The sequence below is a fragment of the Mytilus galloprovincialis genome, chromosome 7 (assembly GCF_965363235.1).
Source record: "Mytilus galloprovincialis chromosome 7, xbMytGall1.hap1.1, whole genome shotgun sequence".
In the NCBI taxonomy this organism is placed as follows: Eukaryota; Metazoa; Mollusca; class Bivalvia; order Mytilida; family Mytilidae; genus Mytilus; species Mytilus galloprovincialis.
In genome coordinates this window covers 61,652,947-61,797,125 of record NC_134844.1, presented here as the reverse complement: position 1 = coordinate 61,797,125, position 144,179 = coordinate 61,652,947, and the positions used below count along the sequence as shown (strand labels likewise).

The following is a 144,179-nucleotide window of genomic DNA, read 5'->3' as shown; positions in this document are numbered from 1 at the left end:
TGACTGTGATATATTGACTCTGACAGTATGTCTATAGGTCACAGTATCATTATTGTTACAGGATAAATCATCTGAATGTGATAGATTGACTCTCACACTATGTATATTGGCCAAAGTACCATTATTGGTACAAGATAAATCATCTGACTGTGATAGATTGACTCTGACACCATGTCTATAGGTCACAGTATCATTATTATTACGGGATAAATCATCTGACTGTGATAGATTGACTCTGACACCAAGTCTATAGACCACAGTACCATTTTTGTTACAGGATAAATCATCTGACTGATATATTGACTCTGACAGTATGTCTATAGGTCACAGTACCATTATTGGTACAAAATAAATCATCTGACTGTGATAGATTTACTCTGACACCATTTCTATTGGTCAAGGTATCATTATTGTTACAGGATAAATCATCGGACTGTGATAGATTGATTTTGACACTATGTCTATAGGTCACAGTATCATTATTGTTACAGGATAAATCGTATGACTGTGATAGATTGTCTCTGACATCATGTCTATAGGTGACAGTATCATTATTGTAACATGATAAATCATATGACTGTGATAGATTGACTCTGATGCCATGTCTATAGGTCACAGTATCATTATTGTTACATGATATATCATCTGACTGTGATAGATTGACTCTGACACTATGTCTATTGGCCACAGTACCACTAGTGGTACAGGATAAATCATCTGACTGTGATATATTTACTATGACGCCTTTTCTTTTGTTCAAGGTATCATTATTGTTACAGGATAAATCATCTGACTGTGATAGATTGACTCTGACACCATGTCTATAGGCCACAGTGTCATTATTGATAAGGGATATATCATCTGACTGTGATAGATTGACTCTTACACCATGTCTATAGGTCACAGTTTCATTATTATTACGGGATAAATCATCTGACTGTGATAAATTGACTCTGACACTATGTCTATAGGCCACAGTACCATTATTGCTACAGGATAAATCACCTGACTGTGATAGATTGACTCTGACACCACGTCTATAGGCCACAGTGCCATTTTTGTTACAGGATAAAGTATTTGATTGTGATGGATTGACTATGACACCATATCTATAGGCCACAGTACCATTTTTGTTACAGGATGAATCATCTGACTGCGATAGATTGACTCTGACACTATGTCTATAGGTCAAAGTATCATTATTGTTACAGGATAAATCAACTGACTGTGATAGATTGACTCTGACATCGTGTCTATAGGTGACAGTATCAATACCGTTACAGGATAAATCATCTGACTGTGATTGATTGACTCTGACACTAAGTCTATTAGCCACAGTACCACTAGTGGTACAGGATAAATCATCTGACTGTGACAGATTTACTCTGACGCCATTTCTATTGGTCAAGGTACCATTACTGTTATAGGATAAATCATCTGACTGTGGTAGATTGACTCTGACACCATGTCTATAGGTCACAGTATCATTATTGTTACAGGATAAATCATCGGACTGTGATAGATTGACTCAGACAACATGTCTATAGGTCACAGTATCATTATTTTTCCGGGATAAATCATCTGACTGTGATAGATTGACTCTTACACCATGTCTATAGGTCACAGTATCATTATTATTACGGGATAAATCATCTGACTGTGATAAATTGACTCTGACACTATGTCTATAGGCCACAGTACCATTATTGCTACAGAATAAATCACCCGACTGTGATAGATTGACTTTGACACCATGTCTATAGGCCACAGTACCATTTTTTATAAAGGATAAATCATCTGACTGTGATAGATAGACTCTGACAATATGTCTACAGGTCAAAGTATCATTATTGTTACAGGATAAATCATCTGACTGTGATATATTGACTCTGACAGTATGTCTATAGGTCACAGTATCATTATTGTTACAGGATAAATCATCTGACTGTGATAGATTGACTCTCACACTATGTATATTGGCCAAAGTACCATTATTGGTACAAGATAAATCATCTGACTGTGATAGATTTACTCTGACACCATTTCTATTGGTCAAGGTATCATTATTGTTACAGGATAAATCATCGGACTGTGATAGATAGACTCTGACAATATGTCTATAGGTCAAAGTATCATTATTGTTACAAGATAAATCATCTGACTGGGAAAGACTGATTCTTACACTATGTCTATAACTCACAGTATCATCATTGTTACAGGATAAATCATCTGACTGTGATAGATTGATTCTGACACTATGTCTATAGGTCACAGTATCATCATTGTTACAGGATAAATCATCTGACTATGATAAATTGACTCTGACACCATGTCTATAGGTCAAAGTATCATTATTGTTACGGGATAAATAATCTGACTGTGATAGATTGACTCTGAATCCATTTCTATTGGTGAAGGTATCATTATTGTTACAGAATAAATCATCTGACTGTGATAGATTGACTCTGACACCATGTCTATAGGTCATAGTATCATTATTGTTACGGGATAAATATTCTGACTGTGATAGATTGACTCTGACACCATGTCTATAGGTCAAAGTATCATTATTATACGGGATAAATCAACTGACAGATATAGATTGACTTTGACACCACGTCTTTAGGCCACAGTAACATTATTGTTACAGGATAAATCATCGGACTGTGATATATTGATTCTGACACTATGTCTACAGGTCACAGTATCATTATTCTTATAGGATAAACCATCTGACTGTGACAGATTGTCTCTGACATCATGTGTATAGGTGACAGTATCATTATTGTTACGGGATAAATCATCTGACTGTGATAGATTGACTCTTACACCATGTCTATAGGTGACAGTATCATTATTATTACGGGATAAATCATTTCACTGTGATAAATTTACTCTGACACTATGTCTATAGGCCACAGTACCATTATTGCTACAGAATAAATCACTTGACTGTGATAGATCGACTCCGACACCACGTCTATAGGCCACAGTGCCATTTTTGTTACAGGATAAATCATCTGACTGTGATAGATTAACTCTGACATCATGTCTATAGGTCACAGTATCATTATTGTTACAGGAGATATCATCTGACTGTAATAGATTGACTCTGACACTATGTCTATTGACAACAGTACCACTAGTGGTACAGGATAAATCATCTGACTGTGATATATTTACTCTGACGCCATTTCTTTTGGTCAAGGTATCATTATTGTTACAGGAAAAATCATCTGACTGTGATAGATTGACTCTGACACCATGTCTATAGGTCACAGTATCATTATTGTTACGGGATAAATCATCTGACTGTGATAGATTGACTCTTACACCATGTCTATAGGTCACAGTATCATTATTATTACGGGATAAATCATCTGACTGTGATAAATTGACTCAGGCATCATGTCTATAATTCACAGTATCATTATTGTTACAGGATAAATCATATGACTGTGATAGATTGACTCTGACATCATGTCTATAGGTCACAGTATATTTATTGTTACAGGATAAATCATCGGACTGTGATAGATTGACTCAGACAACATGTCTATAGGTCACAGTATCATTATTTTTCCGGGATAAATCATCTGACTGTGATAGACTGACTCTTACACCATGTCTATAGGTCACAGTATCATTATTATTACGGGATAAATCATCTGACTGTGATAAATTGACTCTGACACTATGTCTATAGGCCACAGTACCATTATTGCTACAGAATAAATCACCCGACTGTGATAGATTGACTATGACACCATGTCTATAGGCCACAGTACCATATTTTATAAAGGATAAATCATCTGACTGTGATAGATAGACTCTGACAATATGTATATAGGTCAAAGTATCATTATTGTTACAGGATAAATCATCTGACTGTGATAGACTGATTCTTACACTATGTCTATAACTCACAGTATCATCATTGTTACAGGATAAATCATCTGACTGTGATAGATTGATTCTGACACTATGTCTATAGGTCACAGTATCATCATTGTTACAGGATAAATCATCTGACTCTGATAAATTGACTCTGACACCATGTCTATAGGTCATAGTATCATTATTGTTACAGGATAAATCATCTGACTGTGATAGATTGTCTCTGACATCATGTCTATAGGTGACAGTATCATTATTGTTACAGGATAAATCATCTGACTGTGATAGATTAACTCTGACATCATGTCTATAGGTCACAGTATCATTATTGTTACAGAAGATATCATCTGACTGTAATAGATTGACTCTGACACTATGTCTATTGGCCACAGTACCACTGGTGGTACAGGATAAATCATCTGACTGTAATAGGTTTACTCTGACGCCATTTCTTTTCATCAAGGCATCATTATTGTTACAGGATAAATCATCGGACTGTGATAGATTGACTCTTACACCATGTCTATAGGTCACAGTATCATTATTATTACGGGATAAATCATCTGACTGTGATAAATTGACTCAGGCATCATGTCTATAATTCACAGTATCATTATTGTTACAGGATAAATCATATGACTGTGATAGATTGACTCTGACATCATGTCTATAGGTCACAGTATATTTATTGTTACAGGATAAATCATCGGACTGTGATAGATTGACTCAGACAACATGTCTATAGGTCACAGTATCATTATTTTTCCGGGATAAATCATCTGACTGTGATAGACTGACTCTTACACCATGTCTATAGGTCACAGTATCATTATTATTACGGGATAAATCATCTGACTGTGATAAATTGACTCTGACACTATGTCTATAGGCCACAGTACCATTATTGCTACAGAATAAATCACCCGACTGTGATAGATTGACTATGACAGCATGTCTATAGGCCACAGTACCATTTTTTATAAAGGATAAATCATCTGACTGTGATAGATAGACTCTGACAATATGTCTATAGGTCAAACTATCATTATTGTTACAGGATAAATCATCTGACTGTGATAGACTGATTCTTACACTATGTCTATAACTCACAGTATCATTATTGTTACAGGATAAATCATCGGACTGTGATAGATTGATTCTGACACTATGTCTATATGTCACAGTATCATTATTGTTACAGGATAAATCATATGACTGTGATAGATTGTCTCTGACATCATGTCTATAGGTGACAGTATCATTATTGTTACATGATAAATCATATGACTGTGATAAATTGACTCTGACGCCATGTCTATAGGTCACAGTATCATTATTATTACGGGATAAATCATCTGACTGTGATAAATTGACTCTGACACTATGTCTATAGGCCACAGTACCATTATTGCTACAGAATAAATCACCCGACTGTGATAGATTGACTATGACACCATGTCTATAGGCCACAGTACCATTTTTTATAAAGGATAAATCATCTGACTGTGATAGATAGACTCTGACAATATGTCTATAGGTCAAAGTATCATTATTGTTACAGGATAAATCATCTGACTGTGATAGACTGATTCTTACACTATGTCTATAACTCACAGTATCATCATTGTTACAGGATAAATCATCTGACTGTGATAGATTGATTCTGACACTATGTCTATAGGTCACAGTATCATCATTGTTACAGGATAAATCATCTGACTCTGATAAATTGACTCTGACACCATGTCTATAGGTCATAGTATCATTATTGTTACAGGATCAATAATCTGACTGTGATAGATTGACTCTGACACCATTTCTATTGGTCAAGGTATCATTATTGTTACAGGATAAATCATCGGACTGTGATAGATTGATTCTGACACTATGTCTATAGGTCACAGTATCATTATTGTTACAGGATAAATCATCTGACTGTGATAGATTGACTCTGACACCATGTCTATAGGTCACAGTATCATTATTATTACGGGATAAATCATCAGACTGTGATAAATTGACTCTGACACCAAGTCTATAGGCCACAGTACCATTTTTGTTACAGGATAAATCAACTGACTGTGATAAATTTACTCTGACACTATGTCTATAGGTCACAGTATCCTTATTGTTACAGGATAAATCATCTGACTGTGATATATTGACTCTGACAGTATGTCAATAGGTCACAGTATCATTATTGTTACAGGATAAATCATCTGACTGTGATAGATTGACTCTCACACTATGTATATTGGCCAAAGTACCATTATTGGTACAAGATAAATCATCTGACTGTGATAGATTTACTCTGACACCATTTCTTTTGGTCAAGGTATCATTATTGTTACAGGATAAATCATCTGACTGTGATAGACTGATTCTTACACTATGTCTATAACTCACAGTATCATTATTGTTACAGGATAAATCATCGGACTGTGATAGATTGATTCTGACACTATGTCTATATGTCACAGTATCATTATTGTTACAGGATAAATCATATGACTGTGATAGATTGTCTCTGACATCATGTCTATAGGTGACAGTATCATTATTGTTACATGATAAATCATATGACTGTGATAAATTGACTCTGACGCCATGTCTATAGGTCACAGTATCATTATTATTACGGGACAAATCATCTGACTGTGATAAATTGACTCTGACACTATGTCTATAGGCCACAGTACCATTATTGCTACAGAATAAATCACCCGACTGTGATAGATTGACTATGACACCATGTCTATAGGCCACAGTACCATTTTTTATAAAGGATAAATCATCTGACTGTGATAGATAGACTCTGACAATATGTCTATAGGTCAAAGTATCATTATTGTTACAGGATAAATCATCTGACTGTGATAGATTGACTCTGACACCAAGTCTATAGGCCACAGTACCATTTTTGTTACAGGATCAATTATCTGACTGTGATAGATTGATTCTGACATTATGTCTATAGGTCACAGTATCATCATTGTTACAGGATAAATCATCTGACTCTGATAAATTTACTCTGACACCATGTCTATAGGTCATAGTATCATTATTGTTACAGGATAAATCATCTGACTGTGATAGATTGTCTCTGACATCATGTCTATAGGTGACAGTATCATTATTGTTACAGGATAAATCATCTGACTGTGATAGATTAACTCTGACATCATGTCTATAGGTCACAGTATCATTATTGTTACAGAAGATATCATCTGACTGTAATAGATTGACTCTGACACTATGTCTCTTGACCACAGTACCACTGGTGGTACAGGATAAATCATCTGACTGTAATAGGTTTACTCTGACGCCATTTCTTTTGATCAAGGCATCATTATTGTTACAGGATAAATCATCGGACTGTGATAGATTGACTCTGACACCATCCCTTTAGGTCACAGTATCATTATTGTTACAGGATAAATCATCTGACTGTGATAGATTGACTCTGACACCATGTCTATAGGTCACAGTATCATTATTATTACGGGATAAATCATCTGACTGTGATAGATTGACTCTGACACCACGTCTATAGGCCACAGTACCATTTTTGTTACAGGATAAATCATCTGACTGTGATATATTGACTCTGACACTATGTCTATAGGTCACAGTATCCTTATTGTTACAGGATAAATCATCTGACTGTGATATATTGACTCTGACAGTATGTCTATAGGTCACAGTATCATTATTATTACGGGATAAATCATCTGACTGTGATAGATTGACTCTGACACCATTTCTTTTGGTCAAGGTATCACTATTGTTACAGGATAAATCATCTGACTGTGATAGATTGACTCTCACACTATGTATATTGGCCAAAGTACCATTATTGGTACAAGATAAATCATCTGACTGTGATAGATTTACTCTGACACCATTTCTATTGGTCAAGGTATCATTATTGTTACAGGATAAATCATCGGATTGTGATAGATTGATTCTGACACTATGTCTATTAGCCACAGTACCACTGGTGGTACAGGATAAATCATCTGACTGTAATAGGTTTACTCTGACGCCATTTCTTTTGATCAAGGCATCATTATTGTTACAGGATAAATCATCGGACTGTGATAGATTGACTCTGACACCATCCCTTTAGGTCACAGTATCATTATTGTTACGGGATAAATCATCTGACTGTGATAGATTGACTCTGACACCATGTCTATAGGTCACAGTATCATTATTATTACGGGATAAATCATCTGACTGTGATAGATTGACTCTGACACCACGTCTATAGGCCACAGTACCATTTTTGTTACAGGATAAATCATCTGACTGTGATATATTGACTCTGACACTATGTCTATAGGTCACAGTATCATTATTGTTACAGGAAAATCATCTGACTGTGATAGATTGACTCTCACACCATGTCTATAGGTCACAGTATCATTATTATTACGGGATAAATCATCTGACTGTGATAGATTGACTCTGACACCAAGTCTATAGGCCACAGTACCATTTTTGTTACAGGATCAATCATCTGACTGTGATAGATTGACTCTGACACCATTTCTATTGGTCAAGGTATCATTATTGTTACAGGATAAATCATCTGACTGTGATAGACTGATTCTTACACTATGTCTATAACTCACAGTATCATTATTGTTACAGGATAAATCATCGGACTGTGATAGATTGATTCTGACACTATGTCTATATGTCACAGTATCATTATTGTTACAGGATAAATCATATGACTGTGATAAATTGACTCTGACGCCATGTCTATAGGTCACAGTATCATTATTATTACGGGATAAATCATCTGACTGTGATAAATTGACTCTGACACTATGTCTATAGGCCACAGTACCATTATTGCTACAGAATAAATCACCCGACTGTGATAGATTGACTATGACACCATGTCTATAGGCCACAGTACCATTTTTTATAAAGGATAAATCATCTGACTGTGATAGATTGACTATGACACCATGTCTATAGGCCACAGTACCATTTTTTATAAAGGATAAATCATCTGACTGTGATAGATAGACTCTGACAATATGTCTATAGGTCAAAGTATCATTATTGTTACAGGATAAATCATCTGACTGTGATAGACTGATTCTTACACTATGTCTATAACTCACAGTATCATCATTGTTACAGGATAAATCATCTGACTGTGATAGATTGATTCTGACATTATGTCTATAGGTCACAGTATCATCATTGTTACAGGATAAATCATCTGACTCTGATAAATTTACTCTGACACCATGTCTATAGGTCATAGTATCATTATTGTTACAGGATAAATCATCTGACTGTGATAGATTGTCTCTGACATCATGTCTATAGGTGACAGTATCATTATTGTTACAGGATAAATCATCTGACTGTGATAGATTAACTCTGACATCATGTCTATAGGTCACAGTATCATTATTGTTACAGAAGATATCATCTGACTGTAATAGATTGACTCTGACACTATGTCTCTTGACCACAGTACCACTGGTGGTACAGGATAAATCATCTGACTGTAATAGGTTTACTCTGACGCCATTTCTTTTGATCAAGGCATCATTATTGTTACAGGATAAATCATCGGACTGTGATAGATTGACTCTGACACCATCCCTTTAGGTCACAGTATCATTATTGTTACAGGATAAATCATCTGACTGTGATAGATTGACTCTGACACCATGTCTATAGGTCACAGTATCATTATTATTACGGGATAAATCATCTGACTGTGATAGATTGACTCTGACACCACGTCTATAGGCCACAGTACCATTTTTGTTACAGGATAAATCATCTGACTGTGATATATTGACTCTGACACTATGTCTATAGGTCACAGTATCGTTATTGTTACAGGATAAATCATCTGACTGTGATATATTGACTCTGACAGTATGTCTATAGGTCACAGTATCATTATTATTACGGGATAAATCATCTGACTGTGATAGATTGACTCTGACACCATTTCTTTTGGTCAAGGTATCACTATTGTTACAGGATAAATCATCTGACTGTGATAGATTGACTCTCACACTATGTATATTGGCCAAAGTACCATTATTGGTACAAGATAAATCATCTGACTGTGATAGATTTACTCTGACACCATTTCTATTGGTCAAGGTATCATTATTGTTACAGGATAAATCATCGGATTGTGATAGATTGATTCTGACACTATGTCTATTAGCCACAGTACCACTGGTGGTACAGGATAAATCATCTGACTGTAATAGGTTTACTCTGACGCCATTTCTTTTGATCAAGGCATCATTATTGTTACAGGATAAATCATCGGACTGTGATAGATTGACTCTGACACCATCCCTTTAGGTCACAGTATCATTATTGTTACGGGATAAATCATCTGACTGTGATAGATTGACTCTGACACCATGTCTATAGGTCACAGTATCATTATTATTACGGGATAAATCATCTGACTGTGATAGATTGACTCTGACACCACGTCTATAGGCCACAGTACCATTTTTGTTACAGGATAAATCATCTGACTGTGATATATTGACTCTGACACTATGTCTATAGGTCACAGTATCATTATTGTTACAGGAAAATCATCTGACTGTGATAGATTGACTCTCACACCATGTCTATAGGTCACAGTATCATTATTATTACGGGATAAATCATCTGACTGTGATAGATTGACTCTGACACCAAGTCTATAGGCCACAGTACCATTTTTGTTACAGGATCAATCATCTGACTGTGATAGATTGACTCTGACACCATTTCTATTGGTCAAGGTATCATTATTGTTACAGGATAAATCATCGGACTGTGATAGATTGATTCTGCCACTATGTCTATAGGTCATAGTATCATTATTGTTACAGGATAAATCATCTGACTGTGATAGATTGACTCTGACACCATGTCTATAGGTCACAGTATCATTATTATTACGGGATAAATCATCAGACTGTGATAAATTGACTCTGACACCAAGTCTATAGGCCACAGTACCATTTTTGTTACAGGATAAATCATCTGACTGTGATAAATTTACTCTGACACTATGTCTATAGGTCACAGTATCCTTATTGTTACAGGATAAATCATCTGACTGTGGTATATTGACTCTGACAGTATGTCTATAGGTCACAGTATCATTATTGTTACAGGATAAATCATCTGACTGTGATAGATTGACTCTCACACTATGTATATTGGCCAAAGTACCATTATTGGTACAAGATAAATCATCTGACTGTGATAGATTTACTCTGACACCATTTCTATTGGTCAAGGTATCATTATTGCTACAGGATAAATCATCGGACTGTGATAGATTGATTCTGACACTATGTCTATATGTCACAGTATCATTATTGTTACAGGATAAATCATATGACTGTGATAGATTGTCTCTGACATCATGTCTATAGGTGACAGTATCATTATTGTTACATGATAAATCATATGACTGTGATAAATTGACTCTGACGCCATGTCTATAGGTCACAGTATCATTATTGTTACATGATATATCATCTGACTGTGATAGATTGACTCTCACACTATGTATATTGGCCAAAGTACCATTACTGGTACAGGATAAATCATCTGACTGTGATAGATTTACTCTGACACCATTTCTATTGGTCAAGGTATCATTATTGTTACAGGATAAATCATCGGACTGTGATAGATTGATTCTGACACTATGTCTATATGTCACAGTATCATTATTGTTACAGGATAAATCATCTGACTGTGATAGATTGACTCTGACACCATGTCTATAGGTCACAGTATCATTATTATTACGGGATAAATCATCTGACTGTGATAGATTGACTCTGACACCAAGTCTATAGGCCACAGTACCATTTTTGTTACAGGATCAATCATCTGACTGTGATAGATTGACTCTGACACTATGTCTATAGGTCACAGTATCCTTATTGTTACAGGATAAATCATCTGACTGTGATATATTGACTCTGACAGTATGTCTATAGGTCACAGTATCATTATTGTTACAGGATAAATCATCTGACTGTGATAGATTGACTCTCACACTATGTATATTGGCCAAAGTACCATTATTGGTACAAGATAAATCATCTGACTGTGATAGATTTACTCTGACACCATTTCTATTGGTCAAGGTATCATTATTGTTACAGGATAAATCATCGGACTGTGATAGATTGATTCTGACACTATGTCTATAGGTCACAGTATCATTATTGTTACAGGATAAATCATATGACTGTGATAGATTGTCTCTGACATCATGTCTATAGGTGACAGTATCATTAATGTTACATGATAAATCATATGACTGTGATAAATTGACTCTGACACCATGTCTATAGGTCACAGTATCATTATTGTTACATGATATATCATCTGACTGTGATAGATTGACTCTGACACTATGTCTATTGGCCACAGTACCACTAGTGGTACAGGATAAATCATCTGACTGTTATATATTTATTCTGACGCCTTTTCTTTTGTTCAAGGTATCATTATTGTTACAGGATAAATCATCTGCCTGTGATAGATTGACTCTGACACCATGTCTATAGGTCACAGTATCATTATTGATACGGGATAAATCATCTGACTGTCATAGATTGACTCTGACACCATGTCTATAGGTCACAGTATCATTATTATTACAGGATAAATCATCTGACTGTGATATATTGACTCTGACAGTATGTCTATAGGTCACAGTATCATTATTGTTACAGGATAAATCATCTGAATGTGATAGATTGACTCTCACACTATGTATATTGGCCAAAGTACCATTATTGGTACAAGATAAATCATCTGACTGTGATAGATTGACTCTGACACCATGTCTATAGGTCACAGTATCATTATTATTACGGGATAAATCATCTGACTGTGATAGATTGACTCTGACACCAAGTCTATAGGCCACAGTACCATTTTTGTTACAGGATAAATCATCTGACTGTGATAGATTGACTCTGACACTATGTCTATAGGTCACAGTATCCTTATTATTACAGGATAAATCATCTGACTGTGATATATTGACTCTGACAGTATGTCTATAGGTCACAGTACCATTATTGGTACAAGATAAATCAGCTGACTGTGATAGATTTACTCTGACACCATTTCTATTGGTCAAGGTATCATTATTGTTACAGGATAAATCATCGGACTGTGATAGATTGATTTTGACACTATGTCTATAGGTCACAGTATCATTATTGTTACAGGATAAATCGTATGACTGTGATAGATTGTCTCTGACATCATGTCTATAGGTGACAGTATCATTATTGTTACATGATAAATCATATGACTGTGATAAATTGACTCTGACGCCATGTCTATAGGTCACAGTATCATTATTGTTACATGATATATCATCTGACTGTGATAGATTGACTCTGACACTATGTCTATTGGCCACAGTACCACTAGTGGTACAGGATAAATCATCTGACTGTTATATATTTATTCTGACGCCTTTTCTTTTGTTCAAGGTATCATTATTGTTACAGGATAAATCATCTGCCTGTGATAGATTGACTCTGACACCATGTCTATAGGTCACAGTATCATTATTGATACGGGATAAATCATCTGACTGTGATAGATTGACTCTGACACCATGTCTATAGGTCACAGTATCATTATTATTACAGGATAAATCATCTGACTGTGATATATTGACTCTGACAGTATGTCTATAGGTCACAGTATCATTATTGTTACAGGATAAATCATCTGAATGTGATAGATTGACTCTCACACTATGTATATTGGCCAAAGTACCATTATTGGTACAAGATAAATCATCTGACTGTGATAGATTGACTCTGACACCATGTCTATAGGTCACAGTATCATTATTATTACGGGATAAATCATCTGACTGTGATAGATTGACTCTGACACCAAGTCTATAGGCCACAGTACCATTTTTGTTACAGGATAAATCATCTGACTATGATAGATTGACTCTGACACTATGTCTATAGGTCACAGTATCCTTATTGTTACAGGATAAATCATCTGACTGTGATATATTGACTCTGACAGTATGTCTATAGGTCACAGTACCATTATTGGTACAAGATAAATCAGCTGACTGTGATAGATTTACTCTGACACCATTTCTATTGGTCAAGGTATCATTATTGTTACAGGATAAATCATCGGACTGTGATAGATTGATTTTGACACTATGTCTATAGGTCACAGTATCATTATTGTTACAGGATAAATCGTATGACTGTGATAGATTGTCTCTGACATCATGTCTATAGGTGACAGTATCATTATTGTTACATGATAAATCATATGACTGTGATAGATTGACTCTGACGCCATGTCTATAGGTCACAGTATCATTATTGTTACATGATATATCATCTGACTGTGATAGATTGACTCTGACACTATGTCTATTGGCCACAGTACCACTAGTGGTACAGGATAAATCATCTGACTGTGATATATTTACTCTGACGCCTCTTCTTTTGTTCAAGGTATCATTATTGTTACAGGATAAATCATCTGACTGTGATAGATTGACTCTTACACCATGTCTATAGGCCACAGTGCCATTTTTGTTACAGGATAAAGTATTTGATTGTGATGGATTGACTATGACACCATATCTATAGGCCACAGTACCATTTTTGTTACAGGATGAATCATCTGACTGCGATAGATTGACTCTGACACTATGTCTATAGGTCAAAGTATCATTATTGTTACAGGATAAATCATCTGACTGTGATAGATTGACCCTGACATCATGTCTATAGGTGACAGTATCAATACCGTTACAGGATAAATCATCTGACTGTGATTAATTGACTCTGACACTAAGTCTATTGGCCACAGTACCACTAGTGGTACAGGATAATTCATCTGACTGTGACAGATTTACTCTGACGCCATTTCTATTGGTCAAGGTACCATTACTGTTATAGGATAAATAATCTGACTGTGATAGATTGACTCTGACACCATGTCTATAGGTCACAGTATCATTATTGTTACAGGATAAATCATCGGACTGTGATAGATTGACTCAGACAACATGTCTATAGGTCACAGTATCATTATTTTTCCGGGATAAATCATCTGACTGTGATAGATTGACTCTTACACCATGTCTATAGGTCACAGTATCATTATTATTACGGGATAAATCATCTGACTGTGATAAATTGACTCTGACACTATGTCTATAGGCCACAGTACCATTATTGCTACAGAATAAATCACCCGACTGTGATAGATTGACTTTGACACCTATCTATAGGCCACAGTACCATTTTTTATAAAGGATAAATCATCTGACTGTGATAGATAGACTCTGACAATATGTCTACAGGTCAAAGTATCATTATTGTTACAGGATAAATCATCTGACTGTGATAGACTGATTCTTACACTATGTCTATAACTCACAGTATCATCATTGTTACAGGATAAATCATCTGACTGTGATAGATTGATTCTGACACTATGTCTATAGGTCACAGTATCATCATTGTTACAGGATAAATCATCTGACTATGATAAATTGACTCTGACACCATGTCTATAGGTCAAAGTATCATTATTGTTACGGGATAAATAATCTGACTGTGATAGATTGACTCTGAATCCATTTCTATTGGTGAAGGTATCATTATTGTTACAGGATAAATCATCTGACTGTGATAGATTGACTCTGACACCATGTCTATAGGTCATAGTATCATTATTGTTACGGGATAAATATTCTGACTGTGATAGATTGACTCTGACACCATGTCTATAGGTCAAAGTATCATTATTATACGGGATAAATCAACTGACAGATATAGATTGACTTTGACACCACGTCTTGAGGCCACAGTAACATTATTGTTACAGGATAAATCATCGGACTGTGATAGATTGATTCTGACACTATGTCTACAGGTCACAGTATCATTATTCTTATAGGATAAACCATCTGACTGTGATAGATTGTCTCTGACATCATGTGTATAGGTGACAGTATCATTATTGTTACGGGATAAATCATCTGACTGTGATAGATTGACTCTTACACCATGTCTATAGGTGACAGTATCATTATTATTACGGGATAAATCATTTCACTGTGATAAATTTACTCTGACACTATGTCTATAGGCCACAGTACCATTATTGCTACAGAATAAATCACTTGACTGTGATAGATCGACTCCGACACCACGTCTATAGGCCACAGTGTCATTTTTGTTACAGGATAAATCATCTGACTGTGATAGATTAACTCTGACATCATGTCTATAGTCACAGTATCATTATTGTTACAGGAGATATCATCTGACTGTAATAGATTGAGTCTGACACTATGTCTATTGACAACAGTACCACTAGTGGTACAGGATAAATCATCTGACTGTGATATATTTACTCTGACGCCATTTCTTTTGGTCAAGGTATCATTATTGTTACAGGAAAAATCATCTGACTGTGATAGATTGACTCTGACACCATGTCTATAGGTCACAGTATCATTATTGTTACTGGATAAATCATCTGACTGTGATAGATTGACTCTTACACCATGTCTATAGGTCACAGTATCATTATTATTACGGGATAAATCATCTGACTGTGATAAATTGACTCTGACATCATGTCTATAATTCACAGTATCATTATTGTTACAGGATAAATCATATGACTGTGATAGATTGACTCTGACATCATGTCTATAGGTCACAGTATCATTATTGTTACAGGATAAATCATCGGACTGTGATAGATTGACTCAGACAACATGTCTATAGGTCACAGTATCATTATTTTTCCGGGATAAATCATCTGACTGTGATAGATTGACTCTTACACCATGTCTATAGGTCACAGTATCATTATTATTACGGGAAAAATCATCTGACTGTGATAAATTGACTCTGACACTATGTCTATAGGTCACAGTACCATTATTGCTACAGAATAAATCACCCGACTGTGATAGATTGACTATGACACCATGTCTATAGGCCACAGTACCATTTTTCATAAAGGATAAATCATCTGACTGTGATAGATAGACTCTGACAATATGTCTATAGGTCAAAGTATCATTATTGTTACAGGATAAATCATCTGACTGTGATAGACTAATTCTTACACTATGTCTATAACTCACAGTATCATCATTGTTACAGGATAAATCATCTGACTGTGATAGATTGATTCTGACACTATGTCTATAGGTCACAGTATCATCATTGTTACAGGATAAATCATCTGACTCTGATAAATTGACTCTGACACCATGTCTATAGGTCACAGTATCATTATTGTTACGGGATAAATAATCTGACTGTGATAGATTGACTCTGAATCCATTTCTATTGGTGAAGGTATCATTATTGTTACAGGATAAATCATCTGACTGTGATAGATTGACTCTGACACCATGTCTATAGGTCATAGTATCATTATTGTTACGGGATAAATATTCTGACTGTGATAGATTGACTCTGACACCATGTCTATAGGTCATAGTATTGTAACGCCGTAGGGCTATGCTTAGTTCTTGTGTACCTTAAACCGTGTGATAAACGATTCGTATAATAGTGGGACTTTGACTGTTTATAGTTTTACCGGTCAAAGTTACACCAATATACAAGAAAGGACTGTACTATCCAGACAAGACTACTAAATACAAGAAGAACCTTTAATATAGCCACAACATTATGTTATCTATACGGGATCGTTGAGTCTCTGGCTTTTGGTGAATATGAATGAGAAAGTTGGATATACAATATATAATTTATTAATTAGTATATGAAATATTTATAATATATTATGAATAAAAATGTTTTATTATTGTCAATATATTTCTGGGTAGCTGCCTGATCCTCTTGCACAATGTATTTTTCTGCGGAAAAATACTCGGAACCTTTATATTGATATGGAAATAACGGACAGTCTTCTTTCTTTAACTGACGGTTGCTATGACGTAGTAATATTCTATATTATAACTCTATACAATTTATAAAGTATCTACTCGATACGTTATTTATTTGTACGATAATAATTTATACTGTTGCTTTAATTCGGACAAGTAACTAAATTCCTTTATATTCAGGAATTTTCTATAGGAAATAAATATACATATATTTTTCCTTAAATACTACTTTATTTGCTTTTAGCTGAATTTATATTTAAATTCAACTTTTGTACTTCTGAACCTTAATTGTTATGTACGAACACCGTTCACAATTTATTACTTGACTAAGTGTAAGTAAAAGACACCCTCTTTGTATATTAAATTAATTTCTCTTTCAGAAATATTCCGTCTATAGAAACCTTTCCTTGTTTCTCTTTTAGACAAATAATTAAAACTGCTCTTGCCTTCCGCCTAGCAGTTCTTTTTATTTTTTAGCTTCCGCCTTGAGTCTTGAAGCCAGACTGCCTAACACAGTCTGTGCATGATGTTTTATAATAATATTTACGTGCAATATCCTCGTGCTTCTCACGAGGTCCCCTATGGTTACCTCAACAACCAATCAGCCAATCAGAAACTGATTTCTACGGGAAACGTCATACTTCCGTTTCCTACCTGAACAAACTTTTGTAAATATCTCTTTATTCCGTATTAACATATTCGGGAAATTTGTATAATTATATTCTAGACATGGAGAGGAATTTAAGCATGTCTCGTTTATTATGATACGAGTTTTCTAAGTGATCAGCCGCATGAAACAGCCATGAATATTATGCCGTCTAGATTTCGATCGGAACAACGTCAGTTTGTTATCAACTCTAGACCGTCTATTTGTATATTCAGCTGTCACCTTCTATTAAAATTGTTATGAAGTTATTCCTAGGATTATGTGTGTTCTATGGACTATTCATTTAAGCTGGTAAGACTTATGTACGCCGAGAACGACGATTATTGCATCCAGATTATCTACCTTGTTCTAGACAGTGTTTGTTTACGTCACATTCCAAAGAATGACAATGTCATAGATGTGTATAAAATTACAATACACATCTCTAAACGTTCTAACGTTTGTAACAAAACCGATGTTACTATGAATTTCTATAACTACAACAATATTTATGTATAAGAATACATATTCTTTATCAACTATGATCATTACGACTCTTTGTGTAAGGAAAATAAATATAAAAACTGTAAACAGCCTGGCTGTTTGTTTTTCTTTAAGACCTCTACAGGCTCTTGTGCGTACTATAATTTTTCATAGATATTCGGCGTATGGTACATGGTTCATGGCCGTGACAGTATCATTATTGTTACGGGATAAATATTCTGACTGTGATAGATTGACTCTGACACCATGTCTATAGGTCAAAGTATCATTATTATTACGGGATAAATCATCTGACTGTGATAGATTGACTCTTACACCATGTCTATAGGTGACAGTATCATTATTATTACGGGATAAATCATTTCACTGTGATAAATTTACTCTGACACTATGTCTATAGGCCACAGTACCATTATTGCTACAGAATAAATCACTTGACTGTGATAGATCGACTCTGACACCACGTCTATAGGCCACATTGCCATTTTTGTTACAGGATAAATCATCTGACTGTGATAGATTAACTCTGACATCATGTCTATAGGTCACAGTATCATTATTGTTACAGGAGATATCATCTGACTGTAATAGATTGACTCTGACACTATGTCTATTGACAACAGTACCACTAGTGGTACAGGATAAATCATCTGACTGTGATATATTTACTCTGACGCCATTTCTTTTGGTCAAGGTATCATTATTGTTACAGGAAAAATCATCTGACTGTGATAGATTTACTCTGACACCATGTCTATAGGTCACAGTATCATTATTGTTACTGGATAAATCATCTGACTGTGATAGATTGACTCTTACACCATGTCTATAGGTCACAGTATCATTATTATTACGGGATAAATCATCTGACTGTGATAAATTGACTCTGACACCATGTCTATAGGCCACAGTACCATTATTGCTACAGAATAAATCACCTGACTGTGATAGATTGACTCTGACACCACGTCTATAGGCCACAGTGCCATTTTTGTAACAGGATAAATCATCTGACTGTGATAGATTGACTATGACACCATGTCTATAGGCCACAGTACCATTTTTTATAAAGGATAAATCATCTGACTGTGATAGATTGACTCTGACAATATGTCTATAGGTCAAAGTATCATTATTGTTACAGGATAAATCATCTGACTGTGATAGATTGATTCTTACACTATGTCTATATGTCACAGTATCATCATTGTTACAGGATAAATCATCTGACTGTGATAGATTGATTCTGACAATTTGTCTATAGGTCACAGTATCATCATTGTTACAGGAGAAATCATCTGACTGTGATAAATTGACTCTGACACCATGTCTATAGGTCAGTGTATCATTATTGTTACGGGATAAATAATCTGACTGTGATAGATTGACTCTGACACCATGTCTTTAGGTCACAGTATCATTATTATTACGGGATAAATCATCTGACTGTGATAGATTGACTGTGACACCATTTCTATCGGTCAAGGTATCATTTTTGTTACAGGATAAATCATCTGACTGTGATAGATTGACTCTGACACCATGTCTATAGGTCACAGTATCATTATTGTTACGGGATAAATAATCTGACTGTGATAGATTGACTCTGACATCATGTCTATAGGTGACAGTATCATTATTGTTACAGGATAAATCATCTGACTGTGATGGATTGACTCTGACACTATGTCTATTGGCCACAGTACCACTAGTGGTACAGGATAAATCATCTGACTGTGATAGATTTACTCTGACGCCATTTCTATTGGTCAAGGTATCATTATTGTTACAGGAAAAATCATCTGACTGTGATAGATTGACTCTGACACCATGTCTATAGGTCACAGTATCATTATTGTTACGGGATAAATCAACTGACTGTGATAGATTGACTCTGACATCATGTCTATAGGTGACAGTATCATTATTGTTACAGGATAAATCATCTGACTGTGATGGATTGACTGTGACACTATGTCTATTGACCACAGTACCACTAGTGGTACAGGATAAATCATCTGACTGTGATAGATTTACTCTGACGCCATTTCTATTGGTCATGGTATCATTATTGTTACAGGATAAATCATCTGACTGTGATAGATTGACTCTGACACCATGTCTATAGGTCACAGTATCATTATTGTTACGGATAAATAATCTGACTGTGATAGATTGACTCTGACACCATGTCTATAGGTCACAGTATCATTATTATTACGGGATAAATCAACTGACAGATATAGATTGACTTTGACACCACGTCTTTAGGCCACAGTGACACTATGTCTACAGGTCACAGTATCATTAATGCTATAGGATTAACCATCTGACTGTGATAGATTGTCTCTGACATCATGTCTATAGGTGACAGTATCATTATTGTTACAAGATAAATCATCTGACTGTGATAGATTAATTCTGACACCATGTTTATAAGTCACAGTATCATTATTATTACAGGATATATCATCTGACTGTGATAGATTGACTCTGACACCATGTCTATAGTTCACAGTATCATTATTGGTACGAGATAAATCATCTGACTGTGATAGATTGACTCTGACATCATGTCTATAATTCACAGTATCATTATTGTTACAGGATAAATCATATGACTGTGATATATTGACTCTGACATCATGTCTATAGGTGACAGTATCATTATTGTTACAGGATAAATCATCTGACTGTGATGGATTGACTCTGATACTATGTCTATTGGCCACAGTACAACTAGTGGTACAGGATAAATCATTTGACTGTGATAGATTTACTCTGACGCCATTTCTATTGGTCAAGGTATCATTATTGTTACAGGATAAATCATCTGACTGTGATAGATTGACTCTGACACCATGTCTATAGGTCACAGTATCATTATTGTTACGCCATAAATAATCTGACTGTGATAGATTCACTCTGACACCATGTCTATAGGTCACAGTATCATTATTGTTACGGGATAAATCACCTGACAGTGATAGATTGACTCTGACACCACGTCTATAGGCCACAGTACCATTTTTGTTACAGGATAAATCATCTGACTGTGATAGATGGACTCTGATACTATGTCTATACGTCAAAGTATCTTATTGTTACAGGATAAATCATCTTGCTGTGATAGATTGATTCTGACACTATGTCTATAGCTCACAGTATCATTATTGTTATAGGATAAACCATCTGACTGTGATAGATTGTCTCTGACATCATGTCTATAGGTGACAGTATCATTATTGTTACAAGATAAATCATCTGACTGTGATAGATTAACTCTGACACCATGTTTATAAGTCACAGTATCATTATTATTACAGGATATATCATCTGACTGTGATAGATTGACTCTGACACTATGTCTATTGGCCACAGTACCACTAGTGGTACAGGATAAATCATCTGACTGTGATAGATTTACTCTGACGCCATTTCTTTTGGTCAAGGTATCATAATGGTTACAGGAAAAATCATCTGACTGTGATAGATTGACTCTGACACCATGTCTATAGGTCACAGTATCATTATTGTTACGGGATAAATCATCTGACTGTGATAGATTGACTCTGACATCATGTCTATAGGTGACAGTATCATTATTGTTACAGGATAAATCATCTGACTGTGATAGATTGACTCTGACACTATGTCTATTGGCCACAGTACAACTAGTGGTACAGGATAAATCATCTGACTGTGATAGATTTACTCTGACGCCATTTCTATTGGTCAAGGTATCATTATTGTTACAGGATAAATCATCTAACTGTGATAGATTGACTCTAACACCATGTCTATTGGTCACAGTATCATTATTGTTACGCGATAAATAATCTGACTGTGATAGATTCACTCTGAAACCATGTCTATAGGTCACAGTATCATTATTATTACGGGATAAATCAACTGACAGTGATAGATTGACTCAGACACCACGTCTATAGGCCACAGTACCATTTTTGTTACAGGATAAATCATCTGACTGTGATAGATGGACTCTGATACTATGTCTATACGTCAAAGTATCTTATTGTTACAGGATAAATCATCTGGCTGTGATAGATTGATTCTGACACTATGTCTATAGCTCACAGTATTGTGATATGTTTCCTCTGACGCCATTTCTTTTGGTCAAGATATCATTATTGTTAAAGGATAATTCATCGGACTGTGATAGATTGTCTCTGACACCATGTCTACAGGTCACAGTATCATTATTGTTACGGGATAAATCATCTGACTGTGATAGATTGACTCTTACACGATGTCTATAGGTCACAGTATCATTATTATTACGGGATAAATCATCTGACTGTGATAAATTGATTCTGACACTATGTCTATAGGCCACAGTACCAGTATTGCTAGAGAATAAATCACCTGACTGTGATAGATTGACTCTGACACCACGTCTATATGCCACAGTGCCATTTTTGTAACAGGATAAATCATCTGACTGTGATAGATTGACTATGACACCATGTCTATAGGCCACAGTACCGTTTTTGTTACAGGATAAATCATCTGACTGTGATAGATTGACTCTAACACTATGTCTATAGGTCAAAGTATCATTATTGTTACAGGATAAATCATCTGACTGTGATAGATTGATTCTGACACTATGTCTATAGGTCACAGTATCATTATTGTTACAGGATAAATCATCTGACTTGTGATAGATTGACTCTGACACCATGTCTATAGGTCATAGTATCATTATTGTTACGGGATAAATAATCTGACTGTGATAGATTGACTGTGACACCATGTCTATAGGTCACAGTATCGTTATTATTACGGGATAAATCATCTGACTGTGATAGATTGACTCTGACACCATTTCTATTGGTCACAGTATCATTATTGTTATAGGATAAATCATCTGACTGTGATAGATTAACTCTGACATCATGTCCATAGGTGACAGTATCATTATTGTTACAAGATAAATCATCTGACTGTGATAGATTGACTCTGACACCATGTTTATAGGTCACAGTATCATTATTGTTACAGGATATATCATTTGACTGTGATAGATTGACTCTGACACTATGTCTATAGGCCACAGTATCATTATTGTTACAGGATAAATCATCTGACTGTGATAGATTGTCTCTGACATTATGTCTATAGGTGCAGTATCATTATTGTTACAGGATAAATCATATGACTGTGATATATTGACTCTGACACTATGTCTATTGGCCACAGTACCACTAGTGGTACAGGATAAATCATCTGACTGAGATAGATTTACTCTGACGCCATTTCTATTGGTCAAGGTATCATTATTGTTACAGGATAAATCATCTGACTGTGACAGATTGACTCTGACACCACGTCCATAGGTCAGAGTATCATTATTGTTACGGGATAAATAAACTGACTGTGATAGATTGACTCTGACACCATGTCTATAGGTCAGAGTATCATTATTATTACGGGATAAATCATCTGACAGTGATAGATTGACTCTGACACCATGTTTATAGGTCACAGTATCATTATTGTTACGGGATAAATCATCTGACTGTCATAGATTGACTCTTACACCATGTCTATAGGCCACAGTATCATTATTTTTACGGGATAAATCATCTGACTGTGATAAATTGACACTGACACTATGTCTATAGGCCACAGTAGCATTATTGCTACAGGATAAATCACCTGATTGTGATAGATTGACTCTGACACCACGTCTGTAGGCAACAGTGCCAATTTTGTTACAGGATAAATCATCTGACTGTGATAGATTGACTATGACACCATGTTTAAAGGCCACAGTATCCTGATTGTTACAGGATAAATCATCTGACTGTGATAGATTGACTCTGACACTATGTCTATTGGCCACAGTACCACTAGTGGTACAGGATAAATCATCTGACTGTGATAGATTTACTCTGACGCCATTTCTTTTGGTCAAGGTATCATTATTGTTACAGGAAAAATCATCTGACTGTGATAGATTGACTCTGACACCATGTCTATAGTTCACAGTATCATTATTGTTACGGGATAAATCATCTGACTGTGATTGATTGACTCTGACATCATGTTTATAGGTGACGGTATCATTATTGTTACATGATAAATCATCTGACTGTCATGGGATGACTCTGACACTATGTCTATTGGCCACAGTACCACTAGTGGTACAGGATAAATCATCTGACTGTGATAGATTTACTCTGACGCCATTTTCTATTGGTCAAGGTATCATTATTGTTACAGGATAAATCATCTGACTGTGATAGATTGACTCTGACACCATGTCTATAGGTCACAGTATCATTATTGTTACGCGATAAATAATCTGACTGTGATAGATTCACTCTGACACAATGTCTATAGGTCACAGTATCATTATTATTACGGGATAAATCACCTGACAGTGATAGATTGACTCTGACACCACGTCTATAGACCACAGTGCCATTTTTGTTACAGGATAAATCATCTGACTGTGATAGATTGACTATGGCACGATGTCTATAGGCCACAGTACCATTTTTGTTACAGGATAAATCATCTGACTGTGATAGATGGACTCTGACACTATGTCTATACGTCAAAGTATCTTATTGTTACAGGATAAATCATCTGACTGTTATAGATTGACTCTGACACTGTGTCTATAGGTCACATTATCCTTATTGTTACAGGATAAATCATCTGGCTGTGATAGATTGATTCTGACACTATGTCTATAGCTCACAGTATTGTGATATGTTTACTCTGACGCCATTTCTTTTGGTCAAGGTATCATTATTGTTACAGGATAATTCATCGGACTGTGATAGATTGACTCTGACACCATGTCTATAGGTCACAGTATCATTATTGTTACGGGATAAATCATCTGACTGTGATAGATTGACTCTTACACCATGTCTATAGGTCACAGTATCATTATTATTACGGGATTAATCATCTGTCTGTGATAAATTGACTCTGACACTATATCTATAGGCCACAGTACCATTATTGCTACAGAATAAATCACCTGACTGTGATAGATTGACTCTGACACCACGTGTATAGGCCACAGTGCCATTTTTGTTACAGGATAAATTTTCTGATGGTGATAGATTGACTATGACACCATGTCTATAGGCCACAGTACCATTTTTGTTACAGGATAAATCCTCTGACTGTCATAGATTGACTCTGACACTATGTCTATAGGTCAAAGTATCATTATTGTTACAGGATAAATCATCTGACTGTGATAGATTGTTTCTGACACTATGTCTATAGGTCACAGTATCATTATTGTTACAGGATAAATCATCTGACTGTGATAGATTGACTCTGACACCATGTCTATAGGTCACAGTATCATTATTGTTACGGGATAAATAATCTGACTGTGATATATTGACTCTGACACCATGTCTTTAGGTCACAGTATCGTTATTATTACGGGATAAATCATCTGACTGTGATAGATTGACTCTGACACCATTTCTATTGGTCACAGTATCATTATTGTTATAGGATAAATCATCTGACTGTGATAGATTGTTTCTGACATCATGTCTATAGGTGACAGTATCATTATTGTTACAAGATAAATCATATGACTGTGATAGATTGACTCTGACACTATATCTATAGGCCACAGTACCATTATTGCTACAGAATAAATCACCTGACTGTGATAGATTGACTCTGACACCACGTGTATAGGCCACAGTGCCATTTTTGTTACAGGATAAATTTTCTGATGATGATAGATTGACTATGACACCATGTCTATAGGCCACAGTACCATTTTTGTTACAGGATAAATCCTCTGACTGTGATAGATTGACTCTGACACTATGTCTATAGGTCAAAGTATCATTATTGTTACAGGATAAATCATCTGACTGTGATAGATTGATTCTGACACTATGTCTATAGGTCACAGTATCATTATTGTTACAGGATAAATCATCTGACTGTGATAGATTGACTCTGACACCATGTCTATAGGTCACAGTATCATTATTGTTACGGGATAAATAATCTGACTGTGATATATTGACTCTGACACCATGTCTTTAGGTCACAGTATCGTTATTATTACGGGATAAATCATCTGACTGTGATAGATTGACTCTGACACCATTTCTATTGGTCACAGTATCATTATTGTTATAGGATAAATCATCTGACTGTGATAGATTGTTTCTGACATCATGTCTATAGGTGACAGTATCATTATTGTGACAAGATAAATCATATGACTGTGATAGATTGACTCTGACACTGTGTCTATTGCCCACAGTACAACTAGTGGTACAGGATAAATCATCTTACTGTGATAGATTTACTCTGACGCCATTTTTATTGGTCAAGGTATCATTATTATTACAGGATAAATCATCTGACTGTGATAGATTGACTCTGACACCATGTCTATAGGTCACAGTATCATTATTGTTACGGGATAAATAATCTGACTGTGATATATTGACTCTGACACCATGTCTTTAGGTCACAGTATCGTTATTATTACGGGATAAATCATCTGACTGTGATAGATTGACTCTGACACCATTTCTATTGGTCACAGTATCATTATTGTTATAGGATAAATCATCTGACTGTGATAGATTGTTTCTGACATCATGTCTATAGGTGACAGTATCATTATTGTGACAAGATAAATCATATGACTGTGATAGATTGACTCTGACACTGTGTCTATTGGCCACAGTACAACTAGTGGTACAGGATAAATCATCTTACTGTGATAGATTTACTCTGACGCCATTTTTATTGGTCAAGGTATCATTATTATTACAGGATAAATCATCTGACTGTGATAGACTGACTCTGACACCATGTCCATAGGTCAGAGTATCATTATTGTTACGGGATAAATAATCTGACTGTGATAGATTGACTCTGACACAATGTCTATAGGTCACAGTATGATTATTATTACGGGATAAATCATATGACAGTGATAGATTGACTCTGACACCATGTTTATAGGTCACAGTATCATTATTGTTACGGGATAAATCATCTGACTGTGATAGATTGACTCTGACACTATGTCTATTGGCCAAAGTACCACTAGTGGTACAGGATAAATCATCTGACTGTGACATATTTACTCTGACGCCATTTCTATTGGTCAAGGTATCATTATTGTTATAGGATAAATCATCTGACTGTGATAGATTGACTCTGACACCATGTCTATAGGTCACAGTATCATTATTGTTACGGGATAAATAATCTGACTGATAGATCGACTCTGACACCATGTCTATAGTTCACAGTGTCATTATTATTACGGGATAAATCATCTGACTGTGATAGATTGACTCTGACACCATTTCTTTTGGTCAAGGTATCACTATTGTTACAGGATAAATCATCGGACTGTGATAGATTGATTCTGACAATATGTCTACAGGTCACAGTATCATTATTGTTATAGGATAAATCATCTGACTGTGATAGATTGATTCTGACACTATGTCTATAGGTCACATTATCATTATTGTTACAGGATAAATCATCTGACTGTGATAGATTGACTCTGACACTATGTCTATTGGCCAAAGTACCACTAGTGGTACAGGATAAATCATCTGACTGTGACATATTTACTCTGACGCCATTTCTATTGGTCAAGGTCTCATTATTGTTATAGGATAAATCATCTGACTGTGATAGATTGACTCTGACACCATGTCTATAGGTCACAGTATCATTATTGTTACGGGATAAATAATCTGACTGATAGATCGACTCTGACACCATGTCTATAGGTCACAGTGTCATTATTATTACGGGATAAATCATCTGACTGTGATAGATTGACTCTGACACCATTTCTTTTGGTCAAGGTATCACTATTGTTACAGGATAAATCATCGGACTGTGATAGATTGATTCTGACAATATGTCTACAGGTCACAGTATCATTATTGTTATAGGATAAATCATCTGACTGTGATAGATTGATTCTGACACTATGTCTATAGGTCACATTATCATTATTGTTACAGGATAAATCATCTGACTGTGAAAGATTGACTCTGACACCATGTCTATAGGTCACAGTATCATTATTGTTACGGGATAAATAATCTGACTGTGATAGATTGACTCTGACACCATGTCTATAGGTCACAGTATCGTTATTATTACGGGATAAATCATCTGACTGTGATAGATTGACTCTGACACCATTTCTATTGGTCACAGTATCATTATTGTTATAGGATAAATCATCTGGCTGTGATAGATTGTTTCTGACATCATGTCTATAGGTGACAGTATCATTATTGTTACAAGATAAATCATATGACTGTGATAGATTGACTCTGACACTGTGTCTATTGGCCACAGTACAACTAGTGGTACAGGATAAATCATCTGACTGTGATAGATTTACTCTGACGCCATTTCTATTGGTCAAGGTATCATTATTGTTACAGGATAAATCATCTGACTGTGATAGATTGACTCTGACACCATGTCCATAGGTCAGAGTATCATTATTGTTACGGGATAAATAATCTGACTGTGATAGATTGACTCTGACACAATGTCTATAGGTCACAGTATGATTATTATTACGGGATAAATTATCTGACAGTGATAGATTGACTCTGACACTATGTCTATTGGCCACAGTACAACTAGTGGTACAGGATAAATCATCTGACTGTGATAGATTTACTCTGACGCCATTTCTATTGGTCAAGGTATCATTATTGTTACAGGATAAATCATCTAACTGTGATAGATTGACTCTAACACCATGTCTATTGGTCACAGTATCATTATTGTTACGCGATAAATAATCTGACTGTGATAGATTCACTCTGAAACCATGTCTATAGGTCACAGTATCATTATTATTACGGGATAAATCAACTGACAGTGATAGATTGACTCAGACACCACGTCTATAGGCCACAGTACCATTTTTGTTACAGGATAAATCATCTGACTGTGATAGATGGACTCTGATACTATGTCTATACGTCACAGTATCATTATTGTTATAGGATAAATCATCTGACTGTGATAGATTGTTTCTGACATCATGTCTATAGGTGACAGTATCATTATTGTTACAAGATAAATCATATGACTGTGATAGATTGACTCTGACACTGTGTCTATTGGCCACAGTACAACTAGTGGTAAAGGATAAATCATCTTACTGTGATAGATTTACTCTGACGCCATTTCTATTGGTCATAGTATCATTATTGTTACAGGATAAATCATCTGACTGTGATAGACTGACTCTGACACCATGTCCATAGGTCAGAGTATCATTATTGTTACGGGATAAATAATCTGACTGTGATAGATTGACTCTGACACAATGTCTATAGGTCACAGTATGATTATTATTACGGGATAAATCATATGACAGTGATAGATTGACTCTGACACCATGTTTATAGGTCACAGTATCATTATTGTTACGGGATAAATCATCTGACTGTGATAGATTGACTCTGACACTATGTCTATTGGCCAAAGTACCACTAGTGGTACAGGATAAATCATCTGACTGTGACATATTTACTCTGACGCCATTTCTATTGGTCAAGGTATCATTATTGTTATAGGATAAATCATCTGACTGTGATAGATTGACTCTGACACCATGTCTATAGGTCACAGTATCATTATTGTTACGGGATAAATAATCTGACTGATAGATCGACTCTGACACCATGTCTATAGGTCACAGTGTCATTATTATTACGGGATAAATCATCTGCCTGTGATAGATTGACTCTGACACCATTTCTTTTGGTCAAGGTATCACTATTGTTACAGGATAAATCATCGGACTGTGATAGATTGATTCTGACAATATGTCTACAGGTTACAGTATCATTATTGTTACAGGATAAATCATCTGACTGTGATAGATTGATTCTGACACTATGTCTACAGGTCACATTATCATTATTGTGACAGGATAAATCATCTGACTGTGATAGATTGACTCTGACACCATGTCTATAGGTCACAGTATCATTATTGTTACGGGATAAATAATCTGACTGTGATAGATTGACTCTGACACCATGTCTATAGGTCACAGTATCGTTATTATTACGGGATAAATCATCTGACTGTGATAGATTGACTCTGACACCATTTCTATTGGTCACAGTATCATTATTGTTATAGGATAAATCATCTGGCTGTGATAGATTGTTTCTGACATCATGTCTATAGGTGACAGTATCATTATTGTTACAAGATAAATCATATGACTGTGATAGATTGACTCTGACACTGTGTCTATTGGCCACAGTACAACTAGTGGTACAGGATAAATCATCTGACTGTGATAGATTTACTCTGACGCCATTTCTATTGGTCAAGGTATCATTATTGTTACAGGATAAATCATCTGACTGTGATAGATTGACTCTGACACCATGTCCATAGGTCAGAGTATCATTATTGTTACGGGATAAATAATCTGACTGTGATAGATTGACTCTGACACAATGTCTATAGGTCACAGTATGATTATTATTACGGGATAAATCATCTGACAGTGATAGATTGACTCTGACACCATGTTTATAGGTCACAGTATCATTATTGTTACGGGATAAATCATCTGACTGTGATAGATTGACTCTGACACTATGTCTATTGGCCACAGTACAACTAGTGGTACAGGATAAATCATCTGACTGTGATAGATTTACTCTGACGCCATTTCTATTGGTCAAGGTATCATTATTGTTACAGGATAAATCATCTAACTGTGATAGATTGACTCTAACACCATGTCTATTGGTCACAGTATCATTATTGTTACGCGATAAATAATCTGACTGTGATAGATTCACTCTGAAACCATGTCTATAGGTCACAGTATCATTATTATTACGGGATAAATCAACTGACAGTGATAGATTGACTCAGACACCACGTCTATAGGCCACAGTACCATTTTTGTTACAGGATAAATCATCTGACTGTGATAGATGGACTCTGATACTATGTCTATACGTCAAAGTATCTTATTGTTACAGGATAAATCATCTGGCTGTGATAGAGTGATTCTGACACTATGTCTATAGCTCACAGTATTGTGATATGTTTACTCTGACGCCATTTCTTTTGGTCAAGATATCATTATTGTTACAGGATAATTCATCAGACTGTGATAGATTGTCTCTGACACCATGTCTATAGGTCACAGTATCATTATTGTTACGGGATAAATCATCTGACTGTGATAGATTGACTCTTACACGATGTCTATAGGTCACAGTATCATTATTATTACGGGATAAATCATCTGACTGTGATAAATTGATTCTGACACTATGTCTATAGGCCACAGTACCAGTATTGCTAGAGAATAAATCACCTGACTGTGATAGATTGACTCTGACACCACGTCTATATGCCACAGTGCCATTTTTGTAACAGGATAAATCATCTGACTGTGATAGATTGACTATGACGCCATTTCTATTGGTCAAGGTATCATTATTGTTACAGGATAAATCATCTAACTGTGATAGATTGACTCTAACACCATGTCTATTGGTCACAGTATCATTATTGTTACGCGATAAATAATCTGACTGTGATAGATTCACTCTGAAACCATGTCTATAGGTCACAGTATCATTATTATTACGGGATAAATCAACTGACAGTGATAGATTGACTCAGACACCACGTCTATAGGCCACAGTACCATTTTTGTTACAGGATAAATCATCTGACTGTGATAGATGGACTCTGATACTATGTCTATACGTCACAGTATCATTATTGTTATAGGATAAATCATCTGACTGTGATAGATTGTTTCTGACATCATGTCTATAGGTGACAGTATCATTATTGTTACAAGATAAATCATATGACTGTGATAGATTGACTCTGACACTGTGTCTATTGGCCACAGTACAACTAGTGGTACAGGATAAATCATCTTACTGTGATAGATTTACTCTGACGCCATTTCTATTGGTCAAGGTATCATTATTGTTACAGGATAAATCATCTGACTGTGATAGACTGACTCTGACACCATGTCCATAGGTCAGAGTATCATTATTGTTACGGGATAAATAATCTGACTGTGATAGATTGACTCTGACACAATGTCTATAGGTCACAGTATGATTATTATTACGGGATAAATCATATGACAGTGATAGATTGACTCTGACACCATGTTTATAGGTCACAGTATCATTATTGTTACGGGATAAATCATCTGACTGTGATAGATTGACTCTGACACTATGTCTATTGGCCAAAGTACCACTAGTGGTACAGGATAAATCATCTGACTGTGACATATTTACTCTGACGCCATTTCTATTGGTCAAGGTATCATTATTGTTATAGGATAAATCATCTGACTGTGATAGATTGACTCTGACACCATGTCTATAGGTCACAGTATCATTATTGTTACGGGATAAATAATCTGACTGATAGATCGACTCTGACACCATGTCTTTAGGTCACAGTGTCATTATTATTAAGGGATAAATCATCTGACTGTGATAGATTGACTCTGACACCATTTCTTTTGGTCAAGGTATCACTATTGTTACAGGATAAATCATCGGACTGTGATAGATTGATTCTGACAATATGTCTACAGGTCACAGTATCATTATTGTTATAGGATAAATCATCTGACTGTGATAGATTGATTCTGACACTATGTCTATAGGTCACATTATCATTATTGTTACAGGATAAATCATCTGACTGTGATAGATTGACTCTGACACCATGTCTATAGGTCACAGTATCATTATTGTTACGGGATAAATAATCTGACTGTGATAGATTGACTCTGACACCATGTCTATAGGTCACAGTATCGTTATTATTACGGGATAAATCATCTGACTGTGATAGATTGACTCTGACACCATTTCTATTGGTCACAGTATCATTATTGTTATAGGATAAATCATCTGGCTGTGATAGATTGTTTCTGACATCATGTCTATAGGTGACAGTATCATTATTGTTACAAGATAAATCATATGACTGTGATAGATTGACTCTGACACTGTGTCTATTGGCCACAGTACAACTAGAGGTACAGGATAAATCATCTGACTGAGATAGATTTACTCTGACGCCATTTCTATTGGTCAAGGTATCATTATTGTTACAGGATAAATCATCTGACTGTGACAGATTGACTCTGACACCACGTCCATAGGTCAGAGTATCATTATTGTTACGGGATAAATAAACTGACTGTGATAGATTGACTCTGACACCATGTCTATAGGTCAGAGTATCATTATTATTACGGGATAAATCATCTGACAGTGATAGATTGACTCTGACACCATGTTTATAGGTCACAGTATCATTATTGTTACGGGATAAATCATCTGACTGTCATAGATTGACTCTTACACCATGTCTATAGGCCACAGTATCATTATTATTACGGGATAAATCATCTGACTGTGATAAATTGACACTGACACTATGTCTATAGGCCACAGTAGCATTATTGCTACAGGATAAATCACCTGATTGTGATAGATTGACTCTGACACCACGTCTGTAGGCAACAGTGCCATTTTTGTTACAGGATAAATCATCTGACTGTGATAGATTGACTATGACACCATGTTTATAGGCCACAGTATCCTGATTGTTACAGGATAAATCATCTGACTGTGATAGATTGACTCTGACACTATGTCTATTGGCCACATTACCACTAGTGGTACAGGATAAATCATCTGACTGTGATAGATTTACTCTGACGCCATTTCTTTTGGTCAAGGTATAACTATTGTTACAGGAAAAATCATCTGACTGTGATAGATTGACTCTGACACCATGTCTATAGTTCACAGTATCATTATTGTTACGGGATAAATCATCTGACTGTGATAGATTGACTCTGACATCATGTTTATAGGTGACGGTATCATTATTGTTACAGGATAAATCATCTGACTGTCATGGGATGACTCTGACACTATGTCTATTGGCCACAGTACCACTAGTGGTACAGGATAAATCATCTGACTGTGATAGATTTACTCTGACGCCATTTTCTATTGGTCAAGGTATCATTATTGTTACAGGATAAATCATCTGACTGTGATAGATTGACTCTGACACCATGTCTATAGGTCACAGTATCATTATTGTTACGCGATAAATAATCTGACTGTGATAGATTCACTCTGACACAATGTCTATAGGTCACAGTATCATTATTATTACGGGATAAATCACCTGACAGTGATAGATTGACTCTGACACCACGTCTATAGGCCACAGTGCCATTTTTGTTACAGGATAAATCATCTGACTGTGATAGATTGACTATGGCACGATGTCTATAGGCCACAGTACCATTTTTGTTACAGGATAAATCATCTGACTGTGATAGATGGACTCTGACACTATGTCTATACGTCAAAGTATCTTATTGTTACAGGATAAATCATCTGACTGTTATAGATTGACTCTGACACTGTGTCTATAGGTCACATTATCATTATTGTTACAGGATAAATCATCTGGCTGTGATAGATTGATTCTGACACTATGTCTATAGCTCACAGTATTGTGATATGTTTACTCTGACGCCATTTCTTTTGGTCAAGGTATCATTATTGTTACAGGATAATTCATCGGACTGTGATAGATTGACTCTGACACCATGTCTATAGGTCACAGTATCATTATTATTACGGGATAAATCATCTGACTGTGATAGATTGACTCTGACTCTATATCTATAGGTCACAGTACCATTATTGCTACAGAATAAATCACCTGACTGATAGATTGACTCTGACACCACGTGTATAGGCCACAGTGCCATTTTTGTTACAGGATATACCATTATTGCTACAGAATAAATCACCTGACTGATAGATTGACTCTGACACCACGTGTATAGGCCACAGTACCATTTTTTTCTGACTGTGATAGATTGACTCTGACACTATGTCTATAGGTCACAGTATCATTATTATTACGGGATTAATCATCTGTCTGTGATAAATTGACTCTGACGCTATATCTATAGGCCACAGTACCATTATTGCTACAGAATAAATCACCTGACTGATAGATTGACTCTGACACCACGTGTATAGGCCACAGTGCCATTTTTGTTACAGGATAAATTTTCTAATGGTGATAGATTGACTATGACACCATGTCTATAGGCCACAGTACCATTTTTTTCTGACTGTGATAGATTGACTCTGACACTATGTCTATAGGTCAAAGTATCATTATTGTTACAGGATAAATCATCTGACTGTGATAGATTGACTCTGACACCATGTCTATAGGTCACAGTATCATTATTGTTACGGGATAAATCATCTGACTGTGATATATTGACTCTGACACCATGTCTATAGGTCACAGTATCGTTATTATTACGGGATAAATCATCTGACTGTGATAGATTGACTCTGACACCATTTCTATTGGTCACAGTATCATTATTGTTATAGGATAAATCATCTGACTGTGATAGATTGTTTTTGACATCATGTCTATAGGTGACAGTATCATTATTGTTACAAGATAAATCATATGACTGTGATAGATTGACTCTGACACTGTGTCTATTGGCCACAGTACAACTAGTGGTACAGGATAAATCATCTTACTGTGATAGATTTACTCTGACGCCATTTCTATTGGTCAAGGTATCATTATTGTTACAGGATAAATCATCTGACTGTGATAGACTGACTCTGACACCATGTCCATAGGTCAGAGTATCATTATTGTTACGGGATAAATAATCTGACTGTGATAGATTGACTCTGACACAATGTCTATAGGTCACAGTATGATTATTATTACGGGATAAATCATATGACAGTGATAGATTGACTCTGACACCATGTTTATAGGTCACAGTATCATTATTGTCACGGGATAAATCATCTGACTGTGATATATTGACTCTGACACTATGTCTATTGGCCAAAGTACCACTAGTGGTACAGGATAAATCATCTGACTGTGACATATTTACTCTGACGCCATTTCTATTGGTCAAGGTATCATTATTGTTATAGGATAAATCATCTGACTGTGATAGATTGACTCTGACACCATGTCTATAGGTCACAGTATCATTATTGTTACGGGATAAATAATCTGACTGATAGATCGACTCTGAAACCATGTCTATAGGTCACAGTGTCATTATTATTACGGGATAAATCATCTGACTGTGATAGATTGACTCTGACACCATTTCTTTTGGTCAAGGTATCACTATTGTTACAGGATAAATCATCGGACTGTGATAGATTGATTCTGACACTATGTCTACAGGTCACAGTATCATTATTGTTATAGGATAAATCATCTGACTGTGATAGATTGATTCTGACACTATGTCTATAGGTCACATTATCATTATTGTTACAGGATAAATCATCTGACTGTGATAGATTGACTCTGACACCATGTCTATAGGTCACAGTATCATTATTGTTACGGGATAAATAATCTGACTGTGATAGATTGACTCTGACACCATGTCTATAGGTCACAGTATCGTTATTATTACGGAATAAATCATCTGACTGTGATAGATTGACTCTGACACCATTTCTATTGGTCACAGTATCATTATTGTTATAGGATAAATCATCTGGCTGTGATAGATTGTGTCTGACATCATGTCTATAGGTGACAGTATCATTATTGTTACAAGATAAATCATATGACTGTGATAGATTGACTCTGACACTGTGTCTATTGGCCACAGTACAACTAGTGGTACAGGATAAATCATCTGACTGTGATAGATTTACTCTGACGCCATTTCTATTGGTCAAGGTATCATTATTGTTACAGGATAAATCATCTGACTGTGATAGATTGACTCTGACACCATGTCCATAGGTCAGAGTATCATTATTGTTACGGGATAAATAATCTGACTGTGATAGATTGACTCTGACACAATGTCTATAGGTCACAGTATGATTATTATTACGGGATAAATCATCTGACAGTGATAGATTGACTCTGACACCATGTTTATAGGTCACAGTGTCATTATTGTTACGGGATAAATCATCTGACTGTGATAGATTGACTCTGACACTATGTCTATTGGCCAAAGTACCACTAGTGGTACAGGATAAATCATCTGACTGTGACATATTTACTCTGACGCCATTTCTATTGGTCAAGGTATCATTATTGTTATAGGATAAATCATCTGACTGTGATAGATTGACTCTGACACCATGTCTATAGGTCACAGTATCATTATTGTTACGGGATAAATAATCTGACTGATAGATCGACTCTGACACCATGTCTATAGGTCACAGTGTCATTATTATTACGGGATAAATCATCTGACTGTGATAGATTGACTCTGACACCATTTCTTTTGGTCAAGGTATCACTATTGTTACAGGATAAATCATCGGACTGTGATAGATTGATTCTGACACTATGTCTACAGGTCACAGTATCATTATTGTTATAGGATAAATCATCTGACTGTGATAGATTGATTCTGACACTATGTCTATAGGTCACATTATCATTATTGTTACAGGATAAATCATCTGACTGTGATAGATTGACTCTGACACCATGTCTATAGGTCACAGTATCATTATTGTTACGGGATAAATAATCTGACTGTGATAGATTGACTCTGACACTATGTCTATTGGCCAAAGTACCACTAGTGGTACAGGATAAATCATCTGACTGTGACATATTTACTCTGACGCCATTTCTATTGGTCAAGGTATCATTATTGTTATAGGATAAATCATCTGACTGTGATAGATTGACTCTGACACCATGTCTATAGGTCACAGTATCATTATTGTTACGGGATAAATAATCTGACTGATAGATCGACTCTGACACCATGTCTATAGGTCACAGTGTCATTATTATTACGGGATAAATCATCTGACTGTGATAGATTGACTCTGACACCATTTCTTTTGGTCAAGGTATCACTATTGTTACAGGATAAATCATCGGACTGTGATAGATTGATTCTGACACTATGTCTACAGGTCACAGTATCATTATTGTTATAGGATAAATCATCTGACTGTGATAGATTGATTCTGACACTATGTCTTTTGGCCACAGTATCACTAGTGGTACAGGATAAATCATCTGACTGTGATAGATTGACTCTGACGCCATTTCTATTGGTCAAGGTATCATTATTGTTACAGGATAAATCATCTGACTGTGATAGATTGACTCTGACACCATGTCTATAGGTCACAGTATTATTATTGTTACGGGATAAATAATGCATTTACGTTGGATAACTGTATATTGATTTGGGGTATGATCTACATATCATATAAGAATAAGAATAAGAATAAGAATAATTTTATTGCATCATACACCCAAAAGAGGGTCAACGCAAAACAAACAAGTTCACAACATAAAGAACATAGACAATTATAGTCCAATGATAATCACAAGATAACAAAACAAATACAAATACATAATACTATCTAAAACATGAAATACATAGAAAAAATAAACGAAAAACAACAATCAAGTTTACAGGGTCAGAGTTTGATATATAAATATGCTATTGAGAATGTTACATTATTAATGGTCAATTATTATATTAAATTTAATCAATTCATTTGAAAGTTCACCTTTCAAATAAGTTCCCAAATGAACCCCGGAAATTTGTCTCCTGGTTTGATCTGCAATAACGTTTTGACGTCATATTTTAAATATTGTATATAAGTATAGGTCATTCTTTCTTAAATATTTATATAACTATAGGTACTGAATTTCAGTGAATGTTATATTAAAATGGGTACGTTTTTTGAGGCAAAAATGGCACACCCCTACCAAAAAAATATCGAAGTTAATACAACACATCTCAAACAATCTTTCATTTCTAAAGTAAATCATTTTTTTTAAAATTTCAGTTCTATAAGGGACTTACTTACTTTGAAAGCAAAGAAAGGGGACTGGGCACTGTGTGTTTGTTTTTTGTTGTATTTTGCTTAGATTTTGTTTTTTCGTTTTGTTTTTATTTATTTTATTTATTTGCTTATTTGCTGTTGTTATATTTTCATTTATCTTTTTTTAAGATTAAAAGTGCCGGAAAGAAGGAGGAGGGGGGGGGGGGGGGTGTCATTCAGATTCTTGAAAAAAAAACTAATTTGTCCAGACAACGGCGACGACAAAGTATTTTTAAGTATCCTATATGACTGTCCATTTTCAATGGATAGTAACATGTAAAATTTAAAAGAAAATATATTTTTGAGATCTGAAAAATAAACCAGTTAAGACTTTTGTCGTGTTCTAAAAAAATGGTATTGCTAAAAATTACTAGGAAAATGAGAAGGCTTTCTTCATATGTAATCCCCGTTTCAGAATCCTTGGAATTGACCCAAAAGGGGTAAGAGAAACAAAATTCAAAATCATGCAGTTCAAAAGAAGGCTCGCAATATATTTGTTTAAATCTAATGAAGTGTACATTACATTTATGGATTTTTAGGGTCATCGGACGCAAAAATGAAAATTGAAATGTCAAAAATTCATACGCATTTAAACAACAAGCGTGTTACATATAATGACTCCTAAAGGACACCGTAATTAACACCCCTGAAGAAATCAGTAGAGGACTTTGCTATGCACTTCACGTTACCCGTAGCAAAATACTGAACATCCATTTTAAGTGAACTAAGATGATCATATTCTGTGAACTATAGACATTTTGGTATTAAATGAGACTCTAGTAGGGATCATCCTGCTTGCCCTACATTCTCAGTTTTAGATTTTAATAGATAGTTGCCAAATTTTATGCAGTGTTTCTCCAGCCAGTGGAGGAATTTACAGAACAACAACACCCCCAGAAAGGATACGTTACAGGTCAGACATTTTAAAAGTTTTTGTTGTCTTATTTTAGTTTTCATTTTTTTTTTTATTAAATTTGACTATATACTGCACAATTATTGTAAAAAAAACACAGCAAAAGCGTACTTGGTATGTCCTACGTGGAGATTGTAAGTTCTCGTTGATGTTACAAGAAACAGTAAAATCATAAAAAAAAACTTCAGATCATAGATTTATTATCTATGTTCAGATTTACTGATTACTCGAATTCATGTCAATTTTTTCATGCAAGTGGCTCTCCGTACGAACAATTCGTACGGCGAGTCCCAGGGCTCCTAGTACGAACTGCCATATAGATGAAACGTATACGAATTTCCAAATTTCGGTCTTGGAATAAATCCCGTGAATGGTGCATTGACTTTGACCCAAAAAAATCATTATGTCGAAATATAAAATCATTCAATTGATAGACTAGCCTGATGTTTAGTGACTATATGGACATGTATCCTACAAAATTTTAGATGAAAATGCCAAACACACTAAGAATACGCAAACATCTTAACTGACGATGGCTGGTTATTGTTAAAAGAATTGATGATTCAGAATAAGGAGCATCATGAATGGGATTGTTTTGCTTGTAAACAAAAACTTGGTGTTAAGGAAACTCTGGCATGTGATTGCTGTCTAGAGTGGCACCATCTGCAAATGTGTCCATCTGAAATGTGTGCCCAAACAAACGTATTGGATCTGTAAATCTTGTAAGTAGTTTCATGCGTTTAAGGCAAAATACAGATTTGAACTTAATATATTTAAATGTAAATTATATGTCTATTGTAACATTGAAATTAAATTTCCTACTTCCATGAACCCCATAGTACGTAAGTTCAATGATGGCTGATAATTATTTTAAGTAATTTATATTTCTTATTTGATATGAGCATGTTTATATTGATTCTATATTCATTATGTTTCCTTCTATTTCTCTCATTGCATGAATTTGTTTTCATTTTAAGTCATGTTTAAAATTTATTGACTGTTTTACATTTTATTTAAAATTGTTAAAGACATTTTAATCTGTGGCTCTATGTGGATTCTGCATATTTTAAGTATTTGATTTTAACTGGGATCAATATAAAACGATTGGGATTTGAATCTCTCAGTATTTCTATGATACAACAGTAAATTTTCTACGTCGTGTCTCAAACTTTCACCTATAACTTTTGATTTACTCATCATAAAATTATTCTAAAAATTATGCAGGGAAGCTGATTTATTACTGATTTGCAAGATTAAATTTTCTTTCGCATAACAATAAAATCCTAATTTTAGAAAAATAATAAAGGCATGAGGGGTAGTTTTCTTGTGAAAAGAGGTCGTAAAAATGTCAAGAAACCTTCCAATAAACAATTGAAGTTATCGATGATTAACGAGCGGCGGAATACTAGAAATCAAGAAAATTGCGTAACTTTAACTGGTTAGTTTACCTGTTAAATTCCACACTACTATTATGAAATTTAACCTGGATAAAGCTCTTAATATTGGCTTTGTAACCATATAAAATTTATGCAGGTGAGAATATTTACAGTGTGATTTTAGTTTTACTGACGTGACCCCACTAACGGAAATTTACATCAAATTTTTGGGGTTCAAAAACTGAACTTTTCATTATATATTTTTGAACTAAATATTCAACTAAATTTAAAGAAAAATATATCATAGGATGCCTCGAAGTTTCCTCTTTTCAGTCATATAATTTTAAAGTATGAAATATTTTTGGGAAAAATAGAGTGTTCCCAAATTCACGCCTACCAATCTCTCTCATTCACCACCAAATGTGATGCAAAGAAATTAATGAGAGAGACACCCGGTGCTGAATGAGAGAGATAAATTTTAGATCAATTAGAGGTAAGTACGTAAATTAAGACCCCTTATTCAATTTGTTTTAAAAATCAGAGAATGCTATTCTGTGGCAAATTCATTTCTCTATACGTTGGTATTCATTGCTTGCATGTAAACACAAAACTGACAACGTAAGACGTTTTCTCCTACAAACATGTCAATGGAAATACAAGAAAAAAAGTCAAACAATTGTCCAGAAATCAATGTTAATCTAATCTTATCTTACCAATTTCACTGTTGTAGAAAGTTTACCAGCAAGGTATCACTACCATGTCATATCAAGTGTCAGACTCTATCCGTTTTCTCTCAATCATTCTTTGAAGTTAGTGGTGATGCATGAGAACTAGTGGTGATGCAGGAGAAAAGTGGTGGTGCATGAGAGGACAACAAATTTCTTTATGCTTATATCAAAGTGTTCGACAATTATCATGTGAAATGACTGTTTCAAGTTTCAGTTATTCATCAAAACCTGAAATTGTCTTTCTGGGGACCTTAATTATCATGTTTACCTGGTTCAGTCGACATTGCGAAAGCAATGCGATGTCTGCCTTTTTGATTTTCTCTATTTTCTGATAATAAAGTTACCATTTTCATGTAATTTATCAAAATAGAGGAAGATTACCAAGAGCAATTTTTGTCCGTCCCGCCTGCAACAAAAGTCATGAAGGCGAGACGTAGCGCTCCTTAATTTCGTCGTCGTCGTCGGCGTTGTGATGATCAACATCTGGTACACCCTGTGTTTAAATTCCTTTAAACATTAATAACTTAATCAAATCATTATGAAATCATTTGAAATTTAGACAGTGACTTTATGTTGAGGAGGCACTATCTATAACAATATTTTGAGAGAAAAAAAAGTTTTATTATTTTTTCTGAATTTTATTGGCAAATGGACAGTATATTGCACATCATATTTTGTACACGCTATGGTTAAAAAAAAATTCAAACATCAATGACTTCATCAAATCTTAATCAAATCATTTGAAACTTGGATAGCAGCTTCTTCATGATCAAGAGATATAGCATGTTTCAAAACTAAATTTTGAGAAAAAAAAAAAGATTTTCTTTCTGAATTTCACTGGTAATTGGAATAAGTTTTTTGCACTTTACATTTAGGTTCAGTCTGTAGTTAAAGTTCTTTAAACATCGTTTACTTTATCGGCATGTCTCTTTGGAATTCCTTCTAAATTGGATCGAGGCACCTTTATGATCAAGAAATTGTACCTAAAAATATTTATCTATTTTTCCACAATGTACTGATAAATGGACTTAGGTTTGTTTTTTTTTTAATTTTTTTTTTTTGCATTTCACATTAAAGGGTAGTGTATTGTTAAAGTTTTTAATTATCAATATTTATATCAAACCTTCATGAAACTAACTGAAACTAGTACCAAAGCTTTTAGTGATAAAAGTACAGTGTTTTTATCAAAATTTAACAACAATATAGATTTTTCCAAAATTGATTGATAATAAGACTTATTTTTTGTCAATTTACATTCTGGTACAGTCTGTTGTAAATCTTTCCGTCATCAGAGACTCTTATTAAGTATTATGAGGTGGGGAACATTTTTCTTCAGGACAGTTTTTGAAGATCAACAAATTAAGAGTTACATGTTATCACTGATTCCATGGAACCTTAACGAATTTTTATAGTATGGATTTATTTTTCCAAAGGCCACATCTGTCTAACCCCTCGCATGCATATGCACCAGTTCAAAGGCAGGAAAATATTGGCCATGGGTACATTTAGTCGTTCTATTTTGTATGTTTGTTGATGTTGTGACAAACTAATGTGTTATACTGTTCGATATATATTTTTTTTAAATCTTGTCGGGGTCATTCAGAGCTTGATACCCTGTTGAAAAACTTGAGGTGACCACAGTGAATTTGTGTCTTGTATTATGACCGTTTTTTATTCATGCCTATGCCGTTCTAAGCCAAGTCACCATTCATGCAAAAGTTACCTTTATCAATGAGCAAATTTGAAAATACTGATCATATACACCATTGGAAAAATAAAACCATATTATAAAAAACACTCCAGGTATTCTTCCTCTATTTTTACAAATTGAGATGCAAATGGTAAAGTTATACCGAAAATAGAGAAAAATCAAAAAGGCAGACACCGCATTGCTTTTGCATTGTCGACTGATTCAGGTAAACATGATAATTAAGGTCTCCAGAAAGACGATTTCAGGTTTTGATGTATAACTGAAACTTGAAACAGTCATTTCACGTGATAGTATAGAGAAATGAATTTGCCACAGAATAGCATTCTCTGATTTTTAAAACAATTTGAGTAAGAGGTTTTAATTTACACACTTACCTCTAATTGATCTAAAATGTATCTCTCTCATTCAGCTCCGGATGTCTCTCTCATTAATTTCTTTGCATCACATTTGGTGGTGAATGAGAGAGATTGGTAGGCGTGAAATTGCGTCATGAAGTGAAAAATTCTGCGGTAGATTTCTATAAAAACAAAAATTACCCAACTTTTAGAGCAAAATTTCTGTACTTTGGAATAAAACTCTCTGTCAAAAAACTATATCATCCCATGCAGGAATCTTTTCTCTTTAAAATTTTCGGATTAATCAGATGAAGCATTTTTGAGTTACTGTACGACATTCAAGAAATATGGCATTTTTTTAAAAATCAAAGTCCCATAACTCTGGACACATCGCAAAATTGGAAAAAAAAAGGTAACCAGACATTACCAATTCCAGCCTAATTTTAAAATTTCAGTTCAATTGGATGAAGCATTTTTGAATTCATGAACGACATACAAGAATAAAGAGCTTGGCCGAGTGCACCATGATATGACCGCAATGATCGACAAGTGTTGACACACTTCTAAAGTGGACACAATAATATGTTTGACACAGTAATTTGCTGGACACAGAAATTTCATTAGTACTAAAAAGCACCACTTTGGCCCTTAATAGGTTGGAAAAACTGCAAGTCCTAGCTAAAATTCTCTGTTGGAAATTTCATAAGGACTCTAAAGAAAAAAAAAACCTTTGAAATTGGACGAGAAATAAAAAAGTTTGTTTTTTGGGATTGAGCACCACTTTCGCCCCAAATAGCTCGGAAACGGTACAAGCTACGTTAAATCCTTCGAGACTCTATCAGTGCAGAAGTTCATAAGGAAAACAATGAAAAAATCAAAATGAAAATAAGATGAAAAATAAAAATTTCATGAAAAAAAAAGAGAAGTCCGTTTTAGCCCCTTTTAGCTCTGAACCCTTAAGTCCTAGCTCAGATCTGTAAAAATTCACTTATTTTCTATGATACTCTTTGATCTCACCAATCTTAGTATTTACAATTACGTGTATTTCATTTCTCAAACAAAATCTTCATATTAAGTAGTGTTGTCAAATTGAACAATTATGCCTAACCGGTTAACCGAATAATCGTTCGACCGATTAACCGGTTAACCGGTAGTTAGGTTGATGTTCAAAGTCTTATACAAAGTACTTCACGAATGACTGGTTTTATGATACAATAAATTGACATTTATCCCAGGGTATTATAACACAATAATGCAAACACTAACACAATTAGGATTTCAATATGTAATAAATTACAAAAAAAACAAATTTATAAGTATGTACATTTAGAAAGAACGAAAGAAGAGTTATTCACATTTTTCCTCGGGTACATAGTTTTTATTCAGGAATATTATCTGGTCGATCACAGAGGAAGATAGTCGATTTCTCAGTTTAGTAACAATGAGACCCGCGCATGAAAAGATTCGTTCTGACGGAACAGAGGTAGCAGGAATACTTAAATATTGTCTAGCTAACACAAAGAGTCTGGGGAATTTACAATTATTTTCTTTCCACCACTCGAGTGGGTTTGAATCTTGCACAGCACGCTCCTTGATGTATAAGGACATTTCCGATTCATCTTGAAAGGACGTATCTTCGTCGGTGTCAAACAAAAGAAAGTCCAAAGATCGTTGGACTCTTTGTTTCTTGGCTGGTTGCTTGTCAACTTCAGTTCCAAGGTTTTTTTATGACGTTTTAACTGCGGGCTTTAATGGCACATCGTCTAACTTGGACTCTAACATTTCAATGGCGACTTTTTTTTGTTCTGGGGAGAAAAAGTTAAGTGTTCTATGCCTCGGATCAAGTAAGGACGCTAAAGCATGCTGTGTAGATGCAGTTTCAATGTCATACGGTTTAAAGCGGGTGATGAGTTCTTCTGAAATACTTGCTTTCATTTTATGCGCAAGAGCACTATCCTCTTCAGAGTTTTTTAGGTGTTTTTTTAAGAGTCCGTTGACAATAGGAAGCATTACAGAGGCTGATACGTCCTTTTCCAGACACATGTATGTTGTAACATGAGACATTTGCTTCAATACTGCGGAAATTTCAACCAGATAATCCCACTCATGATCTTTGAGAAGCATATGTGTGTCACATTTCTTAGTAACAGTTGTATCTAGCATTACATCCGTAATAACTCTGCGTTGTTCACATAGGCGTTCAATCATTAGCTGAGTCGAATTCCATCTCGTAACTACGTCTTGTATAAGTTCGTTCTGTCTTAGTCCGAACAACTTTTGTCTTTTCCTCATTTCTGCAGTTATTGTAGTTGAATGCTTGAAATGTCCCACTAACTTACGAGCATGTGAAGTAAGTTTGGCAATAGCGGGTATTTCCAAGCATGGTTTAATGCAAAGCTGAATGGTATGACCAAAGCATCTCATATCGTCAAAGTCACATTTCTCTGATGCACAATTCATGTTCCTAGCATTGTCATGTACAGAACTCACAATTTTACCGTCCAATTCAAACTCTGAAATTGTAGATTTCAGTCGTTCAGCAAGATTTTCGCCTGTATGGCGTTCAGGCATTTCACGAGTAACAAGCACATTTGACTGTAAATTCCAGTCTTTGTCAACGTGATGTTCTGGACTGTTAAAAAGCTTTTTGTAGCATTCGATGTCCATGTATCAGAAGTAAGGGATACGCTGTCAATGAGATTTAACTCTTTAATCAAACTCTCTTTTTTGTCACTATATGACTTTTCTATTCTGGATTTTATAGTATTTCTAGACGGAATTTTAAATTCTGGAGCTATTATCGACATAAGTTTTGAAAATCCTTTTCCCTCAACAATGCAAATGGGTAGGTAATCCAATATAATCATATCCACTATTGAATTTGTTATTAGTTCAGATTGAGTAGACGAAAATCTTCTAGATTTGGGTGTCTGAACAAAGTCTAAAACCGATGACTGCTTAACTTTCTCAGGCGTTTCAGAAAAGTCATTGGGATGCTTTAACTTCAGATGATTCAGCATATTACTTGTACCACCAGTATAGACTAATTCCATTTCACATAGTTTGCATTTCACTATTTTGGAGTCGGCATTACGTTTAAAAAAAGACCAAGCCTTAGATGACGGAGGTGGCATATTTACATGTACGCACACACAATATAAAGTCAAAGTGAAGAAATAAACTAAATCGTAAAATTTATTCAGCATGTTCAGCTTACAACTGTTCAAAATAAACTTAATATGCTAATTATGTTTACATTATACTTGCCCGGAGCTGACAGACAAGTTGTCTATGTGCTAATTAAGTAATAAAATTTAAATGTTTTCAAGGTTAACAAGATTAATCAATAAACTGAACAATTGATCTGTCTAATCAAGTACCAATCAATTCGTACAATCATTTCACATTATTTACTAATGATTTCAGTACACATTTACATCAATTTTATTAAAATTTTAAAAAGGTCCGGTTAACCGGTAAGCGTTTTTGGTATTCGGTATTCGGTCGTTCGACTGGTTAACCGTTGACAACACTAATATTAAGTGATCAATGACTTGTTTGTAGAGCTTTTATTGCTGATCATTTTTGCAATTTTTAATTTTTTTTTTATCTATTAAAACTTATTAGATAATAGCCAAAAACATTAAAATTGGCCAAAAATAGTCTTTTATATGCAATAACCCCTATGCGGGGGCCATCCGACAATTTTAACTCAAAAGTAACTAAGGTAGATCTTGTCAATCTGAACATTTGTCACCCTGTCAGATTTTCTCAATCTGTTACAGTTTCCAAGATGGCAGTTAATATTTGCATTTTACCCCTATGTTCTATTTTTAGCCTTGGCAGCCATGTTGGTTGTCCGGCAGAAATGTCGTTCACAACATTTAAACTAGTTACCCTAAGGATGATTGTGGCCAAGTTTGGTTCCATTTTGGCTTGGCAGTTTCAGAGAAGAAGATCTTTGAAAAAGTTAAAGGACTGACGATGACAGACGACGACGGACGCCAAGTGATAGAAATAGCTCACTTGGCCCTTTAGGTCAGGTGAGCTTAAAACTAGAAATTTATATACCTATAAATTTGCTTCCATTTGGTCTCATCAGTCAGGGTAGGAATCAAATTCATGGTTTCAAGAAATATCTATATCATCTGACTTTCCCTGAGACCTTCCTGGTTCTAAAAGTTAGTACATAATTGTTAATGTACATAACTATTCCAAACTTGAGCTTTTAATTTTTTAAAAATCATCAATTTTTATTTTCATTTCAAAAATTGTATTCAGAGGATATTTAATATTTGACAACAAATAAAAATAAATAATTCTAAGTTTAATTTAAACTGAACCAGGAAAGTTTCGACCTGCCAGTTAAGCATTAGGACATGCAAGTATTTACATATATATATGAACATAAATACAATAAAAATTTGATGCCTGAAAACTGTAGAAGCAAGACAAAATACTCTACCAACTGAGGATTACCCCATACAATTTAGCTAATCTATTGGGAGTCCTCAAAACAAAATTATATACATAAAATAATATACAAAAAGGTGAGTTGACCAAAGAAATAAAAAACAATACCTTATACACAACAAACAAGCAAGTAAAATGTCATATGAAACAAGTATTAACTATTATATTAATTTTACACAGTATTTTCAGAAAATTTCCAAATCTTCAACTGTCCATGTTTTATGGGTGAACAGAACTTCAGCTGATAATGTGATTAAACTTTTGTCGTATACATCCTTTGTATAGTGTAATTCATTAGTTTGAAGTGCAGATTTTGAATATTCTATAGGAAAAGTATGATTTAAGGCGTATAATACAAGCATATCAATAACAATATAGACTAGCTACATCCCTTTTTGATATTTATCCCATGGCTTTTTTTCAAGATGCACTTTATATTTTCTTATCAAGTTAGTTATAAGAATAGAGGATGTGGTATGATTGTCAATGAGACAGTCATCTGGAAAGGTTCCAAGTACAAATAAAAATTTATCTACAGGTTACCGTACGGCTTTCAACAATGGACAAGAATCCACAACATAAAGTAAGCTGTAAAAAGCCCCTAAACAAGAAAATGTGACACAATTCAAGATAACAACAAACCTTTATAAATTTAGATTTACCTTTATAAATCAAGGCATCATGCATCCCCTGTAGGTCGATATTAACAGAGATTTTCATATACAATGCTATAAACCTCTTTATATAAGCAAAAGTAATACATGCATATAACTGCCAATAAGTGCACTCTAAATCTAAGACTACTTTTTAACTCATGTAATTTATATCAAAAGAGCAAAACCTAAGAAGATATAATTGTAACAGGATGCTGTTATAGATGTCCAAAGAAACACAAATTGAATTCTCCTTCAAATCAAAAACTATCTCCAGGGCCTGTATAATTCTAGAAATGCCCCTCAGGGCACTAACCTTGTATGATCAGTGAATGTGCCTTGCTAAAACATAGGGTAATCCATGATTACAAAGTTCGCCTCATCTGCAACATTCTTTGTACCTAAGACAAACCTATAAAACACAATAATTCATAAAAGTAAGAGCTTTACCTAAGGAGGGTCAACTATGCATGAAATGTAGGTCAAATTACATGATCCTAGACCATATAGTGACTGAGAAATGAACTCGACATAAACTTTAACCAAAGTCAATCAAGCATGAAATGTAGGTCAAATTGACCTATTTTGGTATGCATGCTGACAGGCTCCCAAAGTTACATCCCCACATCAAGTGACACGATCCTAGGTCATAAAGTATCCGAGAAATGAACTCGGATGTAAACTTTAACCAAAGTCAATAAAAGCATGAAATGTAGGTCAAATTGACCAATTTTGGTATGGATGTTGCAGGCTCCCAAAGTTACACTCCCACATCAAGTTATATGATCCTAGGCCACATAGTATCTAAGAAATGAACTTCGACGTAAACTTTAACCAAAGTCAATCAAGCATGAAATGTAGGTCAAATTGACCTATTTTGGTATGGATGCTGACAGGCTCGCAAAGTTACATCCCCACATCAAGTTACATGATCCTAGGCCACATAGTATCTGAGAAATGAACTCGGACGTAAACTTTAACCAAAGTCAATCAAGCATGAAATGGAGGTCAAATTGACCTATTTTGGTATTGATGCTGACAGGCTTGCAAAGTTACATCCCCACATCAAATTACATGATCCTAGGCCACATAGTATCTGAGAAATGAACTCGGACGTAAACTTTTAACCAAAGTTAATCAATGTGTACTTACATTTTTGATACTTACCAATCACTTGGTGTGAAAGTTGAAGGAGCCTTCCTTTTTCTCTTGCCAGTTTTGAGTGATACAACTTCTATTAATTCATTATTATTACAGGTTCAAGATAGGAATTAAATATTAAACAAGATGAACTGTGAGCTATTACTCACAAAAGTCTACCCCCGCTAACCATATCATTATAGGATCTGCAAGTTCGTAAACAGGAAGTAGAAGAGCAGCAGACCTGAAAACCACTTAAACAATACAGCACCCCAACCTGATACTTGATAACAAATATCTAATAGCTGTAATACATAGTAGTTGAGAAAAGTGTTACGAAAATTTTTCATTAATATCCCTGTCTAATTTATGTACTAAGTCCGTAAACAGGAAGTTGAAGAGCGACAGACCTGAAAACCGCTTACACAGTACAGCACCCCAACCTGATGCTTGATATCAAATATCAAATAGCTGTGATTCATAGTAGCAGAGAAAAGTCTTACGAAAATTTTTCATTAATACCCCTATGTCTAATATATGTACTAAGTCTGTAAACAGGAAGTAGAAGAGCGACAGACCTGAAAACCGTTTACATGGTACAGCACCCCAACCTGATGCTTGATACCAAATATCTAATAGCTGTGATACATAGTAGTTGAGAAAAGTGTAATGAAAATTTTTCATTAATACCCCTATGTCTAATATATGTACTAAGTCTGTAAACAGGAAGTAGATGAGCACCAGACCTGAAAACCACTTACACGGTACAGCACCCCAACCTGATGCTTGATACCAAATATCTAATAGCTGTAATACATAGTAGCTGAGAAAAGTGTTACAAAAAAGTGTTACGGATGGACTGACAGAGGACGGTGTTACGGCCAGAAATCGCCTTTAAATTGTAGCCAACAAAAGACACAAATCAATAGTAAAATTTAACAACATTTAATATACAAAAGTTTACAAAAGGTATTAAACAAATATTACTGTTAACTTAACTGTCAAAATATGAGTCCAATCTGTTATCTTTATCTGTATCCGGAAATCTTTCGGAATCCAATTTGAATATTACGTTCACTACTAATGTCACAATCCAGTATGATGTTGTCTTTAGAATAAAAGTGTCAATCCAAATGCTATGAATACTAATGTCTATCAATGTCTATGTCCAAGTTTAATTATGAGAGTTTAACTTTAGTGTCTGTATATATAGTGTTGTCATGGAAAATTCTAGAACACTCTATAATGGAACATTGTGGAAAATCCTGGAAAGTTTAAGGATCATTCTAGAAAGTTCCAATCATTCTGTGATTGTTCCAGTGATTCCTAAACTGCACAGTTATAAGATTATTTGGTAAACAACTATCAGGCCATACAACACAAATTAGGCCAACATAAATAAACATAATAATTACAATATCATAACACCTCCCCCCTTAAAAGAAGTTTTAGTGTAACAAAAACTTATCATGAATAATATGAACAAAAATACATAATATATACAAAGTGATTTAATAAGCTCTAGATAAAGCATCAGCTATTACATTATCTTTACCCTTAATATGTTTTACAATTACATCATATTCCTGTAACAATAAACTCCACCTAGTCAACCTCTGATTCTTGTTTCTCATTTTATGCATGAAGGTGAGAGGATTATGATCAGTATAAACAAGAATAGGATATACAGTGGGATTCAAATATACATCAAAATGTTGAAGTGCTGACAACATTGCAAAACACTCTTTTTCAATAGTTGAATAATTTTTCTGATGTTTATTTAATTTCTTAGAAAAATATGATATAGGTTTTTCAACATTATCATCTGTCTCTTGATATAAAACAGCTCCTATTCCTACATCGCTTGCATCAACGGCAAGTTTAAATTGTTTTTCAAAGTCTGGAGTAATCAGAACTGGACTATCAATTAAAAGTGATTTGCTATTTTCAAAAGCTTTTTGACAATTTCCGCTCCATAAAATTTAGAATATTTCCGTAAAAGATGAGTCAATGGTTGAACAACAGTAGCAAAATTTGAACAAAATTTTCTGTAAAATCCAATCATGCCTAAATATCTCATAAGTTGTTTTCTATTTGTAGGAGGTGGAAATTTGGAAATAGCTTCCACTTTAGCCATAATAGGTTTTACTTGACCTTGGCCAACTGTATGCCCTAAATAATCAACAGTGGCCTGACAAAATTCACTTTTACCAAGATTAACAGTCAAATTTGATTTTGACAATCTATCAAAGGTATCATATAAATGTGTTAAATGCTGTTCCCAGCTATCACTACATACAATAAGATCATCAATATAAGCATAACAACGGTCTAAATCTTTTATAACATTATTGATCATTCTTTGAAATGTAGCTGGAGCACTTTTCATGCCAAATGGCATTACAGTATATTGAAATAAGCCATTTGGTGTAACAAAAGCTGATATTTCACGAGCTCTCTGTGTCAATGGAACTTGCCAATAACCTTTCAATAAATCAAATTTGCTCACAAATTTTGCTTGACCAATATTGTCAATACAATCGTCTATCCTTGGAATCGGATAGGAATCAGATTTTGAGACTGAATTTACTTTTCTGAAATCAGTCACGAAACGAAAAGTTTTATCTGGTTTTGGCACAAGGAGACAAGGAGAGCTCCATTCACTGTTACTCGGCTCAATAATATCATTGTCAAGCATATATTTAATTTCTTTTCTCATAACTTCAAGTTTGAGTGGATTGAGCCTGTAAGGATGTTGCTTAATTGGACAAGCATCTCCGACATCAACATCATGACAAACAGCAGTGGTTTTGTTTGGCACATCTGGAAAAAGATTTTTAAAAGAAAATACCAAAGTTTTTATTTCTTCTCTACGATCAAAAGACAGATGTGCAAGTTTTGAATCTAAATTTGACAAAATTTCTGAATTTTTCAATCTAACTGTCTCTTCCATAGTTTTACAACTAAAAATTGGTTCAATTACATCTGGTTTGTCATGATTGTTCTCAAATTTAACCATGCCTAAAGTGGCAACTGGTTTACTATCACATAGAACATTAGTACGCTCAAAATATGGTTTTAACATATTAATATGACACACTCTATTTTGTTTGCGCCGACCTGGAGTTTTTACAATATAATTCAAATCATTAATTTTACTCTCTATTGTATAAGGACCACAATATTTAGCCTGTAAAGGATGTCCAGGGACTGGCAAAAATACAAGTACCCTATCACCAGGCTCAAAAACTCTGTCCCTGGCATCTTTATCATACCATATTTTCATCTTGTTCTGTACATTTTTTAAGTTTTTCTGAGCAATTTGACAAGCAGTATACAATTTTTCTTTAAATCTAGATACATAGTCTAAAAGATTCAAGTCAGTATGTTCAGTAAGCCACTTTTCCTTAATCAATTTTAACGGTCCCCTTACAGTATGGCCAAATACCAACTCAAAGGGACTAAAACCAATGGATTCTTGAACAGCCTCTCGGACTGCAAAAAGTAGAAAGTGAACTCCATCATCCCAGTCTCTGTCAAATTGAAGACAAAAAGTTCTAATCATGTTCTTCAATGTCTGATGAAAACGTTCTAAGGCACCTTGAGATTCTGGATGGTACGCACTTGATCTATACTGAGCAATCCCTAACTGGTACACTACTTGCTGAAATAGACCTGACATGAAATTTGATCCCTGGTCGGACTGTATAGACTTAGGAAGTCCTACTAATGTGAAAAATTTGATAAGTGCTTTGACAATAGTAGGTGTCTTGATATTTCTTAGCGGAATAGCCTCAGGAAAGCGGGTAGATGTACACATGATTGTCAATAAATATGCAATTCCAGTCTTGGTCTTTGGTAAAGGTCCAACACAGTCAATTAGAACTCTGCTGAAAGGTTCGTCAAAGGCTGGAATAGGCAGAAGAGGTGCTGGTGGTATTTTCTGGTTAGGTTTACCAACAACCTGGCATATATGACATGATTTGCAGTATTCTGCAACATCATTTCTAAGTTTAGGCCAGTAAAAATGCTGCAAGATCTTAAGGCAAGTCTTCCTTATACCTAAGTGTCCAGCCAAGGGGGTGTCATGGGCAAGACCAATAATTTCTTGTCTATAAACTTTAGGCACCACCACTTGGTATATCACTCTCCATTCCTCCTCTGGGGTAGCATCAGGAGGCCTCCACTTCCTCATTAAAATACTGTCCTGATGGTAATAGCATTCGGCCACTTTGTCTGCTTCCTCCTGTGGTTGAGCCCTCTGGCTGAGCTGAAGAACCTCAGGGTCTTTATGTTGTTCTTCGAGTAAATTATTTCGGTCTAATGAATGGCTGTTCACATCTGGCCATGGCATAATAACATTTTTGTTAACACTAGGTGGTTTTATAATAGCCTTTTCTGAGTTACCAGGATCTTCAATATCAGCTATAAAAGTGTCAGAAAGGTCCATGTAATCAAACTGGTCTTCTGGCAAATTCTCATTTTGTTGTTTTCTAGCCATCGCCCTAGTAACAACACAAGCTGGATACAATTCAGCATCATCTTCAGGTGATTTAACATCCACCACCGGTTCACTGGTAACAATTGGTTCTGCAACCACTTTGTTCCTAGCTAGATCATTTCCTAGCAATAATGTAACACCCTCAACAGGGAGATTAGGACGAACACCCACAATAACTGGTCCAGTTATCAAATCTGACTTCAGATAAATACGATGGAGAGGAACATCTATACAACCCAACTCTACACCTTGTAACAAAACGGAGGCACCAACAGAAGTCTTCTCGGACAAAGGCAACACACCTTCTAACAATAAAGACTGAGAAGCTCCAGTGTCTCGTAAAATCTTAATAGGCTGAAGAGTGGTATCATCAACAATAGAAATAAACCCATCAGACATAAAGGGTTTATATTCCTCCATGTAATCACAAAAACTGGACTTAAAAGCCTGACGCGCAGGGCATTCCAATGTACTGGTAATATAAGGTGTCGTACAAGCACTGGTCTTCGGCTTATTATCTCGTTCATTCTTCTTCTGAAGTCTAAAACAATCAGCCATCAGGTGACCAATCTTCTTACAATAAGCACAAGTCAGTGACTTCTTCTCAAAAGTATCAAATTTTGGACTAGACATATTATAACTGGACTGACTCTTATTCTGTGCAACAGGCTTACTATCAGTACGCTCAGTGCTTTGATTTTTGTAATTTCCACTTGAAGTATTAACATTTTGACCCTTGAAACTTCTTTTATGTGAAAGAGTATAATTATCTGAAATAACAGCTGCATCATGTATTGTCTCAACAGTTTTGTCGTCTAAATGTGTTTTTAAGTCTAAATGAACACATTGTTTGAACTCTTCTAATAACATCAATTGTCTTAGGTTATCAAAATTGTTATCTGTTTTCTTTGACGTAAGCCATTTATCAAATAGATCTTCTTTTTCCCGAGCAAATTCCACATAGGTTTGTGAATCAAACTTTTTATAAGATCTAAATTTCTGTCTATATGCTTCTGGTACTAGCTCATAAGCTTTCAAAACTTCCTGTTTCACCGTGTCATAATCGGAACTTTTTTCTGATGGAAGTGCGGAGTATATTTCAGCGGCCTTACCCTCAAAAACACTCTGTAGCATTGTAGTCCAATATGGCTTTGGCCAATTCAAACTACAAATGAACTATGAGCAATTTTCTCAAACTGTGGAAAATATTTATCGACTGTTTTTTTCACAAAATATTGCTGCATCAAAATATTCTGATTTCGACTGGACTTTAGTGTTGCTTTCTTCTTTGACCATTTCAATTTTCATTTTCTCCATCTCTAGCCTTTCCCTCATTTCAAGTTCTTTTAATTTAAATTCATCTTCTTTTTCCTTTTTATCCATTTCCAATCTTTCCTTCATTTTCAGTTCTGCCTGTTTTAATTTAAATTCATCTTCTTTTCTTTTCTCCATCTCCTTCAAATTCATTTCCAGTTCTTTTAGTTTGCGTTCATGTTCTAATTCAAGCTGTTTTAATTTAAAGGCGTCAATATTTTCGACCTTAAGTTCAAGAGCCTCTTTACCTAAAATTTCTGCGTCAACTAATTTGTCTATAACCAAATTTTTTATAATTTGTTTTCTCATAGATACTTTAAAAACTAATTTCAGTTCTTTAGCAAGCAACACTAATTCCTCTTTCTTTAAATTATCAAAACTCTCCAGGTCTGGCGTTTTCAAAAAATTACCGGCATCAAATGCCATTTTGTAGAATTTTGTTGGCTAGTTATAATAAAAATATTGAATAAATTTTGAATAAGATATTTTCGTTCTCCCGGACGAGCCCCCAATTTCTGTTACGGCCAGAAATCGCCTTTAAATTGTAGCCAACAAAAGACACAAATCAATAGTAAAATTTAATAACATTTAATATACAAAAGTTTACAAAAGGTATTAAACAAATATTACTGTTAACTTAACTGTCAAAATATGAGTCCAATCTGTTATCTTTATCTGTATCCGGAAATCTTTCGGAATCCAATTTGAATATTACGTTCACTACTAATGTCACAATCCAGTATGATGTTGTCTTTAGAATAAAAGTGTCAATCCAAATGCTATGAATACTAATGTCTATCAATGTCTATGTCCAAGTTTAATTATGAGAGTTTAACTTTAGTGTCTGTATATATAGTGTTGTCATGGAAAATTCTAGAACACTCTATAATGGAACATTGTGGAAAATCCTGGAAAGTTACAACGGAAGTTTCTGGAATAACGTAGAAGTTTAAATTACGCATCTTTTATAAGGATCATTCTAGAAAGTTCCAATCATTCTGTGATTGTTCCAGTGATTCCTAAACTGCACAGTTATAAGATTATTTGGTAAACAACTATCAGGCCATACAACACAAATTAGGCCAACATAAATAAACATAATAATTACAATATCATAACAACGGACTGACTGACGGACGGACGGACAGAGGTAAAACACTATACCCCCCCTCTCCTTCGGAGCGGGGGTATAATTATTACTGTTAATTTACTTAGCTGGCACTGATAACGGTAATTAAAGAGAAATTTAAAATATGACAGGTGTGTTTTTTCTTTTATATTGTCTTAATTACATGTACTTAGCCAAGTGGCATTTATAACCATGCTAATTTTTATTCCGATTAAGTTGATGCCCTGACCTCTTTTGATCTCTAGTTAACACTTGCCAATAATATAAACATACAGACCATGAAAAGAAAACTTGTTAAGTATGAAAATGGGAAAGAACAAGAGCAAAGTTGGCTCTGGACCTGCAGCGCTGGCACTTCATGGAAACATAGGTGCTTACCAATCGCAGCATAATAGTATGTAGCATTGGATAATAAAGGGAATTGTGAAAACAAAAGGAAATTGAGTACAGGTTTTTTTATATATAAAATGCAAGAAATATGACAATTTTAGCATGATATACATCTATTAAATTTTGGCCTTGGCAGCCATGTTGGTGCCCGTCAAGGACTACGGATATAATTTTAAAAATAGATACCATAAGGATGATTGTGGCCAAGATTGGTTCCATTTGACCTGGTAGTTTCAGAGGAGAAAATTATTATTTGCGAAATTTTTACCCTCACTAACACTCGGGATTAAAATTTTACACAAACAATGCAACCCATGTTAAAATCTCTGATAAACCATGGCTGCCATGAATTATTTCTTAAATAGTCAAAAACGTTAAAATTGGCCAAAAATCATCATTTATGGGCAATAACCCCTTTGCGAGGGCATCCGACAATTTTGGCATAAATGGAACTTAGGTAGATTTTGACATTCTGAACATTTTTGCCTATGTCAGATTTTCTCTATCTGCAATGGTTTTCAAGAAATTAGTCAATATTTGCATTTTACCCCTATGTTCTATTTTTAGCCCTGGCGGCCATCTTGGTTGACTGACATGGACATCATACCCTAAGGATGATTGTGGCTAGGTTTCGTTCCATTTGGCCTGGCAGTTGCAGAGGAGAAGATTTTTGTTAAAAGTTAACGGACGACGACGACGGACGCCAAGTGATGGGAATAGCTCAGTTGATCTTTCAGGTCAGGTGAGCTAATAAAAAGTGAAAGGGAACCAGGCATTACAAATTCCAGCCTAATTTTAAAATTTTAATTCAATCGGATGAAGCATTTTTGAATTAGTGTACAACATACAAGAAAAACGCATTTTTTTAACACCAAAGTCCCACAACTCTAGAACAACATATAGAAAAATCAGAAAAAAAACGAAAGAGAACCAGGCATTACCTATTCTAGCCTAATTATAAAATTTCTGATTAATTGGATGAAGCATTTTTGAGTTACTGTACGACATTCAAGAAAAATGGCATTTTTTATAAAAATCAAAGTCCCATACTCTGGACACATCGCAAAATTGGAAAAAAACAAAAGGTAACCAGACATTACCAATTCCAGCCTAATTTTAAAATTTCAGTTCAATTGGATGAAGCATTTTTGAATTCATGAACGACATACAAGAATAAAGAGCTTGGCCGAGTGCACCATGATACGACCGCAATGGTCGACAAGTGTTCATTTGGGCAAGTGTTGACACACTTCTAAAGTGGACACAATAATATGCTTGACACAGTAATTTGCTGGACACAGAAATTACATTAGTACTAAAAAGCACCACTTTGGCCCCTAATAGGTTGGAAGAACTGCAAGTCCTAGCTCAAATCTGCTAAAATTCTCTATGTTGGAAATTTCATAAGGACTCTAAAGAAGAAAAAAAACCTTTGAAATCGGACGAGAAATAAAAAAGTTTGTTTTTTGGGATTGAGCACCACTTTGGCCCCTAATAGCTCGGAAACGGTACAAGCTACGTTAAATCCGTCGAGACTCTACCAGTGCAAAAGTTCATAAGGAAAACAATGAAAAATGAAAAAATCAAAATGAAAATATGAAAATTAAAAATTTCATGAACAAAAAAGAGAAGTCCGTTTTAGCCCCTTTTAGCTCTGAAACCTTAAGACCTAGCTCAAATCTGTAAAAATTCACTTTGTTGGAAAAAATATGACTACTTTTGACATAACTGAAAATCGAAATTGTCAATTTTATTTAATATAAAAAGAAATTCAGGTTTAAAGATATTTTTTAGCCTACAACTTTTGAAAATTTACTGGATTTTTTTTCCTTAAATTGACGATTGTTGTTGGAAGGGACTTGGACAATATTCATGACATGGTCAAATTACAACTAGATGGAAAATTAGACGCCTTTTTCGTGCCACCGTGACAATAAGTGAAGGGCATATTGTTTATACTGATCCATCTGTCCGTTTGATGTTTTAGAACAAAATAAAACATAAATTATGGATGGATGGACAACAGACAGACGATAAATAATGGATGAAAATGCTTAGTGATGGCAAAAACTTGCAAGCCTTTCAGGCTAAGTGACCAAAACAGAAACCAATAATACAAATCAGCAATTCTTACTTTTCTTGTTTTCTTGCTTTTCAGCTACTTTACTGCTGCTTGGAGTATATATTTTTCTAGGAATTCTTTTCCTTTTTGGATAGGAAATTGGAGTTTCCATTGTTGGTAGATCTGCAAAAGATGAATATCATATTTGACAGATGTTTCATTACCAGGACCAAAATAAAAAAAATAATGTATGATCTGACAAAAAAAAAAAAACAAGCTGTGTCAAGTCTTGTATTGCTGTTTTATATTTCAGAATATTTATGTGTCCGTGTCGTTACCAATTCCACTCTGAATGTAAATCATAATAATTTTGCGCTTGACACGAACCAGCTAGTAACTATTGCAAGAAAGGTAACTAGAGGCTCCAAGGAGCCTGTGTCGCTCACCTGTTTTCAAATTTGTCTAAATCTTCCTTTGAGGATGATTTCAGACCCACTGGCTGTATTTTTTAGATCTTGTCCTACTTAACATTTTTGCTGTTCAAACTTTCAATATATCTATAACAGTTTAAAAGATACTTTTTAAAGTACTAAAATCGGTGAAAATATAAAAATAGAGGATATGGTAATAAACAAGTAATAAACATTTAAGGGCAATAAATCCAATAACAAGTGGTCATTTGAACTGTGTGTAGAGCTTTTATTGCTGAACATATTTGCAATCTAAAATATTTTTTTTTCTATCTATAATCACTGTGCTTAAACATGTTAAACAGCTGTGGGTAACTTAAGTTACCCACAGCCCAAGATGGCGCAAGACATCTTCTGTTTATATAGATTTTAGTTATTTTAAAGCAAAACAAAGTTGTTTAACGAAGATAAAGCTTTCAAGAAGATGTATATCAGTTTCGCCCGCACTAATAAAAGTAGAAATAACTTAAGTATAAAACAATAAGTCGAAAAACAACTGATTTTAAAAGTCCAAAAGAGGTACGTAACTTTTACAAGAGATATCCGTAACTTTTTTTACGTAATTTACAGAGATGTCCGTAACTTCATGATGTGTCTTTAACTTTTCTCAGAATTTATATTGTTATACACAAAAATATAAAGGTAAGCTATGAAATATCGTAAGTTGGTATACAACTACATTTAGTTACAGTAAAGAGTAAAGGTTAACGCCTTACTTATTCCCAAAAACGGCAAGGGGAATTCATAGTCAGAAGTTCCAATTTTCGAAACGATCCCTTAAAGCAAAACACTAAACCCCTTCAACATTTTTTATTCTAGATTATATGTGATATCACTCTGTCTGTTTTACTCATAAAATTACAGCAACACAGTACTGCAACATACATTTTTACAATAACAAACCACGGCTGTCCTTCATCAACTAGTTTAAGATGAATATTAAGAAGCCGAAAAATCTGAACATGTAGCTTAAATGTTTTTCTTCTATGCGGTGCCAATATTCAAATTTTCAGATGAAATTACAAAAGGGAATAAACCGTACATTAATACTGAAACAATGAAAATATCTTAGCCTTATTTTTTAAGAAACCAGGACTAGTTGGGTTAATAAACTTTCTTCATTATTTACTTGTGTTACTCATCGAAACATAGTGCAATTACATATATGTAATTTCAAATAGATTTGCCAGGATCACATTGTTGTTTTTCTTCAAACAGTTGAAAATAAAATTTCTACTGGGATAATGATTTATTGAGTTCTTTGAAACCCTGTCTCTCCTTCGGTAGCTGTTAATAGTGGAAAATCACTGGTATAAAGCCGATGCCCGTAAATGCAGTTACGGTTAGCCGTAGATGGCATACGAAAATATGGGCATTATATTTTCTAGCTTTTAAGCCTATAAAATTGTTACAATTGTTGAATTTTGCAATTTAGGAAAAGGTCAGTGTCTCAAGATTTAATATAGACCAGAATCATGTTTATTATATGTCTAGCTATTTCATTTTTAAAGCTCTTAGTGAGCTGTAAGATGCGTGTACCTGCTGCTTTTTCTACAGTTTAGATGCCCTTAACTTGTAAAGCAGATGCGTGTAACTTGCAGATCTAATGATTGTAAATTGCAGTAGCTGAAATGCTGAAGTTTATTGCATGTTTAATGTACAAATTATCCTGTATTGGTACGCAATTTTATGTTATATTTTCATGAACGTAGAGAGCGTGGCACTCTTCCTATACGAGGCATCGGATTTAATGTCCCTAATCTGACCGGACCTGACTGTGTATTTGTACATCCAGCACAGCTAAACGGACCAAAGTTAAGCGCTTAAGTTGGTATTATCCCCATGTTTGTGAGTGTCATTTTCTTCGGTGTCCGTGGAAAAGGAAAACAAATGTCAGATCATTATGTATAAAGAATCCTTATATACGCAAAAATTATGCATCCAAAGGCTACAACAGAAAAATTACCCACAGCCAGAGTTTTCGGTTAAGAAAAGTTACGGACATCTTTTGCCATTTTTAAAATTGTTCTTACGCTAAGCTAAGACAAAATGCATTACATTTTTTGTTTTCAGTTGATTATTTTGCCTTAGATACAATACATTGACAACTTGTAAAGAATTATTAATGCGTAAATCTAAAGATATTTGATAAAATTAAAATCGCATTATTTTACGCCGCCATATTGGGCTGTGGGTAACTTAAGTTACCCACAGCCGTTTAAGCACAGTGATAATAGTTTATGAGATAATAGCCAAAAGCATTCAAATTTGCCAAAAACTGTCATTTATGGCCAATAACCCCTATGCAGGAGTATCCAACAATTTTGACATAAATATAAATTAAATAGATCTTGTCATTCTGAACATTTTTGTCCTTGTCACATTTTCTCTGTTTGCAATGAATGGTTTTTGAGATATTAGTCAATACAGTCGAACATGTTTTTCATTAACAGCCATATGTTTAATATATGTACTAAGTCCGTAAACAGGATGGCTTAGTATGACGGACGAAGGGACAGACAAAGTCCATGATTTGCTATTGGAAACCGCAGAAATTGGTAGGATCAAAATCTAAATTAGGAGGTGCACAATGGGAACATGTAACAAAGATTCTCTGACAGTTTCATGGAATTCCCTTCAGTAGTTTAGGGACGGAAGGATGAACGGACGGACACAACGAATACTATATACCCCGTTTTTTTAAGCGGGGGTAAAACTAAATAATGTATCAAATTATTACAATAAAATATCAATGAAAGACTCATTTTTTTTTTTTACAAAATTTTAAAAATAAAGATTGATAGTCATGTTACTGTAAAGGACAGTTGAAAGTATAATTAAAGAAATTGTTCATTGAAACTTTAGGCCAAATTGTAATATATGGACTGGCAGGCCACTCCAAAAGGCCCTCAGTGTCTTGAACTATTTCTTAAATATTGACCTTAATCACATGAAATATTTGTACAAGGTAAATAAATCCTTGTATCCACCTCATCAAAAGTCATAAATTGTATAATATACAATTATGACCTTCATGGAAAGTTAATACAGTCAAACCTGTGAAAACCGGACCCTGAGTAATCCGGTTTCCTGTCAATTCCGGCCGAAAATTAAAGTCCCACTTCCTTCCCTTAATATTCTTTGCAAAAATGTCCCTTGTAAACCGGACCCTGTCTATTCGGAATTCCGATCTAATTATCTAGTCCCAATACAGTAAATTACTTTAATTATTACCTGTCAAAACCGGTTTGGCCTTTTATCATAACGGTATTGATTGATGTCAATCAACTGATCAAGTCGACAGAGATCCGACCACTTTTGAAACGAAATAACTGCTATGGAAAATTAATCTTCAATGCCTACGGAGGAAACTTATGATGGACAGAAAAACAACTCGTGTTTATCAATTCAAACAATGTGGAGATTCCGACGCAAACAAAATCTGCGAAAGTGAAAATGAAGCGGACGAGCCAGAAACTTTAACTTCATATGAGTATTTCTTCACAAACATTAAATGTATGAATCATTTTTCAAATTCCAAAGATGATGGATTTCTTAACTTTCTCATACCAATGAGAGCAATGATTGAAGATGTTTCGTTCGTAGAAAAATGGTAAAAAGCAGGGACATGTCCAAATATATATTGTGTTCAAATCATCGGCACTCTAGGTTAAATAAAATTAGTTTCAGAATTTTCTATTATTCAATACACTAATTTATAATATGTCAGTAATCTACTGTACTATACAAGCTTATTATTTGTTAATTGCATGAAATATGCAGTTCTGTAAAATATCTGACGTCATGAACCACTGACTTCCTGTCAATCTGAAAACCTGAATAAACCGACCCACTGCCTAAATCGGCCCTTTTTGACGGTCCCAGAGGTGGCCGGTTTACACAGGTTTTACTGTATCCAAAATTGATAAATCGAGGAAGAGGTTATTTCCTGCGGGCATAGCCAAAGGGAAATTCCCCCTTTCGAGATTTAACAATTTTGGATATTAACTTTTCATGAAGGACATAATTGTTTTATTATACCACACTAAACATTGGACTTGTTTTAACCCATTTTACAAGCATCAGCGTAAAAGTTTCATTTCAAAAACTAACTAGTCTTTGAGACTTTCAGGAAATTTACCAAAGTTGGAATTGCAACTTTTGGAATCAGAGCATTTCAAAACATTTCATTAGTTTTTATGATATATATATATGGTAAGTCTTGTAGAATGATTCCAAAAATCAAGCAGTCTTTTTAAGACTTTCAGAAAATTTACAAAACTTGGAATTGCAATTTTTTGAAATCTTAGTGTTCCATGTAATTCCAATAAATAAAATGTAGCAAAAGAGATTAATTGCAAGTTAAATTTTGAAAAAATAATGAGTCTTTGAGACTTTCAGGAAATTTACCAAAAATGGAAATCTGAACATTCAAAAATATTTTGTTTGTTTTTGCAATGTAAGAATAGTAAGTTTTGAAGAACATTTTCAAAGATTTGCCAGTCTTTGAGACTTTCAGGAATTTTCTTAAAACTGGAATTGGCATTTTTTAAAAATCCAAGTGTGCATATCTTTTTATATGTTATTGTAAAACACAATTAGTTTCAAGGAACATTTCCAAAATTTAAACAGTCTTTGAGACTTTCAGGAAATTTACCAAAGTTGGAATTGCCATATTTGGAATCCAAACATACAGTATTGTTCCAACTGTTATACTAATACATAATAAAAAGCTTCGCCGAGCACAGCATGATACGACCGCAGTTGTCGACAAGTGTTCATTTGGGCAAGTATTGACACACTACTAAAGTGGACACAATAATGTGCTGGACACAGTAATTTGCTGGACACAGTAATTTGCTGGATACAGTAATTAGCTGGACACAGTAATATACTGGACACAGAAATTAAGACCCTTGTAGCAGGGAAACCGTAAGTCCCAGCTTAAATTTGGAGAGAATCAAACGGGTTGGAAATTTGTTAAGGAATCCAAACAAAAAAAATGTTGTAATTTGACGAGAAATAAAAAAGTTCTATTTTTGGAGTTAGCACCACTTTGGCCCCTAATAGCTCGGAAACGGTAAAAGCTATGTTAAATCCGTTGACATACTATCGGTGCGGAAGTTCATAAGGAACATAATGAAAAAAACAAAACCAAAATAAGATGAAAAATAAAAATTTGACAAACAAAAAAGAGAAGTTCGTTTTAGCCCTTTTAGCCCCTTGTAGCTCAGAAACCGTAAGTCCTAGCTCAAATCGGTAAAAATTTTCTGAGTTGGAAATTTCATAAGGAATCCAAAGAAAAAAAACCCGTTGAAATCGGACGAGAAATAAAAAAGTTTTTTTTTTTTATTTAGCACCACTTTGGTCCCTAATAGCTCGGAAACGGTAAAAGCTACGTTAAGTCCGTTGACATACTATCGGTGCGGAATTTCATAAGGAACATAATGAAAAAAACAAAATGAAAATAAGATGAAAAATAAAAATTTGACGAACAAAAAAGAGAAGGCAGTTTTAGCCCCTTTTGGCCCCTTGTAGCTCCGAAACCGTAGGTCCTAGCTCAAATCGCTTAAAATTTCATGAGGAATCAAAAAAAAAAAACCCATTGAAATCGGACAAGAAATAAAAAAGTTCGTTTTTTGGGATTTAGCACCACTTTGGCCGCTTATAGCTCGGAAACGGTAAAGGCTATGTTAAATCCGTTGCAATATTACAGTTGCGGGATTTCATAAGGAACATTATGAAAAAAATTTGATTAAAATTGAACAAACAAGAATGTGTCCTCAGTACACGAATGCCCCACTCGCACTATCATTTTCTATGTTCAGTGGACCGTGAAATTGGGGTAAAATCTCTAATTTGGCATTAAAATTAGAAAGATCATATCATAGGGAACATGTGTACCAAGTTTGAAGTCGATTGGACTTCAACTTCATCAAAAACTACCTCGACCAAAAACTTTAACCTGAAGCGGGACAGACGGACGAACGAACGAACGGACGGACGGACGGACGGACGCACAGACCAGAAAACATAATGCCCCTCTACTATCGTAGGTGGGGCATAAAAATAAATCCTCTACATCATATTTAATATAAACACTTATTTTGCCCTTTTTGGCCCCTATTTCAGGAACCGGCGGGGGCATAACCCCCAAAAACAATCCCAAGCTGTATTTTGTGGTTATATTCCTTGTGTTAAAATTTCGTAGCATTTGCTCTATCAGAACTTAAGTTATTGTCCGGAAACCATTAATCTGGACGACGACGACGACGCCGACACCGACGACGCCAACGGACAGGGGCGATACCATTATACGAACGCAAAATTTTTGCGGTGGTATAAAAAGTTAGTTGCTTGGATCATAATCATACCAAAAGATGTCGCATATTAATCATTTGGTGGGAAATCATTTTGCCCTAAGGGCAAAGTTCAAAATTCCGAAACCTTCGACACAGACAACTTTCATAGTACTACTTATACACTTATAATTTTCTTGTTTCTACCATGAAAGGTGTAAGAGGAGTTCGTGCAGAATCGATTTTGTCATTATTTTTAACCCTTAGGAAAATGCCCTCAGGGCTTGCAGGCAAAATACCATGCCACTGCTAGACTTGGTACCCATAATGGGAGGTCATACTGTTGGAACCAACTTCCTATTGTAAATATTTTGGAAGATTTCACCATTTTCTGCCTATCTCAAAAACGAAATTTCGCTCATAAATTTGCCCTAGGGCATGAATTTCATACCCTGATCACATACTCTAACATGCTACCAAGTTTCAAGTTTCCATCATTTCTAGTTTCTGAGATTTTGCATGACATTACATACATACAAACAGACGGACTGCATTACATACATGACATAATCCCCCCGCTTTCGCTTAGCAGGGGGGATAAAAACAGCACTTGACAATATTTATACCCTCTTCTTCATTGATAATATTCTCTTCTGAATCGATGAACTGTTCCCTCTCAAAATCTTCTTCTGCCTCTACACCTTCCATCTGAGTATTTCTATCTTCTTCTCTGTCTATTTCTAACTCTTTCTCTGAATAAGGAAAGATATTTCATTAACTAACATAAATTGCTTACCTGGATAGTCTTAACCAAACATATCAATGGCTAAATATAGCAATTTTAATGCCGTTTTAATTTTTTGTGTGTGATCTATGCATTCTTTTAGTAACAATTTTGAAGATGACTGAATAAAAAAAAAACTAGAGGCTCAGGTGAGCATCAAGAATTGCCCATGGCAGCCAATTTTGTTGTCCAATCAGGACGAAATGAGGCAATTTTATAACAGACCTTACATAGATGCATCCTGCCAAGTTTGATTCCATTTAGCCCAGCGGTTTCAGAGGGGAAGATTAAAGTGTGATAAGTTATGATAGATGTTTCATGGTGGCAAAAGCTCACATTACCCTAATAATAATCTATAAAGCAATCAACAATGCTCATCTTTCATACATGTTGTCTGAAATAAATTAAATATTCTGCAATCATGGACTAATGCAAAACATATTACAATTAATCATTCAATTATTAAACAGAAATCAAAAACACATGTTTTTGAATTCACAATTCCATTTGTTTCTTTGGTAAAACTCTAAATTTACCTGAATCAGAGTCCAAAATGCATTGCAGTTGTTCTATTACCCTGGGCCTACTTATGACGTACTGCATCACCACAGATGGATTTGCATCTGCAAATCTGGTCCATTTTTCTTTAACTGAAAATATAAGATTTTCATCCAATGATAAACAGAGGACAGGTCTGAGCTTTTTTTTTGCAAAGGTTTATTTTGCCTCTCAAGCTTAAAATGACTTAATTGACAGTCCAAAATAACATTTGAAATTACAGATAATTTTATCAATACAAACTGAGGTGCTCAACAACCTACTTTGTTGACTACTCAATAACCTATATTGTGGTCAACACAGGAATTGTGTTACCAGTAGCTTGCTTCATACAGTAATGTGTTTGATATGCTTACTTTCTTGACAGTCTAACTTGCTTGCCACGATTATGTTGGTAGTTCACTATTATTGAAATATATTGGAAATCAGAATTAGAATAAACAGCTGCGCCACAAGTGCAATATACGCCCATTCCGAATTTTTTTTATAGTTCATTTCAAAACATATGCAGTGGAACCTGTCTTATCCGACACACCTCGGGACCAGAGAAATATGTCGGATTGGACAGGGTGTCGGAATACTCGGGTTTCACATTTGATAAAAGTGAAATAAGCATGTAAGATACAAACGTGGGCAATAACACCCAAAATAGGTTTTACTAAGGAGATCCTTTAAAGAAAAATAGTGTTTATGAAACATTACACCACGTCAAGTACGAATTCCCAAGATCTTGTAAATATTTAGTACGATAAATTTCAGTGAGATTGACAAGTTCTTAGAACATTTACAGTGTTAGTCTTCATCAATTGTTTAACTATTTTCCCAGTCATGGTTATTTGTATCATTTAGTCGGAATATCGTCTTCGACACTGGTTACATAAATTAAACTGTCAAAATGAAATCATTTCACAGTCCAATTAGCAATATTTCTTCGTCTGGATTTTTTTCCCCAACAATTTACTCACATTGAATTAAGAAAGACATTATGAAAAGTATGTATTAAGATTTATATATTTTCCATATGTTGTAGAAATGTTTTTATCCCGTACTGAGCCTCAAATTTCCTATCCGATCAATAAAAAATAACAAGATATTTGTGTACACAGGTAATGGATTAAATTACCTTTAATAAAAATGCATGAAATACACCTGACTGAATTATGATTACCTTGTTTATAAATTGATTAAGGAGATCAAAGGGTCGGATTAAACAAGTATAATTAGAGTACTTATGAAGGCTGGGACTTGAAAATGCTGTCGGATTACGGAGTAGACGGGTGACGGAATACAGAAGATTTTTTAACAAAGAATGTTAAAGAAAACTTTCGGGACCAGTAAATTTTGTCAGATTTCACAGGATGTCGGAATATTCAGGTGTCGGATTAAGCAGATTCGACTGTAATTATCAGATCATGTCTATTTCAAACAAAACAAAAGAAGAAACACTATGTGAATTTTAAAAGCAAACAGACAATTATTTTTATAAAAATAAAATTTAATAAAATAATGAAAAAAATAATAAATTAAATATAGAACCAAAAAAAATCTAAATGAAAATAGGAAAAAAATATTCTTTAGTTATTCACAAAAAAAAAGTAAGTTACTTAGTCCGCTCCCAACTCCAGAACTCTAAAAGGACAATAGGGAAAATAACAAAAACCAAAGGCATTTACTCTACATAGGACCTACATGTAACATCATGTTAAAATTTAGTAAGAATTGGTCAAAGTAAACTTGAGTTTTTGTGAAAAATGTCAATTTTCAATGAACAAAGTCCCATAACTCTTGAACGACAAAAGTGAAAATCAATGAACCGTAACAAGACTCAAACTCAATCTGTAACATCAATAAATATCTATATACCAAAAATCAGTTCAATATCTCAAGGTGTTTAGTAAAAAAGTCTGGAAAACTGGTTGTTGCGCAACAAGTCAGAATGACAAACAAGGGTAAAACTATATGTCCCGACCACTTTGTGGCGGGACATAAAAAAGTGCTGAAAACTTCAAATTCACTGTAATTTTCTAAGTCCGAGGGCGTAACTTCCGTAAAAATTATTCAACCACAACCAAAGTAGAACTTAATCTGTAACTTCTCATGATAAGACCACATACCAAAAATAAAATCAATTGGTTGAACATTACAAAAAAAAGTGTGGAATACTTATAATTCACTGTAATTTTGTATGTATAGAAATATTTTATATTTTGGACCACTTTTACCTTTAACCTATGTCTTTTACTTTTTATTGTTTTGTATGTTTTATATTTGGTTTGTTTAGCCCCACTGCCAGTGGTTTTACATTTACAATTTCTTTGATATTGAATTTTTCTATGTCCAAGGGCTGTAGCTTCCGTGAAAATCATTGAACCGTCACCAAACTCTAACTTAATCTGTAACTCTTCATAATAAGGCTACATACCAAAGATATTATCATTTGGTTGAAGCATTACCAAAATAAAGAGCTACGCCAAGCGCAGCATGATACGACCGCAGTGGTCGAACAGGTGTTCATTTGGGCAAGCATTGACACACTACTAAAGTGGACACAATAATATGCTGGACACAATAATATGCTGGACACAGTAATATGCTGGACAGAGAATTCTGATTAGTAATAAAAAAACTTTTTTTTGTTTTTTTTTTTATTTAGCACCACTTTGGCCCCTAATAGCTCGAAAACGGTAAAAGCTATGCTAAATCTGTCGTACTCTACTGTTGCGAAAGTTCATAAGGAACATAAAGAAAAACTAGAAAATGTGTCTGTAAGCCACAGATGCCCTGCCATTAAGATCAATATGAGGTTCCATGTTGTCTCATGTAAAAATTGACCAAAATGCTGCTGAAAAGAGCTGTATGGCAAATTTAAACCAAAGTCACTCAAGCATAAGATATGTCAAAGTGACCAAAAAGAGGTCAAACTGTGCTGCACTGTGCAAGAATACTACAACAGTGTAATATCATTGATACACTACCACAGATTCCGAGAAATGGCAGTAAATGCAAAACTTGACCAAAATCATTCAAGCATAAAATGTAGGTCATGGTATTCTAGAAGATGCTGAACTGTGCTGCACTATGCAAGGACACTACAATACATTAATATCATTGATATACTACATTAGGTTCTTGAGAAATAATCCTCGACACAAAACTTTACCAAAATCACTGAAGCATAAAATGTAGGTCATAGTGACCAAAAAGATGCTGAACTGTGCTGCACTAAGCAAGAACACTACCAATAGTCTAATATCATTGATACACTACCATAGGGTTCTGAGAAATGGACCTATACACAAAACATAACCAAAACCACTGAAGCATAAAATGTAGGTCATATTGACCAAAAAGATGCTGAACTGTGTTGCACTAAGCAAGAACACTACAACAGTCTAATATCATTGATGCACTACCATAGGGTTCTGAGAAATGGACCTAAACGCAAAACTTAACCAAAATCACTCAAGCATAAAATGTAGGTCATAGTGACCCAAAAGATGCTGAACTGTTGAACTGTGTTACACTACATAGGAACACCACAGTGGTGAAATATCATTCATATATTACAATAGGTTTCTTCACAATGGTCATTTATGAAAAAAGTTATTGAAGTCAATCAAGCATGAAATGTAGGTCAAATTGACCCAAATGTTGTTGATCAATGTAGTACTATTTAAGAAGAATATACTGATGAAATATCATTGGTACATCATTATCACATTCTGAGAAATGGACCTTAACGCAAAACTTAACCAAGATCGGGACAGACGGACGTACATACGTATGTACGGACGGACAAGGGTAAATCTATATGCCCCTTTCACTTCGTGGCGGGGCATAAAAAACAAAACCAAAATAAGATGAAAAATAAAAATTTGACGAACAAAAAAGAGAAGTCTTTTTTAACCCCTTTTAGCCCCTTATAGCTCAGAAAATGTAAGTCCTAGCTCAAATCTGTTAAAATACACTATGTTGGAAATTCATAATTTGCTGTTATACATTTTGAAATTGTTTAAAACACTAAGGTTTTTCTACTTCAAGGCATAGGATTTCCTTGGTCTTATTTTGGTGCCCTGTTTCGGTATATTTTGGGTTTATAAGCTCTTCAACTTTATAGTGATTTTGGATTTGCATAGTTTTAGATACATGTAAGAGCGTCACTGATGAGTCTTTTATAGACGAAACGCGCGTCTGGCGCAGAAAAAATCTTGCCTTGAACTTTGATGTGATTTTTTTTTTTAACACCATGATGGTTTTCACTGCTGGTGGAGGTATTCTTCCTAGAGGTTAACCCGCTCCGCTAGTCAACACTTCGGTGCTGACGTGATTCATCAAACTAAATGTGCTGTTATAAATTTTGAAATTGTTTAAAACAATAAAGTTTTTCTACTTCAAGGCATAGGATTTCCTTGGTCTTATTTTGGTTCCCTGTTTCGGTATATTTTGGGTTTATAATCTCTTCAACTTCATAGTGATTTGGATTTGCATAGTTTTAGATAAGAGTGTCACTAATGAGTCTTTTATAGACGAAACACTCGACTGGCGCAGAAAAAATATTGCCTTGAACTTTGATGTGATTTTGGTTTTTTTTTGACTGAAAATGTAATTTTAAGAATTGAATGCAGATTTTTTGCATTTTATGGGCGTGTAAAAGCGTTGACCGTGCACACATTTTTTGTATGAAGCGCTTCCACGCTTTATATAAAATGTGCTTCGGTCAACGCTTTTACACGCCGATTAAGTACAAAAAATATGCATTCAATTCTTAAATCAATGTGCATATAAACATGATAAACATCATAAACTCACAAGATTCCACAGGTGCACACGTCTTTCTTGTTATGAAATTTTTTATCCAGGTGTAAAGTCTATTCTTTTCTTTCCTTTTCCTTGAATTCTGTCCACAACTGTCCTTCTCATCTAGAGGGGGACTGTCATACTTGGTTCCTACTTCCTAAAGATAACACACATGAAAATCAATATTCAGCAGTTACAAAACTGTACACTAAATAATAATATATGTATGCAAGAGCAAAACAAGAAATCTGTGTGAACTGATGCTTATTAGTGATACTCCGCTCCCGAACTTTGGCGCTAAATACGGAAAATTGAATAATAGATAGAAATAAAATTGTATAATAATAACATCATGAAATAATGGGTGAGATATCACTGATGAAGATGCGTGTCAAAATTCTTTCAAATCTCCTTCCCAAGGGTATGAAGTTAAACTTGTAAATGTATCATGTGTATTGAGTCTGCAATGAAATTCTTGTTCCATATTAAATCTAACTTGAAACTATGAGCACAACTCTATACCCCACCCCTTTTTCCCTCTCACTTGCCTAACCCTATAAGTCATGAGACTTACATCTGATATCGCAAGAAGTTCATCTTCCAATGATACAACCACCTAGGCTCTACAGTACAAAAGCTATGCCAATGATACAACCACCTAGGCTCTACAGTACAAAAGCTATGACATGAAGAACATGAAGAAGAAAAGCTTTAAAAATTATAAAGAAAAAAGTGGATGACATTTTACTATCATGAAGGTCAAGGGTCACATTGACCTAAATTTGGTACGTGACACATCATCTTCGTTTTGCTATCATGAAGATCAAAGTCAAGGTCATTGTGACATAATTTCATTCGTGACACATCCACCTCCCGTATATGATTCATCCACATACCAAGTTTGATAATCCTACAATGTAGGTACTAAGGTACAAAAGTTCTGCTCAGGACAATGAGCAGGACGGATGGACAGACAGACAGACAGACAGAGGTGATTCCTATATACCCACACAAACTTCATTTGATGGGGTATAAAAACGTCAAATAATGCCTTCAAGTTTTTACATGATGTTAACAGTCTACAAACAAACATTTGGGACCATCTTATATTCTTACAGGGTATAAAAAATTGTCATGCATGTCCATCAGACAGTCTATATCCTACTATCATGACTATAGTACAAACCTGAACAATGTCAGTTTCTGTTTTCATTTCCAGATATATTTTTAAAATATATATCTCCAGGGGTGATGTCTTTGGTGTTTTTTTGATGACTTCCATCAATTTTTCTTCAAACAAGATAAATGGGGATGTAGGTGCCATGCTCATAAACTATAAAAAAAATAAACACAGATTTGTTACAACAATATCATCTTTTGAGGAGAAAAACGTCACATTTCAGCAATGCGTATTGCACACATATTTGTGTCAGGATGTTAATGCTACAGATACATGTAGTGAATGGGCTATTCCAGAAATAATCCATACCCCCCCTATAGAAGGTATATGGGGTTCAGAAAAAAATCCATGGAAAATTTGGGATGTGGTTCAGAAAAAAATCTGGAATTCCATGTCGGTCCTATAGAAGGCAAAAAGATAAATTAAAATATTCCATGGAAAATTATGCTGTTGTTATTAGAAAATTTCTGGAAATCCAGAGCATCCTATAGAAGGCAACAATAAAAGTTTAAAAATTCCATGGAAAATCTGGATTCTAGTCGCTTTCAGTAAACTTAAGATAAATTTGTGCTTGTATGTATATCTGTAGTTCATTAGGTAATTCTAAAGCCCTATGTATCTTTACAAACAATGTACCAGAAATTTAAAGTGGTTTAATAGGTTTTTGCTCGTTGTTGAAGGCTGTACGATATTCTTAAGTGGTTAATTTTGTATCTTTTGATCTCTGGTGGGGAGTTAGTACAAATAATTATGATGTCTAGGAAAGCTATTTTAAGCTTTTGCTTTGACGCCTTCCAGTGGATCAAAAGATGTGAAAATTGAAAAATACCCACAGCAGATGGCATGATTATCTTAACTATTGGAGAGTAGTCTTATTGGCAATTTGGAAATGATACCACATTTTATTATTTTAATACTACATGTATAAAGTGTGTCCATACATGTTGTAAGCCAGAGTTGTCAGTACTGAACTTAAGGCCGTACTTTAACCTATAATGGTTTACTTTTTAAATTGTTATTTGTATGGAGAGTTGTCTCATTGGCACTCACACCACATCTTCCTATATCTATTAAGTCTGAGAGTTGTAAATTTGAAATTGTTTGCAATAGGACCTAAAAAAAAATAAAAAAATGTACATTTGTTCATGTACCTCAGCTTCTAACATAACATTCAGGGGATATGATATTCATGTAGATATTGATAGTGATAATACTTCAAAAGAAATGCATACTTTCAACACCACATGACATGTTTACTATTACATTTGTAATCTTATTGGGACAATTCACAACTTCTAATTGGAGATTGAGATAATAATATTTCCCCCTCTTTTCTTTTACCATGGAAGTTACATGTACATGCATGTATATCAGTATATTGGTATTATAGAACTTGTTTGCTTTTTTGCATTTTCATAAAACATGTGTTATCATGGTTATGGTCATGGCATAAGGGAAAAAATTCTCAGAAAATAAATGCCTGTGATTAAAAAAAATATTTTGAAACTTGCATTTCTAGAACTAAGTGAAATTAAATTGATATGAATACTGTGTATATTATAATTTATTCATGACAAAAATGATAAAAAAAAAACCTTTATAAACATAACAAATGGTTCTAACATCCAAATTCCACTAATTATATTTAACTTTTGATTTTGTAATCAAACTTGATTATAGACCCATAGTTATCTTTTTGTTTCAAGTTTGTTTTTTATTGTGAAGGAGTCATATTTTAATGCAGCTATAAGGTTTATGATAAAAAATGCAAAACATCCATACTAAGAAATGAAGAATCAAAAGAAATGACTAAGTAAAAATACTGGATGTTGATAACAAATCAAGATTTTTACAACTATTTACAAGTCAGTGTTTTAATGGTTTTAAAATAAAAACAAAATCATAGTTCACTATCTGGATTTATAGGGTTTTATTTACAATGATTTATGTTCTCTACAAGTATGTTTGTATTGAAATTTGTGAGAAACCACACACCAGGACCTACTGCTTTTCATAGTTGTTGAGGTTGAAGATTATTTTATCTAGCCATCTAGTTGACAAACAATCAGTAATTAAAAAGCTTTAAAGAAGTCCCACTGTGAACACATGGCCATTTCTGTGGACTTTAATTATATCATAATATACTACATGCAATTACTTGAACCACATGTTATAAGACAAAGGAGATAAATACTAGGAACTATGTATCCATAATCCCTTGCTCTGCAAAAATAAATATTTAGTCTCAGTTTTAAAATTAGAAAAGTTTATTTTTTTATTATTTAAATTGTTATTTTTTCCGTTTATTTATCAATCATTATAATACATTGACTCTATTTGTCTAAGTGGATTAATATGATTACATCTATTATATGAATATGTTTTGAATATATATACATAATGTATCATCTTTCAGTTCCATAACTTATCTTAACTTTAAAAATGTTAAACATGTATACATTTAAAAAATCAAATGTCATTCATATTATACAAATTTAGAGTTTAACAATTGTTTAAAAGTTTTGTAATTTTCTTTAATTTCATGATGTTTTAGGAAATTATAACATGTAAAGAAATACAGGAATTTGAAAACAATAAGAAATTATATAAATCGTTCCCCAAAGAAGGATTGTTAGATGTCTAGATTTGGCCACTTTAGTTGCAGGCGACAAATAGAAAATTGTAAAACTGCATGTACAGGAAATTATATGAGATTAGAGACACATTTATTTTGTAATGTATTGTGAACTAATTTATAATTTTTTTAAAAACCATTTGTATTTGGAGAAAACATTTTCAAATTGTGACTGTGGTATGAGAACATTAAAGGAGTAGGTCCGGTAAGGGCCGATTTTGGCCCCAAATTTCAGTTTCATCTAACGAGATATTTAGGACACTTTTTAAACACTTAAGTGTATATTTCAATTGATTCGATTAGTTTATGTAAAAGATTTTAACTGATCAGTCATTAAAAACGCTCCGATTGAAGCTTAAATATGAACAAGAGGCTGTCACAACGACAGCAAACCGGATTTATTAATATTTATTTGTGTCCTGGCAATATCACAAGAACCATTACTGATGAATGGTGAAAGTGAAAATTGTCAACATCAAATTTGACCTCCATTTTGTCATCAGTATCAACATATAAAAATTTGAAAAGCTTAGATTGAATGGTTCATGAGTAAATGCAACAACGTGAATGGAAACGCCATTTTACAATCTTTCAAGAACCATAACTCCTGAACGGTAAAAGTCAAAATCATCATTACTGAACTTGACCTCTATTTTGCCATCAGTAACAACATATAAAAATTTCAAAAGCTTTGGTTGAATGGTTCATGAGAAAATGCACGGACACGACTGGAAATAAAATTGAGAAAGGAAATGGTGAATATGTCAAAGCGACAACCACCCGACCACAGAGCAAACAACAGCCGAAGGCAACCAATGGGTCTTCAATGTAGCGAGAATTCCCGCACCCGTAGGTGTCCTTCAGCTGGCCCCTAAAATATGCATAATAGTACAGTGATAATGGACGTCATACTAAACTCCGAATTATACACAAGAAACTAAAATTTAAAATCATACAAGACTAACAAAGGCCAGAGGCTCCTGACTTGGGACAGGCGCAAAAATGCGGCGGGGTTAAACATGTTTATGAGATCTCAACCCTCCCCCTATACCTCTAGCCAATGTAGAAAAGTAAAACAATAACAATACGCACATTAAAATTCAGTTCAAGAGAAGTCCGAGTCTGATGTCAAAAGATGTAACAAAAGAAAATAAATAAAATGACAATAATACATAAATAACAACAGACTACTAGCAGTTAACTGACATGCCAGCTCCAGACCTCAATTAAACTGATTGAAAGATTATGTCTTCATCATATGAATATCAGGTACAATCCCTCCCGTTAGGGGTTTAGTATCATACTATCATAAAAAATATGAGAAGAACATAACCCGTGTCATGCCAACAACTGTTTTTTTAGAAATAAATGTGTTTAGTTCCGATGCAAAGACCCTATCAGTGAATCAATGTTAAAGCCAAAATATGCAATCTTTAATGACCTGACAACAGTATCGTAACTATATCCCCTTTTAATAAGTCTATTTAAAGGTTTTGTTAGTTTCTGAGGAGAATACTGACATTTTTGTGCTTTATAAAGAATATTTCCATAAAATTTTGGATGTGAAATACCTGAACGTATAAGATGTCTGCATGTTGAGTTATATTTACGAATTATTTCCTTATACCGGTGATAAAATTTAGTAAATGTTTTGACCAGTTTGTGATATCGAAAACCCTGGTGTAATAATTTTTCAGTAATACATAAATGGAAACACCATTTTTCAATCTTTCAAGAACCATAACTCCTGAACGGTAAAAGTCAAAATCGTCTTTATTGAACTTGACCTCTATTTTGTCATCAGTAACAACATATTAAAATTTGGGAAGCTTTGGTAGAACAGTTCATGCGTAAATGCAGGGACACGACTGGAAACTCCATTTTTCAATCTTTCAAGAACCATAACTCCTGAACGGTAAAAGTCAAAATCCTTATTATTAAACTTGACCTCCATTTTGTCATCAGTAACAACATATAAAAATTTCAAAAGCTTTGGTTGAATGGTTCATGAGAAAATGCATGGACACGACTGGAAACACCATTTTTCAATCTTTCAAGAACCATAACTCCTGAACAGTAAAAGTCAAAATCGCCATTATTGAACATGACCTCTATTTTGTCATAAGTAACAACATATTAAAATTTGGGAAACTTTGGTAGAACAGTTCATGCGTAAATGCACGGACACAACTGGAAACTCCATTTTTCAATCTTTTAAGAACCATAACTCCTGAACGGTAAAAGTCAAAATCGTCATTATTAAACATGACCTCCATTTTGTCATCAGTAACAACATGTTAAAATTTGGGAAGCTTTAGTAGAACAGTTCATGCGTAAATGCACGGACACGACTGGAAACTTCATTTTTCAATCTTTCAAGAACCATAACTCCTGAACGGTAAAAGTCAAAATCGCCATTATTGAACTTGACCTTCATTTAGTTGTCAGTAACAACATATTAAAATTTTAAAAGCTTTGATTGAACGGTTCATGAGTTAATGCACGGACAACATTTGATTGCCGCCCGCCCGCCCGCCCGCCCGCCCGCCCGCCCGCCGTACATCTCCAAATCAATAACCGACATTTTTGTCACAAAAATCCGGTTAAAAATCTAACAAATATGCCAAAAAACGTCACTTTTAAGATGGTTTTCGTCAAAAATGAAAGTGGCCGCATCCGTGTTCATCCTCAACCTTTATATATGTTATGTATTATCATCAAATACAACTTACATTTTAATATTATGAATGAACACGAATGCGGCCACTTTACAATACGCACATTTAAAATTCAGTTCAAGAGAAGTCCGAGTCTGATGTCAGAAGATATTACCAAAGAAAATATTTAATCTCCTGAATAAATGTCTCAGAATATTCACATGACATTCATATTTACCAAGCCAAAATATGAAGAAACTCGCCCCTTTACCCTCGTTACCCGTAATGCTGTATACATAACTTCTCTTCATTAGAGGCTGCATTATCTAAGCTTTAGACGGAAACTGTCTAAAATTTAACTAAAATGCTATAATTGTGAAGATTTCAGTAATTTAGCATGACTTTATGATGCTAGTACACGATATCTGTACATTGTATTGTCAAAAACAGCACATATTTATGTAGCAGAAGCATTCTACTTTCCAAAAAATAGCTAAAAGATTACATTTGCTCAATTTTGCAAAGCTGCTTAATTTTGGAGCCAAAAAGGGGTCTTACTGAACCTACTCCTTTGATAACTTCTCAAATTTCATTCCAGTATACAATTTTTTTTTGTAGAAAATCAGTCATTTCTTATTCAAATTTATATTGAAGATTTTATAATATAAATATAAAGATAACATACATACTAAACAAAAATTTTGTTTTACAAAAAAAAGGGGGGATGTCTGGAGCTTATAAAATTCAAAACTCAGAAGATTTTGCCACTAGCTGATTTTGATAACCAATATAACAATCTATTTATGTTGAACCATGGAAGTATTATATTGACAGGAACTACAACGATTTGTTAGCACTTATTTATAACCCGGGGAGCTCTGTAGAAAAGATATGGAAACTGACTAATTAGTATGTTATCGTTAATAGCCCTTTGTGACCATGTGCGATGCCGCCGTCCTAAATTGACCAGACATACTTCTTATCATCACATGGTTTTTATTGCGAAAGGTTATCTCTAATACCTGTCGGAAAACCCCTTTGTTTATTTCAATCTCGTCTGTGGTCTTTCAGAATTATTCAATTTTTCAAAACAAATCGACTGATGTACAAAACAAGAAAATCGGACGAGAACTTTGAATACTACAACGTTTTGAAGTGGTGAGTGACAATATTTCATTAGTTTGTGGGTTAAGTTTAAATCGTAATTAAGGTGTGTTCCGGTTACCGCCGGTTAAAAATAAATATATTTGATAAAAATAATTACTGTGAAGTTTCGAGTAGTCTATATAGTTAAGGTACTGGATAACCCTGGAAAGTAGAAATTTCCAGTTTAAAATACGAAAATTAATCGAACAAGTACCAACATCAACAAAATACAGAAGAAGAAAACAGAGATCTCACTTCGTTGTGTAGCTATTTATATAATGTTGGTTAATATCTTTTTAATTGTGAATATAAAAACTTCTTGTCTACCCGCAATTGAAAGACCTTTCCGATCATATAAAGCCATGGTCAGTATTTTATCATTTGAACATGTATGACTATGCCAATATATATACTAGCCAAGATTTAAAAAAAGTCTTTATGACCCGAGTATTGTTTTCTCACAAGGACAAATCTTAAAGTTATCAACTTCTACTGTAAATCTTATACTTTATATATGCACTTAAAAAACAAGGTTTAATGTCTATTTCAAAAACGTAAACTGAAACTGTTTTACAGTGCACTTAACATATACATGTCCATGAAATCAGAAATCAGTGATGTATATTTGGCAGTCAGGATATTTCATATATCAGTGGCGGATGCAGGAATTTTCGAAAGGGGGGGTGCTAGCCCAGGGCAAAGGGGGGGTGCAAAACATATGTCCCGATTCAAATGCATTGATCTGCCAAAATAAAGGGGGGTGCGCACCCCCGGAACCCCCCTCTGGATCCGCCACTGTATATAATAATATACGTAAAGCCTTATTTAACATGGTGTTAAACCAGCCCTGGATTTGGAGTACATTTGTAAGTCTTATAATTGCTCTATAATAAAATTGTCTTTTTTTAAATCTTGATTAAATCGGCTCAATTTTCAATATGTACAGTCCCGAAATATGAATGAAATACATGCCACTGGACGTAAGACAAACAACTTTCAATCACAACTTATGATGTGCTTTTTCTACCCTTCAACCCTTTAAAACAAATCCAAAATAGTCTTTTTTTGTCAACAGATATGGTAAAAAATGGACCCAGACTATAACTGTCGTTTATGTGGAACTACAGAAAAGAGAACTGCTCACCACCTATCATACGAAAAATCAAAATATGCTAGAGACATTAAACTCTCACTAAACATTGATATTCAAAATGATCCAAGTGATTTTCCAAAATTTATTTGTATTAGTTGTCAATCTAAGTTGTATATATGTTGAATCATTGCAAACTAGATTTCGCAAAAAGACTTGTTTTTGACATTAGTGCCCTTGAATCTTTCTCTTTTGTTCCATCGCGCTTTAGCGTGCTGTACCATCGTACTTTAGGGAACAAACAAACATTGCACTTTAGCGTGAGACACCGTCATACTTTAGCGTAGACCATTGCACTTTAGCGTGACCATCGCACTTTAGAGTACCATCGCACTTTAGAGTCCTACATGTATAAACAAGAAGATGTGGTAAGAATACCAATGAGACATCTCTCAACCCAAATCACAGCGCATAAAAAGTTAACAGGTATAGGTCAAAAACATGGAGCCTTGGCTCACACCAAGCAACAAGTTATAATGGGCCCCAAAAATAACAGAAAACCAACTGTGGAATCTATATGAAAAAAAAAGAAACCAGAAACATGAACAAGTTACTACACCAACAAATGACAACCACTGAACAATGTCAATGGCATCTGATTTAGAAAAGGTGCATAAAAAAATGTAGTGTTTTAAACATTACAACAGGAGCCAACCTTCACCCTTACCAGAGACCGTAATGTATCATAACAATATAAAAAGACCCAAGATAAATTATCCATTGAATGATTGTACATTTGAAATGGATGAACTTGATCACAAAGACATTTAAACAAAAACAAGTAAGCATACAGCTGCCATACACTGAATGAATGCCAGTTTGATCTAATCATCTACATGTATGACACAAAAAAAACAATATTAAAACTTATATGTTTCATGAAAATTGTTTATCTGGAATTTTTCTGTTGGAAATTAAATTTGTCTGGAAATATTTATTTCCACAGGATATTTTCTTGGAATTTTTAGTATTATTCTCATTTTTTTCCTGGAATATTTTTTAGAATTTTTGAAATAATCTGGAAATTATTGACAACTTACAGAATATTTTCTTGAAAATCTGAGATTTTAACAGATTTTTTTCTGGAAATCCTTAACCTTCTATAGGGGGGTTAGTCCAAATAATTATGACGTCTTGAACAGGTCGAGAACTCTAGATTTTCTGACGTCAGAATATATTTGCATAGTAATTTCCAAAACACAAGGCCAATATGGCCTTGAAAAACTGACCAATCGACTCAATGAACTACAATGCATTGTGGGCTACTACGAGTAAACAACTACTTAAAACACGTGGAATTAGTGGGAAAACAGTCAATTAATATATTGTCTGGGACTCTCATTACCAAAGTTTTTATTCTGCAAATATATTCAATGTAAAATATATAACGTAATCTTCAATTTGCATGCTCAGATTAAAAAAATATTGTTTATTGGCTTCACGATTCGACTTTCTTTTTCGCCTTGCAAAAGTAGTTGAACCGGTTTTGTGCATTGTTATGAATTGAACCTGCATTAATTTCACGACGCAGTGAAATTTACAATGAAGTGATCACTGTCCAGTAAGAAAATCATTTGAGCTCTTTTAAACCTGTATAGTGTCTTGCAAAATCATTTCTGCCAAGAAAAACACGAAACTTTTATTGAAACACTTCTTTCTGTACTGAATGTGTTTTTTTTTTTATCAGGACCTGAACTAATAGTAAGAACATCATAATATTCAGTATGCTAAAAAGAAGTGTTATGAAAGCGGCAGGGGCGGGTCCAGCCATTTTAAAAAGGGGGTCCTAACCCTGGACAAAAGGGGAGGGGGTTCCAACTACATGTCCCCATCCAAATGCACTGATCGTCCAAAAAAGGGGGTCCATCCCCCTGAACCCCCGCCCCCTGGATCCGCCACTGAGCGGGTACGGTATTTAGCTCAATACATTTTTTATAGTTTCATCCATCGATAATATCGTTTGTTGCTAATTTTATCACAAAATATACCTCAGAGGTTTTTTATCGTTCGGCTGCTGTCCTGTTGACATATGTAAAATATCTCCAATATTAAAAGTCTCTGGATCATAGTGGGTGCCATATTACCTATTATTTTTTTTTCTAAAACGTGCTTTGTATATAGAAATAAGAAGATGACGTATGAGTGCCAAATGAGACATCCCGCAAAGTGGAAAGGGATTAATATAAGTTGGAAAACTTGTTTCCCAATCCACTATAAATAAATATGTTTAAACTAAACTAAATGAGACATCTTTCCAACAAAGACATAATTTAGTAAAGTAAGCAGTCATAGGTCCAATGCTGAAAAGTAAGCTATTAATGACCCAAAAATTACTTGTGTAAAACAATCCAAACAAAAAAAAAAACAAAAAAAAAACCGGCTCAATTAAATATATAAAAGGACAAGAAATCTATCTCATCAAAAAAAAATATATTGTATAGGAGCCTGTATTTCAGTGGTTGTCGTTTGTTTATGTGTTACATATTTTTTTTTCGTTCATTTTTTTTATATAATTAGGGACGTTAGTTTTCTCGTTTGAATTGTTTTACATTGTCATTTCGGGGACTTTTATAGCTTACTATGCGGTATGGGCTTTGCTCATTGTTGAAGACCGTACGGTGATCTATAAATGTTTATTTCTGTGTCATTTTGGTCTCTTGTGGACAGCTGTCTCATTGGCAATCATACCACATCTTCTTTTTTATTATAGATCCAACGCTGCAATTTTCACAAAACATATCAAATTTTCCATCTTGTCGCACATACATATGGATAAAATCATTACAGCTTATTTCCTAATGCATGTGGAGCAAAACTTTGGTTAGCTTGCTTGCTTTGTTTGTATATTGTACAAAATATAAAATATACAAGTTAAACTATGCCTATATATATATATATATATATTGTTTAAAGATGTCAATCTTATTTTCAAAGCTTGTATAAACAACTATACAAACAAAGCAAGCAAGCCAACCAAAGTTTTACTTTGTAGGTTTAAGAAATCAGCTGTAATGATTTTATTCAGTTTGTCAAATGTCTGAGCCCGTTAAAAAACGAACAAACTGAAACTACAGTTGCTTACTTCACTACCTTAAAAAAAGGGAACAATTTGGAAGTCCCATATACTGAAATGTGACCAACAAAAATACTTATAGATTTTGTTAACACTGCCATGTATGTAAATATTTCTTCGCCTTTTTTACGAACACAAAATTCAAGGATCCCATATTTGCCTTTAATTATCTATATATACAAACATTACTGTACTCCGGCTGTTATCGACGGCTTACTTTACACCAGTAAGTTTGTCTCATGGGTAATTGTGTTTTTTCGCAGTTGTTTCGTTGCTTCTGGTGGAACAATACATGAAATCTCTGTGCCATCATCAAACATGATGTTAATGGCTATATATCGGGTAATTCAAACCCTTTTTTCTTCGCATAGAAACAACTCTTCGTTAATCTGAGCATGGAAGTAATACTTTATATCACGAACTATAAATAAGGATACACAAAATGAAAAACTAAGCGAAATTGTGAATCCCGCATTGCACGAAAAAATGTGTTGTTTTCAGTAAATAACACGTGTTCTTGGTTGATTGTAAACACGTAGTAGTCCATCATGCATTGTAACTCATTTAGTGGATTGGTCAAAAACCTAGGTAAAAATAAATTGCGTCACATGTAAATAAACAATTACATGTGCGAGAACATAAGTATGCTAATTTATGCATTTCCATATAAGGTAGTGGTCCCGACCTGTTGAAAGGCTATTATAATTTTTTTCTTTGACGCCTTACATTAACGTCGTCGATGTAAGGCGTCAAAGAAAAAAATTATAATAGCCTTTTAAGACGTCATAATTATTTGGACTATAGGGGGGTATGGATTATTTCTGGAATAGCCCAATACGAGGGGGAGGACAGGGGGGTACCCTTCTCCCTTCTCCCACCCATCTTCTCCTTTCTCCTACCCCTGTTCTCCTTTCTCCCATTAGAATAAAACATCTCCTTTTGAGATATTTTTTCTTGAAATATAAGAAAAAATTTTAAAAGGAGAGATATTTTATTTTTTCTCCTTTCTCTAACTTTTTCTCCTTTCTCCCAGCCTTCCTCTCCTTTCTCCTACCCCCTTTCTCCTTTCTCCCACCCCCTTTCTCCTTTCTCCTACCCCCTTTCTCCCCGTCTCCCTTACGCCTGTCCTCCCCCTCCAATACGGCAATAGTGAATAATCAACAATAAGGGATTCTACACTTCAAGAGGATTTTCCAACTGAAGTGGTTCATCTGGTAAAGGTGGAAAATACGGGGGGGGGGGAGGGGTCCGCCACTGTCTCACCATTCCTCCATAATTATTTTTATGGTTGTGTTTCCTATTCTTATCGTTGCGTTTTGTTGTTAGCGCCTTATGACAAATCCATTAAATATGTGCATGATGTGTACACTGGTTTTGCTGACGTATCTATTATACAATAAACTGCATATCGGAATCGGTTTTTGAGATCCGGATTGGACACGACTGGTGTGCGACTAAACCCGAGACTCGCCGAGCGTTTTACACTCCTACCTAGGAGTCTACTCCCGTATTCGGAAGAAGAAATATTTAAAATTTAACTGTCGAGAGTGGATAAATATCGTATTACACGAGATTTGGTGGTGGAATCTGTTTATCTAATGATTTTCTAACAATACGCAGGCAAACTTATTCCTTCTTTGCGACTGATCTGCAAAAAGATGTGTTCTTTCTATGTGATGTCATCAGGCATGGTCGCCTTTTTTTCATGCCGTCACAATAGGAAATTCGGAGGAAAACAAGAAAATTCGACGTCATAATCGGATTTTAACCAATGAAGAACTGAGATCAAACGAAGCACACGTGGATTTTTTTTATACAATGGGTGCACTAGAAAGGGATAAATTGACTAAAAATTAGAGAAAAATATTTATAAAACTTCTGAGTAGTTGCTATTGTAGAGGGGGAGGACAGGGGGTACCCTTCTCCCTTCTTCCACCCCTCTTCTCCTTTCTCCTACCCCTCTTCTCCTTATTTTTTTTTTAATTTACCGGAAAAAAGAGAGATATTTTATTTTGTCATATTTTATTTTTTTGTCCAACTTTTTCTCCTTTCTCCCAGCCTTCCTCTCCTTTCTCCTACCCATTTCTCCTTTCTCCCACCCCCTTTCTCCTTTCTCCTACCCCCTTTCTCCTTGTCTCCCTTACCCCTGTCCTCCCCCTCATTGTACGTATTTTAAAAAATAACGATTTTTTAAAATAAAAAACAAATAAAATAATTGTTGAAACTTCATTTAAAAAAAACGGCTATTTTTAGGTTGTCCCGCGTAACATATTTCAGTTATTGTAACCACTAAACTATGATTTTCGTCAAAACTATTTAATATTTTGAAAAACGTGTTTTTCCATTATTAAACAGAATAGTTCCTCCATTCCTTTATGCATTTTTATGACGTTATGATGACGTCATAGAAAAAAAAACGCGTTCAATACTAAAAGGGCAAATCTGTCCCGCGGGAAAAAAAATTGGGATTCCAGATTTGAGAATCAAAAAATATTTATCTAAAATGAAAAAAGTGTAGTATTTGTATTTACTACATCAATGTTAATTTGCTTAATTTTATGAATTTAAAGACAAATATCCTGAAACATGATATATGGTAATTTATGAGCGATTTTTCAAAGGCTTACAAGTTTGTCGCACCGCCATTTTTTAACTTAAAAACGAACTCAACTCAAATTTACGTCCATTGTTTGCTTATCACTGCTCTTATAATGGTAGAATTTATGATTTTTTAAAATGTTATTTTTCTTAAATTTTCAAAAAACTGAAATACATCAATTTTCGATAAGTAGTTAAAAAGCACCGTCGATTTTGCCGAGTCTTACAAGAATGTCGCACTTGCTTAAAAACAACGTTTCAGTCGAATTTTCGGTTTGAACGTTACGAAATATTCGCGACGTTGTGTTACGCTTACATGTACGAACATATCGCGCGTAACGCCTTAGACATATCCTATCATATATTTTTTTCACTATGTCTGACGGTATTTTGTACAGAATATTCTACAATCAGACAAAACTATATAAAACATAATTAAAAATTTTAAGATGTGCAAATCACAATGACATTGGTGTCCTGTATACTGACAGTGTAGTATATTCTTCAGGATGACAGTGTTCAATGATTTAATTGTTTGCATCTTTTTGTTGACGGTTTACCGTAGCGGTTGTTCAGGTGCAGAATGGTCGTTCGTTTAGATTAGTTGCCCTTGGAAAAACGCGTACACAATATTTTCCCAAAAGGTGTAAAGCAATTTTCAAAAACATTTTTTAATGTGTGGCAACATGTCAACATGTCATATTTGCTGTATTTGAAGATGTTTTTGATAATCAAATATCAAATGTGTATTTATTTGCCCTTGTGAAAAAATAAATTTACCAATATCTGTCTAATAGACCACAATAGATAAAAATATAGCTTGACTGTACACTAGACAGGTCTGTGCCGATGATTTGCCATTAATTTTGTATATAGTGTACGGAAGTCATCGGGGTCGTTTGACCTCCAAAAAAATAGAAACACAAAATTAATATGCTACTACGTTACACAAATCCCTGAGTGTAAATCTGATGTCAATTTATATTTCCCAATAGATGTACATGTATATGTATTAAACGAGTACCAAGGTCCTAGCTGTAATATATACCAAATGAATGTGGTCTATGGTCCAATATCCAAAATCTAAATACAAGGTTAGATTCAGCATATCATAGAACCCCAAGAATTCAATTTTTGATGAAATCAAATAATGTCAATTTTAGACCTTTTAGACCTCAATGTGGACCAATTTGATAACCAGGACCAAATATTAAAAATCTAAATACATGATTAGATTCAGCATATTGAAGAACCCCATATATTCAATTTTTGTTAAAATCAAATAAAGTTAAATTTTGGACCCCGATTTGGACCATCTTGAAAACTGGGCCCATAATCAAAAATCAAAGTACATGTTTAGATTCAGCATATCAAAGAACCCCAAGAATGCAATTTTTGTAAAAATCAAACTAAGTTTAATTTTGGACCCTTTGGACCTTAATGTAGACCGATTTGAAAGTTCGAGGCAATTTGGACTGCAAATGGAAAATGAAGGTTAATTGGATATGGACCCTTCAAAGAGCTGTTACAATGGTTCTTATCTTGCAGTGACCGTAGCACTCTCTACACGAGGCATCGATTTACAGTATGTATGAAAATTTAATTGGTCTATACTTTAGGTTCAAATAATATGAACCTCATGAAGACAAAGCCTTCCAAACTATTTATGGCAATACATTAATTTATCATATCTGGGTATATGTAGGTAGAATAGTTTTGCACTTCCAGTCTTGAAGTAGTGTTGATGTGTATCTCAAGAAAACCAAGGCTGTCCAAAGTTGTGATGATAATACTTAGAATCCCAGTTGCTTACAAAGTATGTGTATATTTCTTTCACCACAAAGTATTTCTGTTAACAACTTAGTATCACTGTTCTCAAAGAAATTCTAATAACTTTCTAATATCTAAAAATGTTTGCACTAGCTGTTTCCTCTCTTCTTTTTTTAAGAAAATTGTATTCTTTGCTATATGTACCAACTGCTTCTTTTTTGCGTAAATATACTTTTCTAAACCAGTGAATGAATTTCGTTCAAACAAACTTCCACAAATTAATTGGGTTTTCGCTTAGCAAATATTTGACTGTTCATTGCTATATATGGGGAGTGTATATGGTGTATCCTCCATTTCTTCTAAAATTTTAGAATTTATTGAAACTTTCTTAGATTAATTCTTAACCATGTTAACTATATAATACCGTTGTATAATTTGTTTTTTTCCTAATGTGAATAGGCGTTGCCGTCAGTTCATATTGTTTTTCAGAAGATTGGTAGAAGATTATTTCTTTACCCTTTTAAAGTATATGTGCTTTTGAGACATTTTCTGACTCCTGTCCTGTTCAAAAGTTTGAACGATAAGCTGCAGATTCTTTTTGTTATCAGGGGGTCTCATTGGGGTGTGCCGATCCCGGATCCCGCTTACTGTTTTGTCACATTCCCGTTTCCCGCTTACACTATGTACGTAAGCAATTCTCATTTTTTTGTCATTTCCTGGATCCCGCTAGACCTCATTTCCCGTTTTCACGACACAATAATTTGACTTTCACGTTTCACGCTTACAAAATAATCGGCAATCCCGCGTCACGCTTAGACCCCAATGAGACCCATTTATCATAAAACTTGTCCTAGATTTTTTCTAAAGATTTTGATTGATTGGTATAGGCTTGCGAATTATGTGGACAGTTTTTTTTTTAATTACCATTGCTTACCATGCATGTACATATTGTATATGTCACATGCCTTTTTTCCTCTCACACAATGCTTTGAAGGGTACATAGAAACAACTTATATCAGAGGTTAAATCAGCAATGTCTTGGGCTCATAGGTTAAATCAGCTTTATCTTGGACGAGTTCAAAAATCAGTGTGGATTACTTACTTTAAAAAGAATAATGCCCGTTGAAACATGAACTATTTGGGAAATTGTATACTAAGCGCTCTCATGTGTACAACTCTTGCCATATTTTTTTTTATGAAATAATGATTTCACCCAACAAAGGTAGGTGTGTTATACATCATGGTGTAGAAAATCTATTTATATTTATAACATTTTAGTGGGGAAAACAAGCGGAAATGGAAATATAAGGGAAGATCACAAATTAAAAGGGTTTCCTTGTTAATGGTTTTAAGTATAATGTTATGTTTGGATTACCTGCTTTTAAATTATAATGTATAAAGAAATGTTGTACTGTCTTAAGGTGATTAGCTGTCATTGTATTTTTAGAAGTAACTGGTGTATTATGCATGATTGTTCTACCTCTGCTGTGCACGTGCTTAATGGCAATACAGCAAAAAACAGCTGTAAATGCACAATGTTAGGATCATATAGTGAACAGTGAAAATAAGTATTAACAAGAATGTGTTCATAGTACATGGATGCCCCACTCGCACTATCATTTTCTATGTTTAGTGAACCATTAAAAAAGGGGGTAAAAAATCTAATTTGGCATTACAATTGGAAAGATCATATCAAAGGGAACATGTGTACTATGTACTATTTCATGTGGACCATGCAATTTGGGTCAAAAGTCTGTGTTAGCTTTAAAATTAGAAAGATCATATGATAAGCAACAAGTGTACTAAGCTTCAAGTTGATTGGACTTCAGCTTCATCAAAAACTATACCTTGACCAAAAACTTTAACCTGAAGCAGGACCGATTCTATTTGAATGAATTAATGTTGATGATCATTAATGACCCATCCAATAAACGGATAACCTAGAACAACAGATTGTGACACCTGATGTTACTGTTGATTAGCTTGGAGTCGTAAAGAAAGCCAGGTAAAATTTCGTTATTGGCGGATCATATCAATACGAACAAAATAATATACAATCCATCTTCAAAAAAAGGCAGGGCGCCCTGGAAACTGTACAAAGGGCACAGGGCGGCACTCGGGTAAGGGCGGGTGGACCGCCCTGTGAAAAGGACTAGCTTGAACACTGTCCATACACCAAATATAGTTGATTTATTGCATGTAGTATGTGATATTAGAACATTGATATTGAATTGAAAGTAAAAGGTTCAATGGGCCGGGTGTTTTATATATTATATATCATATCCATTTTACAATATCTTAACATTTAGATACAAAATGAAACATATTGTGCGCCATGTGGGAGCTTACATGTGTCACTCTATGCGCCATTTCTGAACAAAAAGCGCAATTTTCAGGTCTCGTAGCCCAGCTGGCTACTGATCTTTATAAGTTAATCTCTACCTCTGAGATCATCATCTTCCCACTCACTGGATGTATAACCCACATCAATGGTTTAATAGCTTTAGATTTTCAGTAAGAAATAAATTTAAAGATACCTTTGTGCCCTGTAACATAATTTTCAACTTCAAAAATTAAAAAACTAATGCTAAACAGCCTATACAAGTCCTTGTTCTATTAAAGTGTATCAATCCCAATCCCAATCAATTCTATACTCATATGTTATTGAGGTCAAAGGGCCCCGTTGAAACCTGAGGTAGATGTGTTGAAATTCATTGTAGGTAACTAATAATATTTCAACGGGAACAGACCTCACCTTTCTTGGCTTCAGTGCATAGAGTATACATTAAACTATTTAACAAACATCGGTGTTTTTTTATGTATGATATTACAACATGTATAATTAAGATTTGGTGATCAGGAAGCTTGATAAATAGCAAGTACTCTTGACCTGAAATAAGACGAATGTGTTGTTTAAAATAAATAATGACAGTTAACTTCTGATTTAAAAATACGCTGTTTGTGTAAAAGAATTTCAAGGCCGACAACCCAATGTGAAAAACTGTATTTGATGTACATGTCGTGTTTGATTGGTCATTCATTCGTCTTAGTGCAATTCGGACAAAATGAGCCCCGAATGTAATTTTGAATAAAGACTTTTGCCTAATTGATGAACCAATCATTGTATTAAATGTGTTAAAGTTCTTTAATTTCCAAAGTAGAAAGATATTCAAAGACGAATCTGACCTCTCTCAGTATTAAATAACTAATGTTTACAATAAAAGTGACATCACCTCCTCATTCTGCAATTCATAAACAAAAATCCCTACAGTTTGCCTAGACCCAAAGACCCAGGTGGGTAAAGTTATGAAACATTTTAAATTGAGGCCCAAAGTTGGGGTAGGGTGACCCTAGCAACTAGAGTGAAATTTAGAAAGACCCAAATTCAAAGAAAATGGGGGGCAGTGGCGGATCCAGGAGGGGGGTTCCGGGGGTGCGCACCCCCCCTTTATTTTTGCCGATCAATGCATTTGTATCGGGACATATGTTTTGCACCCCCCCCCCTTTGCCCTGGGTGCCCTGGGTTAGCACCCCCCCTTTCGAAAATTCCTGCATCCGCCCCTGGGGGGGGGGGGTAAAAGTATTAAAAAATTGCCACCACCTCTTCTTATACACGAAATACAATAAACAGCGTTGGTATGGCAATACTATAATATTAGTATAGTTAATTTCATAAAGTTTGATACAAATATGTTTTCTCTAATCTACAATGAAATAATATCTGTACAAAACTTTATGTTAACATATGGTTATTTTTCTACAAGTGGGTCCGTTATACCCAACCCTGCTTTCCTGCAATTATTTAGTCTCCAAAGTTTTTTTTTTTATCATTTCTTCTTCTTCTTCTTCTTCTTCCCACTACGAGTCGAACTCTGTAGTAAAGTGTAATTGACTCGGGCGCATCTCAAACAGACAGGAGGCCACTCTTCTGGCCAAAAGTAAAAGTCCAGGAAATAAACTGGACGGTGTTTACAATAAAATATGATATTAATTACATCTATGTACACTGGTTATCCTGCTGTCTATTTCAGATGTGGCTGGGTCCAGGGGATGGTATTCACTCTGGCCCTGAAGTCCTCTAGAGATCCAGACTCCACTACAGATTCGGGGAGTTTATTCCATTCTCTAGTTGTTCTTGGGAAGAATGAGTGGTAGTATACATCCCTCTTCACTCTAGTTTTTCTAAATTTATGGTTGCCCCTGGTCCTACTGTCCCCTGTTGTGTAGTATTCGGCTGGATGAATGGCAATCATCTCGTGTTGAGTCTTGTAACACAGCACCAGACACTGTTTCCATCGTCTGTGTTGCAGTGATTCCCACTGAAGTTGGTCCAGTAGCTTAGTTACACATCCATGAGAGATTTTTTTTACTTAACGAGTAGCTAGTCTATCTGCTATCAATATCTATGTAGCAGCTAGGCTAGCTACACGTTCAATAGTCATAATTAAATCTATGTAACTTAAGGCTGACTGTTTTGTGGCATTTCTTGTTTGTGAGATTAACAAAGTCTCAACGTGTTTTATTTTTAACAAACTGTCCTAGGTGGTCGTCAGTAGCGTACACAACAAAACAGAAATGCATTAAATTCTGTCCTGTGAAGTTGAATAGACTATGCACGGGAAATAGTGCAGCCACGCATATTAGAAGTATTTTATGCACACAAGCGCCTTGAAATGTCATGCCGTGCATATCGTCACATTGCACAAGGTATGTTCAATTTGCACCTTATGTATGTCATATTGTCCTTGGTCTTATGAAAATATTACTAGAGATAAGACCGTGGTGTCTTGTATATGTAATATATGGTCCATGGTCTTATGAAAATATTACTAGAGCTAAGACCATGGCGTCTTGTGTATGTCATATGGGGTCCCTGGTCTTATGAAATTATTACTAGAGATAAGACCGTGGTGTCTTGTGTATGTTATATAGGGTCCCTGGTCTTTGAAAATATTACTAGAGATAAGACCATGGTGTCTTGTGTATGACATATAAGGTCCCTGGTCTTTGAAAATATTACTAAAGATAAGATCGTGGTGTCTTGTGCATGTCATATAGGGTCCCTGGTCTTATGAAAATATTACTAGAGATAAGACCATGGTGTCTTGTGTATGTCATATAAGGTCCCTGGTCTTTGAAAATATTACTAGAGATAAGACCATGGGGTCTTGTGTATGTCATATGGGGTCCATGGTCTTTGAAAATATTACTAGAGATACGACCTTGGTGTCTTGTGTATGTCATATGGGGTCCCTGGTCTTATGAAATTATTACTAGAGATAAGACCATGGGGTCTTGTGTATGTTATATGGGGTCCCTGGTCTTTGAAAATATTACTAGAGATACGACATTGGTGTCTTGTGTATGTCATATGGGGTCCCTGGTCTTATGAAAATATTACTAGAGATAAGACCATGGGGTCTTGTGTATGTCATATTGGGTCCCTGGTCTTATGAAAATATTACTAGAGATAAGACCATGGTGTCTTGTGTATGTCATATGGGGTCCTTGGTCTTTGTAAATATTACTAGAGATACGACCTTGGTGTCTTGTGTATGTCATATGGGGTCCCTGGTCTTATGAAATTATTACTAGAGATAAGACCATGGGGTCTTGTGTATGTCATATTGGGTCCCTGGTCTTATGAAATTATTACTAGAGATAAGACCATGGGGTCTTGTGTATGTTATATGGGGTCCCTGGTCTTTGAAAATATTACTAGAGATAAGACCATGGCGTCTTGTGTATGTCATATGGGGTCCCTGGTCTTATGAAAATATTACTAGAGATAAGACCATGGGGTCTTGTGTATGTCATATTGGGTCCCTGGTCTTATGAAAATATTACTAGAGATAAGACCATGGTGTCTTGTGTATGTCATATGGGGTCCTTGATCTTTGTAAATATTACTAGAGATACGACCTTGGTGTCTTGTGTATGTCATATGGGGTCCCTGGTCTTATGAAATTATTACTAGAGATAAGACCATGGGGTCTTGTGTATGTCATATTGGGTCCCTGGTCTTATGAAATTATTACTAGAGATAAGACCATGGGGTCTTGTGTATGTCATATTGGGTCCCTGGTCTTATGAAAATATTACTAGAGATAAGACCATGGTGTCTTGTGTATGTCATATGGGGTCCTTGGTCTTTGTAAATATTACTAGAGATAAGACCATGGCGTCTTGTGTATGTCATATGGGGTGCCTGTTCTTATGAAAATATTACTTAGGATAAGACCATGGGGTCTTGTGTATGTCATATAGGGTCCCTGGTCTTTGAAAATATTACTAGAGATACACCTTGGTTTGTTGTACGTTGCACCTTTTAGAAAAGGATTTTCAATTGTGTCCATGTCTCTGGTGATAACAATGTGTTCTTAGAGATGAAATGTGTTCTTATAGATGAAATGACCCGCTCGGTTTATATCCTGTTACTTATTCGTTCCTTAATCGCTTTTAATACGCGTGATTTACGTTGCACCTTGAAATAAATCGTTTTTTAATTGTGTTCATGTCACTGGTGGTAATTATGTGTTCTCTGAGTTGAAAAACCCCTATTAGCGCCTATGTACCCGTTTCACCGCTACACTGATATCCTGTTAATTATTCGTTCCTTATTCGCTTATAAAACGTGTGTTATGCGTTTCGCTTTAACAAAAGAAATATTTTTGTGTCTCTGGTTGTAATTGTCGGTTCTAAAAGGTGAAATAACCCTAATAGAACATATCTTCCCGTTTCAGCGCTCGACTCAGTGATACCCTGTTACTTATTCGACCCTTATTCGCTTTTAAAACGTGTGTTATGCTTTGCACTTTAAAAAAGAAATGATTTTGTGTCTCTGGTGGTAACTGTCGGTTCTTAGAGGTGAAATAACCCTAAAAGAACATATGTACCCGTTTCAGCGCTCGACTGGTACCCTGTTACTTATTCGTTCCTTATTCGCTTTTAAAATGTGTGTTATGCGTTACACTTTAAAAAAGAAATAGTTTTGTGTCTCTGGTGGTAACAGTATTGGTTCTTAGAGGTGAAATTACCCTAATAGAATATATATACCCGTTTCAGCGCTAAAGTGATACCCTGTTACTTATTCGTTCCTTATTCGCTTTTAATGCGCAGGGTATACGTTCTTATAATACGTTTGTTGTACGTTGCACCTTTTAGAAAAGGATTTTCAATTGTGTTCATGTCTCTGGTGGTAACAATGTGTTCTTAGAGATGAAATGACCCTATTTGCGCGCATGTACCCGTTCCAGAGCTCGGTTAATACCCTGTTACCTATTCGTTACCTATTCGCTTTTTTACGTTTGTTGTACGTTGCACCTTTTAGAAAAGGATTTTCAATTGTGTTCATATCTCTGGTGGTAATAATGTGTTCTTATAGATGAAATATCCTTATTAGCGCGTATGTTCCCGTTCCAGCGCTCGGGTAATACCCGGTTACTTATTCGTTCCTTATTCGCTTTTAATGCGCAGGGTATACGTTGCACTTTAAAATAAATCGTTTTTTAATTGTGTTCATGTCTCTGGTGGTAACAATGTGTTCTTAGAGATGAAATTACCCTATTAGAGCGCATGTACCCGTTCCAGCACTCGGTAAATACCCTGTTACCTATTTGTTACCTATTCACTTATAATACGTTTGTTGTACGTTGCACCTCTTAGAAAAGGACTTTCAATTAAGTTCATATCTCTGGTGGTAATAATGTTTTCTTATAGATGAAATACCCCTATTAGCGCTATTATTTTTATTGAATATTGCGGTGGACACGTTGCTTGTTTATGTGTTCTGTGTCATTTTGGTCTCTTGTGGAGAGTTGTCTCTTAAGCAATCATACCACATCTTCACATTTTTATATGTCTTATTATGTATATTTTATGTATATGTTCCGGACCATATGAGTATTTGGACCATACGCGTATGGTCATGACCATATGGGTATATACTGATATGGTCCGACCGTACGCGTATGGTCGGGGTAATTAACACTCTGTTACAGTTTACTTTTTTTAAATACTTCTAAACTCTGCATATGGTATGACCGTTCATTAAAAAGACGCTATCATGTAGGTAATTTTATTATTATATTATAATAAAAAGATAAGCTAAATAAAAATAAGAAGTTTCACATAGTTATTTTACTTAATTGTCAAATTTATAGTAAACACATTTTATACCGATGGTCATTACCGATGGTCATTACCGATTTGTTATTACGAGTAAATGGCAATAGGTCGACTAAAAAATTAAATACCAAAAACTTCTTAATGAACTGTTACATTTATATAAGAAGTCACTGCACTGGAAAGTAACATTCAATTAGTTTATTTAAGTTGTGTTGTGAAGATGGTGTATTGCAGTCATGTTACGATATTTGAGATGTAGAGCTTCTTAAAAACACCGTAGACATCGGAATGGCCAAAGAGCTCGGTATCACTGTATGCAGCTGCAAGAAAGGCTTGTTTTTCACTCGCAAACAAAATGTGTAAATGAAAACGATCGTGCACAAATTTCTTGCAAATGCAAAAAAGCTATGATACCATGTGGAAGTGAATGTCAACCAAGCCTACATGCACGAATGTAACTAGCGATGAAAACTAACTATGTCATCAATATTCAATTTTTACGAAGTTTTTGGATTATAAAATTAAAAAATTGTCATGTTTTTAGATAAAGTTTTTGTATTATTGAAACATTATATACCCTTCCGGAGCACCTGAGATCACCCCTAGTTTTTGTTGGGGTTCGTGTTGTTTATTCTTTAGTTTTCTATGTTGTGTCATGTGTACTATTGTTTTTCTGTTTGTCTTTTTCATTTTTAGCCATGGCGTTGTCAGTTTGTTTTAGATTTATGAGTTTGATTGTCCCTTTGGTGTCTTTCGTCCCTCTTTTATAATGTAATTTGAAAAAAAATATACCTCATATGGTCCGGCCCGTTAATAACCAAATGAGTATTATACTCATATGGTCCGACCATACGCGTATGGTCGGACCATATGAGTATACGCATATGGTCATGACCATACACGTATGGTCAAAATACTCATATGGTCCGGAATATATATAATGAACGCATTTCTAACCCTTTTGAAACCATAAAGCACATGCATATGTATAAAGAAAATTGCAAAAGATTTATATTTTTTTTATTAGATACTATAATCAATAACAGATAAGAATAACAATACATTAAATCATTCGAAAACTGTTCATCTCAAAATGTTTAAATGTTCAATAAATGTTCAATACTGTTCAATCACACAATTGACCACTGAGCGTTTTTCAGCTCTATTGTTGCTTATCTATTCTCTATATGAGCAATCTCATATTTGATTATTGTTTTTACATATTTTAATTCCAGTGAAATATAATTTAATTAGAGCCGGCTAAATAGCAAATTTGCTATTTTGCCGCTGCCAGTCAAATAGCCACTGCCTTTTTTTTTACTATACATTCAATTTTTACTTGAGATCAACAATGTTAATTTTAGAACTGTATTTTCTTCAATTTAAGAACCTTGCTAAACTGCAAAAAAGATATGTTTTAGGAAAACAAAGTTCTCAATCACAACTTCGAAGATATTTATAAATATCTTGATCTTGGACTACTTGGTATTTTTTGCAATTTATTTTAATCTTTATATGATAATGTACTCCAAAGGTTAGTTTTATTTATAGACGAGATTAAAAAATGCAGAAGAATATAAGCTCTCTAAATATAAAAATGCTGTATATTATATTCCCATGAAGCATTTAAAATAAGAAAAGCAAAACCTGAACCTCGTTGGCATTTTGACTGTCCCTCTGGTATCTTTCGTCCCTCTTTTTTAGATATCCATGATTTATCCTTATTCTGTACATGGGATTTGAAAACTGACATGTATTCTTTTAACTTGCGAAAACCAAGAAAATGCTTATTTGGGCCCTTTTTGGCCCCTAATTCCTAAACTGTTGGGACCAAAACTTACAAAAACAATCCAAACCTTTCTTTTATGGTCATAAACCTAGTGTTTAAATTGCATAGATTTCTATTTACTTAAACTAAAGTTATAGTGCGAAAACCAAAAGTATTCGGACGACGACGACGACAACGCCAACCTGATACCAATATACGACCAAAAAATTAAAATTTTTGCGGTCGTATAAAAAAGTTAAAGCACTTTACCCATCTTGGTCGTTGGGTCCAAACAACCTTAGGTAATTCCCTATCATTTGTACTTATTGTTGACAAAGCTGTGCCGTAGGGAATTTTTGATAAATTAAAGTTGGAAGGTGGTAACACTACCCAAACTTTAAACCTTATAAAACCTTACCCACCTTGGTCCCATCATTTGAACTAAGTGTGGACAAAACCTTTCCCGATGGGATTTTTTTTTTATGCATTGCAGAATAAAGGAGGTTGTTTCACCCTACCATAACTTTGGAACTCAACTAAAATAGTCCCACCTTTTACCACCTAGGGATTCGGGTCAAAGCAACCTTAGGCAATTGGCTATTATTGGTACCGTGTGTGGATAAAAGCTTAGCATAAGGTTGTCTTAAACACATTTCATTTACCAAAAACTTCTCATTTCCTCTTGCTAAACTGCATCTGCTATGCTTCTTTAATATGTACACATGTATGAATTTAAATGAAAATTTAATTCACTTATTTTCATTCTTCTAAATAATCAAAATTTGTACATTTGTATTCATTGAAATGTATACTAAAGTAATTCAACAGTATAACCAAAATCATATATAAAATAGTGTATAATGTTGCAAAGCATGAGCCAATAAAAAACAGTATTATGCCTGCACAATTTCTACTTTCAGAATGATAAAACAGAAAAAACTATATTGACAATCCTGTGTATTGTTAGCTTAATTTTGTTGTAAAATTTAATATAGAAAATGTGGAAAAATGATGCAAATTTTACAGATCATAACTATAAAAGAACATTTTTGCTGTAAAATTAGTCAGTTGGCATTTCAACAACCAGGAGTATAGTTTCGTCATTTGATCGAAATAATTTGTTTAATACTCCCGGACAGTTCGCTGATTTGAATTTCATTATTTCTCAAAAGATCACAATTTGAAGTTCGTTCGTCGTCATTTGAACGCATTTTCGTCACAATTGATATAAATTGTCATCAAAAAACTTTGGACATTTCCATTTAAAAAATGACTTGAAATAAGTTCCTGTACTTTACATGATTAAACATATTTATCCTTGTCAACACAAATCACAAAAAAAAAAATCACAGACACTGGATTTCTAATAGTATTTCTTTGTCTTTGGTGTCAATGAGGTTGCACAGGTTGAACATTAGAGCAACAAAAACTTTTTTTTTGTTCACTATAGCACTTGTTGTAAAAACATGAGATTGAATAAGATGCATGGTTGTCTTCTTTGAACAATTAAGTCAAGTATAATTCAATATGTGGAAGACGATCTAGATGATTGAGATAATGAAACAACCACTGCCTATTAGTATAAAACACAGTTGTCAGTGAATGCCTCGTACATGAGAGAGACTATGATCATGATGATATGATGGGATGTATACTGTTACAATCATCTAGATTTGGATATTCCTGAAATGAAAAAAAAATATATTTGAAGAAGTATTGCAACTTTAGTTATAGCTAAAAATGGCAAAGTTTACTTAAAACTACTAATTAATAAGCAGGTTGTCTGATTCATTTGAAAATGTCAGGGCAGACAGATCTTGTCCTGATTAACAATATTACTCCATGTCAGATTTGATGTAAATGCTTTGGTTTCAGAGATATAAGCCAAATCTACATTTTACCCTTATGTTCTATTTTTAGCTATGGAGGCCATTTTGGTTATATCTTTTAAACACTTTACTCCAATGATGATTGTGGCCAAGTTTGGTTAAGTTTGGCCCAGTAGTTTCAGAGATTTTTGTAAAAGTTCAGGCTAGGTGAGCTAAAAATAGCCAAATAATTTTGATGAGAGAAACCTGTGTTCAAAACCCATAACAATAAGTTTGTTTCACTTTTTTGTCATAATTCAATAAGATGTATCACCTCAAAGATTAAATGAACCTGTCAAAACGTGGAAGTCGTCAAGTTAAAGTTAAAATAATTTGGAATTTTCTTGTTTCATAAATAATAAAAAAAACAAAAATCTTCCTTTTGGATAACAAATAGTTATCAAAGGTACCAGGATTATAATTAAGTACGCCAGACGCGCGTTTCGTCTACATAACACTCATCAGTGATGCTCATATTAAAATATTTATAAAGCCAAACAAGTACAAAGTTGAATAGCATTGAGGATCCAAAATTCCATTATTGATATTCAAACAGGAATGCATGACAACTGATGAATTCCAGGAAGACAACTATGAGGATCTGTTTGTGAAATGACAATATAATGTTGTCTTTGTCTGTAGACAAAACTTGGATGAGGATACCATACATTTTTTGTTTATAACCGTTGAGTAATTAAATTTCAAGGATAACAAATTTAAGAAATGATGACAAAATAGCATACCACTCATATTGTTAGAAATGTGAAAGATATTTTTTTTTTACATATTTGTGGTCTTGAAAGATATTTTTTACTTTTTTTTCCTACCGACCAACCTGACTTTTTAATGTGAAAAATATGTAAACCAGCAAAATTGAAAAACCCTGGCCTAACAGAAAATACATACAAAATTACACTGACATTTGTATAATATAGACATATATTTGAGAACAAGATTTATAAAGTAAATATCAAACTTTAAATGAATTTATAAAAAAAACCATTTTGACTATTTATTTTTTCTGATAATTCCATAATTATAGAATAAATACTTACTTCACTTCTGTTGTCCATAGAGGTCAACATTTTATTAAAATCAATAACAAGGTTATTGAAAGATGGTCGCCCTGATGGATTCTCATGCCAACAGGACTGCATCGTTTTATTAATTATTTCTGAAGCATATGGAGGTCTGCCAATTCTATGACCTTCTTTTAAAAGTTCAAATAATCTTTCCACAGGTACAGATGGATAAGGATTCCCTCCGAGTGTAAATATCTCCCACAACAATACTCCATAGGACCAACTATGAAAAAAAGATTAAAATTGTAAAGAACAAGGATTAATATATTTATGAATAAATTTAAATTACTTAGTGAATCAAAATATGCTTTTATTTCAACCATCTTTGCAATTTATTTTTACTTGAAGCAAGGTCCTACAAAAATCAGTCATCATAAAGTATCTGTAAGGCCTTTTTTGGGGGAAAATATTACTGCTGTAGAACCTGTGATATAAATTCGTTAAGGTGGTACCCAACACTTTAACTCAAATTAATTTGGCTCCTTTAATTTTCTTAAAATGTTGACAAAGTATTTACTTTGACCCTTTGACAAAAATATAAAAATTTCAAAAAGTTTGAACCAACCGTTTGATCAGAAAAAATTACACTGGTTATATAGCAGTTTGACAAACACTTATTTTGATCATTGAGAAGCTTAATACTCCCTTATGATGCCCCTCATGGGGGGGTCCTAGTAATCACATAATCACCATTTTTTTGCCAATATAATCACATAATCATTAAATATTTGCTTATCGTTAGTAATCAAATAATCATAAACTAAAAATACAGTCCTAGGTAATCAAATAATCATGAAATATTTGGCTTAATAATCAAATAATCATTAAAAAAACGGCCAAGTAATCACATAATCAAAAACCCCATGAGGGCCCTCCCTTATGAACACAACGTCATTAAAACGTTCTGCTGATTTTACAGAGTTATCTCCCTGTAGTGTTAGGTACCATCTTAAGATGATATACAGGCATACATGTCAAGTGACATGATATTCGCGTGTAATACACGCTTTTTTAACAGTTTACACACGAGGATTTTGTCACTTGCGTGCATTGTACAGTACAATATGAAACAAGTTGAATTAAACTATAGTAGCAGTCTTTTGACCTTTGTTTTCGTAAGACTTAATTTCCAGAACATCTACATCATGTTTCTTATAAATGCTAACACAAATTCTTTATAGAATATGGAATCATTTTACTGTTTGTTCAAATCTTTCAGTATTTTAAGCTATAAAATAAAATCCTCTGTTCAAAACAGTTCTCTTTTTTATGTTTTTATTAATATCCAATAATGGCACTTTTCCCTAGTTAATTAAGATTGGAGTTGAGTGCACCTACACAAGGGTGCAATCAACATTTTTTTTCTCTATGACATCATATTTTAGGGACTATGCATGAGTGACCCTTAGTGGTGGAAGGATTAATAAAGATACTTGTATAAAACTAGATATCACTGAAATCAGAATGATCCCTAGTTTATAATGAAATAAAAAAAAAGCGACTTTTAATATATTAAAATAATTTCATCCAAAGAACATTGGGAGGGGGGGGGCTTAAAAAAAACTGAAATCAGGTCATGCACACACCTATGAAGACCTGATTGATGTCTTTTGGGGTATTGGTGGCAGAGTGCTCTATAGTAGTCAAAAAAATAACAAACCAGATGCCCCGCAGGGCGCAGCTGTATACTACCGCAGAGTCAAACCTTGAAAAGTTGGCGCAAGTATGGACACAACATAAAAGCTTGGTACAGCTCTGAATTTGGATTGTGATTAAATAGTTGACACAATATAGGTTTCTGACACGAATGAATGTGGTCTATGAACTTAAACATAAAAACTTAAAAATTTCAAATTGGACATTTAAAAACCAATTATGCCCAAATTGGCACCTCAATCAACCAGATGCTCCGAAGGGGGCAGCTTTATACGACAGCAGAGGTTGAACCCTGAACGGTTGGGGCAAGTATGGACACAACATAAAAGCTTGATACAGCTCTGAATTTGGATTGTGATTAAATAGTTGACACAATATAGGTTTCTGACACAGAATGAATGTGGTCTAACAACTCAAACATAAAAACTTAAAAATTTCAAATTGGACATTTAAAAACCTATTATGGTCCAATATCCAAAATCTAAATATATGGTTAGATTCAGCATATCATAAAACCCCAAGAATTAAATCTTTGATGAAACCAAATCATGTTCAATTTTAGATCCCTTTAATTAGACCTCAATGTGGACCAATTTGATAACCAGGTCCAAATATTAACCAGATGCTCCGCAGGGCGCAGCTTTATACGACCGCATAGGTTGAACCCTGAACGGTCGGGGTAAGTATGGACACAACATTTAAGCTGGATTCAGCTCTAAATTTGGATTGTGATTAAATAGTTGACACAGCATAGGTTTTGGACACAGAATGAATGTAGTCTAATGAACTTAAAATAATTTTTTTGTCTTTGAGCAATCACTATGCTGTTGAATATTAATCCTCTCAAAAAAATGGTTGAAGAAATTTTCTTTTTATTTATGAAATCTGAAATGAGAAAAATTAACCCCCCCCCACCACCACCATTTTTTTTTCACATCCCCCTTTCCCTTTTTTCAAAACTGATCTCAATTCAAATTTCTAATGGAGTTTGAAACAATAACTACTCATTTAAATACATCATAAAATATTAAAATGTAACAAAAAGTGCTTGTTATCACTGAATGGTAAAGAGTGTTTTAATTTATCAGTTGGTAGTAAAAGTGAATATACATTGTGCATTGTATAAAACAATGATTTAAGTTGATTCAACTACTATTCTGGACAAAGAAAGATAACTCCAATCAATTGAAAATTTCTTGCTATTGCACAATATTGTGCAATTAGATATTTCTTGCTATTGCGCAATACTGTGCAATTGAAAATATTTGCTATTGCACAATACTGTGCAATTGAAGATTTCTTGCTATTGCACAATACTGTGCAATTGAACATTTTTTGCTATTGCACAATACTGTGCAATTGAAGATTTCTTGCTATTGCTGAATACTGTGCAATTGAAAATTTCTTGCTATTGCACAATACTTAATATAATAATTTTGGATCCTGATTTGAACCAACTTGTAAACTGGGCCCATAATCAAAAATCTATGTACATGATTAAATTCAGCATATCAAAAAAGCCAAAGAATTCAATTTTTATTAAAATCAAACTTAGTTTAATTTTGGACCCTTTGGTATTTAATGTAGACCAATTTGAAAACGGGACTAAAAATTAAGAATCTACATACACAGTTAGATTTGGCATATCAAAGAACCCCAATTATTCAATTTTTGATGAAATCAAACAAAGTTTTATTTTGGACCCCGATTTAAACCAACTTGAAAACTGGGCCAATAATCAAAAATCTAAGTACATTTTTAGATTCAGCATATCAAAGAACCCCAAGGATTCAATTTTTGTTAAAATCAAACTAAGTTTAATTTTGGACCCTTTGGACCTTAATGTAGACCAATTGGAAAACGGGACCAAAAATTAAGAATCTACATACACAGTTAGATCAGGCATATCAAAGAACCCCAATTATTCAATTTTTGATGAAATCAAACAAAGTTCAATTTTGGACCCTTTGGGCCCCTTATTCCTAAAAACCTGTTGGGACCAAAACTCCCAAAATCAAACCCAACCTTCCTTTTATGGTCATAAACCTTGTGTTTAAATTTCAAAGATTTCTATTTACTTATACTAAAGTTATGGTGCGAAAACCAAGAATAATGCTTACTTGGGCCCTTTTTGGCCCCTTATTCCTAATCTGTTCAGACCTCAACTCCCAAAATCAATCCCAACCTTTCTTTTGTGGTCATAAACCTTGTGTTTAAATTTCATTGATTTCTATTCACTTATACTAAAGTTATTGTGCGAAAACCAAGAATAATGCTTATTTGGGCCCTTTTTTGGCCCCTAATTCCTAAAATTTTGGGACCAAAACTCCCAAAATCAATCTCAACCTTCCTTTTGTGGTCATAAACCTTGTGTCAAAATTTCATAGATTTCTATTTACTGAAACTAAAGTTATAGTGCGAAAACCAAGAAAATGCTTATTTGGGCCCTTTTTGGCCCCTAATTCCTAAAATTTTGGGACCAAAACTCCCAAAATCAATCTCAACCTTCCTTTTGTGGTTATAAACGTTGTTTTAAAATTTCATAGATTTCTATTCACTTTTAGTAAAGTTAGAGTGACTAAAAGTATTCGGACGACGACGACGACGACGCAGGACGACGACGCCAACGTGATAGCAATATACGGTCGTATAAAAATCTAAATACATGGTTAGATTCAGCATATTGAAGAACCCCATACATTCAATTTTTGTTGAAATCAAACAAAGTTTAATTTTTGACCCTTTGGTCAAAGGCTGTTCCAATAGATAAACCATCTAACATCATAGTACTATCTTACTACACCATAAAAAAACAATTATACCAAGGATGTTTCAATAGATAAACCATCTTACATCATATAATTATATTACTACACCATAAAAACCAATTATACCAAGCATGTTTCAATAGATATACCATAAAAAATCGTAGTACTATCTCACTAAACAATAAAAACCAATTATACCAAGCATGTTCCAATAGATAGACCATCTAACATCATAGTACTATCTTACTACACAATAAAAAGTAATTATACCAAGCAGGTTTTAATAGATAGACCATCTAACATCATAGTACTATCTTACTACACCATAAAAACCAATTATACCAAGGATGTTTCAATAGATAGCCCATCTTACATTATAGTACTATCTTACTACACAATAAAAACCAATTATACCAAGGATGTTTCAATAGATAAACCATCTAACATCATATAATTATATTACTACACCATAAAAACCAAATATACCAAACATGTTTCAATAGATAGACCATCTTACATGATAGTACAATCTTACTAAACAATAAAATCCAAATATACCAAGCATGTTTCAATAGATATACCATATAAAATCGTAGTACTATCGCGCTACACAAAAAAAAACCAATTACATCAAGCATGGTTCAATAGATAGCCCATCTAACATTAAAGTACTATCTTACTACACCACAAGAGTGCACACACTGAAATGTCTCGCCTTCTTTACTAATTCCTGATACTATCTTGATAGACCTAAATATAAAGCTTTATTACAACTGTCACATAAACTCAACATTAACCAAGAAAAGGAAACATTTATCAATCAACCATGAAAATGAGGCCAAGGTCAGATGAACCATGCCAGGCAGACATGTACAGCTAACAATTTTTCAATACAACAAATATAGTTGACTTATTGCTTATAAATAAAGAAAAACAGACCACAACACACAAACACTTAAAACTTAGCAATGGACCGTGAAAATGAGGTCAAAGTCAAATTAAACCAGCCTAACCAACATAAAGATCATAAAATATGTCCATACACCAAATATAGTTGACCTAATGCATAAAGTATTAGATAAATAGACCAAAACTAAAAACTTAACTTTGACCACTGAACCATTAAAAAAAAGGTCAAGGTCAGATGACACCTGTCAGCTAGACATCTACACCTTACAATCATTCCATACACCAATTATAGTAGACCTATTGCATATAGTATAAGAAAAACAGAGCAAAACACAAAAACTTAACTATAACCACTGAACCATGAAAAAATGAGGTCAAGGTCAGATGACACCTGTCAGCTAGACATGTACACCTTACAATCATTCCATACACCAATTATAGTAGACCTATTGCATATAGTATAAGAAAAACAGACCAAAACACAAAAACTTAACTATAACCACTGAACCATGAAAATGAGGTCAAGGTCAGATGACACCTGTCAGCTAGACATGTACACCTTACAATCATCCATACACCAATTATAGTAGACCTATTGCATATAGTATAAGAAAAACAGACCAAAACACAAAAACTTAACTATAACCACTGAACCATGAAAATGAGGTCAAGGTCAGATGACACCTGCCAGTTGGACATGTACACCTTACAGTCCTTCCATACACCGAATATACTAGACCTATTGCTTATAGTATTGAAAACGGGACCAAAAATTAAGAATCTACATACACAGTTAGATTTGGCATATCAAAGAACCCCAATTATTCAATTTTTGATGAAATCAAACAAAGTTTAATTTTGGACCCTTTGGGCCCTTTATTCCTAAACTGTTGGGACCAAAACTCCCAAAATCAATACCAGCCTTCTTTTTATGGTCATAAACCTTATGTTTAAATTTCATAAATTTCTATTTATAAATACTAAAGTTATGGTGCAAAAACCAAGAAAAATGCTTATTTGGGTCCCTTTTTGGCCCCTAATTTCTAAACTGTTGGGACCTTAACTCCCAAAATCAATCCCAACCTTTCTTTTGTGGTCATAAACCTTGTATCAACATTTCATAGATTTCTATTTACTTAAACTAAAGTTATAGTGCGAAAACCAAGAAAATGCTTATTTGGGCCCTTTTTGGCCCCTAATTCCTAAAATATTGGGACCAAAACTGCCAAAATCAATCCCAACCTTCCTTTTGTGGTCATAAACCTTGTGTTAAAATTTCATAGATTTCTATTTACTTTTAGTAAAGTAAGAGTGCGAAAACTAAAAGTATTCGGACGACGACGACGACGACGACGACGACGACGCAGACGACGACGCCAACGTGATAGCAATATACGACGAAATTTTTTTCAAATTTTGCGGTCGTATAAAAATTTTAAAAAATCTTGATTTATTAAAACAGGGGACAATATTAGAAATTTCATCTAACATTTTGATCCTAGTTTTATTAATTTCTGAACATGTTATGATAAAATGAAATTCATCTTCCACCTCTTTATGGCATAAAGGACATATTCTATTTTCTAAAGCTGTTTTGTTGTATCTACCGCGATCAACAGCCAACATACTATAATTACTTATTCCTATTTTAGCATAATTTTTTGTAACATTTTTATCTAAATTCAATATAAGGTACTTTTCTAGTTCATACTTTACTTTAAATTTTCTGTAGGTTCTTAGTTTATTTCCATTTATTGAATTATCATCATTAAAGAGACAATTTCTCCAAAATATAATGTAAATTCCATTGAGCTTCTTCACGACGGCTAAAAGTAATCGTTTTTTTAGAGAAGAACCTACTACCACTTCATCAACAGACCACAGCTCACGTGGGGCTCTTGCTTCGTGGCTTATTCTACTATGCACACTAACAATTTGAAACAAAAGGGTTCTCATTTTATAATGAAGTTTGATGTCTTAATAGCTATTGTAGAATGAAGAACAGCAATCGAAAGGTAGTTAAACATTAATGTATGCTAGAAGATATGTTTCAGGTATTTGTCGAACCTGGGACACATGTCGTAGAAAGCTCGCTACAAGGATAGGGCGGCGACTTCGGTGGCGGCGTTATCTACCTGCCTAAAAGCTTTATATTTTAGAAAGTGGAAGACCTGGAAGCTTCATACTTTGTATATAGATACCTCATGTTACGAAGTTCCCGTCTGTCACATGTCCATTGTCCTTGGCCTCATTTTTATGGTTGTGTGACGACTTGAAAATAGTTAAGATTTTTTTTTAATGTTAATTTCTCTCCTATTAAGAGTACTAGTAATATGAGTAATATGATAACTATATTTGGTATGTGCGTACCTTGCAAGATCCTCATGCCCGTCAGACAGATTTCACTTGACCTCAACCTCATTTTTTGATCAGGGAACAAGGTTAAGTTTTGGTGGTCAAGTCCATATCTTAGATACTCTAAGAAATAGGTCTTGTATATTCGGTGTATGGAAGGACTGTCAGGTGTACATGCCCAACTGACAGGTGTTATCTGACCTTGACCTCATTTTCTTGGTTTAATGGTTATAATTAAGTTTTTGTGTTTTGGTCTGTTTTTCTTAATCTGTTTGCAATAGGTTTACTATATTTGATGTATGGAATGATTGTAAGGTGTACATGTCTAGCTGGCAGGTGTCAATTGGCCTTGAACTCATTTTCATGGTTCAGTGGTTACAGTTAAGTGTTTTGAGTTTTGGTCTTTTTTTCTATTACTATATGCAATAGGTCAACGGATTTGGCTATACTTCTTGGACCTTTTGGATTATAGCTCTTCATCTTTTATATAAGCTTTTGATTTCAAATATTTTGGCCACGAGCATCACTGAAGAGACATGTTTTGTCGAAATGCGCATCTGGTGCAAGAAAATTGGTACCGTTAATATTATTATTTGTTGTATGCAAATATATCATTATGTATTTGTCATTATCGCTATTTTGTGCATTTTGCCTTTGATCTTTTTTTGTGATAATTTTTCAGTTCGTGCTACTTGCTTGAGAAGGAAAATTATAGCTAAAAACTAAGCAGGCACGTGGCGTTGCTAGAATAGCTATAAACAGATTATCATTGGTCATCTCAACTCGATTGCCTTTCTCGATTTCGCCGTCCCGGTTCAAGCGAGAAAATCAATCTCGTTGAGATGATCAACGATATTCTAAATAAAGTCTCGCAGGTTTAATTGACTTTGATCTCATTTTCACGGTTCATTGCTCAGGTTAATTTTTTGTGTTTTGGTCAATTTTTCTTAAACTATAAGCAATAGGTCAACAATACTTGTTGTATAGAAGAATTATAAGCTCCAATTTGATTTCATTCAACAAATTAATTCATGACCTGCATGTATACGCTTAGAACACGGCAACGTAACAAATGGTGAATATTTATCATCCGTGTAATTTGGTCATAAGGATATTTGCAAACTTTCAACGGATTGCCAATGAGACAACTATTCACAAAAGACCAAAATGACACAGACATTATCAACTATAGGTCACCGTACGTAAGAGTTCATAAAATACAAATATTCCGCGTGGAACACCTCCTTTTGCTTCCTCTATTTTCACCCTTTGGATGGGACCTTCAAATTTAATTTTGCTTTCTAACCGATAAATGCATATACAAATCATGATGCATTTTTTATGTGTACTTTAAGGGCCCTTGATTGGAACAATATTCTTCTTTTTTTCTATCATAGAAATTACAATAAAACTTTCCAACAGGCTGTGTCTACTTAACGTTAACATTAATTGGTACTCGTTTCCCCTGATACATGTTAGACTGAGTCCTTTCGCCTGTAGAGTCTGTTCATCAGAAGTTCACAAAACTGTCAACGTTGCTATTACAAAAGGAGTGATTACATTAATTCAAAATCCATGACCCAAAATTTTTTACAAATGTAGTTTATGTCATAAAACATGAAGAAACAAATTTGGGAAGGGTATAAAAATATAGCAAGTAACACACTGTTCACACTAGCAATATTGACTAAGGTGATCAGACACCACTCTTCATATGTTGTCTTAGGTTAACTCTGCTCACCTTGAACACATATTGACAATGTTTACCTCTGGTCCAGTTACAATGATTCTTTGATCAAATAACACACTCATTTATGTTGGTAACCTCTGGTCACCTCGTACATATATTCATTATGTTGACCTCTGGTCACCTTACTATAATGCTCACATAACACAATCGTTCACTTTGGTTACTTCTGGTCACCAAACACATTCATTGACGTTTTTTACCTCTGGTCGCCCTAAACCGCTATTCATATATTAACTTCGGTTCATGTTTGTAGATAATATCAGTCAGTACTTGAGGTACAGTTAATGTGTACGTCAAAAAAACAAAGCATTTTCAAAGTTTTAATGGTTGCATACAATTCAGTACTCACGAGCGTTGGATGTTTGTAGATCATATTGGTCAATGCTTTAGGTACAGTTCATGTGTATGTCAAGAAGGCTGGGGATTTTGAAAGTTTTAATGGTTGCATACATTAGTACTCACAAGGGTTGTATGTTTGTAGATAATATCGGTCAGTACTTGAGGTACAGTTTATGTGTACGTCCACCAGACATAGCATTTTAAAATTTTTATGGTTGCACAACTTAGTATTCACTACGATTGGATACTTATAGATTATATTGGTCAGTACTTGAGGTACAGTTAATGTGTATGCCAAGAAGACAAAGCATTTTGAAAGTCTTAATGGTTGCATACATTAGTACTCACAAGGGTTGGGTGTTTGTAGATTATATTGGTCAGTACTTCAAGGTACAGTTAATGTGTACACCAAGAAGGAACACAAGGAATAAGATTAAGGTTATACTTATATCTATTCATGTTATCATAGTTTTGTAACAGAAATAAACAGGCCCTTAAAATTACATAGAAAATCTATTCGTAACACCAAGTTCAAAAGACAATGAAAGAAGAAGAACAAAGGCTTCATCAGAACATGACATACAAATTACACTGACTTGGGTCAGACAAATGGATTTTTTAAATAATAACAGCAACAGATTCTATTCCTTTTCAATTAAAAACTAAGATTGGTTTGCTCATTGGGAAAGACTGTCCTGTAACCTTTAGTTAATGACCTTCTACATAATGTAGTCCCTGGTGGAGCGTGGTAGCCTTGACAATCATACCACATTTTCTTGTGTCAATCAAATATTATCAATTAGAATGATTCATTTGATTCATATTTAATTAATCTTTATTGCTTTTAAGAATATTAATCAAAATGATAAACAAAAATTACAAGTATATACATTGTTTATTTCTTTAACATATACATGAATGGGAATATTATAATAAAGAATAAAAATTATAATTATAATGTTTACATATCAACACGAAAAACTGATTACATTTTCTGCAAAAAAAAAAAGTAATAATTCAATCGGTTTATAAATATATATATCTGCTATTAAAATATTTCCAAAATAAAAAGTAATTTCACCCGTTGCCTGCATTAATAATAAATAAGTGCTTATTCAAAAATTACAAATTTATCTTAATCCATAAATTCATTGTGTATATAAATAAGTTCATTCAACTTCAATAAATATAGTTTATATGTATAAGCTTATTCAAAGAAAAATAATGATATAATAATAAACTGGCATCAATTAAATGTAAAATGTTTTTGTACAATGTATAAACAGAATAGATTTGCATAAGTTATCATGTTGACTGAAGTGTATAAGTCCATGAAATGGAAATGCATCTACATAATAAACACATAAATGAAAATTACAATTTTTCATCACAGCTACACCAAAAAAGTTCTTGCCAGCTTATGCTATCTCAAATATTCCGACAACAAAAATCTACCTAAATTCAGGAAAATATCTCATGTCATTCAAATGTTATTAAAATTATTGAACTTAATATATACTTATCTAAGTCCAGTATGTTACATTTTAAAATTGATTATGATTCTATAATGTGTTTTCAAAAATAAATATATCATTCAGTGGTTGTTAATTGCAGGCTTATTTACTTATGAGTTTGTTACTAAATTTTACCAAATCTTGACTTTGATAAAAAAAAAAATCAACACAGAGCATGTGGATCACTTTACAGATGATTTGTTGTATTAAATTTATTCTTTAAGAAACATTTTTTCTACTAGTATTTACCTATCAGTGAATGTTTGATTTTTGTTTCCCACTCCATTTGCACTGCAAGGTTGATGAAATTGAAACAAGAGGCCTGGTAGATATTGGAAAATATCAGTGAATTAGTGTTTAGAAGCCAATAATTCAAAAATAGTAAAGGGGAATACACCTTTGTCTACATTGTCAGTATAAAAAGTATATATCATACCAAAAAGCAACATCACAAAAATACTGAACTCAAGAGGAAAATCTAATCAGAAAGTCCATAATCACATGGCAAAATCAAATGACAAAACGCATCAAAAACGAATGGACAAGAACTGTCATATTCCTGACTTGGTACAGGCATTTTCAAATATAGAAAATGGTTTGTCGTCAATAAACAACATAAAAAAATGCAAAAATCGGTGTTCCTTAAAATTACATTATAGGGGCAGCAACCAAACAATGTGTTGTTACGTTTGTAGATAATCTTGACCTGAAAAACAATTTTATCCTATGTCAGAAATGCTCTAAACTCTATTTCTTTGTTAGGTTGTGTAAGAGGGTGAGAGCGAGTTGCTTATTTGATTTTTTTTCACATAAACACATTAATTGTGCGTTTAAATTGAGAATAAGGACATCAGGATGAAAGAAAACAGGTTTTAAAAGTCTGCTAAATACATTTATGTTGTCAAAACGCTCCAGATTACACATATACATATGACTTCTTATGAGAAACACAATTTCTATAACTTGACAATCAAACTCAAATAATAAAACCACATGAAAAGTTATAATAAATTAAATAAAGATTTGTCATGTGTTCAATCAAACAAAAGACTTAATATAACAATGTATAAGATGAACTGCAAAGGAAGCATAAAAATGTGTGATCCAATAGTCTTAAATAAATATATCTCAAATGCAAGTAACTCAAAAATTCATTCGATAGGAATACCACATGTAAAAATATAAATACATCTTTGTATTAACACAGACTGAAGTATTGATTTATGCTAAAATAAGACCTCACCTAATATGGCTAACACACTTACATTGATTTTTAAAAGTTGCTGCCTATTAATTTAAACCTACAATCATTCTTCAGATTATATGAGAATTGGTTACAGCCAACTTCAGTCATCAATTTTCAAGAAAGAGGATTCAGGCCATGTGGACAAAACAACATGCATACGAAAAGTCGAGTATCGATATCGAATCTACATTGGTCTTCTAGATACTAGATTAGTCCATGTTGATTTTATTAAGTTTAAGATACAATTTCTTGGTAGTGTAGATTTATTTCATTGTCCTGCTCACAAGCAAACTTAAAACTCACAGTAAAACCCAGTAAGATAATATAATTGAAAAAATTAAAACATTTTTTACTTCCATTAGTAAAATTCAATACATTTGTTTCGAGTTTACACTATTCAAGATGGTTTGCACTTGTTGATAGACCTAAAAGCAAAAAGTGCATACATAATTAACTTAAATTTCTGTATTTGTAAAAAACATGACAGAAGACACCATGTTCTTCATTTAGAAAAAGTTTAAGGAATGAATTAAACATTCTTCTTTTAAAAAATTGCACATTTCTTTAAAAATCTAGGCAGATAGTTTTCTGCTACAATCCAACATGGCAGACACCATTTGATATAGCTTAAGCAAATAAACAAAATAGAGTGGACATAATGTGTTTGTGGTAGGTTTTAAATTTTGGATTTTTATATACTCAGATATGATTGGTAATAATATTAATTTTGTAATCAGGAATGCATTTGACACAAGTTCTTCATTGACAAGATCATGAAGATATAATCCTTATTTCACAAAATGGGTGCATTCTTTCAATAATTGGAACAAATAATTTTAAACAATGACTAACTTGTGAAATTTAACCAATACATTTAAAAAAAGACTGCATTTGACATCTTTTCACATATATTATTAAAATAGTAGTCACAGTACTAATTGATATTTTAGTCTGCAAACATGATTCATTCATTAGTTGTTGCTGCAATTAATTGGAAACTAGCTTGCAGTAACTGTGAGTACTCATAGATCAGTACTTTATGTCTCTAGTGTTTTAGTTTAATTTTGTGATGATGTTAAACCACTGTCCTGGCTTAGAGGAGGGTTGAACCCTGTTCAAATTCAGGAGACTTTAATTCCGAGGTTATGTTTTTTTTACTGTCTCAAGGTAACAAGACTGTAATTCAGTGGTTGCACTTGTCTAATACATATGTTTCTGGTTATTGTTTGGTTTTACTTTTTATCAGATTAGGGTCTTTCATAGCTTGCTTTCAACTATGGATTTCTATTTACTTAAACTAAAGTTATAGTGCGAATACCAAGAAAATGCTTATTTGGGCCTTTTTTGGCCCCTAATTCTTAAAATCTTGGGACCAAAACTCCCAAAATCAATCCCAACCTTCCTTTTGTGGTCATAAACCTTGTGTTTAAATTTCATTGATTTCTATTTACTTATACTAAAGTTATTGTGCGAAAACGAAGATTAATGCTTATTTGGGCCCTTTTTTGGCCCCTTATTCCTAAAATCTTGGGACCAAAACTCCCAAAATCACTCCAACCTTCCTTTTGTGGTCATAAACCTTGTGTTAAAATTTCATAGATTTCTATTCACTGTTACTAAAGTTAGAGTGCGAAAACTAAAAGTATTCAGACGATGACGAAGATGACAATTTCAATGTTGACATTATTTTCCTTTTAATTAGTGAAAACGCCTAGTTCATTATCTTCGCTAGCCAAAGGTTACCATCAACACCCGTTCTCTTCACCCTTGGTGGATTGAGTCAAGATTTGTGATAACAATGTTGCGCCATCTATTGGAAGATTAAAGTCACACCCATTCCAAATACATTATTCTTGACCAATGGTAGAACTTGAACTCTTCAATTTGGAGGTAAAAACATGTAGATTCTACACACTTGGTAAAGCCGGAAACGAAAAATATATGTCAACATTCATGCATTTGTGCATGAGACATACACACAGGAACTTCTAATAGTTGATTAAAAACCTTCAAGTTGTCAATTAATATTTTCATATGTTTAGGGATGTAAAGACTTGTTGCACAATAAACATGTGGCAACTGTTTACAAACACGTCTTACATTTACACGTGTTCATGTTATAGGCGCTTTTTGATTGGATGCAGCGAGTTTCGACTGCAACCAATAACAAGAGGCTGTCACAACGACAGCAAACCAGATTTATTAGCATTTATTTGTGTCCTGGCAATATCACAAGAACCATTACTGATGATTGGTGAAAGTGAAAATCGTCAATATCAAATTTGACCTCTATTTTGTCATCAGTATCAGCATATTAAAATTTGAAAAGCTTAGATTGAATGGTTTGTGAGTAAATGCAACAACGTGAATGGAAACACCATTTTACGATCTTTCAAGAGCCATAACTCTTGAACGGTAAAAGTCAAAATCGTCATTATTGAACTTGAACTCTATTTTGTCATCAGTAACAACATATTAAAATTTGAAAAGCTTTGGTTGAATGGTTCATGAGTTAGTGCACGGACAACATTTGATTGCCGCCCGCCTGCCCACCCCCGAGCATCCCCAAATCAATAACCGACATTTTTGTCACAAAAATCCGGTTAAAAATCCTTACCTTGTGTTTCCGAAATTTTATCCGCCAAGGGTGAAGAGAACGGGTAACCCTTGGCAAGCGAAGATGCTAGTTCATGGCCTACCATCTATAGATAAGGGATTAAATTGAAGGTCACATGAATACACTGAAATAGTTCGACTTATTCACTTGCAAGTGAATAACTTGTCAGTGAAAATGGTGATGTTTCTTAGCTTATATTTACAAATTTAAACAAAAACAGCTGCTTATACCTAGTTATTATTTCACTATTTCATTTTTGTTATTAAATGATTGAAAAAAAATAAAAATCATATTTTTGCCCCTTTCATGAAGTTTTTAATTAGCAGGCTGTGGTTCATTTTATCCCAGTATCTAAATACATTACCACTTTTAAATCATCTATCTATACAAATTCTAATGTGAAGCAAATATCAATGAATATTTTATCATATAATGTGCACTAATTGTTTAATCTCATTATTGACTGAATCAAACTATTTCTATCATCTTTTACAAGGATATCTTTTGACTCTGAATAATATATAGTTGCTCTGTGCTTATCAACTTCTTTCATATCTGCAACACCAGGTCCTAGGCTACGAACATGGTTTAAACTTATATGGAGTAATGTAAAATATATCTAAAATAAAAAAGTAATTCATTGTAAACTAAATTTGATTTTATAGCCTTAGAAGCAACAAGCATTCCAAGAGTGTTGTATGGGAATACATATTCCTCACTGTATAAATGGAACAAAATCATTTTCAAAACGCTCTACTGGATCTATATAACTTGTCATGGTGCAAACTTTTTTAACAAACACCAAGTCAATATTTTCAGGACCAATGAAAAAAGGTGTGGAAACTAATTATTTGACTGAATTTTTCCACGGCCAATAACTCGGCACAAGATCATTAGACAGTGAAAACAGTGTACCTGATCTGTAACCTGTCTCTTTAAAACTACATAAACCTATTATCAAATAAATATCTTAAAGCATGACCAAGAAGAGGCTCTAAAGAGCCTGTGTTGCTCACTTAAGTCTATGGGTATATCAATCATAAAGCACGCTCTCCAACATGTCAGCCATGTTTGTTGTTTTTTTAAGTAAATACATTAATGATGCATGCGATGATTGTGGCCAAGTTTGGTTAAAATTTGTCTTAGTAGTTTCAGAGAAGATTTTTATAAAAGAAGACAAAAATTTGAAAAATATGTTAGCATGAATACTTCTCAAACTTACAACCATTCTAAACATCAAATATAGTAGACCTATTGCATACAGTATAAGAAAAACAGACCAAAACACAACCAGATGCTCAGCAGGGCGCAGCTTTATACGACCGCAGAGGTTGAACCCTGAATGGTTGGGGCAAGTATGGACACAACATTCAAGCTGGATTCAGCTCTAAAGGAGTGTGTTCGATAAGGTCCTAAAATGGCCCACTTTTTTAGCGTAAATTTCAAATTCGGATTTATTGACCAATATCACGATAAATTATAGCTAATACATTGACTAGATAGGATATAAGCCATTTTGTTTATAATTTTACGTTTCTGCGTTTCATTATGACGTCACAAGTTGTACTCGTATTGATTTTTCACGACAAAATCAATGAAAATGGGTAAATTTCCAAAGATTATTTGACAGGAAACATAGAACGCATACGTCGACAACAAAGATCTTTTAAAATAATGTTTGTGAAGACATTTAACATGTCTTATTTGAATATTAGGCTTGTCGACGCCTGCTCTATGTTTCCTGGTCCTTTATTTGGTTGAAATCCTGCTGATTTTGTCAAATTTCACCAAAATTCCTTATCTTGACCGTTTTCGAATGTAAAAATCGTTGTGTTAGAATTAAACTTTGACAAAAACAGCTCTGTTTAACTTTTTCACATGTCTTTAAGGCAACTTAAAACAATTATTGTCTTGTAACCATGAACTTTATCATTGGGGCCAAATATGGCACTTACCGAACTTACTCCTTTGGATTGTGATTAAATAGTTGACACAGCATAGGTATTCCTAATCTTTGTCGGTTTCCTAAACGTAGAAAAGCTTTTATCAGCTGGCTCCTCTCCCTTGCCTTTAATATATCATAAGGTCCAATGAAATGCAGAGTAGCTTTGTCTTCTGGACCTAATTTATCTTTGATATGATTACAATACCTGGGTGATGTAGACAGGCATGTTATCAGTATCTGAAAAGAAAAATCAGTTATACTTAATTAGTATACCACTAGAAAGTTACTTGTTACCTGCCCAAGAGATGGTATAAAAGACACTTTAAAGTTCTGATATTTGTGAATATAGCACACTGGAAAAAAAGTAGAAGTACCCAGTGATCTTGCTCCACAAAAATGATACCCCTCCCCCTTGCAAAGTCCATGATTTGCTAAGGGGAAACCCTAAAAATAATTTTAATAAAAAAATTAAAGAACCTCACATACCCCACACCCCCACATTGTCACTTAACAAACAAAATCTCACCAGATTCCTAAGTTCAAAGACTCATAACTCTACAAAAGTCAACTGATAAAAATTTTCTTGTGGATATGCACAATTAACATATAATGTCCTCATAAACTACAAAGTTTCAACTGTTGCAGTAGTATAATTGGGCCAAAAAAGTTCTAAGGGGCATAACTCCTACAATAAAAATTGAATCGTAATTTCCTGCCGATATGCACATCTACATAGTAAGTCCTTATTATCTACAAAGTTTCATGAAATTCTGTTGTGTGGTTTCAGAGAAGTTGGGATGACAAACTGTTGCAGTAGTATATTTTGGCCAAAATTCTAAGTTAAAGGGGCATAACTCCTACAAAAAAAAATTCGTAATTTCCTGTCGATATGCACATCTACATAGTAAGTCCTTATTATCTACAAAGTTTCATGAAATTCTGTTGTGTGGTTTCAGAGAAGTTGGGATGACAAACTGTTGCAGTAGTATATTTTGGCCAAAATTTTAAGTTAAAGGGGCATAACTTCTACAAAAAAAAAAATCGTAATTTCCTGTCGATATGCACATCTACATAGTAAGTCCTTATTATCTACAAAGTTTCATGAAATTCTGTTGTGTGGTTTCAGAGAAGTTGGGATGACAAACTGTTGCAGTAGTATATTTTGGCCAAAATTCTAAGTTAAAGGGGCATAACTCCTACAAAAAAAAATTCGTAATTTCCTGTCGATATGCACATCTACATAGTAAGTCCTTATTATCTACAAAGTTTCATGAAATTCTGTTGTGTGGTTTCAGAGAAGTTGGGATGACAAACTGTTGCAGTAGTATATTTTGGCCAAAATTTTAAGTTAAAGGGGCATAACTTCTACAAAAAAAAAAATCGTAATTTCCTGTCGATATGCACATCTACATAGTAAGTCCTTATTATCTACAAAGTTTCATGAAATTCTGTTGTGTGGTTTCAGAGAAGTTGGGATGACAAACTGTTGCAGTAGTATATTTTGGCCAAAATTCTAAGTAAAAGGGGCATAGCTGCTACAAAAAAAAAAAATCGTAATTTCCTGTCGATATGCACATGTACATAGTAAGTCCTTATTATCTACAAAGTTTCATGAAATTCTGTTGTGTGGTTTCAGAGAAGTTGGGATGACAAACTGTTGCAGTAGTATATTTTGGCCAAAATTCTAAGTTAAAGGGGCATAACTCCTACAAAAAAAAATCGTAATTTGCTGTCGATATGCACATCTACATAGTAAGTCCTTATTTGTTGTGTGGGGTATAATAAACTGCTGACACAGAGAAATGTCTTGCTGTCAGCAGAAAATTCTGAAAAAGACAATTTGAGGGACAGCAGCATTGACAATTAATACGAAGTCGCTAGACCATGACATCGGGGCAGGGCATCCAAATAACTAAACTGATTTGTACTGATAGTAATGCAATTTTATAGAAAATATCATTTATCTATCAAAAGGGATCATTAATTTTACTGGACTGAAAGTATTGATCATTTAAGAGTTGATCGAAACATTTTAATCAATAAGCTATATATTAACATTACCTTTGTCTCATGGAGCAAAAGGCCAAGACATTGTTTTATGAAGCAAGAATTGCCTAGTCCAATGATCAGCTGTCCAACATGTTGGCTAAATCCTCTTATCTTTGATGGATCCATAGTTTGAAGTGTCTCCTTATCAATAGCCTCTGGTTTTTGTCTAGTATCATGAATCTTTTGATCAACTAATGAATCATTGGTTGAAACTTTAACCTAAGAACAAGGAAAACCATATAGGACCCACTAATTCATAATTAATAACTACTGTACATTCAGAAATTATTGCAAGGTTTCTTTATACAAATAATTTGACTGGTTTAATATCGCAATAATAACTAGAGGCTCTTAAGAGCCGGTGTTGCTCACCTTGGTCTATGTGTTGCAGTGCATATTAAACATAGGACACTCTACATTTTTTAAGACAAGAATAGAATTCATGACAAAACTCTCTGTTTTTGTGTCAGTGACTTGTTTGTAGAACTTACTTTACTAAACATTCTTGCTTACAGTTATCTCTATCTATAATGAGCTTGGCCCAGTAGTTTCAGAGCAGAAAATTTTTGTAGAAGATTAACTCCTGAAGTGGTCAATTGACAATTTTGATCATGGTGACTTATTTGTAGAGCTTACTTTGCTGTTTACAGTTTATCTCTTTCTATTATAATATTCAAGGTTATAACCAATAAACTGCTTCGCTGAGCGCAGCTGGATACGCCCCCAGAGGTCCAACCCTGAACAGTTGGGGCAAAAATGGACACAATATTCAAGCTTGATACAGGTCTGAATTTGGATTGTAATTAAATATTTGACATATTATAGGTTTCTGAATAAATGTAGCCAAAGAACTTGGAATTGGTTATATGAATAAAACCCCAAAACTCGGAAACGGTAATTCTGAAATTTATAAAAAATGAAAGGGAGCTCACGTCAATAGATATAAACAATTCACCAAAGTTTCATGCATATTGGTTAAAGTTTTTTTGAGTTAATGTCCGACATGTTGACGAAGGACTGACGGACAGACGGTCAACGGTATACCATAATACGACCCGTAAACGGGCATATAAAAACTGCAAAATTTCCTTAAAATTAACAATTCAGGGGCAGCAACCCAACAACAGGTTGTCTGATGCATTTGAAAATTTCAGGGCAGAAAGATTTGTACCTGATGAACAATTTTACTCCTTCTCAGATTTGCTCTAAATGCTTTAGTTTCAGATATATAAGCCAAAAACTGCATTTTACCACCAGGTTCTATTTTTAGCCATGGCAGCCATCTTGGTCAATGGGTGTAGTCATCAGATACATTTTTTAAAGAAGATACCCTAAGCATAATTTAGGCCAAGTTTGGTTTAATTTGGCACAGTAGTTTCAGAGGAGATTTTTGTAAAAGACTACAATAAAATGCTCCGCTGGGCGCAGCTTGATACGACCGCAGAGGTCGAACCCTGAACAGTTGGGGCAAGTATGGACACAACATTCAAGCTTGATACAGCACTGAATTTGGATTGTGATTAAATATTTGACATAGCATAGGTTTCTGACACAGAATGTGCTCTAAGAACTAAAAAATTTTTTAATTTACCTATTCAAACCATATCATTATCATTTGCTTTTATATATAAATCAGAAATAACCAATTTAAAATGGAAAATTTTAAAGTAAAAAAAAGTAAAAAAAAATCCCCCCCCCCTTATTTTGTGAACCCCCTTATGATTCATCACCCCCAAACTCAATCCCAGCCTTCCCTTTGTGGTATGGTACCTTGCAGTACAATTTCATAGAGATCTATACACCTGAACACAAGTTATTGTCTGGAAACTAGAAAAATGCTTGTTTTTTTGGCCCCTTTTTGGCCCCATATTCCTAAACATTTAAAGCAATTACCCCCAAACTCAAACCCAGCTTTCCCTTTGTGATATGGAACCTTGTAGTACAATTTCATAAAGATCCATACACTTACACACAAGTTATTGTCCTGACTCTAGAAAAATTCTTGTTTTTTTACCCTTTTTGGCCCCTAATTTCTAAAATTTTGAAGCAATTACCCCCAAAATCAATCCCAGCCTTCCCTTTGTGGTATGGTACCTTGCAGTATTATTTCAGAGAGATCCATAACTTGAACACAAGTTATTGTCTGGAAACTAGGAAAATGCTTATTTTTGGCCCCCTTTTCTTAAACATTTGGGCAATTACCCCCAAACTCAATTCCAGCTTTCCCTTTGTGATATGGAACCTTGTAGTACAATTTCAGAAAGATCCATAGACTTACACACAAGTTATTGTCATGAAACTAGAAAAATGCTTGTTTTTTGCCCCTTTTTTGGCCCCTAATTCCTAAAATTTTGAGGCAATTACCCCCAAAATCAATCCAAACATTCCCTTTGTGATATGGAACCTTCCAGTACAATTTCAGAGAGATACATACACTTGCACAAGTTATTGTCTGGAAACTAGAAAAATGCTTATTTTTGGCCCATTTTTGGCCCCTTATTCCTAAACGTTTTGGGAAATTACCCCCAAACTCAATTCCAGCTTTCCCTTTGTAATATGGACCCTTGCAGTACAATTTCAGAAAGATCCATACACTTACACACAAGTTATTGTCATGAAACTAGAAAAATGCTTGTTTTTTGCCCCTTTTTTAGCCCCTAATTCCTAAAATTTTAAGGCAATTACCCCCAAAATCAATCCAAACATTCCCTTTGTGATATGGAACCTTTTGGTACAATTTCAAGAGAGATCCATACACTAACACACAAGTTATGTCAGGGAGTTACAAAAATGCTTATTTTTGGCCCCTAATTCCTTAACTGTTGGTACCATAATCCCCAAAATCAATCCCAACCTTCCTTTTGTGGTATTGAACCTTATGGTAAAATTTCATAGAGATCCATTCACTTAAACTAAAGTTAGAGTGCGAAAACCAATCGGTCTTCGGACGACGACGACGTCATACCAATATATATATATATATATACGACCACAAATTTTTTTTGCGGTCGTATAAAAATTTACGAAAAATTGTGAAAAAATGACTTTAAAGGGCAATAACTCTTTTTGGGGTGAATTGACAATTTTTGTCATGTTTGACTTATTTGTAGAGCTTACTTTCATGACTTTGCTGAACAATTTTTCTGTTTACAGTTTATCTCTATCTATCAGTCAGGGGCGTTACTTAAACAAGTTATTTTTTTTAATTACCTAATATATAAGTAATTTTTTATTTTAAAAATAATAAAATTACTTAATAGAGTTATTTTAATTTTCAATAGAAACATAGACTAAATGTAGTTTTCATGATTTTTAAAACACCATTTTATATGATAAAATAAAGAATTTATCAGATTTGAGAGGAGTATAGAGATAAAGGGTTACTTTGAAAATAATGACAAAAATATTATTTGAATAAGTTATTTTTAACATTTTTGAAAAAAAATAGCAATTACACTTACCTATTAAAGGCACATAATTGAATTAGGTTACAAATTATAAATAACTTCAGGTCTTAATTAATTCACAAGTATCAATCTATTTATATCAGTCTACCTTCAAGATTTTAGAGGAAAATGATAATTTAATAGTCCCAAGAGACCAATCTTTGACCCAGAAGCGTCGTTATGAAAGATAAGTGCATTGGAAAGTTAATTAGTGTTTCTGAAGAATTAGTTTTTATATATCAAGGGAAAAATAACCAGATAACTGTGAAAATTATTTAAAGCTAGTAAAATCTGTATTCTTAAACACCTATAAAAATAATATTTAGAAAAATAACTTATATAAGTTATATTTAAATTAGCCTCGTTTTCAACATTACTTGTATAGGTAATTTTAATTGTTACTTGTTTAAGTAATGGCCCTGACTGATCTATTATAATATTCAAGATAATAACCAAAAACTGCAAAATTTCCTTAAAATTACAAATTCAGAGGCAGCAACCCAACAACGGATTGTCTGATGCATCTGAAAATTTCAGGGCAGATAGATCTTGGCCTGATGAACATATTCACCCCCATGTCAGATTTGCTCTAAATGCTTTAGTTTCAGAGATATAAGCCAAAAACTGCATTTTACACCCATGTTCTATTTTTAGCCATGGTGGCCATCTTGGTTGATGGGCGGGGTCATCGGATAGTTTTTTTATAACTAGATACCCTAAGGATGATTTAGGCAAAGTTTGCTTTAATTTGGACCAGTAGTTTCAGAGGAGATGATTTTTGTAAAAGTTAAGGGACGACGACGACGATGGACGCCAAGTGATGAGAAAAGCTCACTTGGCCCTTTGGGCCAGTTGAGTAAAAATTGCATTCTGATATCTGATACATAGTTTATATTTTCATGGTACATGTTCATGGATTTTAGTTTTTTGAAAAAAATCAGTGGAGAAATTTTAAGCCATCTGATATAAACCTTCGATATAAATTCTTTAAATATTTGGCAAGAATAGTACACAGGAGAGCACTTACAAGACTAGACTTAAGAAATCTGCATACATTGGAAATGAAAATTAATTGTTGACACACAAGCCTGAAATTTTTTTACTTTATTTATATATGAAGAAGTACCTCTGCAACTGTCATTATCTGTATCTGTGTTACATCCGTTACATCAAGCATTTCATTTGATGAAATTATGAAAGTTAAGTCTGGAACTGCCACAACACGTACATCCTTGATCATGGTTTCCTCGACCAATCCTATACTACAAAAAGAACCATTTTCAAAATTAACCTTTCATCATTTTCATATACAGGGTACCAGGATTTGATAATTTAGGTCGAGTCAATCGATTGCGATCTTGTTTTAATCAGTTATTTAAGGTGGTTACAATATTTCATGGATTTTAAATATGTCAAGGGCTAAATATTTTTGTGAGGTTTTTTGTTCATGCTTTTCTTGTCACTGATTTTGATCTTCCTTAATGTTTATAGGACAAGGTACAATTTGGGGTAAAATTTTCCTTAACATAAACTGTAATCCAATGAAATATTTGGCTTCTATTCTTGTATGAAATATTTGCCTTTCATTGGTTACACAACCATAAATAGAGGCTCTAAAGAGCCTGTGTCCCTCACCATGGTCTATGTGCATATTAAACAAAGGACACAGATGGATTCATGACAAAATTGTGTTTTGGTGATGGTGATGTGTTTGTAGATCTTACTTTACTGAACATTCTTGCTGCTTACAATTATCTCTATCTATAATGAACTTGGCCCAGTAGTTACAGTGGAAAATATTTTGTAAAAAATTACAAAAATTTACAAAATTTATGAAAATTGTAAAAAAATGACTATAAAGGGCAATAACTCCTTTAGGGGTCAATTGACAATTTTGGTCATGTTGACTTATTTGTAGATCTTACTTTGCAGTACATTATTACTGTTTACAGTTTATCTCTATCTATAATAATATTCACGATAATAACCAAAAGCTGCAAAATTTTCTTAAAATTACCAATTCAGGGGCAGCAACCCAACAACGTGTTGCCTGATTGGTCTGAAAATTTCAGGGCAGATAGATCCTGACCTAATGAACAATTTTATCCTGCAAGATTTGCTCTAAATGCTTTGGTTTCAGAGATATGAGCCAAAAACTGCATTTTACCCTATGTACTATTTTTTAGCCATGTCAGCCATCTTGGTTCGCGGGCGGGGTCATCAAACACATTTTTGAAACGAGTTACCCTTATGATGATTGTGGACAAGTTTGGTTAAATTTGTCTAAGTAGTTTCAGAGGAGAAGATTTTTGTAAAAGATTACAAAAATTTACGAAAAATGGTTAAAAATTGACTATAAAGGGCAATAACTCCTTAAGGGGTCAACTGACCATTTTGGTAAAGTTGACTTATTTGTAGATCTGTCTTTGTTGAACATTATTGCTGTTTACAGTTTATCTCTATCTATAATAATATTCATGATAGAAGTTTCCATGTCAAAATTAGACCTTCTTATTCAGTGACTCATACTATAGTAAGTCATTTTTGTGTTTGAAACAATTGACAAAGGTATCAACTAACTGGATCTGGATGGTAAGTATTACTTTTGATTTCACAGCACTCACTTCATACTAACAACATTTCACTTGAGCAATCTGCTAAAACATTTTACCAGTTGATCAGTTAGTTGGAGAAGAAATCTAACTGCAATTTGGTAAACTGTTTTGGCCATTGCTATTGTGATACCCCAAAGGTCACTGGATAAGCACAGTAATAAGTTTTTTACATCTTGTGTTGAAAACCTGAGGACTGACAGATGTATGAGCAAAACTCATGATTATGCAAAATTAAATCAATTTGTACAAAAGAAATTTACTAAGTCAGAACAAGTAAAATTTTCAATTCCACCAGTCACAATAAATGGTCTATTTAATGAGATGATCAAACTTGACATTAATAAATCCACCGGATCTGATAACATAGGACCAAAAATTTTAAAATTGAGTGCTCCTTTCATAACGTCATCTTTAACTTACATTTTTAACAGAATAATAGATACAAGTACATTACCCAGTGTTCTAAAGAATGCAAGAGTAACCCCTGTTTTTAAAGCTGGTGAAAAATTCATGGCAACAAATTATAGACCAATTTCTGTACTTCCCGTTTTATCAAAACTTTTAGAAAAGCATGTTTCAAAACATTTGTATGACTACCTAAAAAGATTAGATCTTTTACACCCAGCACAGTCTGGGTTTCGACAAGAACACTCTTGCCAAACTGCCCTTATCAATATCATAGATAAATGGATACAGGATATGAATGATGGTAATATCAACTTAGCAGTCCTGTTGGATTTTAAGAAAGCTTTTGATGTAGTAGATCATGATATTCTCTGTAAAAAACTTGAAATTTATGGATTTGATAATACTGCTGTTTCTTTTTTTAAATCATATTTGAATGAAAGAACTCAACAAGTACAAATTGGTAATGCTCATTCTGAAAAACTTTATATCAAGTATGGTGTCCCCCAAGGCTCCATATTAGGCCCCCTTCTGTTTATATTATACATAAACGACCTTCCTATTTATATGCAAAATTGTTGCACTGATTTATATGCCGATGATTCAACTTTACATCTTTCTGGTAATTGTTATCAAACTCTACAGTCAAAGGTACAAGAAGATTTACATGGTGTAGAGGAATGGTGCAATGATAACAATATGTTCATCAATAAAAATAAAACAAAATATATGATTATTGGAACGAAGCAAAGAGCAATGCCACATTACAATGAGAGTTGTTTAACTATTAACAATCAAGTGATACAATCTTCCACATGTGAAAGTCTTTTAGGCATTAAAATTGACCCTTCCCTCACATGGACAAACCAAATTGATGTGATCTGCTCAAAAATATCATCTAGACTATATCTACTATTAAAGATTAAAAAATTTCTAAATCTAGACTGCAGAAAATTATTCTATAATGGTTATATCTTGCCACTAATTGATTATTGTTGTATAGTGTGGAGTAGTTGTAGCAGTGAGGGTTTAAAAAGGATATTAAAATTACAAAAGAGGGCTGCTAGATTAATACTAGAAACAGACCCATTCGCTCCTTCTGCACCCTTATTCAAACATTTAAACTGGATGACAGTTGAACAGAGAATAAAATATCATAAGTTAGTGATGACATTTAAGTGCATTAAAAATGATGCCCCATCATATCTTACTAACAAGTTTCATTATGTTTCAGACAGAAATCCATACCCCTTGAGAAATGCTGTTCAAGGAAACCTCATACTCCCTAAACCAAAAACAGAATTGTTCAAAAAATCTTTTATGTATTCTGGACCATTCTTGTGGAATAATTTGCCAATACCGTTAAGAAATATTACAAATGTTAATTCTTTCAAATACAAAATAACAGATCATTTATTGAAATCAACCTAGCTATATCAATAATATTAAAAACTGATCATGTCATCATGTTTATTTTTTTCATCACATTTTATCAAGTTGTATTAAACATTATTATCATACTTGACTTTTTATACTAATGTATGCAATGTATATGTTTGCATTTTGTTTGATTTCTCATGATGAGGGCCTCAGGGAAGATTAGTTATATAGCTAACTGTGTAACCCTCTTAAAATAAAGTATTGTTGTTGTTGTTGTTGTTGTTGTCCACTTAAAAAACACACCAAAATGTGTCTATATGAAGTGAAAACATCCATTGTTTATGAATGCTTATCGTGTCAATATTTTTAAATCACTTAAACCTGTCGAGCATTATTAAATATTGATTCGTATTCACATATATGTTGTTTACAAATCCAATCAATATTAATAAAGGAACAGTAGTTTTGTTTTGTTGTTGTTAAAATGGGACAGTAACTATATAATCATGATAATAGCCCAGATACCATTTATGTAGGAAGCAGGCCATGCGATACCCTCCTATATTATTAAGATATTTAACGTTTGGCATCACTGGGGTATATTTGTGCAAAAAAAGTTCACTTATAATTAATAAACGATAAATTTAACTGTACAAAACTAATCAATTACAATTTTTATGTTCATTCTAAGTATGCATGACATATTTGCCACTAAGCAACCAAGAGTTAAATTATGCGTTGCAAATTAACAAACCGCGTTGCACAAACTTATGCTAATCAAAGCATTGTCAATGTTGTGATCCAGCCATATTCATAGCTAGTCTGATATTCTTCTAACCATACTTTTTTTTTCTCTTTTCATTTCCAATCTTACTATAAAATTTCTGTGTAATTGTCCAAATGTAGGGAATTTCACAATATTGATGCAAATATTGATATATTTACATATTGATATGTCAATTTTAGACTCTGTCAGATTTTTTTTTAATAAATGGTGGTACAACAGGTCATGAGATATTAACTGTGGTGAATTAAGACTGGGGTTGTTTCCAATTAATACTTACACCTTTGAGTGTAATTATTTGAAAATCATGACATTTGATAATCATACTGACTCTTACTTGCCAATTGAAAGAATTGGAGTTATACCATTTCAAAAAAGTGTGGGAATCAACTTAGATCTATTAATACACATGTTGACCCAAATTTCGTTGAATAACAACTTACACAAGCATAAGATACTTATATAAAACAAAATTCTTATCAACTGATTCAATTGATGTAAAAATACTTTTTCAAAATAATTCATAAATAGTAAATCATTATAAATTTTGATTTACAAAGGAACTATATGCAAGTGTATATCTAAAATAAAAGGGTTGTTCGTCCAATCTTTTCTAAATTCAAGGGCAAATAAAATGTCAAAAGTTGGCAGTTGATGATTAACATGATTAAAATGGTGTAGAAAGATTCCACAAATCATAAAAACACATTATAAGTTTCATGATATGTCTTCAACTTAGCATGGCTGAATCAATAAAACCACTGCAAGCAAAACGCATTTTTATTGTGCCATTCTTATTCTTATCTGGTGTCTATTTGAAAGCAGAAGTCATTGATATCATCTTTCACTGTGGATAGACAGGATAATGTTCCATGTCTTGGGCATTGGTCTTTACCAAACAGAATACCTTTATTTCCTCCAGATGTCGTTTGATCTGTTTTAGAATCCTGCAACCAAAACCAGACGTCTTTAATCATGTTTTCAAAAATTATTAAATTGCCATAAAAGTTATTGCCTTTACTGAGGACATATTATTGCTAAAAGTTTTGAGATGTTCTGGTGTTTTAAAGCGGACACGCTTTGCAAATAATAATAATTGAACACGTTTGGATCATTTAGGATTTTGAGGACATGTTTGGGCATTGTTGGGGAGATTGACACTTTTGGAAGTGTTACATATACATTGTATCATGTCTGTCTGAATTTCAAAATTTTAAAGAAATAACATTTTCATTCCACTAATTAAGCTTGCTCATGTTGTTTCATTTCTTGTTGTAGCAAGATGTTCGTAAGGAATCTTAGCTGCTATTCTCAATTTAAAAAAAACAATATCTTACTGGTTTTACATGTATGTACATGTATTGTAACACAATAGTCCAGCAATGTGAAAAAAACCCTGAAAAGTCAGTCCTCATTCTGCAGTATGTTAAGGTTAAGCACAAAGTGGTTAAAGAAACAGTCTTGTCAATAGTCATGATAGTAATGGTCAAAATTTATTTTCACCATATTTTTTAAAGAATTTACCTTCCCTTTAGGTTACACATTCTGCAAAACTTCTCCAGCATTGTTGTGAACCTCATTTCTTCCACTGTTCTAGAAGTCAACAACAAATCACGAAGTATTTCTTTTAGGTCATTTTGAAAGTCATGTCTTCCAGCTTCAATATGATGTATCATAACTCTGAAAAAAAAATCCTAATTATTTATATAAGAACTGGACACTGATTAGAGGTGCATAGAATCTGCTGTCGATTTGGAAACTTGTTCTATAATCTATTATTAAGTCAGACTTGGTGTCTATTTGAGTCGTACCTGTACATATATATATGCAAAATCAAATAAATGGGGAATATGTCTATGGGACACAGATGATGCCCCCGCTAGCATATCATATAAAGTTATAAAGGGCAGGGTTTCCCCGAGTCAATTATTTTTTTCGCCAACTTACATAAATATATTTTTCGTTTAAAATGTTCCTTCTTTCTAACCCCCCCCCCCCCCATTTACTTTTTAAAAGATACTATAAAAATAGCAATATAGACATCATAATTTTGACTTCAAAAGTTTATCGGATATACATTTCCCTTCCAGTTGAAGGATAAAGACTAAAGGCAGAGACTTTTCTTACTTTTCAACAGGTTTGGAACAACCCTCCAAATGTGGGATATCCCTTAAATAAGGGACTGTCCCTCAGACAAGGGATCATTTTGCTGTTGTAGAAAAGTAAAAAGAAAAATTTAGCTTTTTTTTAACTTAAACGGGGAAAAATTCATTATATTTGGAACAACTTTTCTTAAAGAGGGGTCCACTTATTTTTTAAAATAAAGAAGATACATGTACATGATGTATAAGTCCAGGAATATTACAAAATTCTTGGACATGTTTTGACCATATAATACCAGATAGTTGTATAGTTCTTTGGGAAAAGTTTCTTCAAATGATATGAATATGTGCCCTTTTGTACTAAAAAGTGGTTTTTACAACAAAACATTTTTTTTTTATCACTTGAAATTGATCCCTGATTTAAGGGATAGTCATTACATTGAAGGGTTACTTATTTGAGGAGTTGTTCCCAACCTGTTGAATATATTTCTTCATAACGACAGTTTTCTTTTCCGGACCATCGTAAATGAAAAAGTTGAGACGTAAAAATATGCTTGAAACACGTGCGTCGCCAAAACGAAAAATAAATAAAATGGATGAAATCAAATCATTATATATATTTCTTTCGCCAAATTCTTTCGCAAATGATGAATTTTAATCGCCACAATTTTTATTTTTTTGCAAAATGCGAAAATGGTGAACGCCAGCGGTAACCTTGAAAGGGACATAACTGAAGAACAGTAAAAGTGACGCTACTCAAATTTGTACTTGATCTGAGTTTTGTGGTTATATGTATTGTGTATAAGTTTTATAACATTTCGTTGAGGCAAACTGAAGGTAGAGAACGGAAACAAAAAATTCAGCAATTATTCCATTTGTAAAGGGGCATAACTTTAGAACAGTAAAAGTGACACCACCAAAATTCAAACTTGATCTGTATTTTGTGGTATTAAGCATTGTGTATAAGTTTCATAACATTTGGTTGAGGCTAACTTTAGTTAGGGAATGGAAATGAAAACTAGTATTTTTTCCATTTGTAAAGGGGCATAACTCTAGAACAGTAAAAGTGACACTACCGAAACTCAAACTTGATCTGTGTTTTGTGGTAATAAGCATTGTGAATAAGTTTCATAACATTTGGTTGAGGCAACCTAAACTAGATTTGATTTGATTTTTGGTGTTTTAACGCCACTTTTAAGCACCGCTTTTGGGCCAATTTTTATTGGTGGAGGGAGCCGGAGTGCCAGGAGAAAACCACCGACCTGTGATAGGAAAACTGACAATCCTAGTCAATTTAGATTGGAGTCCAGTGCACCCGCACAAGCGGGGTTCGAACTCACAACCTCAGTGTTGACTGGCTAGTGATTACAGTAGTAACTACTTAGACCACTCGGCCACTGAGGCCCCTCCTAAACTAGAGAGCGGGAATGAAAAATTCAGCAATTTTTCCATTTGTAAAGGGGCATAACTCTAGAACGGTTTAAGTGACGCCACTGAAATTTAAACTTGATCTGTGTTTTGTGGTAATAAGCCTTTTGTAGAAGTTTTATAACATTTGGTTGAGGCAAACTAAAGTTAGAGGACGGAAACCAACTTTGGGAAGTAAGCCAAAATATTTATCAAATGGAATTTATTTTAAGATGTTGCATTAGAATGGAGATATCTGTATTGTATTTCGTTGCTAGGTAAACTCAATTTGTGACAGTCAAATCTACGTTTCACGAAGGCCAAGCTTAAAATACAATACAGATATCTCCCAATTACAGATATTTGAATTTTAATGAGGGCCGGTAAATAATGAAAACTTATAAATGTAAATAAAATGCTCCGCTGGGTGCAGCTTGAAACGACCACAGAGGTCGAACCCTGAACAGTTGGGGCAAGTATGGACACAACATTCATTATAAGCTTGATACAGCACTGAATTTGGATTGTGATTAAATATTTGACACAGCATAGGTTTCTGACACAGAATGAATGTGGTCTAAGAACTTAAAAATATTTTTAATTTGCCTATTCAAACCATATCATTATTATTTGCTTTTATATATAAATCAGAAATAACCAATTTAAAATGGAAAATTTTAAAGAAAAAAAATGGAAAAAAAGGAAAAAAAAATCCCTCCCCCAAATTTTTTGAACCCCCTTATGATTCATCACCCCCAAACTCAATCTCAGCCTTCCCTTTGTGGTATGGTACCTTGCAGTACAATTTCAGAGAGATCCATATATACACTTGAACACAAGTTATTGTCTTGAAAGTAGAAAAATGCTTGTTTTTAGGCCCCTTTTTGGCCCAAAATTCCTAAACGTTCAGGGCAATTACCCCCAAACTCAAACCAAGCTTTCCCTTTGTGATATGGAACCTTGTAGTACAATTTCATAAAGATCCATACACTTACGCACAAGTAATTGTCCTAAAACTAGAAAAATGCTTGTTTTTTGCCCCTTTTTGGCCCCTAATTCCTAATATGTTTAGGCAATTACCCCATAATCAATCCCAGCCTTCCCTTTGTGGTATGGTACATTGCAGTACAATTTCAGAGAGATCCATACACTTGAACACAAGTTATTGTCTGGAAACTAGAAAAATTCTTATTTTTGGCCCCTTATTCCTAAACGTTGTGGGCAATTACCCCCAAACTCATTTTCAGCTCTCCCTTTGTGATATGGAACCTTGTAGTGTTGTGATATGGAACCTTGTAGTGTTGTGATATGGAACCTTGTAGTACAATTTCAGAAAGATACATACACTTACACACAAGTTATTGTCATGAAACTAGAAAAATGCTTGTTTTTGCCCCTTTTTTGGCCCCTAATTCCTAAAATTTTGAGGCAATTACCCCCATAATCAATCCCAGCATTCCCTTTGTGATATGGAACCTTGTGGTACAATGTCAGAGAGATCCATACACTAACACACAAGTTATGTCTGGAAGTTTTTTTTTGTCCCCTTTTTGACCCCTAATTCCTTAACTGTTGGTACCATTATCCCCAAAATCAATCCCAACCTTTCTGTTGTGGTATTGAACCTTATGGTAAAATTTCATAGAGATCTATTCACTTAAATTAAAGTTAGAGTGCGAAAACCAATGTGTCTTCTGACGACGACGACAACGACGACGACGCCAACTTCATACCAATATACGACCACAAAAATTTGTTTGCGGTCGTATAAAAATGGAAAAAAAATGGTAACATTTGTCATTTCCATGTGTAAGGGCAATAACTCCCATAAGAAGTTGTCTGACAGTTTTACAGCTGTGAGGTTTAATTATGCATACAAATTTTCCAAAATGCTAAAATTATCACTGATACCTTTATCTTACATTCATTTAGAGTATTTTCCTGAAGAAATAACTGTGAAGAACTTCTTAAAAGCAATCGTGCTTTGAAAACGTACACAGATTTAACATATCCGTCTCTGGTCCATGTTTTACCATTGTCAAGTCAACATCCAGTATTAGAAAAATGTGATTTTTAAAATATAAAGCAAAGTTGTTGAGAACATAATGTCTGTCACCATGCTGGTGACGATTTGTCTCGGTGCTGAAGTGTCTAGAATGCTGCAAACTTGACACATTCAGTCAGGGGTACTACTTGTACAAGTTATTATTATCCACCCCTAGTTGATCCGGCCCTATAATAAAATAATAATGAATAATTAACTTCGGCGGATTTGGTGACATATCTGAATCAGTATAAATGGAATTTGTAAAAAGTATCGATGAATAGTGACAGCAGGTAAGTGAAGGATGCCTAATATTACCTTTAGCATGTTTAGAGAAACATTCAGATGAATTACTTTAAATCGATACAAAAATGAGTAATCAGTGTGATTTGTACAATTTGTTAAGCAGCATCGATATCAGTATATGAATATGAAGTTATTTTCCATGATAACCATGATAACTCAGAATACAATTGGGAAAAGTTTATATTCAATTCCGACACATAGAAGAGATAAATAGATATTTACAATCCACTGGAACACATAATAATGTAATTACCATAATGATCATTAGTCTATACATTTGTAATTGGTTTGTTTATTCAACAATTGTCTGATGATCGTGAACCAAAGTAAGGCTGGTCGTAATCACTTAATTCAATTAAAATCATAGCTATTAAAATTTACTAAGAGCTAATTTCCTAATTCTTGTAGAGTAAAACTTTGGTGGCTTGCTTGCTTTGTTTGTATAACAATGTATAAACTTTTAACTCAAGCTTTGACATCTTCAAACAATATATATAGGCATAGTTAAACCTGTATATATTATATTTACATTTAATTGGACGTTATCCCAATAAAATTGTACAATATACAAACAAAGCAAGTAAGTAAGCTAACCTGAAAGTCTTGCTCTACATGCATTAGGAAATTAGCTCTAAATAAACAATTCACAGGGCCGTAACTAGGCCTTGGGAACAGACGAGGCAGGGGTTTAACGGGAGCCGCCGATTGAGGCCCCCTGGCCGAAAATTGTAACATTAATTTATGGTTCGAAATATATCTTGTTACCTCCGTTGTTTGTATCATATTTATCGTTTTGTTTCATATTTACCATATAAAGAACTGTAATAGTCTATCAGAGCCGGTTGACAGATATTTGCCTCGAATTTTGTACCATCAATTATATAAAATTTACAGTAGGTTATATGTCTGATAGTAGAAAATGCGGGACAAGTGTGTGTGGTCAACGTTTTATTAAAAATAACACACATTTTCAATAACACTTTAATAAAGCGCAAAGAGTGGAACCTAGTCACTGTCTGTGAATGCTAGTTTGACCTTTCTTGTGCCACTATTATCCCATCGTCTGACTACTTTCTTTGAATTGAATAATTAATTTTTTTTGCTAATTCTATAAACATGATAAATGCATGTGCGTATTGCTGTGTGTTTGTTTTTCTTACAATGTACATTGGCTAGAGGTATAGGGGAGGGTTGAGATATCAAAAAACATGTTTAATTTTTAGTTCATTTATATATTTCAGAGTTTTATAGTATGACGTCCATTATCACTGAACTACATGTAGTACACATTATTGTTTAGGGGCCAGCTGAAGCACGCCTCCGGATTCGGGATTTTCTCGCTGTACTGAAGACCCATTGGTGGCCTTCGGCTGTTTTCTGCTCTTCGGTCGGGTTGTTGTCTCTTTGACACATTCCACATTTCCATTCTCAATTTTATTACACCCGAATCAATAATGATACAAATTAAATACTCTCTAGTCACCTTTACCATGGTTAATTGTGTGACCGTCTTTATTTCACAAGCCCAAAGTATTCCCACAATACTCCATGGAAATTCAAAGTATCAAGCAATCAAATTGTCATTCTGCCAAGGTCTTGTCCTGTCCGTTTAACATTTGAATGGAATAATCACATACATTTTGTAACTTGCTCTCTATATATAGCTAAAAGAAAGCCTACTTCATGTACTTGCCGTTAAACCAAACAAATCCTCCATCCATCCAAAATAAATGTTTTGTTTTCGAATAGCAGCCAGGTTTGCAGCAAAACATTTGAAAATGCCTCAAATCTTCATTTTATTTGAAAGAGAACTACATACAAATTGTGGGGTGTTTAGGTATTCATGTGTGATCTGTGAATGCTTCTTTAATAATATTAACTGAGCAAGGTGAAGAATTCAAACTATTTTAATTTTGATTTACTTTGCGAACTGACAACATGACTGATAATGTTGGAAATATCCATTATCAATAATTCATTTTCACGGGAAATAAATAATTACAGAACCAAATGCCGGTTTACTGGCGATGGTAATCAGATACAGAGATATTGATACCTTACGTTGAAATAAAAGTACAGAAGCTGCACGTCAACATAAATTACTATTCGAAGTATGCATTACTTAATTCTTGATGTTAAAATGCAAGGATGTGTTCTACCCTCTGCATGCATGCCTAACTTTCTCCATTTTCTTTTTTTCCCTTATTATTTTTTTTTGCCAGCAATTGCCTCGTCTGCCTCATTGTAGTTACGGCCCTGATTCAAGGTCTTTATAGTTGGATCTTTTATTAGAAGTTCTAATAACGTTTGTCAGGACCTCAGCAGGAATATCAACTCTTCCTGCTGCTTTTCAAAGATAAGCATGAAATACATGTACAGCTTTTAAGACTTCTTCTTATATATATCTATAATAATATTCAAGATAATAACAAACTAGAGGCTCTAAAGAGCCTGTGTCGCTCACCTTCGTCTATGTGAATATTCAACAGAGGACACAGATGAATTCATGACAAAATTGAGTTTTGGTGATGGTGATGTTTTGTAGATCTTACTTTACTGAACAATCTTGCTGCGTACAATTATCCCTATTAATTAGGTTTGGCCCAGTAGTTTCAGTGGAAAATGTAAGTAAAAACTTACAAATTTTATGAAAATTGTTAAAATTTACCATAAAGGGCAATAACTCCTTAGGGGGTCAATTGACCATTTTGGTCATGTTGACTTATTTTTAGGTCTTACTTTGTTGAAAATTATTGCTGTTTACAGTTTATCTCTATCTATAATAATATTCAAGATAATAACAAAAAAGCCAAAATTTCCTTAAAATTACCAATTCAGGGGCAACCTACTAACCAGTTGTCCAATTCATCTGAAAATTTAAGAGCAGATAGTTCTTGACCTGATAAACAATATCAACCCCTATCAGAATTGCTCTAAATGCTTTGGTTTTTGAGTTATGAGCCAAAAACTGCATTTTACCCCTATGTTCTATTTTTAGCCATGGCGGCCATTTTGGTTGATTGGTCGGGTCACCGGACACAATTTTTAATCTAGATACCCCAATGATGATTGTGGCTAAGTTTCATTTAATTTGGCCCAGCAGTTTCAGAGGAGAAGATTTTTGTAAAAGATTACATAGATTTACGAAAAATGGTTAAAAATTGACTTTAAAGGGCAATAACTTCTAAAGGGATCAACTGACCATTTTGGTCCAGTTGACTTATTTGTAAATCTTACTTTGCTGAACATTTTTGCAGTTTACAGTTTATCTCTATCTATAATAATATTCAAGATAATAACCAAAAACAGCAAAATTTCCTTAAAATTATCAATTCAGTGGCAGCAACCCAACAACCAGTTGTCCAATTCATCTGAAAATTTCAGGGCAGGTAGATCTTAACCTGATAAACAAATTTACCCCATGTCAGATTTGCTCTAAATGCTTCGGTTTTTGATTTATCAGCCAAAAACTGCATTTTACCCCTATGTTCTATTTTTAGCCATGGCGGCCATTTTGGTTAATTGGTCGGGTCACCGGACACAAATTTTAAACTAGATACCCCAATGATGATTGTGGCCAAGTTTGATTTTATTTGGCCCAGTAGTTTCAGAGGAGAAGATTTTTGTAAAAGTTAACGACGGACGACGACGACGACGGACGACAGACGACGGACGCAGGACACCAAGTGATGGGAAAAACTCACTTGGCCCTTTGGGCCAGGTGAGCTAAAAACTGCAAAATTTTGTTAAAACTACCAATTTGGTGGCAGAAACCCAACAATGGGTTGCTCGATTCGTCTGATAATTTCATGGCTGATAGATCTTGACAAATTGAACAATTTAACCCCATGTCAGATTTGCTCTAAAAGCTTTAGTTTTTAAGATATAAGCTAAAAACTGCATTTGACCCCTATGTTCTATTTGTAGCCATGGTGGCCATGTTTGACGATGGATCAAAACTTCGGAGTTTCAGAGAAGAAGATTTTTGAAATAGTTTATGACAACAGACGACGAAGGACGCCAAGTGATGGCATAAGCTCACATGGGGCCCTTTGGGCTCCGGTGAGCTAAAAAGGGAGACAATGCCATTTAATATAAGGCAAAATAATAAAAACTAGAGGCTCTAAAGAGCCTGTGTCGCTCACCTTGGCCTATGTGAATATTACACAATGGACACAGATGGATTCATGACAAAATTGTGTTTTGGTGATGGTGATGTGTTTGTAGATCTTACTTTACTAAACATTCTTGCTGCTTACAATTATCTCGATCTATAACAGTACTTTCTGTGGAAAATGTTATTGAAAATCTTCAAATTTTTAGAAAATTGTTAAAAATTGACTATGAAGAGTAATAACTCCTTAGGTGGTCAATTGACTATTTTGGTCATAGTGACTTATTTTTAGTTCTTACTTTGCTGTACATTATTGCTGTTTACAGTTTATCTCTATCTATAATAATATTCAAGATAACAAAAAAAACAGCAAAATTTCCTCAAAATTACTAATTCAGTAGCAGCAACCTAACAACCGATTATCCGATTCATCTGAAAATTCCAGGGCAGATAAATCGTGACCTGATCAACAATTTTACTTCCTGTCAGATTTGTTCTAAATGCTTTGGTTTTTGAGTTATAAGCCAAAAACTGCATTTTACCCCTATGTTCTATTTTTAGCCATGGCGGCCATCTTGGTTGGTTGGCCGGGTCACCGGACACATTTTTTAAACTAGATACCCCAATGATGATTATGACCAAGTTTGGATTAATTTGTCCCAGTAGTTTCAGAGGAGAAGATTTTTGTAAAAGATAACTAAGACTTACGAAAAATGGTTAAAAATTGACTAAAAAGGGCAATAACTCCTAAAGGGGTCAACTGACCATTTCGGTCACGTTGACTTTTTTGTAAATCTTACTTAGCTGAACATTATTGTAGTTTACAGTTTATCTCTATCTATAATAATATTCAAGATAATAACCAAAAACAGCAAAATTTCCTTAAAATTACCCAATTCAGGGGCAGCAACCCAACAACGGGTTGTCCTATTCATCTGAAAATTTCAGGCCAAATAGATCTTGACCTGATAAACAATTTTACCACGTGTCAGATTTGCTCTAAATGCTTTGGTTTTTGAGTTATAAGCCAAAAACTGCATTTTACCCCTATGTTCTATTTTTAGCCATGGCGGCCATCTTGGTTAGTTGGCCGGGTCACCGGACACATTTTTTGAACTAGATACCCCAATGATGATAGTGGCCAAGTTTAGTTTAATTTGGCCCAGTAGTTTCAGAGGAGAAGATTTTTGTAAAAGTTAACGAAGACGACGGACGACGACGACGGACGACGGACACCGGACGCAAAGTGATGGGAAAAGCTCACTTGGCCCTTCGGGCCAGGTGTGCTAAAAATCTTAAAGACTCATTATCTTTAATAAATATGTACAATGATGTATGGAAAAGTTTGACACAAGCTTTCTGTTTTTTTGGTGTTTTTTTTTCGATTTTAAAGACTGAAAATAAAATATATTGACTCTGAAATTAAAATTTTGGGTTATATATTAAAACCACTATATACTCATGATACTGCACAGACTTTAAACCCATTGACAAGGATGATGGTGTCTAAGTAACTGCAATTCAGAATACCGAACATGTTGAATGAGGGCATTTTTTTAAAGAAAATACTTTTAACCATGCTATTGACATTCTTATCTTTATCTATAATCATATTTTTTACTTTTCTTTATTTTCTGTTTTTTTTATATTTTTGGTTTATTTTTCTATTTCAACAATTTCTTTATCATATTGGCTTGAATTTTTTTATTTTGTTCATCTAAAGTTCCTTTCTTAGTGGTCCATTTATAAACATGATAAAACATCATTTCCTTAAGTTCTACATGTTCTAGTTCGTTAATATATGATCATGATGATAAACCTGTCATCCATACATGTTTACTACGCATGGACGGACTTACCGGACAACAACACTTCTGTGAAAACAGAGGTGACCCATTTGTCTGATTGATTTTCAAATCTTTTCAGATATATGATTGCGGAAATAAGATAGTAAAAAATGTACGTAACATTGAGTTTTCAGTGAATAGATTCAAATCAAATTTGATGCAATTTTTATATAATAAAGAAGAAATATACACGATCAAAGCCTTAGATGGGCGGAGTTACCAGACTGCATCGTATCTTCATTTTTATTCCCTATAAATATTTTTTTATATTGGGGCGGATCGACTAAGGGCCCGATTGACATGAAGCTACAAGAACTTGAGAAGTACCTGACTGACATTGCAGTAGTGAATGAAAAGATGGTAATTTTAATTTTACCTGGAACTACTACCCACAGTTTTCATCAACTCTTCATCATCATGGTGTTCATCTGAATCAGCATCAACTTTGGGAAGAAAGTTTTTAACAAGATATTCTATAACTTTAAAATGATTTTCCTGTTCAAGTTCTTTGACACTTGTGTCAAATGTCAAGTTAGCATTCAAATAATCCATCATCTTGATTAAATCTGCATCGAGGGGTGGCAAAACTGTATTTATATTTGAAAACATGTCGAAAAATTCATCAATGCTCTTCGTGGATGGGTCGATCCAGTTCCAATTAATCTGAAGATTTTCTAGTTCGCTCATCGTCCAATCACTTGTTTCACGCGGAATGTAACTACTCAGTGCAGTTAATTTCTTCTTCTTATCGCTTGATGCGGAATAATAATCGCCATCTGATCTTTTTGTCCACAGTGGATCATCTTCTGAATTTGAGCTGTGCCGTTTGCGTTTGCGTTTAGGTTTCGAGGATGACGCCATGTTGTGCCGAGGATAATTGTTCTCAACTCATCAATATACGGCAGCCGGTACGGTCACAGAACCGTTCGAATGCAGCACCGGAATACGTCCCCAGAACCATTTAAAAGTCATGCGCAGCACTTGTTAGCTAAATACCGACAAACAATTGTGACCTGAATGACCACAAATAAACACAACATAATATATATTATATATATATATTGTAATCACAGTAGTCTTAGATTATAATTATCAGTTTCGTTTGTTTGTCTCAGTGATTAAGGAGGTTATATGAGACATATAACCTCCTTGGTCTGATTAAATGATAACGAGGTGTTTGTCGCTCCTTTTTTTAAATAAATTGTGACCTATATTATAGTTGTTATAGTCATATCCCATAATTATTGTAGCTGAATATTTCTCTTATGTAAAAAGTACCCAGTAATCAATAAAAAAATTATTTGATCTATAGTGAAAAATCTGTTCTCGGCAAATGATTAGTCGAAATTTGATTATGACGTCTAAATGTTTTGTTTTCATCTGAATTTTCCTATTGTGACGTCATGAAAAAAGGCGACCATGTCTGATGACGTCGTATATAAAGAACACAATTTTCTAAAAATATATAATATTAAGATAATAAGCAACCAGATGCTCCGCAGGGTACAGCTTTATACGACTGCAGAGGTCATACCCTGAACGGTTGGGGCAAGTATGGACACAAAATTTAAGCTTGATGCAGCTCTGAATTTGAATTGTGATTAAATAGTTGAAACAACACAGGTTTCTGACACAAAATGAATGTGGTCTAAGAACTTAAACTTAAAACTTTAAAATTCTAAATTGGACCCATTATCAAGAACCCTTTGGACCTTAATGTAGACCAATTTGAAAACAGGACCAAAATTTAAGAATCTAATTACATGGTTAGATTAAACATATCAAATAACCCAATAATTAATTTTTTGATGAAATCAAACAAAGTTTAATTTTGGACCCTTTTGGCCCCTAATTCCTAAAATGTTGGGACCTAAAC

General features: G+C 34.1%; 3 protein-coding genes across 9 annotated transcripts; all 3 read right to left on the bottom strand.

The window, feature by feature from the left end:
• Window positions 1-44,982: 44,982 nt before the first annotated feature.
• Window positions 44,983-86,879, bottom strand: LOC143083425 (uncharacterized). 6 transcript variants are annotated; one of them, XM_076259674.1, is made up of 8 exons: window positions 86,756-86,879; window positions 74,838-74,984; window positions 73,664-73,808; window positions 68,833-68,946; window positions 68,139-68,264; window positions 60,816-60,926; window positions 51,360-51,441; window positions 49,581-50,619 (listed from the first exon to the last, which is right to left on the bottom strand). In XM_076259674.1, the coding sequence occupies exons 1-7, from the start codon at window positions 86,756-86,758 to the stop codon at window positions 51,371-51,373; spliced, it is 717 nt and encodes a 238-aa protein (XP_076115789.1). In that variant the 5' UTR covers window positions 86,759-86,879; the 3' UTR covers window positions 49,581-50,619; window positions 51,360-51,370. The 6 variants fall into 6 exon arrangements, with proteins under 6 accessions (XP_076115787.1, XP_076115789.1, XP_076115786.1 ...); XM_076259671.1 differs by having other exon boundaries at window positions 51,375-51,441; XM_076259672.1 differs by lacking the exons at window positions 49,581-50,619; window positions 51,360-51,441 and adding an exon at window positions 44,983-45,263.
• A 12,111-nt stretch (window positions 86,880-98,990) lies between these two features.
• Window positions 98,991-112,157, bottom strand: LOC143083424 (fibroblast growth factor receptor 4-like). The gene is made up of 3 exons (XM_076259670.1): window positions 110,240-112,157; window positions 102,679-102,928; window positions 98,991-101,438 (listed from the first exon to the last, which is right to left on the bottom strand). The coding sequence occupies exons 1-3, from the start codon at window positions 110,242-110,244 to the stop codon at window positions 101,385-101,387; spliced, it is 309 nt and encodes a 102-aa protein (XP_076115785.1). The 5' UTR covers window positions 110,245-112,157; the 3' UTR covers window positions 98,991-101,384.
• Window positions 112,158-119,903: 7,746 nt separating this feature from the next.
• LOC143083423 (uncharacterized) lies at window positions 119,904-143,329 on the bottom strand. 2 transcript variants are annotated; one of them, XM_076259668.1, is made up of 6 exons: window positions 142,680-143,320; window positions 132,008-132,163; window positions 131,391-131,430; window positions 126,426-126,561; window positions 121,866-122,072; window positions 119,904-120,041 (listed from the first exon to the last, which is right to left on the bottom strand). In XM_076259668.1, exons 1-4 carry the CDS (start codon window positions 143,162-143,164, stop codon window positions 126,478-126,480), a joined length of 765 nt encoding a protein of 254 aa, XP_076115783.1. In that variant the 5' UTR covers window positions 143,165-143,320; the 3' UTR covers window positions 119,904-120,041; window positions 121,866-122,072; window positions 126,426-126,477. The 2 variants fall into 2 exon arrangements, with proteins under 2 accessions (XP_076115783.1, XP_076115784.1); XM_076259669.1 differs by lacking the exons at window positions 119,904-120,041; window positions 121,866-122,072; window positions 126,426-126,561 and having other exon boundaries at window positions 131,246-131,430; window positions 142,680-143,329.
• Between the last annotated feature and the right edge of the window lie 850 nt (window positions 143,330-144,179).

Bases quoted from the DNA above. Each gene is read 5' to 3' on its own strand.
- LOC143083425 (XM_076259671.1), bottom strand. The intron at 60,927-68,138 runs GTATAAATATTG...CATCTTTTGCAG, and splicing joins TATTATCAATGAAGAAGAGG to ATCTACCAACAATGGAAACT. The intron at 51,442-60,815 runs GTAAGAATTGCT...ATGAATTAATAG, and splicing joins AAAGCAAGAAAACAAGAAAA to AAGTTGTATCACTCAAAACT.
- LOC143083424 (XM_076259670.1), bottom strand. The intron at 101,439-102,678 runs GTAAGTATTTAT...TTTTCATTTCAG, and splicing joins CTATGGACAACAGAAGTGAA to GAATATCCAAATCTAGATGA.
- LOC143083423 (XM_076259668.1), bottom strand. From the start codon at position 143,164: ATGGCGTCATCCTCGAAACCTAAACGCAAACGCAAACGGCACAGCTCA. The intron at 132,164-142,679 runs GTAAAATTAAAA...TTTTTTTTTCAG, and splicing joins ACTGTGGGTAGTAGTTCCAG to AGTTATGATACATCATATTG. The intron at 131,431-132,007 runs GTAAATTCTTTA...TTTTGGTTGCAG, and splicing joins ATGTGTAACCTAAAGGGAAG to GATTCTAAAACAGATCAAAC.